Source organism: Lampetra fluviatilis, chromosome 34 (assembly GCF_964198595.1).
Source record: "Lampetra fluviatilis chromosome 34, kcLamFluv1.1, whole genome shotgun sequence".
In the NCBI taxonomy this organism is placed as follows: Eukaryota; Metazoa; Chordata; class Hyperoartia; order Petromyzontiformes; family Petromyzontidae; genus Lampetra; species Lampetra fluviatilis.
Genome location: NC_136308.1, coordinates 5,328,967 through 5,473,145, shown reverse-complemented (window position 1 = coordinate 5,473,145; position 144,179 = coordinate 5,328,967). Strand labels below are relative to the sequence as shown.

Below are 144,179 nucleotides of genomic sequence, written 5' to 3'. Positions count from 1 at the left end.
AGCTCGGAGCGAAACGTCGGACGTCACGCCGAGCTACGCGGGAATCCGTCGGAGAGCGACGCAGCACTCTGCTTGTGTCGGACCATTTTCACTCTGCACTTCAGCTCGCATCTTGGGTTATTTTGTCACTCCAAATTGAATCGAGACCAGTCCTCGTGTGTTCCACGTTCTCTGACAAAATACAACACACTCGTTGTTTTTTTCGGTAAAGTCACGTAGGTTAAAATAAAATAAGTAAATTAAATCACGATGTTTCGGAGGCAACACAAGCTTCCGTCTTCAGGTGAAACCGTCACAGCAAAATAACCTACGTGACCTTACCGAAAAAAACAAGGAGTATGAATCCTTGCAGTCACGAAAGCTTCAAATCTAAAATACAGCAAATAAAAAATAATTATAGCTTTAATAGATTTGATTATATTGTGCGTAGTGGATATGTTGATGAGTTCGAGGCGTGGATTTAAGTGATCGTGTGCGTCTGTATTTGCGTCTCCACGTGGGATTTCGGCGTTCTAGAGGTGTCACTGTGTTCGCGGCAGTGGTCTTGCGTGCGTTTCAGTGCTGTTCTGTACATTATTGAGATGGATTTGTGAATCGCACAAATACATTTAAATAATGGAAATGATGCATCGACAAAAGTCAGCTCAGAACCAATAATAATCGACCAACACCAAGCCCCATCTTTACACGCAAGCCACAAAAGGACAATCAACACACTCATCGCGTTTGAGGTTATAACAGTGAAAGGTTTAAGTTAAAATAAGTTTAAATGTCGTACGAGCGTTGGATATTTGCGTTCTGTTACTAGGCACGGCTAAACAGCAGTGGCGAGTGAGATCTGAACTGACAGCACAGTTTCGATTTAAAGCTTTCGTGACTACAGGGATTCATCTTCTTGGTTATTTCGGTAAAGTCAGACTCTGTCTACTCGACAGACCTGCTCTCCACCTGAGGACGGCTGCTTGCGTTGTGGCCGAAACGTCGTGAGAATGATTGTATTATGTTTTATTTGTATTATTTTATTATTTCCATTCTACGTGACTTTACCGAAAGAACCAAGAAGATGACAGCACAGTATAGCACCTTCACCAACCCACAACTGACCAGCCTGGTGAAGTATGGTCAAACGACCCTCGTTACAATTGGCCACGTGCGATTCTTTCACCCAGCAGTTGTTAAAGGGGCTTGTATATTGTGATGTATATGTGTAACCGTATGCCGGTATATATATACTCGATCCGAACACCGCAGTGCAATAGGGCTACGTAAATAACAGTATCGTGTGTCTATTTTTCCATATTACATTGTACGTAATGAAAAGACAGGTCAGGCAAAGAATTCATGGTGCTAGGAAGTGTAGTGACACAGTCGGTTTCCTATCGCTATTATTTTCTCTCCCCATACGGCTAAAATTACAGCCGCTTAACAAGAATCTGGTGGAGGCGTGCGTGTGTGTGTGTGTCTGTGCGTTGAACTTCTTTTGCGCCGTAACGCAGCCAAGCGTGTTGGACGGCGGCGTTGCGGCTGTTGGCTCGCTCCGCTGTGAACCCGGCGACTTCAATTCGATTCCCATCCATGGGCAAACGTGAGCGGGCGAGCGCCACCTGCACAGGCCTCCCGCGCTCCCCTCTTTCAGTAGCTCCCCCGTTCGCCAGCGCGGTGAAGTATGACCCAACAACCACCACGATTGACAACGGCATAGGAGGAGGAGGAGGGGAGGGGGGGGGGGCTGTCATCGTCATCCTGCAGCGGATTTGACAAATGGCCGAATTGAACAAGAATCTCAGGATTCTGCTCTGCCGTGCGCGCCCCACTTGTTATTTGCCTGCGAGAAATTCCTTTTCAAGAGCCTTTAACCGTGCGCGCCCTTTGAGCTGCGCTGAAAATGAAACGGGTGCGACGTTTACGTGGAAAGTAACGTGCGCTCTTTTGTTAATCCGTCATCATCACCGTCGTCGTCGTCGTCGTCGTCATCATCGTCGTCGTCATTAGCCACGATGGCTGTCGCTCTGTCGTGTTCGACCGCCGTTATGAACTTAACTAAAAGTCAACAACATTTTAGTTTTACGTTACCACTGATCTATACCGTATATATGTGCGTTGAACTTCTTTCACACCGTACGTAGTCAACCGTGCTCATCGGAGGTGCGGGGGAAGGACAACAAACTAAACACAAAAAAGCAGTTCTAAAGAAATGAGTTTTCGATCCAGATTTAAAAGTGCATCGCTCCGGTCACTACCTAATTTTGGAAGGAAGAGCGTTCCAGATGGCCGCAGATGCTCATCTAAAAGCGCCGCGCGATGCAGTGACCGTCTTTGTTCCATGGTTAGCCCAAGGCCGCTGCGAGGATGACCGGAGTTCCGTGTGATGGTTTATAATCCTTGACGAGATCAGCAAGGTATTGTGGTTTATATAAAAATCTATTTTTTCAGAAGCGACCTGGCCACATATGATAGCTCGACGAAATGGCTTATCGCGTGGAAATATATAGTAGCCAAATACTCTACATTCATGTTTATAAATGTGTGGGGGGGGGGGGGGACTCGGAGAAAAATCGACGCAACCACAGGGAGATCACGCAAACTCTAAATATAGAGCAGGCGTCAGGGTTTGGGTCGAATCCACGACCTCCTGCATACCAGGCAACGCAGTTAACATCTCACCACCGTGCACCCCATCTCGACCACCAGCCATTATCCCTTCTGCCCTGCTCAAGCCTGCTTATTATTTCTTAACAGTCTAAAGAGTTTCGATTTAAAGCTTTCGTGACTGCAGGGATTCATCTTCTTGGTTCTTTCGGTAAAGTCACGTAGAAGGGAAATAATAATAATGAAACATTTTTATAATTTTATTATTTCCCTTTTACGTGACTTCACCGAAAGAACCAAGATGTCTAAAGAGTCTATCATTTGCATACGTTCTCTCACCCAACCATTTCTCTTTCTGCAATTCCAAGCATGCGCTTTCCACGCTTCTTTCCACAACTCTACATTTGGACACTCACAAAATGTGTAAACCCACGTCTATTGCAATTACACGCATAGTACATGCACACCCCTATGCACATCTCAGCTGTGTTTAACTTTGTACTCTCTGTACGTACTCTATATGGGAAGAACACTCGTTGGTACATTGCGCAATGAACCCACAGGCCTGAGTTATGAGTCCCAGCCATGGCTAACATCAGTGCAAATTATATTTGCACTGGTCCTAACCTCCCTCCCCGTCCAATCCGATTAGCACGGTTGGCTACGTACGGTGCGAAAGAAGTTCAACATACGTACACGCGATGACTAGCGAGGTGAAGTATGGTCAAAACTCAAAACCCCCATCCCGAGGACCGACACTGCGTGGGGAGGCCTTTATCCAGCAGTGGAGCGACTCAATCCTGCGAATGGTTATTCATTATTTTACTTTGTTTAAAACAAGGTGAGAATTTGCTGAGGCTGTTGACTGACCATCGTTACGAGGTACCTGTAAGTTTGCAAAATCAAATTCTCAACTGCAGCAAATAAAATGTGCGATTTTAGTTTTATTTTGTAATTTGTGCGCACTTTTTATTTTGGAGATCGCGACAGCGAGGGAGACGCGTGCATTTATTCCGCCGCATTCCTTTAATCAAGCCAGGAAATAGGCAGGGTTTCGAAGGTTGTTCTGCACAAATTTCTCTCTCTCTCGCTCATATGTTTACGTGTTGTACCGCGTGTTGTTCAGAAGCATGTACGACAATCAGATAATTATGCTACACGGGTTATACAAAAAAAATACCCTCCGTGAAAACATTACATTTCCGCACGTCCAATGAAACCGGTTGTGGCCGCGTACGGCGCCAAAGAAGTTCAACATACATACAAACATTCGGCACAAATTATCCGCGCAATACAAAAACAAATAAAACCGGGTTCCCGCCCCGCGCCACCGAAAGTGGGCCATGCCCAGCGGCCGTAGCTGCTGCTGTTGTTGTTGTTGTTTGTTGTTGTTCTTGGCGAGCCACGCTAAACAAACACGAGCCATCCCGCTGAGACCTGCACCCTCCATTGTCAGCGCGGAGTCGCGTGGTCGCCGTCACAGATGCGCGCATTCTTCGCCCGCGCTCAGAGGCACCGGCCGGGGACATTTTTTTGATCGATGAAAAATGCAAAAAATCAGCAACGGCCCCAAGGCGCTCGGTTGGGTTTTGACGGTCGTTTATTTTTTATTTTTGTGTGTGTGCGATCGCTGGCTAACGCTCGGAGAGGGTAAAAAAATCCCTTTGCCGGTGCGTGTTCGATTTAACACCCACCAGAGAGGTGCGGATTTTATGTACGTGTGAACTGTACGTTGAACTTCTTTCGCACCGTACATACCCACAACCGCGCTAATGGGAGATGCGCGGGGAGGACAACACAAACTAAGCGCATTAAGCGGTGAGCTTTTTTTTTTTATCAATCTGGATTGATTCCGGGTCAGGCGGTGCCTATACATTCAGATAATACGACAAATCGCTAACCTTAAAACCCCGGTCGTTCATAAAAGTTGAAGGCAGTATAGTACTATAGTAATAGAGCAAGTGCAGAATCGCTGAACCGGAATTGATATAGTCGGAATTGATAGCTTGAAAGCATTTTGCGCGGGGCCCTTGAAAGTGTGGGGTCCGTAGCATGTGTAGCTACTACACGTGTGTAGTAGCTACACATGTAGTACTACACAAGTGTAGCTACTTTTTGCTACGAGGATAACCCGGCACTGGGGTCAGGTGGAAGCAGTTGCGTTTAAACCGCCAGTCGAGAAAGAGGATGGCCCAATCGGCAGCCCCCCCCCCCCAATACACACCCCAGGCTCAGGTGCCAAATCACCGATTTGGACCGAGCTGCCTCCTCCCCCACTCGAGATCGCCGTCTTGCGTGGCGTCGTCAGACCGCGAGCGCGCGCGCGCGCTGCGTAATCAGTGAGTGGCTGGTAAGGCTAGGGGGTTGTCACGGATGTCGCCGGTGGTCATGTAAAACCGTGAATTTGAATAAAGTCGAAAGTGAACTTTTGGGAGCGACAGTAGAAACGTGAGATTTGGTTGCTTCCTTTATTTCCTTTAAAAAATGATGTACGTTGTGTGCTGGAAATATAGAAAATACAAACAAATTTTAGATTTTCGGCAGGGCAGCTCATTTTCATGGACCCCAGCTGGGGTGAGTCAACCTACCGACTAGAATTTAAACTCGCAGCCTTCAGCGTGCGAGACAGCCCCGCTATAGCGTTGAGCCACCGAGCCAGATTACTGAACATTACCAACGCCGAAACTCGTGGCTTTAATCGTTTGTGATCCGCTGCCATCCAAAAAGCTGCAAGGGATGGTGGAGCCTGGATGCGTGTGTGAGTGCGTGTGTGCGTGCGTGTGTGCGTGCGTGTGTGCGTGTGTGCTTGCGTGCGTGCATGTGTGCGTGCGTGCATGTGTGCGTGTGTGCGTGCGTGTGTGCGTGTGTGCGTGCGTGTGTGCGTGCGTGTGTGCGTGTGTGCTTGCGTGCGTGTGTGCCAGACTCAAATGGAAACACAACTGGAGCCCGTGGGCACGGCTTGGCACAGGCCAGCAGTTCGAGACTGGATTAAATTGTCGACTGCGGCTCTTGCACGCTGGCCACGTTTCACGTCACCTTGCCATCAGCTTTGCTCCTTGTCGCAGCATTGAGTTCGATAAAGTAACGGATTAACTTGAAGGACACATACCGAAGCTGACGACTCTCACGCTTCTCAACAGCGAAGCGTTTCTTAGTTATTATTTCTGGTTAGCTCCGATCGTGAAGGCAACGCTAACACATTCGGCGACGTTGACACGTTTATTATACTTTAGTCAAAAGGCAACGGGTTTACAAGGGCAGCCCTGCAATGTCTTGCTCACACCGTTGCTGGTACAAGAGCCTCCATTGCAAACGCAGGCCCCATTTACCCGTCGGGAGAAAGAGTTCATCCAAATGTTATTTAGGTCGACTCTTCCACGCCGGCTGGACATGCCGGAAGAAGTAGCATTTCGGTAATGAAGCAAAATCCATTCTAGAAACGTCGTAAATTAATATATTTATTTTTATTTAATTTTTTCACCTACGTGACTTAACCGAAAGAACCAAAGAGTAAGCAAGATTCATTGTTGTACTGCACTCTTCTCCAATGTAGTGCTCCCAAAATCACCGACCGGCACTGACCAGGGTGGTGGGAAGCACTGTGCGGTCAAATCACCCCTGCAGTGCATTTTACACACGAAAAAAGGGGACGTTACATTTAGATATAAATGTCTAGATATAATCAATGAAAACCGAATTTACCGTCCGCTACGATGCATCGAAAGCTTTAGACCTGCCTTGGGGGAGAGGTTTTCGTTGTTGTTAAGATGGTGTGACATCGTCTCTGGTTTTGTGCGCGCGGGGCTGAGTGTGTCCCTCCGAGCCACCGGCTCTCGGCGAGGCTTTTGCCGAAATGTCACAAGCCTCACACAACTCTGCTTTGGATAAAAAAAGAAATCGCAGTTGAAGTGTTTGCAATTTTGAAATGGTCTCTCGTTTTTTTTTTTTGCGCCTGTGGGCAGGAAGTTAATTTTAGCCTTGCAAATATCATAACGGTGTACTGTATGACGAAGAGAGAATAAATATGTTTGTAAGAAGGGGAACATTGTACCTCAACTGTACACTGCACCGTACCAAATACATTTCAAATGTATGCGGTATTGTCATCTTGAAAATGAAATTAGCAGAGTAATTTTATGAAATAGAAAAAAATTACACCCTTGGGCGATTCACACGTTGGCACATGTTCATTTTCAGCTTCAATTTTTTGGTGAGAATTCGCCAACGTCTCCATTACCAACAGTGGGGCATAACGCCCAGGCGAAGAGTTTCAGCCATTTCATCAACGTGGAAAATAGGCCCCTGACAGAATACACACTAACATTCTCTTTGTGTTTATACAATGTGAATTAAAAATAATTATGTTATTACAACAGCGTAGGCTTTCACAGGTTTGTTGCGTACAGCTCTGTTTTCCGGTTGTACCGTGTGTTGTTCAGTGTATATGTCCGACGTTTCGCTCCACATGCTGGGAGCCTGTTCATGTCATTTTGTTAGGCTTCTGGACCACCCAGAGCAGGAGTGGCCTCTCACTTGTAGCCCTGCTGCTAAATCCAGTTCTCCAAGAAGCTCCCAGCACGTGGAGCGAAACGTCGGACCTCGCGTCAAACAACAGAATCAGAATCTCTATTTATCCTGGAGAAATCCGCTAAGCTATGAAGCTATTTTTCAACAGATGTCCAGGAGGGGCGGTACAACCCCGAAAACACTCCGCAGAGTTGTACGGCAACAGCCCGCGAAACCAACGCAGTCGACGCAATAATGATACCGTAAGATTTTGAATGTATTTAGCCGGCTGCGTTTGACGTCTCGATGAGCAAGCAACAAACATTCACGCACATGGAATTCCTGTAGCACCGCATCCCGTTGCTGTAAGGGGCCACCGAACAGTTGGCCCTGTTGAGTTGACCTCCGAAGGCACGGGAATGTGAGCGGCCACGCACTCGACACCGCCGCTCGCCCGGGACGGGTGGGAATGGATGGGTCCGTCTGCCGAGACTGCAGAAGCTTTCCCTCCAACATTAATGAGCTCTCGGCGGACGCGAGAAGCGGCAAGTGATTATTAACACATTCCTGCGGAGGGAGCTGGTAGGAACGTTGGGTTTGCTCGGTCAATGGCCAGGGTCAACGGCGGCGTGGTGTATTCCGCAAATATGGCCGACTGTGAGGGCGGGCACAAGCCGGCGTGAGTAGGTTAAACGTTGAGTTTTATAAGGGCACCACGGGGTGACCAGCCCCTCCCCACCCAGCCCCCCCCCTACCCAGCCCCACCCAGCCCCACCCTCCCCACCCAGCCCCTCCCCACCCTCCCCACCCAGCCCCACCCTCCCCACCCAGCCCCTCCCTCCCCACCTAGCCCCTCCCTCCCTACCCAGCCCCTCCCTGCACGACGGACGGACACAATAATCCTCTGTGGGCTAGTGTAACCAGGAGGTTCCTACCAGTATCAGAATCAGTATTTTGCACTGGAGTCATCCGATGAGCTGTGAAGCTTTTTGTCGCGGGTGTCCAGTATTGGTGCGGATCAGAACGTTGCAACAAGCAAACAGCACAACACGCGATTGGTGTGCAACGTATAGGAAAGATAAACAAATCACTTAAAATGTATACAAATAAAACTAAACTTGTTTTCTTATCTTACCAGATAAATCCCACTGATCTATTCATTTTATTGATAACAAAACAATGTAACGAGAGTAACATCCCAGAGTCGTACCCTCTTAAAAATAACATATTGGAAATGAGTGCGGGTTTTCCGTATAAACAAAACTATAAACTCATTTTGTTTTAGCAGGTAAGGCCCACTGAGCTATTTAGCTCTTTTTCAGAAGCGACCAAAGTGACTTATCGCTCAACAAAGTGACTTATCATGTGGAAATGTATAGCAACAATTCTAAATAATCAAAATCAAGGGGGGGGGGGGGGGGTTGGCTTCTGCTCCACGCAGATCAGCGCAGGAACGGTCACCCACGTGGGCTTAGATGCCACCCTCAACGTTAAACGTTGCAGCCCGAGTGTCTACATTAGGAATATGTTTCAGTTTACACACAAGAACGTTTTGGATTTCATGTAGCGGCTGAAAGCAACCACGTCTGAAGATGCTGTACACACAATTGGGACGTCAGCATTTCTGGGGAAAGGAGGCACACACATTTGTTTATTTTGCGTAGAGAAATAAACAGTTGTAGCAGAGGGGAATAGGAAGGCCGTGGCCGTGGACTTGAACAAGGGGAAGGGAATCAACAGCGCATATGGCTTGGGAAACTCAGTGCCAGACGACTGGGCCACTAGTGGAGAAGCAGTGACCTGTCGTTGAGTATGAGAGGTTGACTGGGGGACTTCGACAGGAAAGCATCGGTTGCTGGAGCAGAGGATGCACGGAGGAGAGTTAAACAAGGGGGGGAAGAGGTTGGAGAGTGTGCGGAGAGAGGATTACAATGAAATCGTCGGGGACACGTGGAGAGGGGCGAGTCCATGGACGATTATTAGGTTGGGATTTACAAAGTGTCAAACTGCAACTGCATCTCATTATGCTGTACAAAGATTGGCGACATGAGAAAAAAACGTGTGTACGTAAATATACATTGTGCGCGTAATGATACAATCCAAATCCCGGTGTTGGCGCTCCATTCTTTGGCCTTCGGGCCCCTGCAGAGTGATCGGTAGTGTAGGAATTTGCGGCTTTGATGTTTGACAAATTTTTCCTGTGACAAATGACTGGATTCTTCTCAGCGCTATTTGAACGTGTAGGGACAAGGTTTGTTTTGTGTGCGTTTTCATCCACTCGTATTTTCTACTTCCCTCTCTTTTGTGATTGCGCAAGTTATTGCGTGACTAATGTGAAATGTCATTTATGCGCAAACCTACGCCTTGTGCAGAATTTCACACGTTCATCCTGAAAAGACACACTTCATAAACACAGGAGTTGCAAATAGCATTTCCTCTGAATAGGTGTAACCTGACTTGAGAAACCAATCCATCACATGTTATGCAGAAGCAACAAATGCTATCTCCAATAATTAATACAGTAAACGCGACTCAACTGCACTGATATGGGACAGGGCGCGAGGGAAGAATCTTGTTATCCTCCATCAGCATGGTTGCCTATGTACGGTGCGAAACAAGCTCAACATACATACACACATATCCGCTATTATCCACGAAAATGACTTCCTTTCATTCACGCAAAGAGGCATGGATCAATGCGGACGCTCAGATGAATTTCCCATCAATTCCGGGCCACTCCTGTTATGCGCGCTTGAATGCGGGTAGTTGAGTGATTGAGGTACTTAATTCTAGATTTGAAGCTTTCGTGACTGCAAGGATTCATACTCTTAGGTTTTTTCGGTAAAGTCACGTAGGTAAAAATAAATAAAAAATAAATAATAAAATGATAGAAATTATAACAGAAATATTTATTATTTTATTTCTGTTATTATTTCTACCATTTTATTATTTATTATTTATTTTTACCTACGTGACTTTACCGAAAAAACCTAAGAGTATGATTGAGGTACTACCGAGTGCCCGCGATAGGCGCGGATGATAAGAATGAATTAGCTGCGACTGCTAAGTTACTTCTCGTATCGGTGAAAAGAGCACTGGTAAATATGACGAATGGGTTTGCGGATAATGGAGGATCCACAATCGATGCGTGGTACGGATTATAATCGGCAGTGCGGGTCAAAGGAGTTTCACTATTTCCATCATAGATCTGAAGGGTGCCACGAATTTCGCTGGGAACCTCAGTTGTAAGAGACAGTGAAATTACACGCTGTTAGGTAATGCAAGGTATGCCTTGACATATGCTTTACATATCAGAGGAGGAGGTGTGTGCGTCTATTCCATTCAGACCGTAGCAGCGAAATAATTTATTCTCCCTCGTAAAGTGTAACAAAAAATTACGAAGTAAAATAAAAATTCCTGGACCTGCCAGAAAGGATCTTTGCCATATTTCTTTCTCGCATGGAAAGTGAGATATTATTGTGCCTAAGCATGTGGAATTTATCCTTGCGCTTTGTAAAGGTAGCAGCTGGCTCCTGGCATTTATACTATACAGAGCGAACGTACATTTATTTTGATTGCCAGAATATATAAACGCTCAAACATTCGCTTTCAGTGAAAAGTCTATTTGTGCGACCAAGTAGGCCCGAACCGTTTACATTTTTATTTGGTGAGATATGAAAAAAAAACAACTGCGGATGCAAACCCTAAATAACGCCACCAGGTATGTGTGTGTGCACGTGTGCGAACGTTTGGTCAATATTTTATTCTAAATAGAATTCCCTTTGTTAGATAGAATTGTAATGAACTCAATCGTGGGCCTTTCGGAGAACCACACACTGTGTTGTCATCTGAGAAGTACTGGCTCAAGGCAAGTTACTTTATCTTCTCCTTCGACTATACTTGTTAAACTGACTACTCAATCCTGACTGATGAAGTGCTATTGCCCGGCTTATTTTTAACTGCTAGCGTGGCGAGATGTTAACTACCTCGCCAGGTGTACAGGAGGTCCGTGGGTTCGATTCCAACCCCGACACCAGCATATTTGGGGTGTGCATGTTCTCTCTGTCCGTAGCCGCGTGCATTTTTCTGCGGGTCCTCCGGTTTTCCCCTCCACAATTAGAAACATGCGTTTAGACTATTTGTCTGCTATAAATGTCCACACGATCAGCCAACTTCATTTGTGGCTAGGTCATTTCTGAGAAAGAGCTACGTAGCTCAGTGGGCCTGAGCTGGTAAACAAAAAAAAATTAACCCGTAAAAACAAAGTTTTTCACTATAAATCCTTTATATGCGTGGCGGCTAGAGTCCTCTCGTCCTCTGGCTTGAGATGGCTGCCACCTATGGGTCAGATGATTGCCTGCCACCATTAAGCAATTGGTAATTAAATATAATGAATTTTTTCCTAAAAAGTGGAAAATTTTGGAAAAAAATTTTCACGAAAATAAATTGTCACGCACAATGAGTCTGTGTGCAAAATGTCAGCTCGATTGGATCACGGGAAGTGGGTTAAAAAACGACCGAAATATTTGCACGGTCGTAAGCGCGCAAGCAAGCAAGCAAGTGAACTTAATATAAAGGATTTAAAAAGAAATAGTTTAGTTAGTTACAGTTTATAATCAGGGCTTGCCGCCACGTGATTAGACGCGGACCTCATGGTCTCTCCACAACACAAGCCTGCTCCTCTCAAGGATGGCGAGCGGAGAGGCGGCGGTCTGTCTGCTCGTGTCACCCTCAAGGAATGCGTTGCGATCCCAGCGCTGGGCTGACATCAGCGCTAAAGATTGTATAATTCCACAGCGCTCATACTTTGCCGTTTCTGTCATCGCCCGATTCATTTGCCGTTCCATCCGGCGTACCGGGATCTGCTGCTAGAACCACAGGTGGGACCACAGGCAGATGGAGACGCTTCCCACGGGGAGGGGGGTGGGGTGAGAAGGCGCGACATTTCATTCTTTTTGTTTTTTAACATGACTTCAAGATTAATAATGACAATGAATAATAAGACGAATAAATTCTGGTAAAAATAGCCAATTGTTACAGGTCGAATAGTGCTGACAACCATCAACATCATGGTCATAGCATCATTAAACATGATACAACGCCAACAAGGCACCAGCCAAATGCCCTGAATTTTAGCAGTGTGCAGCACAGCGACATTCCGAATGCTTGACAAAGTACATTCGCTAATTGTAATAACCGGGACATGGAGCCAGCACACAGGATTAACATTGCAAAATGATGAGGTCCTCTGGGGCAGAAATAAAGGTGAATTGTTCCTCCCCTCTCAGATCCAATAAATGTTGAACATCACAAGTTGCTGCTATGGGCTTTGGGGCTACGTAGTGAGCGGGTAGAGGATAGTGCAACTTAATGCTTTGTTAAACTGTACTTCCATGCTCCCCTGCGTCTATACTGCCCAGTTTCGCTCACCCACGTTGACCAGCATGATGACGTAGCGTCAAATATTTACGCGCTCTAACCCCCAAAAAAATCCTTTATTATGAACTAGCTTTACTACCCGGGACTTGGATTCACCACGCCCGGCCGCCTTTGTCTCCCCAGTGGCGATGTTCACACACCACACCAGTTACTCGTTTGAGGCTGAGTCGACCTAGGGGAAGGCCCAGGACCGGTTCAAATAATCGTCACCGGTGGTGGCCGTGAGCGGGAATCGAACTCGGGTCGCCGGGTTCGAAGCGCAGCGCGCTAACCACTCCACTACAATGCGTTACGCTTCCACATGCGCGGGTCACGTGACATATGTGACGTCACAGCTCACTTGCCGTGCAAAAAAATACATGCATTATTGAGCTCCCCCCCCCAAAACAAAAGAAAAAGTGTATTTTTCTAATTTTGGCATGGTGTACAGTCTGGAAAGTATCCACATGGCACATTTCAAGTTTGTTGCATGTGGGCAAGTATGCTAAACATTTTGAACAGACACACACATTCACAACTTTGCCTTTAATATATATGGAGATAATAATAATAGTAGCTTATGCGATAAATTAAAATAACAGCTACGACCGGCGTGTGTGCATAAAGGCCCTCACCCAGCAGTGGATTGGCAAAAATGGGCTTAGACTGGCTGTGGAAAATCTACCCTGGTATTTTATTCATAGCTTGCCCATTAAAGAAACTCCAGCCAGGTGAATGGTGATAGCGGTGCTCCGCTCTTCATGTTGTCACTGTGGTCCCTGTTCAATCAGCCGACCCTCTTAATGATAAATACCCTGCCGCTATGTCCATGTAAAACAACTCCCCCACATCCTGTAATGATCTTTTCCCTCCAGCTACGCCGCCCATTAACGAAATTTGGAGCAGCAGTTTAAACGAAAGGGATATGCTCCGCAAAGTAGTGGCGTGTGCTAATTTTCGCTAAGTCTTTAAATATGTCGGGGGGGGGGGGCTCGTTGGAATTGCTTTAAGAGTTTAATTCCCTTGCAGAGGCACTAAGCCGTCACCTGAGAGATACTGGGCTCAGCCACGGGGCTGCCAAAAATTATGTGACCACCTTGGTGTGAAGAGCTTCTTGTGTGCGCCGGTGCCTGCTCTAACTCCCATTCGATCGCTGTTAAGTCCAGAACATAAACACGGCGCGTTAGGTTCCATAGCTCGAGAATGATGCAAAAAAAATCACCAACATCGTGTATTTATGTTGAACTTCTTTTGCACCGTACGTAGCCGACCGTGCCGATTCGAGGTGCGGGGGAAGGACAGCAAACTGAACACAAAAGGCAGTTCTAAAGAAATCACTTTTCAATCTGGATTTAAAAGTGCATAGCTCCAGTGGCTTACTGACATCGGGAGGAGGCAGAGGGTCTCGCTGCTGCATCGCTCTCCCACGCGGCCTCGGGTGGCAACACTCCCCCTAGAGCAGTGGTTCTTAACCTGGATTCGATCGAACCCCAGGGGTTCGGTGAGTCAGTCTCAGGGGTTCGGCGGAGGTTAAGACACACACCTGACTCATATGATTGTGCACCAGTAAAACATATAACTATGTTTTGAATTTGAAAAAAATATTTTATTTTTCCAATTAAGAAGGGTTCTGTGAATGCGCATATGAAACTGGTGGGGTTCAGTACCTCCAAAAAGGTTAAGAACCACTGCCCTAGAGAGACGATGCCACTGCGACCGAGCTGAGCCGAGCGCTCCATCTCCACGGTAGAAATCCTTGCCGTGGCAGCAGGTTCACAGCCTGTGGATCCCGTGGGCCATTGGTGATCGGCAAGGGCCTTGGGGGAGTGGTCCGTGGGGAACTGTTGCAGGTGCCACGATTTAGAGTGGTTTTAGTTCTTAAAAAAGAAAACATGTGGAATGTACCGTATGTTGACGTATGTTGACGTATGTTGAACTTCTTTTGCGCTGTACGTGGACCAACCATGCTCATCGGAATACTTTGTAGAGACAGTGTCGCTGCCTGTAGCTCTTGTCCACTGCACACATAGACGTGCCTTGAAGTGATGTCAATGAAACCGCGTCGGGCCTACGAGAGTTAACGCGCGCTTCCGTGTCACTCACACTCTCGAACGACACGACATGGTCGTGCAACAATGACTCTCCTTGCCGACAACACCTGCCGTCTACGGCTTTGGCATCTCGTGGTGCTCGGCTTTGTCACGGGTGCAGAGTTGTTTGGGGAACCCACTGCTCAAGGCTGTGTTGAGCCACCACTCCAGGGCCCCGCGTTACTCGGAGTGGCGTCGTTCCTGCCCAAGACCACTTCATTTCCTTCGCGGTCAATAAGACGATGTCTCAAAGCTGTGCGCGTTCTCTGACCCACGAGCTCCTTCCCCTGTCGCTTTGTGTAACTCCAAGCGTGCGTCTCTTCATCGCGCACTTTTTCACCCCTTGTTCAAACTCTCTCCTGCCAGTCTCTTTGGTTCTTTCGGTAAGTCACGTAGGTAGAAAAATTCAATTAAACAAATTTTATTTTATTTTTCTACCTTATATATTTTTTTTAAACAAAAAATAATTTATTTTTCTACCTACGTGACTTTACCGAAACAACCAAAGAGTATGGATTCCTGCAGTCACGAAAGCTTAAAATCAATTTTCTCTCCACGTTAAAGGCTCTTGCAGTGGATTGGTTTTTTTTTAACGACCGGGGGCGGATGCTTCTGCGCCTTTTAGAGTTCCTTTTGTAAACATTGCTGGTCAGAAGCCTAATTCATTTGAATCCCTAGGGGTCTGGATTTGGGGTTATTGTTGTCTGTCAGGAGGCGCGCGCGTGTGTGTGCGCATTTAAAAGCTGCGCCTGATTCTTATCACGCGTTTCGAAAAAATCCCCGTAAAAGCGAACAAAAAAAGGGAGAATTGTCGGAATGGCCGCGTGCGCAGAGCGGGCGACGGCCGATGGTCAAGCAGAACGAAGCAGCGCCAGCCAAGGAGTGGGACGACCACCGTGGAGACGGAGCGACGGAATGAGCTCGCGTGCAGGCGCTCGTACATGGCACGATCCTGGCAGGCGACGGCGGGGTGAGCAGCTCTTCATGCGGCAGTGGATTGACCATGGCTGGTTGGGACAGTGGTGGTGGGTCACCAATGGGAAACGGTGTCACAATTGTAAAATAACAAATGCTGACGACGGTATTTTTAATAATCCTAAAGATAACGTCGCGTACACGTAGTACTGGGGGGGGGTGAAGCGCTGGCACAAGTGGTTCGCACACTGCGCACAGACCCCGGTGACCGGAGTTCAAGCCAAGTCCACTTTGTTTTGTTTAACCGCGTGGTGAGAACCACAGAGACCAGGGAATCGAGAACTCATTTGTGACAGTGCCCCGGGTCATCACACGGTGGCAAGATCTTTACAATACAACACATCAAGCAAAATAACATATCAAGCAATACAACACATCAAGCAATATCACATATCAAGCAATATCACATATCAAGCAAAATGACATATCAAGCAATACAACACATCAAGCAAAATGACATATCAAGCAATACAACACATCAAGCAATATAACACATCAAGCAATATCACATATCAAGCAATATAACACATCAAGTGCAGCAACGAAACGATTCACAATCGGCAGCGGTTCCATTCCCAGCCACGGCTAACGTGAGTGGCGAGCGATCGGCATGGGGAGGCCTTCATCCAGCAGTGGATTGACGAAGGGCTACACGTTAGTAGTGTTTACGTGTGTATGCTCGTCGAACTTCTTTCGCACCGTACGTAGCCAACCGTGCGAATCGGAGGCGCGGGGGAAGGACGACGAACTAAACGCAAAAAAATAAAAAATAAAACTTGCACGTCCAGCTCGCTGTTTTATTAACTTCGCGTTGTTGTTGTTGTTGCGCTCCGTGAATCCGGCTCGCACCTGCAGGTGAAATTCTTAGTCAATGCCTCCGCCTCCCCCCCTCCTCTGTGCGTGATCTCAGCCGGGGGTTGCGTCCATTCGTTCGTCTCTGGCACTGGTGAACCGCCCCCCCCTCCCCCCCGTTGGCTGAAGGCAGCTTCTGTTCAAGAAATATGCGGACGACGTGAAACAAAAAACCGCAGTTGATTTGCCCGCCTCGCAGCATTTTTCTCTAATCGCGTTGCCTCGTCACTTTAGTATCTCACTGCGCGTTCTGTTCGCCAATTAATGCGCGTCTGTGCATGCGGTTGTTGCCTGGCTCAAAGCCTCTCTTGTCGAATTATCTCCTGTTGGTCGTTCGACTCATGACTGAGTATCCACCACCTCGACGAGCTTCTCTGCAAGTTTTGGTAACAATACTCTCTGTTCATCTTGGTTGGGGGCTCACCCAGCCTATGACCCTTCCGAGGTCTTCTTGGTTCTTTCGGTAAAGTCACGTAGAAGGGAAATAATAAAATAATAAAAATAAAACATAAGGACAAAGGAATTTGTCAAGGCGCTCTTCCCCCTCCAACCCAGCTTAAATATACGCTTCCAAGCCTGGTGGTGTTCATTCAGACACTGTCTTTCCGACAGACCTGTTCTTCACCTGAGGACGGCTGCTTGCGTTGTGGCCGAAACGTCGTGAGAATTATTTAATTATGTTAAATTTTTATTATTTTCCTTCTACGTGACTTTACCGAAAGAACCAAGAAGATGAATCCCTGCAGTCACGAGAGCTTTAAATCGAAATCCCTCCGAGGTCGTTACAATGAGTACCATTGTGTGCGGAAGTCAACCGTGATTGTCCTACTCCCACCACCGCCCCAATGCTCGCTTGAACAGGACATCACTTTGACTTGGCTCTACCTCTGCACGTCTTTCCCGTCCACCTTTGCCGAGGGGTTTCTCTGGGTTTGTCTTGCACCTCAAGCTAGGTGGCTAACTAGGACTTTTGTGAATCGAGAGTTAGACATCTAGAGGGCTCATCGGCACACTTGGTGTGAGAAAGGGCGGGGGGGGGGGGGTGTCTCGTGGCCCCAGTTTGAGGAGTTAAAACCAAAAGTGTGGATCAAGATTTTTCCAGTCTCAGATTAACATTGTGCCGGTAGATGAATTCGCGACTGTTGCACGCAGGTAATCAGTGAATGTGCCAGCGCTGAGCAGCCAATGGAATTGGGCGAAATTAACAGTCAATGAGCACAGGCCCAAAGGCCCAAAATATGAAATCGGATATCAACGGAGTGCACTGATGATACTATTACTTGAAAAGCAGCGAGTAGCAGAGATCACGAATGATGGCACGGCGCAAGATAAGAACTAACGCATTTCTTGAGTTGAGAAAGGTTTTAAGCTTTTAATAAGTATAACCCGTAAAAACAAAGTTTTTCACTATAAATCCTTTATATGCGTGGCGGCTAGAGTCCTTTCGTCCTCTGGCTTGAGATGGCTGCCACCTATGGGTCAGATGATTGCATTGCACCATTAAGCAATTGGTAATTAAATATAATATTTTTGTCCTAAAAAGTGTAAAATTTTGGAAACATTTTTTCACGAACATTAATTGTCACGCACAACGAGTCTGTGTGGAAAATGTCAGCTCGATTGGATCACGGGAAGTGGGTTAAAAAACGACCGAAAGATTTGCACGGTCCTAAGCAAGCAAGCGAACTTAATATAAAGGATTTAAAAAATAAGTATAACCCGTAAAAACAAAGTTTTTCACTATAAATCCTTTATATGCGTGGCAGCGAACTTAATATAAAGGATTTAAAAATATATTCACCTATGGAGGACGCGGGGATCGATCCCGCGACCTTTGGCATGGGAAGCGAGGGCGCTACCAACTGCGCTACTCCGCCACGGCCTGTGGAGGGGTTACGCTCTGGGCTCTTACACTCTGACGTTCAGCCAAAGCCATGAATGAGTTCTATTTGAATATATGTAAAATAAAAAAATTTTGCCTAAAAAGTGTAAAATTTTGGGAATTTTTTTTCACGAACAATAATTGTCTGGCACAACGAGTCTGTGTGGAAAGTGTCAGCTCGATTGGATCACGGGAAGTGGGTTAAAAAACGACCGAAAGATTTGCACGGTCCTAAGCAAGCAAGCGAACTTAATATAAAGGATTTAAAAATACACGCACACGCTCGCCACGAATCCCCGAAGCTGCTCGAGACTGCTGCATTGCCTGCAATATTTTGACTATTTACGATTTTTATTTAACTAGCCAAGGCCCACTGAGCTCCATAGCTCTTTATACACGCTTTAATTTAACTCACTTCGTCTGTTGCATCCTCAAAAAAGAAATATTGTAACTAAATGTTTACACACTTCCCAATGTGCTATCGACTGCAAACTTGGTATAGGTATGTCATACTGATGACAACACGATATTATATCATTAAACATAAAATATATATTTTTTAAACGATCTTTTTTACGGCTCTAATTGTCGACGCTCAACTCACGTTGGCTGTAAATCACCACGTGGTCCCTGACGTCACGGCAAGCCTCGGGGAGCCACGCCGAGGGGCGGGGGATGTGGAAGGAGGGGAGGGGCGATGGGGGAAGGAGGCAGGGGGAGGGGCAGCTCGGACAGTACATTTCATTAAAGCGTGTTTAAAAAATATATATTTTTAAATATTTTATTTCAGAAGCGACCTGGCCACAAATGATAGCTCAACGAAGTTGCTTATCACGTGGACATTTCGAGCAGCCAAATACTCTAAAATCAAAACAAAACAGTTGATTCTTCAGTTGAAACATGGCCCACAATTGTGACAATTCATTGATTCGCTGGGGGTGGATTATTACAGATCTAACGGATAAGTTTTTTTCTCTCAGCATGTACAGTAGTTGGATAAGCAAAGCATTCAGTGCCACATTCAAGTCTCTTGTGGCACTGGTTGTGTGTTACAGTGTGAAAGAAATTCAAACATACATACATCATTCTAATGCCTAGCACAGATGCTGAGAAGAGAGACAGAAGCGAGTGGTAGTCGACAGGTGCTTATTCATCCATTCGTTCGTTTTCATTATTTCAAGCAAAGTGGGGAGCACAATTGCATTATTTTTCGTGGGGAAACCTGGGATGGCAAACCCCAATTGTGCGACATTGAAAATAAAAATAAAAGGGCCATGAGCAAAAGGTACTAAGATCACGAGCAAAGCAAAAACTCCTTTGGCATATGTGAAAAATTAACACGTAGCAAAAAGGGGTATACGAACTAAATGAGGTAGTAACAATGATCAAAAGGATTTACAAGCAATTCATCACAGAATGCGAATCGTTGAGAGGAACAGACTTCAATTGTAGGAGAGTTTCTGGGCAGTTCTATATTCGTCACGAATCGTGGCTGAAGGAACATTATTCAAATCGAGCGTTAATTCTCAACACACGATAAGGGGGAAGGAGTGGTGGCAGAGCGGTTAGCGCCCTGTGCTGTGAACCCCGGCGACCAGCATTCGATTTGCCGCTTCGGGTGGCAACAGTGAATGTCCCGTCGAAGCTTTCCCCAACAATTCAACGGTAGCACGTGCAGTGTGCTTGGTGCACTGTCATGGACATCATCTTCTACTTCTTCTTCCACGCGGTTGTCCCACTCACAGTGGGGTGTTCCACTGTCCTTGCCAACCTTCTCCACGCTGCCCTGTCCTGCGCCATCTCTCTTTCCGCTCCTTGGGCCACCACGGTCCGATCGCACTACATCGCCCCCCCCCCCCCCACCTCTTCTTCTGCCTTCCTCTTCTTGATCTCTTTCCTTCCACTTGCATCACTTGCACCTTCTGACCCACATAATTTTCCTGTTGTCTCTCAATATGACCGAACCACACCGGCCTTTTCATGCACATCGCCCCATTTCTCGAAAGGTCTACAGTGTTTCTGCCATATTCTCAAACAAAGCACAAGATGAGGCACGGCTCAGCCTGGTTATTTCGGCAGACTATGACCACAGTATTGTCAGACCCTATAGATTCCAAAATAATAATCTTTATGGCACAAATTTGGGACTTCATTTTGTTTTATTTATTGGAGAAACAGTTTGTTTCCACTCACTGCTCTCATTACCTACATGAATTCATTTCTTTAGAACTGATATTTGTCTTTAGTTTGTTGTCCTTCCCACGCACCACCGATTTGCGCGGTTGGCTACGTACGGTGCGAAAGAAGTTCAACACATACACGAACAGAGCGGTTAGTGCCCTGTGCTATGAACCTGGCGACCAGTGTTCGATTTGCATCTACGGTTTGACATCAGTGGCAATTGATATCTCAACCAGTCCTGCTCCCGTGCCCCCCATTCCACCAGCGCCACGATGGTGAGATGTTAACCCCATCGCCTGGTATGAAGGAGAGCGTGGGTTCGATCCCGACCCTTGACCCCTGTATATTTGGAGTTTGCGAGTCTCTCTCCCCGTGGTCACGTGGGGTTTTTCCGGATCCTCCAGATTTTCCCTCCACATTTAAAAACACGTGTTTAGAGTATTTAGCTGCTACTATACATTTCCACGTGATAAGCCAATTCGTTGAGCTATCATTTGTGGCCAGGTCGCTTCTAAAAAAATCTATATAGCTCAGTGGGCCTTACCTGGTAAAATTAAAAAAAATAGTGTAGTTTTTAAAGTTTCAATGCACACTGACCAACGTGAGATATGGGCTAAACAACCCCCCCCCCCATGACCAACAGGGCTTGGTGAGGTCTTCGCACAGCAGCGGATTGACAAAGGGCCTGTACGTTACATTGCAATGCACGACAAAAGCGCATCTTAGGTTGCGAGGTTTTAAATGTGGTGTGAACAAAACAAGATAAATTCAACGGTTGAAGGAGAGCTCTTTCTTTGAAAGGGCAGTGCCCTGTGTAATACGAGTAAGCTGCCCACATAACTAACGTAACGCACGTCATAACGTCGCTGCGCGTGCGATTATAAGAGTTCGGTGAGGCTTAAGATGTAAACCTCATTTTCTCCGCGATTATCTCTATTTTTCATTGGGCATTAAGGAATTGGCTTGTGACCCAGTGCTGAAACAAATGTCAAAAAAACTCCCCCCACCGTTACTAGGGGTAGGGTAGGGACAAGATGCCTTACGTGGGGGTTAAATGCCTTTGTTGTCCTGGTGTTGACAGAAATTACGTAATTAGCCACACTCAGGTTGAGGTGCAGATAGGTGCCCTCCTCTAGAGGCCACTGTCGCTGGTTACCGTCGCTCAACGGACAAATCGCACGTGATCACCGGAACAAAATGGCCTCTTAGCCCACCCCACGATAATGTAATCACGACATTTTCACGAATCAGACGAAACTTTACATTTTTTATTTGCGTTACTTTTAATCCTATCGATTTCTCTCCCGTGTTTATGTTTTTTTGGAGTGTGTGAATGTATTCGCCCCGACTTGTGGATTCAAATAAAATTGTTATTTTGACTTAGGTCTAATCATCCTGCTTTTAATCTGAATAGGACCAATATTTTATAACAGTTAGCTAATGAATGATAACCTCTGTCTTGGGTGTTGCTATTTATCTGATATCAGATGTATGTTAGTCCGATAAGACCACCGATTATATGGGACACATTCGCACGTGATGTAATGTTTCTATCTGTGTAGTTTACACATGTAACATTGCCTCAATTTGATTTGAAGCTTTCGTGACTTTCTACCTACGTGACTTTACCGAAAGAACCAAAGAGTATTGCCTCAATTTGATTAATTTGTGACGCTGCTACGTTGACAATGGTGTATAAATACACAAAAAAACTCAACACATTCGTCAACAACGCTGTGATTTTTAAATAAAATTATATATAATAGGAGGTAATGTTTCAGGGAATGTCCCTTCTTCGTGGACAGTAAAAGTTGTGGATGGCACGTTAGACCGTGCGCCCTGATGTGAATTATATTTTTAAAAGTGGTTTCTGATGACCCAGTTTTTATTTTGGCATATGAATGGTTACACTTTAAGTAGCTATTGGGTTATGGATAAACTCCAATAACACTGGTCAACAAAAAAAACTTTTTTTTCTGGCCTGGACTTTTGCAGCTGTTTTAGAATAATTTCAGGGTGCTGATTCCCAATCTGATCTCAGATTTGCTCTATCACATCTCATTTTTGTGCTATCGGCATACCCCATTTTCATTGATTTTACCCGAAATTAACTCTGTCACTTATGATTGCAAGTTGTTGCGAGTCAGTGACTGCTTTAGGGTTAAAATATGGTGCTGTATTTTTAGGATAGTGTGTTTATAATATCATTTTATGGAGATATCCACATTTATTTAATATTTTTCTTCTGCAGTTTTTATTGAAAATGCAATTTTTGATATCTCAAAAACCTGATGTGATAGACAAAAACTGATGCCAGATTTGGAATCAGCACCCCAAAATGACCATAACACCGTTGGAATACCTTATGCCAGAAAAAGTGTGTTGACCAGTGAATTATCGTAAAATACTAACTTAATAATGGACGTTTCTATCTTCTCGCTGTCGATCGCTCGCATCTGAACACGGGCACTGAGACCACGCAGAACACATAGAATGTAACTGCATCGAGGAAGATGGAAATCAAAAATATATAAACTGGCGTTATGTTGGCTGTGTGTCTCTGGCTGTACAACACACGTTAAAGCTTTGTTAGTGATACAAAAAAACACTTTATAATCATGTTCAGGCACTGAGTAATAGGCCTGTAGTGACGTCACTGCACTGGCATATTAAACCGAACAGCCTTAGACGTCACTGTGATGCCACTGATGTTCCACAACGGTACACTTGACTAACTTTAATGTCCACGTTCTCATTAATGGAAGGCTTCAAACGGATGTCAGGCTGCCCAGGGTCATAATTGTGCAACTGTAAAAGTTTTATTTGATTTTGCTATTTATCTCAAAGCCCGTTGTACTGGTTAGCGATGAACCAAATGACCACCGCTAAGCTGAATTGGCTCAGTGTTAAAGCTGAAAATGGTCAGGAGTAAAATAAGAAAGGTAAATTTAGCAGCTGTTGTATCGAAATGTGTGGTTTATGTAACCGTTGCTCTGTATCCTGTACTTACGTATGAATATAAGACAGAGCCCTATGGTCAGTATTAAACGTTTCTTAAAATTGGCTCTGGGCTGTGTTTGGTTTTTGCTCTTTGATGTATTTTATTATGACTTGTATGTGCCAAGAAAAATAAAGGATCAGCCTCGATGAGTTTTTTTTTACTGGGTTTAAATAAAGGCAATCAATCAGTCAGTCTTCCGTTTCTACAAAATAATATTTCCGTATGAATTATATTCTTTCATGGCCAGTCAGCAAAAATATCATAACCTTTTCTTCCTACCCAGTGGCAGAAACAATTTTGTATTTTCAGATTGATTTCCTTTACATTGCTATTAGTTTGCGGATTCAAGACCAATTTCATAATAACAACAACCACCACCACCAATGATTTACGCAAGTAGTCTTCACCGAGTGTCACGACTTTTCGTAGCCGACTGCATGTCTCCAAGTCCTCCTCGTTCCCCCATTCATTGGGCTCCCCCTTGCTGCCTCGCCTCTCGGTGTAAATACGAAGCACGCAACTCACCGCATTTCTTTGCGCAATTTTCAGGTTTTACTTCCATTTTCCCTTTGTCGTTGGCCACATCTCTTCCCCGTAAGTCAACCGCAAGCAATGCGCACTGCTGTTTAAAGGCATCCTTCGTTAGGCAGATTGCTGCGATGCTGTTCATTATTGGGTTAACATTTGCAAAATCATTGCAAACCACTCTCATCCGCCCTCTTTATTTTAATGTCTTTTTTTCAGTTCAATCATCCTTTAATAACTGCCCCAGGTATACATATCCTGCTGTGTTTTCCACTCATGTGCCTCATCCTCTGTTGCATTTTCTTTTTTAAAATCTTTATTTGAACACCGTTCACAATTCGTGTCTTGCAGCACAGCGACTTTCTTTTTTTCCATTGCGTGTCCATTAAACGCCGAACACGGATCGGAGAATTCTAGATTTGAAGCTTTCGTGACTGCAAGGATTCATATTCTTAGGTTTTATCCGTAAAGTCACTACCGACTTTACCGAAAAAAACTAAGAATACGGATCGGAGAATTCCAACGACGAATATGCGATCTAATGATTTAACGACGGCATGGATCGGATTGAGCCCAGTCGCGGCTCGATCGTGACATCGTAGTGAAACGCTCCATTGTGGCCGCTGTGTGCATCTCAGGGGGGGGGGGGGGGGGGTCGCCGCCCGTCAGCCGTCGGAACATCGCGCCGATCTGCCAGCGGCTTGGGCGGTGGGGGTCAGCTTGCAGCGGCGGCCGTGCGAGATGGGCCCTCACGTTGGCTCGGCGTGGCCGACCGCCTGCCTGGTGCTCGTCCTTGCCCTGAGCCTGCCCACCGCCGGCAGCACGGACCAGCGACCGCCCGTGCCCCGCCTCAAGCTCTCGTACCGCGGTGAGCTTCAAACATGTGCGCCACATCTGCGTCGAAACATTGACGTTGCGCGCAGGACTACCGGACTGAAAGAAAGCAATAGCGCCGTGGCTTCGGCTCTAGTTTTGATTACTCGGCGGTTTGGTCTTTTTTTTGTTGTTGCCGTCCAAATCGCACAGATTTGCCCCACATTTAGGTGTGGCCACCACAGCTAATGGGATGATTGATATGCTTCCATGTGATTCCCATTAACTTCATCGGCCACACCGGACATGGCCTCTTTGGAAAATCTGAGCAGCCCATTATATATTAATTACGGTATTTATCCAGGTTTAATACGCACAGGGCTGTGGGGTAAAAAAAAAAATGCAATAGCGCTAGTGAGTTAATATGAGTGGCCCACATTTAACAGCGCACGCAACCTGAAGAAGACAAAGGTGCAGCTCTGCAATGTCTTGCTCGTGCCATCGTCGGAACTTGCAGAGGGTTCCTTCAAAGGGTATTTTGGCCTTCTCTTTCACGCTGGCCAAATGTTGCGGATGAGGTGCGAGTGCCCACACCTTACCCCACTGCACACGACTCGCCATCGACTCATTGTGGCCTACCCATTTTACGCTGCTGCGTGGACGTAAACACGGGGCAGATTTTTTTAAAAAATTCCCACCATCCTGATCGCCGCGCCGGGAGGTCAGACCGAGCCGGCGACCTCTGGATGTCAAGTCCACCGTGTGAACCGCGAACACCGTGACACGCAATGCACCTCAAACGTGAATCTAACCACGGACTGGCAGCAGAGCTAAAACAAATCACTGTGGTGCAGATACAAAAAATAATAATTAATGCGCAGGTTATCGTCATTCTGTTGTCATAATAGAAACATTTTAAAAAATAAATTAATGGGAGCCCAGTTGTGTCGAGGCGGTGCATAGTTTTCCCCTTATGTGGGCGAGGACTTATAAAACGATATTACGCTCATCCAAATTGAGAAGTATGCGTGTGTCTTGTATCAATAACAGCACGGCGATGCATAGTGGCAAGACAGCGTTTTGCTGTGCCAACTTCCAAGCTGTTGAAAATATTAAAAAAATAATTTATTTGGCTAGAATCTAAGCTCGATATCGTCAGCTTTGCACATCTGCTGTTCAGTTCTGTTTACTCTTTTTTATCTTGAATTTTAATAATATTAACCGCACGATCCAGTAACTCTTCAGAACCGCGAATAGCACGACTAATGATAACGATGGCAGTCGTTCAGGAAAGCTAAATCTCACCGAGACTCAGGACTCGTTTTTGCAAGAGGTCCCTGCGTTCGGAATGTTTTGACCAATTCCAATTCGAGTGTTTGGTTTCGTGTGGCAGGAAAGCGGAGAACCCAGAGAAAAACCCCACGCGATTTCGCAGCCGTAACGCCCAATGCTGCCATTTCCTGGCGATCTCTCGCATCTCCATGCTTACACCGCCTGGCAAACTCCGGTGGTCACCCATCCAAGCACCAGCCAGGCTCAACTCTAACAACACGTACAGCCTTATTAAAAACAAATAGGAAAAAAGCATATATGTACAGTTTATAATAAGCTAGAAAATATCTACACTAGTGCAATCTAATTGGCGAAAAAGACATACGCACCGTATGTCATACATTCAAAATGTAATTAGTTGTATACGATAGGACGTTATAATTTGACCTGGCTTAGCGGTGCAGTGGTGGGGTTATTCAGCTTGCAATCAGAAGATTGTGAGTTCAAAAGTCCTGGTCGGAGGGTTACACCACTCATCCCTTCATCAATGTGAATATCACTTTGTTGAGAAATTGGCGGGCGTCGTGCTGTAGAAATGTCCACCATGGGGGCTGTACACAGGGGATGGGTGCCACCCCGTGCTCTTTTAATGACCAGGCAGAAACTGATTCTGTTTAACGATAAAAATCGGTTTCTATCGCTCGCCACGAGTAATTTCTAGCAATCCTATCAGACATTGATTCTGGTGCCGCACCACAGTCAATTACGCGGGAGGGGAGATGAAATGCCCTTCTCAGTAGATAATCGCTGGCGTCTCCTGGCCCTCATGGTCGGCTTCTTCGGCAGCGGCTTTGCCCTTCCCTTCGTGGTGGTGCGGCACCAGCTGCTGAAGAAGTAGCGCAGAGCATGGCTGCTGTCTCTATGGTGTCTCCGCGCTGTCTCCGCGCTGTCTCCGCGTCTCCTCCGCTAAATTTGGTTTCGAGGGTAAATAATAAACTCTGAACTCGGCACACAGAAAAAGAGAGAGAGAGAGAGCCGATTGACTTTTTGTTAAGAACTCTTTCAGGTCGACCACCTCTCGTGGGCAGCGCTGTCTGAAACGTTGCGCATCTTCCCCTTGGCGTGGTGCGCCCGTACGCCGGCACCAACGCGACCCCCAGAGCTGGTGGCCACCAACAGCACGGTGACCCTAAGCGTGCCCGCCGACGTGTGGGACTTCCGCACTCTGCTGCTGGATGAGGACCGGGGCCGGCTCGTGGTCGGCACTCGCAACTACCTGCTGCTGCTCCAGCTGGACAACATCAACCGCCAGCCCAGAAAGGTTTGTTCTCGGTGATCGTAGAACGTCGGGCGGACGTCGGGACAACGTTGGGGCAAGGATGGTCCAACGGTTCCAACCACATTCCAACGTCTGGCGAATGTTTGGGGCAAGGATGGTCCAACGGTTCCAACCACATTCCAACGTCTGGCGAACGTTGGGGCAAGGATGGTCCAACGGTTCCAACCTCATTCCAACGTCTGGCGAACGTTGTGGCAAGGATGGTCCAACGGTTCCAACCTCGTTCCAACGTTGGGAATGTTTGCCAGGGTCGTCCCGTTTGGTATCAACACTGGATTTTTTCTTAGGTTTCTGCCTGCCACGAAAGCCCTGCAGCGTGTTGTGCATTGAAGGTCACCACTCCAAAGCACTCTTCAGGTTCTAACCGTACCCAGCATTTCGAAACCTGGCGAGGCTGGCCACATTCCGAGTAAAATGGTCACGGGCCAGTTTTAATGTGAACGCGTTATAATTCTGTTCAGCGGTGTTACTTGCCAATTACATTTAGTCATATGTAACTTAGCATTTGGCGCTAACACGACACTGTGAAACACACTGTACTCTTAAATACAGTTTGCCCGAGTCGCATTGGAATCGCGTTGCAATAAGCTGTTTGAAATCCCATACTTGTTTGGATTCTTGCAATTGTCATAGGCCATCCGATGAAGTCAGCTTCGAGTCCATCACCATTGTGCTAATGAACTTCTGTTTGCCCTTCTTTTTAAGGACTCTCCCCCGAAGGTCACTCCGCAGCAAAAACACTTAGGAGCATTGTAATGGGATAGTGCAACCCATACTGTGGCATTATCTTGTTTATTTTCGCTGTCGTTCTCTGACTAATTTGGCCTTAGGGGGGATCCCTCTGCGTGCCTCCATGGGCGTGCGACCCAGTAAAGTGTCTTCCGCCGTGTTGTTTCGCCTGGCAGTCCTCGTTACAGAGATTGACTGGTGAATGCGTCTTGTTTGCCAGTGAATGCCTCGGCCTGAACGCTGAGCTTGAGTCACAGTTTGGCTTGAATACTGAACCTTTTAAAAATGATTCGTGGAATTGCACTTCCTTTTCATGCATTTGTCCAATGTGTGACATTGCTGTAAGTGGTTTAGTTGACAGCTCTGGGTTTTTCTGTGCCATCAACATGCTTTGAAAATAACTATTATAATATACAGCTCTATTGTTAATCCACTGATGAATCGAGGCCTCCCAAGCTATGCTGGCTAGTGGGGGTTGTTTGACCATACTTCACCACGCTGGTCAGTGCAGATTGGTGAAGGCTTTTTTTTATGTAAGTAACAAAAAAAAGAGGGCAAATATTTACGACGAATGTTTTCTTTTCAACGCTGCCCAATCGGAAGGTTTGTGAGTTCAACTCCAGGTCAGGGGTCGACTCAACTTTTCACCAATTTGCTGTTGGTACAATGAGTGCCACTTTGTCGGGAAGCAAGAAAGGCAGTGTTTGTCCTATGGAAAGACTAGCCCACCCCCAACCATAGGCATGTGGAATTTCCACCACTGGTTCAGAGCAGTAAACAGGAGAGGAGTGTGTCACACCACTCTAAGTTGAGCAGGAAACTACTTTGAGTTTTAGTTTGTTCTTACTTGTCAGTGTTGGCTATTCGAGGCTAAACTGCTTCTAACTTTGAAACCGCTTCAAAGAGAAAATCTAATTACGAGGGTTTATTGACAAGGAAAAAACGGCACACGCACACTATATATATGTGCGTGTGTCGTGTGTGTGTGTGCGTGCGTGTGTGTGCGCAATGGAAGCCTAAGCAATGGATGACAGGTCCCAAAAAAGCGGCGTGTTTCATCTCGGCTGCGAAGACGGGCAAAACGCGGCAGCGTAAAATAAAACCAAACAAATAAATAACACCGCTACCACCAAGAGCGCTTCACGCTGCAGAGTTCGTCGCGGACACAGACCAGAGCTGAAGCCACGTGAGTCGAAGACGAGCGAGGAGCCGCGGTGTGTACACACAACCTTGGCCGTGGCGCTCGCACAGAGCCCCTAAGTGCAATGGAAACACACAAATGGAGATTTGAAGCTTTCGTGACTGCAAGGATTCATATTCTTAGGTTTTTTCGGTAAAATCACGTAGGTAAAATGTTTTAATTAATAAAAGTAAAATAAAAATAAAATAAAAATCACGACGTTTCGGAGGCAACACCTGAAGACGGAAGCTTGTGTTGCCTCCGAAACGTCGTGATTTTTATTTTATTTTTTATTTTACTTTAATTAATTTAAATTTTTTACCTACGTGGCTTTACCGAAAAAACCTAAGAATACACAAATGGAGGTACACGTGTGCGTATGGCCTGGCTGTGTGCCCGCCTGCATGAAGTCCAACGCAACCGTCAGACGTATACTTTTTTTTGTACTTTTCACGCAATCAACATTCTCCCGGCTCTCGACGTTTCTCTGTTTCCCTGCGGACTGGAGGGAGGTTTTTAATCTTTAATTCGATTTTTCGTTTTTGTTTCGTGTGACGTTAAGAACGAGCGTCAAAATGGTCCGCGTCTCTTAGCGCCTTACAACTGTCTGCGAAAGAGAAGTAGCAAAAAAAGCGAGGGCTAACCAAATACTTAACCTCTGCCCTCCAACGCAACTCTTCTATCCCCCTGTGGCCATAAAAAAAGGAAGAAAAAAAACCTCAAAAGAAAAGAAGATCCTCTGTCCTCCCCCTCTCCTCCCAAGCAAGATAAATAACGCCACTTGAAATGATTTTTGGTTTTCATTATTTTTAAAATAAATATTTATTTATGTTTGTTGTTGCTCACTGTTAAATCGGGCAGCTGTCAGGTGGAATTAATCTGTGTGGGTTCTTTTGTGATCCAAGATGCGTTGAACAACAAACAAAAAACACTTCATGGGAACGTTAGAGGGTGACAACAGGCTTGTAAGCGCACCACCATCGATGATGTCGAAGCAACGATTCTTGTCCAAAACACACGCCAGAGAATTGTAACCGGCGAGTTGGAAAGAGCTGTTTTGCAATGTGGAAACTCTGAGAGGCAATGGAGCATCGGCTACCCGAAAGTGTTGCGAATGTGTTCTAATCATGGAGATGTTATCATTTATCCCGTAGCGAGTCTCGGCCACTGGCCATCGTTCCTGGGAGCGATGTGTCTTCACACTCGCCCGCTAACTCTTCTTAACGGTCCACTCGACGTCTTGAGTCTGTGCTTTGACGACGAGCGTTCTGAATGATTTATTTTTGAGTCAGTCGTAATAATAAACACGTGAGTCAGCATTTAAGTAAATTTTGACTTTGGTAAAGTGTTTAAAGTCTGCGTTTTTGCCACTGTTGCATTCCCGACAAATTAGCACGCATTTTATCCACCCCGGAGGGATGATGGGCTGAGTCAACCGGCCAACCTCAATTCAAACTCGGAGCCTTGTGAGCTGCTGATTATGTACTTATTACAGCTTGTAGCTGTAATGAATACATAATAAAATTAAATGTATATATATACGTAAGACAACTCAAATGAACACTGTAATCGTAACGGTCACAGTTATTATTTAATCAATTCAGATTACATTCTATCTTAAACAAGGGTCCGAGTGTTATTGCCTCCAGCGCAATCGTTGAAAATGCTGTTTTTGCAGTCCTGTGATTTTGCCACCCAGCCCCCCACTATTCTGTGGCTGTTGACACGTGTGAGTGGCTGGTGGTGGTGTGCACGGCTGTGCAAGCGCTGTGCACGCGCGCACGCACACGCTCTGGTATGTGGGCACGTGCACATAGGCGCGCGCGTGCGTGTGTTGAAACGGCAGTGCTTGTGTTTAGCGCACTGGGCTATCCAACCCGGCGACCCGAGTTTCGTTCCCCCGTCCCGACGAACATTCAGAGCAGGTAATATTATAATCCGTCAGTAGCTCGTGCGTTGCGTAAAAACGAACACCAGGGAAACAAAAGTGTGGCGGTGATTATACCACATGACCCACACTTGGTCTACGCCAGACTTAATAGCCGCTCGCCAATGGCTGGCTGGGTTCAACTCCCACGGCAGGTTCATAGTGGCCACGTGGGAGACACCGAGCGAGCGAGCGCAGCTAAAGCTTCTGGATTCAGCGGCTTGCCTCTGGCCGTCTGGCCGGCTACCCGGGGGATCTTTGTCCTTGCGTCCTGTGCCTTATCTCCGACAGATCTATTGGCCGCCGTCCAAGGAGAGGGTGGAGATGTGCAAGCTCACGGGGAAAGATCCTCAGGTGAGTGCCGTGTCCATCCCTTTGTCAGGGGACGGTTCCCAAAGCCTCCGAGCGTCACAACGAAGCGGGGGGGGGGCAGGGGGAAGAATCTCGGATTTTGTTGACAGAAATAACGTGGCTTTGCCGAAGATCGGCAAGGATTACACCGATTTGTAAGTCAAATGAAAGCTTTGGGTTAAGCGCGCGGCGGCTGGGAAGGCGTTTCGATATTGGCGGAGGGGACCTCTTGAATGGACGCAACAGAGCGGCTGAATAAGTCGCTCGCCAAACACAATGACAGCCGAGTCAATTGCTTTTTTGGGCAGAATTATTTCGCGCTAAAAGACAAATGGGAGCTGACATGCCCGCAAGCCGCGTTTGTTCTGCTCACGCGAAGCAGCGAGAGTGGGTCGCGCCCCCCCCTCCCCTTTCTACATTTTTCAGAGCCACTCATAGGATAGTTGTGTTCAGCAGGAGGGCTTCGTCGTTTTAAAAACAAAAAAACACGCAAATTAATTTCACCCAAATGTGTCCGGTGGAAGTTTATACGAGTAATACGCACGCACTCACGCACGCGTTTGTGTGTGTGTGCATTCACAAGCGCTGTAGCGGTCAGCGCGCCGCGCTGTGAACCCGGCGACCTGGATTCGATACCCGTTCATGGCCAACACAAGTGACGAATATCTGAACCGGTCCTGGGCCTCCCCTAGGTCGACTCAGCCTCAAAATTAGTACCTGGTGCGGTGTGTAAACATCGCCACTGGGGAGACAAAGGCGACCGTGCGTGGTGCTGGCCTCCCACCCCCTCGTGTGCCGTGCCGGCCTTCATAGCTGCTTGCTAACAGCACTTGTCCCAACAGTCTGTTGTAGGCTATACGGGGGATCTTTGTCAAGTGCAAGGGCGTCGACCGTTTTTCAAAGCGAGATGTTAAATGTGAGCGACGAAAATTGGGAACGCCGATCGGGGCATGAATCTGAGGGGCTTAACAATATAAATGTACATCATGAAAGAGGCTCGTTTACCTCGTAAATGCATCTACGGTTTGTCGGACTATCCGTTACGTGACTCTTTCGCTGTAGCTCAACATTTTTTTCGAGTTTTTTCAAAGTGCAATGCATTTCCAAAACAATGTAACAACAGATATTTTTTGTTACCTGAATCTTAGATAATAGACTCGTGCACGCATGATTTTACGCGTGTCCCACGAATGTCACAAGCCGTTTACATTTAGAAACGAGTGCATTATTATTATTGTGTAAACTAGGTGCGGATGCTGTAAAGGTGCATGTAAATGGGACTGAGCCTTTTGTAATGTAGAGGTGATGCGGCTGAAAGAATTGGAAATAAGAAGAAAAGGATGTAATAGGAACCAGAAAATGGTGACCAAAGGGTCAGCAGGAAAAGCGATGGTATGGTGGAAGAGGCTACATTAGGGCCTCGACGCCACAGCGTCTGTTTTCATAGTGGGCGGGGAGAGGGGAGATGTTCAGAGCGTGGGGCGGCCACGCAAAAGTCACGTGATTTACGAGAGACTCGAGCTGATTCGAGATTCGGAGATCGATGTTTATTCGCGACGCAGCTGCTGCAAGTTCCATTGCCCGCAGCGGCTTCGAGCCTAACCGCGCCTCTCCGCCCCCCCGACCCGCCCCCCCCCGCGACCGCCGCAGAGAGAATGCGCCAACTTTGTCCGAGTGCTGCACCACTACAACAGGACGCACGTGTACGCGTGCGGCACCGGCGCCTTCTACCCGGTGTGCGCCTTCGTGCACATGGGCTCCAGGATTGAGGTGCTCCCCCCTCCTCACCTACCTACCCACCCCCGTGGGCAGTCAGGCGTAGCGCCGTCACCGTTGTTTCACCGCAGAGGGCACAAGCTCTGCATGTGTGTTGCTGCGTACGTGTTTGGTGCGCGTGGCTGCGCTACGTACGCGTGTATGTTGTGTGCCTGTACGTTGAGCTACGTTTGCGCCGTACGTAGCCAAACGTGCTGATCGTAGTTGCTACGAACCTGGCGACCCGAGTTCGATTCACGCTCGCTCTCTCAACACCAGTGACGATTATCTGCATCGGTCATTGGTCTCCCCCGAGGTAAACTGACATGTGTGAAAAAGAGCTTCATAGCTCATCAGATTCCTCCAATCTTAAAAGAGATTTTGATTCTAAATGAGTGCCTGGTGCCATGTGTGAACATGGTCACAAATGCGGCCGAGCGTGGTGCTGGCCACCCACCCAGTTGCATGCTGCGTCGGCCTTCCATCAGTGCTCTCTAAGTAAAAGCACTCGCCCCTGAAAAAGCTGCCTGTTCTAAACAGGTTGCAAATATCAATTTTAAGCTTCTTTCGTGACTGCAGGGATTCATCTTCTTGGTTCTTTCGGTAAAGTCACGTAGAAGGGAAATAATACAATAATACAAATAAAACATAATAAAATACAATTCTCACGACGTTGTGGCCGAAACGTTGTGGCCGAAACGTCGTGAGAATTGTATTTTATGATGTTTAATTTTTATTATTTTATTATTTCCCTTCTACGTGACTTTACCGAAAGAACCAAGAAGAGGTTGCAAATAACCATTACAAATGAAAGCAAGTTCAACTCCCCAATCGTGTTGCAAGCGTAATTGTTTAAGGCCCCCCCTCCCGTTAGGCTACGTCCCTTTACGTTGCAGTGGCAGCGGCGTGAGATGTGGGCCAATGCCTGCTCAGCATTCAGGGAATTATTGCATTGGCCAATGGGATAAAGGGGCTTACGTGCGTACGACTTCATTGCCATGAAGTCGACTCCAGCTTGGCAAATCTGCTGGACTGTGTCCCCCCTGTCAAGTGTAGCCAATTGAGGCAATTGAATGATCGGTTGCTTTTCATGCGGCAGACTCGGCATCTGGCGGGGCGCTCTGTAAGTTCAGACCCAGATGCGTTTGGCACGCTGTGGATGGTCCTCGGGTTAATTTTTCCCGAATTATATACGGCGTCCTAAATAAACAAGAAGGAGTCGGTTGTTATTTTTTTTCCCCGATGTATAATGTCCATTCGGGGTTTAGTAAATCGTAGCCAATTTCTATGGCAGTTGCGTTCCTGCAGTTTTTCTCATTTAAGTTGCATGAAGCCACAAGCTCTTGACAATATAACTCGGAACTTCTGTCCAGTGTGCATGAATGCTTACATATGTAACTCCCATGGCTGAATAAAATAGAATTGCATTGATTACTTGCCGTTACATTGTATGTATGTATGTTTACATTCTTTTGCACATACATAGCCAACCGTGCGGTAACATTAACAGGTTGCTGTTGTAATTTTTAAAATTAATTTGTCTTAATCGTTCATTAATCTGGGTTGTTATCATGCCAGCGGTCCTTGTTATTTTAAGCTATATGCCTTGTATTTTATATATTTTCCACAGGGAGAAGTATATAATTGGTCAGGGATTATATACTGTGCAAATATATCTCAACACACTGATTAACAACACTGCCTCTAGAGTACTGCAGAGTATTGTGTTCATTGTTGCGTGTGCACCACACTCCCTACGCAGCATCGTCGCCAAATAATCTGTTCACGCGTTTTCCCAATTTCTTCGCCCAAAGCGTGTCCGCAAATATACATCGAGCGGAAGATCTTTACCTCCGGTTGTCACAAAATGCCGAAATACGAATTGTCGTCCCTTCACGGTTGTTTGCCCCCTTCCGCATATTGCGATAAGAACATTAACGTTTCATACGAGCGTCTGACTCGCAACGGCGCCTTGTAGCGGCGGCACGTTCGGGAATCGATCACCACGACATGGAGACAGCCTGGGCGCTTTCTAAGGCGCAAGCGCGTGATTGCTACGAACAGTAATAAAATAAATAAAACATTCGTTTTAAATGAAAACCAGGATGTTCTAGAACTGTATATTGCTGCAGCAAGACAAGTTTAGGGTTCCGGTGCAAATGCCAAACTAAGGACACTTTACCGAACGTCCTCATATTAGCGGGAGAAACGTGGTAAGCCGTGTTGTGTGGCCTCGAAATATCATTAACCAATTCACTTGGTAATGCTGCATTGGCAGTGGCTCACAAGAACAATTAACACTGCGTTGAAAGGAACCAAATATGTAATAGGTGACGTTTCAGACAATGGGCCTTCTTCATAACACGTAAAACGATGCTCGCGAAACACGTTATCCTCGCGGTTATTTTTTCTCGCCATCGCTATCATCAAGCAGGAGCCCGTGTTTAGTCTGGACGCGCAGCACATGGAGTCTGGTCGTGGTCGATGCCCCTATGACCCTCAGCAGAACACGGTCTCCCTGATCACAGGTACGGAGCCTGAGACCGGCGACCTACACACACACAGTTCCTCCCCGCCACTCGTCGCAAGCCTCAGAGCAGCATACTGACCCGACAGTGGAAGGCACATTATGCCCGTGCATTATGCAGGATTAGCAGCATCAAAGGGAGGGGATAGGGGTAGCATTAATAAAGGAATGTTAATAGTATGTAGCTGCAGTAACTAACTGCAGTAACTAACGTCTTCTGCTTAATTGCATTGAAAATGTGCCGTGAGCTGCGCGTTTTGAGATGCACGAAATGTACATTGCTGAACTCTCGCAGAGAGTAATGAAAGATTATGGCGGCAGTGCAGAGAGCTGAGCTGTCAACGCTGGAAAGCCGAGTTTAAATCCAGACAGCCATCGCTGATTAAGCTTGTTTTCTCAACTCAAGTGAGCTGATGGCCTCTGCCCAGTCACCAGTGACAACAGCCTCTGGAAGGTGACATTAAAGAACTACTTCTGAGGTCCCTTCAATTGCCACATTGGGCAGACTAAGGGAGTCCATGTGTTGGCGTCTAGGCTTAGAGTGTTTCAGCTTAACGCTGGGGGAGGGGGGGGAGCGGGTGGGGGGGGGGTCGAAATCGGAATTGAAACCCATGGACCCAGTGGTGCTGGCTAATGTTCTGGTATTGCCGCAGTTGCTTTGGCCACGCAAGCCCACACATCTGTTCGCCATTTTATTTTAAAAGTGTGTGTGGGGGGGGGCAATTAAACACCGCGCACAGAAATAAAACCACGCGGCAGTAACAATGGCAACAACAACGACGACGTTTCCGATTAAATTAAATCAAGCCCGGGATAACACGTTGAAATGGTACGTTTTTTCCCGTCGGAGGAAATGGGGCCAAAATTCATATTTTTTTGAATGCGTGAAAGATCTCTTCTTGGTCATTTTAGGTGAAGTTTAGATGTGGCAGTAACGCTGCACCGGACGTGGCTGATTTCCATTACTTGCAGAATGGGCGTAAGGCGGCGTTCTGACTTTGTAACGCTGCAATGTGTGTGTCCTATAGCCATGGTGATATCGCTCATAACCCGACGTCAAGAGTGATCGATCTCACGTGGTGACCGCTGTCGAGTTGTCCTCATCGTTGCACACATTCATGGTTGGATGGAATCGTTGACAAAGGAGGGAGGGGAGGTTTATTGTTATAATAATTCGTGGTGAAATAATATTGCCTCGAGCGCCAAGGTTATTCCCCCAACTGTTATCAAATTAATTGCTAAACACTTACGTCCACTTGTGCAGATGGTCGTCTGTTTTTCCAGGCTGGAACGTTGGCTGTTTCAAGACCGTTGAATAATGCATTTGGTATTCGAGTATTGTTTTTTTTTTATATAGAGCAAGGCCATCATGAAGGCGGTTATAGTCTGCCAGTGGGAGGCGATGTTGCGATGTGGTTTTACCAAACTAAGTGATTTTCACATAATTGTGCTAATTGGCAACATTTGGACCGTGCCGCTGGCACATGCGACCTTCTCTTAAAAAAGCAAACTCATATATAAATAATGTCACGTGATCTTCAACATCCATAACAACCACCGCAGATGGCGCATACTTTCTGGTTGATACGCCCGCAGTGTCGCGTTGCAAGGATGGGCCTACGGAATTTTTTGCAACCGCAACAAACGCTACAAATCGATAGCCGGCTTCGTCGGCCATTCAACCGCCGGTGGCCGTGAGCCGGCGAATTGCTTCGGTGCCGCCGTGCACCGACCCCGGAGTGCACCCGCACCGCGGTTTGTGTCGCTCCGCGATCGCGGGTGTGGATTTCTCTCTTACAGTTGCCACCGCCTCGTACGCACGCACGCACGCACGTTGAACTTCTTTCGCGCCGTGCGTCGCCAGCCGTGCTCACCCAACAACCGTCGCCGACGTGTTTTGCTCGCAGACGGCCATCTGTTCGCCGGGCTCAACGTGGACTTCATGGGCAAGGAGGCCACGTTCAGCCGCAGCCTGGGCCCGGGGAACTACATCCGCACGGAGCAGCACGAGCCCAGCTGGCTCAACGGTGAGTCGGCGGTGGCCGCGGCCGCGCGTCCCACGCACGGACGATTCCTGGCGGTGCCCCGGGGAATCGTCGCTCGTGCACGCGCGCTGCCGGTCTGGAACCCTTTAACGCGCCCTGATTGGGGTCAGACAAATGATAGAATGTGCACAGTGGCAGTGCATTCCGCGAAAGCTCTCGTTTTTAATTTACAGTAACGAGTCCGAGGGTCTATAACCACTTGGCTATGTTCCTCAGGCACGTAGTGCCTAGCGATTTGTTTGGCGTAAATGTGAGCCCTGGGGCCAAATCGCACAGAATGCACGCAGTCCCGTCAGATGTCAGGAGGCACGCAGTAGATATCAGAATGCACGAAGTTCCATCAGATGTCAGGAGGCACGAAGTTCCATCAGATGTCAGAACGAAAGCAGTCAGATGTCGGAAGTTAAGCAGAGTAGAGCCGAGATAGCTCGCAAAATGGTTGACCACCATGCACCACAGTTGTTATAATTAATTTTGATGTTTTACCTACGTGACTTTACCGGAAAAAAAACCTAAGAATATGAACCCTTGCAGTCACGAAAGCTTCAAATCTAGAATTGTTATAGACTGCGGCGTTACGTGTTGGGCGAAAGAGAGCAGTGCAGCAAAATCTACGGTTGTACTGTGCTTCTATGCGCCTTACGTCGATGCTCCCCACCAAGACCAGCAGGTGAAGTATGGTCAATAACTCCCACCGCCCGCAGCAGTTGATTGGCACAAGATCTGTACGCGTACGATGAGTCGATACAAATCTTCGCACGAGCGTTGTATATAGTTCTAGATTTGAAGTTTTCGTGACTGCAAGGATCCATGCTCTTTGGTTCTTTCGGTAAAGTCACGTAGATGAAAAATAATAATAATAAAATAATAATAATGAATTTAGTTATTTTCATTTCATTATTATTTTGTTATTCTTTTTATTTTTCATCTACGTTACTTTACCATTGTATATAGATTAAATATTTGTTAAACAAATAATTACATATTCTTAAACCTGTGAGTTTCACAGATTGTTTTGTTGTTGTTATTGGATGGTGGTATTTAAAGTTTAATTAAAATTAAGGAAATTATAAAAAAAAAACCCACAAAAGTTGTCTGTTCAGTTTAGTTTCATTCGGGACGCGGGTGAGTAACATGCAAGAGGGCAGTGGAGTACTTTGCATCGCTCATCACGCGAAAACACAATGTGCAGTGGCATTTCTGGTGATTACAATTCACCCCTGAACATTACCTCTCTGGGTGTCGTATGAGTTGACAAGTGACATTTTTTTTGGTACCGAATGTAAAAGCTTGGTTTTTTTCGTGACAAATCCCCAAAGAAACAAACAAAAAAGTAACGCCCTGCTGAGATTTCAAATATCGACTGTTTCAACCCCAAGTTAGCATTCCTCTGCCAGAGAAGCATCTCGGCTTTCGAGATTGTTGTTAAATGTCGCGCGGAGGTAAAGAAGGTGGAGTGTGCTAAGGATCAGCGTGGGCGCAAAGCGGAGGTTGAAATCTCTGCAGGAATGCGCAGGTGAGACGCGCATCTGACGGGGACCTCTGTAAGCTCAGACGCAGATGCGTTTGACACGCTATGGATGGTCCTCGGGTTAATTGAACTCGGAATGAGAGAGGACCAAAACAAAATCAACCACGCGCGATCAACTCTCACGGCATGGTCAGCTCTCGTGCTGCCGATGGCAGACTTAAAAGAACGCTTAAGGAATATGCGAACAAGCTACATTTAAAACGAGCGGGGAGAGGGGGGGGTAGCGTGCATAACGCGCGGAGTGCGTGACGCTTTTCAAGATGCGTTTGTCTTCGGACGGAGTTCATAATTATCGGCATGGAAGCTGATGGGTGGCTGTGAGGCCACAAGCCCTTTTGCATATTTGCGAATCATGAAGTTTTGCTCCCGGTTTGTGCCGTCCACGTTTTGGGCAACCACCTAATCAAACGTGGGCCGTTTTTTTCGAGGGCAAGTCCCTAACAATAATAGCGCAACTTGATACCCAAGTTGTATTCCTCCTGAATCACGTTTAAAAGTGTTATGGCGAGGTCATGTTACAGACGAGGCTGACGGATGCACGGAGCTAGCGTTTAAGCGCTTCTTGCCTTTGTCGGAAAGCAACTGAACATTTTAAATTGTCAAACGTTTTGAGAAAAAAAATCAATTGGCTGCTTTTTGCTATGCACTGCAAATTGTATGTGTGTCCGTTCGTCCATCTATCTGGTAGTCCATCTGCGCCAGATTGCATCGCTTACAAACAAATACAAAAACACTTAACAAATGGCGACAAAACCTCCCACACCTACGCTCGCTCACTTCTACAAGTGCCCAGATCTGTATCTTTTCTGTTACGCAAGATTTTCCATGACATACGGATCTATTCGTCGTTTTGTTTTACTTTACACTGAGAGCCAGTGCGATTAGCGTGGCTGCGAGCATTTCGCTATCGACGTGTGCACCTCTGGCGAGTGTCCGTTTGTGGATGTGGTTGCATTTTTCTGAAGCCCCTAACAAAACAAAGGAGGCTCCCTAAATGGATTGGCTTGCCAGGCTGTTTTTATGAGTCGGTATTTTTCATTTAAGCGGAGGATAGCCCACTCGGCTATGTTATTCAGCAATGTTATTCTACGTAAAGGTGATGACCAAATTACCCAGAATACACCCCAGTCTCTTTCGGATCTCACAAGCTAAGCAGCTTGAGCATGGATCGCACCGTGAATGTGCGACTCGACCACCACCATGCATCATATTCTATATAGCGTTGCGCGGCTGCATTGCGAGCAGCAGAGAGCAGCGCAAATGAAAAACAAATCCAATGGTCGTAGCGTACTTCGACGCGGATCACCGTCAAAATAACCGGCGCGCTGACCGGCGTGGCGACGCGGGGCCAAACGTCGCTCACGATTTGACGGACGATTTGGTGGATTGGGTGCAGACTGGCCCGCAACACGCGCACGCTTACACGGCAAGGCGTGCTTCATTGCGTCTCTCTTTTGTACGCCGACAGATCCCAAGTTCGTGGCGGTGTTCGCGTTCCCCGACACGAGCAGCCGCGAGGACGACAAGGTGTACGTGTTTTTCCGCGAGACGGCGATGGAGGCGAGTGGCACCAAGGCCATCTTCTCCCGGGTGGCGCGTGTCTGCAAAGTAAGGGGACAGCTTCCCACGACGAAACTCTTCCTTGTGAAGTCAGGAAGCCACCGGGGCTGCACGCTTTTAAATACATTTTTCTTGAGAACTGCTTTTTTGTGTTTAGTTTGATGTCATTTTTCTCCCCACACCCCCCCACCCCCCGATTAGCACTTGTCGGATACGTACGGTGCAAAAGAAGTTCAACATACATGCACACGTGGCAAAAAATCCTATTTCGTTCTCTCCCGTTTCTTCCTTTTTTTTATCCTCAGCTGCTCCTCTCTCCGGTTCGTGACCTCCGAACTCTGTCGCCTCGCTGCTGTCGTTTCTTGCGCCGTCTCCCCTCTGCTGCTTGCTCCGTCTTTCGGTCTCCACTCCATAGTTGGTTTCATCTCTCGCCAGTCTTTTTCATGACGCGGCCTCCTGCCCATTTCCACTGGATTATTTTTTGCTTTGAGGACAACAGCATCCCTGACCCCCTGTTCTTGTGTGAATTTTCTCATTCTTTAACCTAACTCTTTTGTGTGCTCCTAAAATAATTCTGTCCATAGCCATTTGACAAACTTGTAGCTTTAATATTTATGAATCAACATCCATGTCTGCGATAAAAAAAAATTGGGAAAAATTACAACTTTATGAATCAGTAACATCACCGTGACCTCAAAAAAACATAATCGCCAACATTTCAGGAAATGGTCCTTCTTAATAGCAGAGAAACAATGAGGCCAGAGAGTAACAAGGATTGTGGAGACTGCACTTAACACCATGAGTATTACATTATTCAAAGATGTTATGATTATTAGTTTTTGATTGGTATGCAAATAGTTAGCTATTAGTAGCTACTGAGTACCAGAAACAACCATTCGATAATACATAACACTTAAGTAAACTCAATTATGTTCAACGTTTAATTTTAAAATGTTGCTGGCACAATGCATTGTGGGAAGTTTTGTTCTTTTGAGGACACACAAACAAGGCCAAACCCTACCCTGGCAATGCATTTCTTGGCTCAATCAACCTTGCAAGAGAAGCAATTGAACTGCCACGCATTTCTGAGGCAAAGAACTCTGGGAAATGAAATGTGGAGCAGAGCTAGGAAACTAAAAACTTGCGAAATGAAACATTCCACATTTTTAAAAATTCAAGGCATAAATGCAAATATCCTATCGACTTTCATTGGCTCTGCCCTCAGCACGCACCTGGGAACTTTAAATATGCAGACCTGATTGTGCTGTGATTCTGACTTTCAGGCGTCATAACCATGGTGGAGAAGTTTTGATGGTCTCAGGCCTGGTCACCAGTTAACAACGAAAAATGTCATATTGCAAATTATCCGCAGAGAATATATGTGTATTACAGTGCTAATGTAATGAATCGAAAACGTTGATATATTTTTAAATCCTTTATATTAAGTTCGCTTGCTTGTTTGCTTGCGTGCTTGCTTGCGTGCTTGTTTACGACCGTGCAAATCTTTCGGTCGTTTTTAACCCACTTCCCGTGATCCAATCGAGCTGACATTTTCCACACAGACTCGGTGTGCGTGACAATTAATGTTCGTGAAAAAAAATTCACAAAATTTTACACTTTTTAGGCAAAAAAAAATAATTTTACATATATTCAAATATAACTCATTCATGGCTTTGGCTGAACGTCACAGTGTAAGAGCCCAGAGCGTAACCCCTCCACAGGCCGTGGCGGAGTAGCGCAGTTGGTAGCGCCCTCGCTTCCCATGCCAAAGGTCGCGGGATCGATCCCCGCGTCCTCCACAGGCGAATATACTTTTAAATCCTTTATATTAAGTTCGCTGCCACGCATATAAATGATTTATAGTGAAAAACTTTGTTTTTACGGGTTATACTTATTATAGCTCAAATGTGGTTAGCGTAAATGAGTAATGCAAAATGAAAGCTGTCGCCGCATACTTAAACACGCGAAGGCTCTCTGGCTTCCAATAAGTACTTCACGCTTAATTTTTGTTCGGAAAAAAATCTATTTTTTCTGTGTCTCCGCCTATTCCCTAATGGCAAATCACAGCCACAATACGGATGCAGCTGAGCTCCCTTTTATTACTCGAACCATGACAAAATGCACAAGGGTATTTTTGAAAGCATTCCAAATGTTGCAGTTCGTCTGCAAGTTGTAGCTGAGCCCTGCTTAAGACTTTGATTAAATGACGGCAGCCACCGAAGCCAGGCGTGCGTTCGCCGATCGTGGCGACGTGCCAGTCCGGCTTTGCCGTTTTGCCGCATTAACAAAACAAAATTGCCTCTCTCACCCAGTGGCTTCTTGGCTTCGTGAATTTGGAGTTGTTCTTCTATTCGTCGGGTCAAGGCGCAGCCCTGCGATTGCTTGCTTATGCCGCTGCTGCCGGAAGGGCCTCGAGATGTTAACTACCTCACCTGGTGTGCAGGAGGTCGTGGGTTCGATCCCGAACCTGACGCCTGCTGCTGTATATTTTGAGTGTGGATTTTTCTCCGGGTCCTCCAGGTTTTTCCCCTCCACATTTAGAATCAACACGCATTTAGAGTATTCGGCTGCTATAAATGTCCACACGGTAAGCCACTTTGTTGAGCTATCATGTGTGGCCAGGTTGTTTCTGAAAAAGAGCTACGAAGCTCAGTGGGCCTTACCTGGTAAAATATTTAAAAAAATAGTTTCGAGTGCAGCGTACGCGGCTGGCCATGGAAGAAGTGGGAGCAGCCACACTTGACTCGTCCGCACCGTGGCGGCTCCCCTCGATTGACTAACCGCGGTGAACACATTTACACTGCCGCGTGTAGCAGAGGCGGGCAGATTGCATACACTTGCCGCGTCGTTTCACCTGCCGTGCCGGGAGATCAAATCGAAACCGGCGACCGCTGTGTGTCAAGTCGAGTGTGCGAACCGTTACCACCGCGGCAGCATCCTTCGTTTTATTTGTTTTAATTCGTATAATAGCACCCCCCCCCACCACACGTGATATGTTTAAACGGAGACGCTAACACGGGCTGAAGGCTTGCTGTGCTTTGATTTATCAAGAGGACGGGGTCCTGTGTGCGGTCACGGCTTTCAGCGCCCCGATTATCTACGTTAGGCGCGTTGCTGAATGTATTGTGCGGAGGGCAAAAGGGAGCTTATTGTGCTCGGGGGTTAACGAGACGCTTTTGTGGGAGGTGGCGTAACACTGCCTGCAATGTTTCGACACGTGAAATGTTACGGCTGGGCAGAATTTCTAGCAACTAAATCAACATGAAATATGAGCCAAATAGCCCCGTGCTGTTTATTTAACAATTCAAATGAGGGTACCCGAGAATTTCACAACTATATAATGGCCATAAGTCAGGCAATATTGTTTTTTTAATGTTGAAATGTTGATTTTTGTGTGTTTGGTTTCTGAAATGAATTGCATTAATGATTGCAGAAATATGTCGTCGGCGTATGGAATGCCGTGGTAATTCAGATACGTGTTAATATTAGTCGTGGAGTAATAATTGATTCCTTTAAGAAATTTTTGTTATGCAGTATAAGGAATGAATATGGCATTGCATGCAATTCATGTATGCTAGCACATGTGTTTGTGCGTGTGTGTGAATGCTATACCACAGTTTGTGTTGCCTCCGAAACGTCGTGATTTAATTTAGTTATTTTAATTTTCACCTACGTGACTTTACCGAAAGAACCAAAGAGTATACCACAGTTGTTGAGGACACCAAATTAACATTTTGTTATTTTTATTGAGTTTAATATCGAGTGGTCATCATTCATGCAGAATGCATCTCACGATCGCCGAGGAGCCACAGGCGAGCCCAAGCTCTGCAGTCCTCTCTTTATGTTGTCAAGTTTCCAGCCAATTAACAAGAGGTTATATATTTATGAGTTTTGGTAATGTATTGAGAAGGCGGATTGGAATGAACATCATGAAATAAAGATGCAAATGTGCCGGATGACACATTTGAAGAAAAAATAGAACAACTTCACAACGTTAAGCGGCACGTTTTTGCACCCAGAAAAGAGCGTTTTCCATCGATCGCGTGCTTAATGATATCGGAGACAATCGCGATGGTTAAAATCCTCCTCAACGCGAAGTTATTCTCTCCTGCTTTTGGTTCGCTGCATTTGCTTCCACGTTCATTGTGATGTGCAGCACCTTGAGTACCAAGTTGAAATGCAGAAAAGTGCGCACAGCAGCAAGGGTGTTCTGCATGCTTGGAATTACACAGAGAGACGTGCACCAGAGAACAAATGCGTGTCAGAGACATCATATCGACTGTAAAGAAAAGTAATTGGGCTCGGGCAGGGCACATTGCAGCAAGAGGATGATGGCCGATGGGCGAGAATGTGAAGGAATTGCAGCCGACAAAGTGAATGAGCCCACCAGGGGAACCGCCGTGGTGGGAATTAGGTGACGATCTCGGCTCTTGATGGATCGAACACGCGACCTCCTGTATACCAGGCGAGGTAGTTAACATCCCGCCGCCACGGTGCCCCTGTGCAGGGGATGGATATTGTGAGGCATCGTGACGGCATGGGGAGGCCTTCATCCGGCAAATGGATACTAGACAGAAGCTAATTGTGATGATGGTATTGATTAAGTCACGAGTGCAAGTCTGCGGATGCTTTTAATGTACCGTTGGACCAATTTTCTGAACAAGAGGCGAAATTACTTAATGTTGTCGCCGTTCCCTTATTTTAAACACGCGTCCCAAGCGCCTCGCACTCTCGTGATCAGCTCTTGAAGCGATGCGCCGGTGGGCGATGAACAGCAGCGCTTTGCCGAGGACACTCCGTGTCCATGCGCCGAGGGACGGCAGTTCCCAATCAGCAGAGTCCAACCCAAGGGGGTCTGTGCAATTGAAACTCAACATATGCCCATTGTTTGGATCCGTGTCCTTCAAGCGTCTCCCTTAAGCCCTTCCTCTGGTGTCTTCTTTATCTCGGTTTCCTGTCATACACTCAGGGCCTGGCCGCCTGCCATTTGTCATCTCGGCCCCCCCCCTCCCTCGTGTCTCCTCCCACTTGTTTACGCTCACCCGATTGAGGACGGCTGCTTGCGTTGTGGCCGAAACGTCGTGAGAATTCTTTTATTATGTTTTATTTTTAGTATTTTATTACTTCCCTTCTACGTGACTTTACCGAAAGAACCAAGAAGACCGATTGAAGTAGTTAATAGGCACGCGGAGATTCACCGACCACTTATTTCTTTAGAACTGCTTTTTTGTGGTGTTTAAAAAAAATATATTTTTTTGATGTCCTTCCCACGCGCACCACCGATGAGCGCGGTTGCGCCACGCGCGTTCGACGTACGCACGTGCTCACGGTCAATCGAAATTGATTCTGACGCAGCTCGACGCATCGGCTTGCGTGCGCGAGACTCCAGTCACTCGGGCGCACATTTTACCGGGGCCTGCGCCGTGGGGGGACGTTGCAGACGCTATCGACGTTGACGTGGCGAGCAAGGAAATTAAAAGCACCGAGGATTGCGAATTGAAACGTGGCCGTCAACCACGGCAACGTCTCAGTTCGCCGAGGGTGGCACGTAAGTGGCTACCCCTGCCTCGCAGGGCACTGCGATGATTTCGGGGAGTACGTTTAAGACACGTTAGGGAAGTGGGTAGTATAAAAAGCGCGATCGTGAATGGGCATTTTTTTTTAGCAGCTTTTCCTTGAGAATTATATTTCAAGCGTCTCGGACTTGCATGTATTCAGATACATCATTTAAATTTTTGCCCCAACTTTTGTTGGCGGGTGAGAAATGCTCGTAGGACACCGCAGCGTGGGATGCACGTTGACGTGACGGCCGTGGCGCAGAGGTCGCAACCGGGTACCCGATACCCGTACCCTACCCGATATCCGGGTACCCGGCCAGGTACGGGTACGGGTAGCCATTTGCGACCCTGGTGCAGCCGGGTACGGGTACGGGCAGGCCGTGAGTCACTGGTGAGTAACCGTTTGTCACTCATTTCGGGTAGGGTACGGGTAGGGAACGGGTACCCGTACCCGGCCAGGTACGACCCTGGTGCGGCCGGGTACGGGTACGGGTAAGGAATCAAAACCCGTTTGCGACCTCTGCCGTGGCGAGGGTGCACACCAGCCTCGTGCACGCGTCAAACCATCGACTCGTTCCATATATATGAGCCACATGTCACAGCACCGCAGATTGATTGCCTTCACGTTGGTAACCTACGTGTGATTAAAATTGCTAAGCTATGTGTAAATGAAAATTGATGAACCTATATGCAACATTTTTTTTTATCAGGAATATTTAAAGAAATGTTGTCTGCGAGGTTGCATCATTTGTGGGCCTGCCCGGCAGCGAACGCGACACCTCGTGTCGTGCGTGCCGTAATTATTTGTTCCACTCTGAACGGCGTTTTATTTTCTCAGCATTAAGCAGCACAATGTTTAGCCTGGCAATTTTATGCCACTTTACTCTGAGCGTACTGCGCAATACGTGACAAATTAGGGTAAAAAAATAACTCGTTACGAACGCAAACACGTGCGTGCCCTTGAAGTTAGCGCCGCCGTTTTTCTTTGCGTTTAGCGCAAAGAAAAACGCAGATGAAAAAAAAGAGAGAGAGCGAAACAATTCGCCCAACTGCGATGAATTCTTCTTCGGTGAAACGACGACACAATTTGTTGCTCAAATTGAAAAATTGCCCGTAAAGCAACCGAAACGTGTAGAATATATATTAGTGTGACTTGTTAACAAAACAATTGCTGGCAATTGTTAAAATTGCAATATAAACAGTTCATGACTCTTGCCTGATGAACCAAATTATACAAGTGAGTTTAACCTGGCCCTCGTTATATTTGAAAGAAACAAAGCAGACACACACACACACACGCTCTCCAGAACTTCTGTTCATTGTACTCACCCGTATTATAATTCCCACAACAGCTATGATCACCGCGCTGTATTTTGATTAAAATACAATTAAAGTCCAAATCGGAGGGGAATTGAATTTCCAGAAATAGAATCATTCGTGCACCGCTAATGGCGTGGCCATGGAGGGTGCAGGCGGTGGGACTGCACTGGGCTATGCACATTATGCATGCATATTGAACTTCTTTCGCACCGTACGTAGCCAACCGTGCTGCTAATCGGAGGTGCGGCGAGGAGGGTGGTGGGAGGGGAATTGGACAGGGAGAGGGCCTCACATCGAAGGTCGCACTCATTACCGGTACACATAAAGTGCTTGCCACAAATGAACCACAATACCTTACCATCACCACGCGACACTCCGGTCATCCTTGCAGCAGCCACTTTTGGCTAGCCACGGAACAAAGACGGTCACCGCATCTCGCGCTTTCAGACACGCTTCCGTGGCCGTCTGGAACGCTCTTCCTTCCGATATTAGGAAGCCACTGGAGCCATGCAGTTTTAAATCATCGAGATTGAAAACTCATTTCTTTCAGAGCTGCTCGTTGTGTTTAGTTTGTTTTACCTTTCCCCGCACCTCCGATGAGCACGCTTTGCTACGTACGGTGCATAAAGAGCTTCAACATGAATACACACGTGCTCTTCTTGCGTTCCTCGCACCAGGGCCCATGCCAACCCGCGGTTCGACACTCGACACCGCGTCCGCTCCATCGCCGCAAACAAATCGCGCGGCCTGAGCTGGCAGCGTTCGTCCTCCTCATGCCCCCGCTCTCCCCTACCTCCCCCCCCCGAACAGAACGACATGGGCGGGCAGCGCAGCCTCATCAACAAGTGGACGACGTTCCTCAAGGCTCGGCTCGTGTGCTCCGTGCCGGGGCCCAACGGAATCGACACTCACTTCGACGAGATCCGTACGTGTGTCCTGAACGACAGTGGTGGCCCACGCGAACCTCTCCCCCCCCGCTGCTCACCGTCAAAACAGCCGCTAGACCCGACGACTCCATGCGATCGATGGGCCCGCGGGGGGTAAGGGGGGGGGGGGAGTCCCTGAGCCGAACGAGAGACGGCGGCCCTAACCGAACGGCCGCGCAGGGATGTGGCCGGGTTCCCTTCCTCTTCCTTGCCCGCGAGCGCCGGGAAAGTTCCCTCACACCCGCGCGGCGGAGTCGCTCGCACGGCAGCGCGCCTTCTTCCGATCGACGTCGTGGTCGAGGGGAGCGGTACAAAAGAAAAAAATTATGTTTTGAATTCGCAAATTCCACGATGGCAGGAAGATTTTTTGAAGGGGGGGGGGGAGGGGGTCCGATCGTTGCTCTCGGTGCATCGGAGCCGTCCAGCTGTTTGCGAACACACACACACGCACACACGCATGCACACACACGCACACACACACACACACACGTGCACACACACGCACACACACACACGTACACACACACACACACGCATGCACACACACGCACACACGCATGCACACACACGCACACACACGCACACACGCATGCACACACACGCACACACACACACGTACACACACACACACACGCATGCACACACACGCACACACGCATGCACACACACGCACACACACGTGCACACACACACACACGTGCACACACACACACACGCATGCACACACACGCACGCACACACACGCACACACACGTGCACACACACACACGTGCACACACACACACGTGCACACACACACGCACACACATGCACACACGCATGCACACACACGCACACACACGTGCACACACACGCACACACACGTGCACACACACGTGCACACACATGCACACACACGTGCACACACACACGTGCACACACACACACACGCACGCACACACATGCACACACGCACACACACACGCACACACACACGCACACACACACGCACGCACACATGGGCGCTTTACGTACGTGAGTAATTAGCGCGTGAGTGGTGGCAGAAGCTCGGCTGTCATGGGTCCACCCTCGCGTGTGAGTCACCCGTGTCGAAGGAGATGCACCTGCTGCTCCATCCCCTTTCCCTTCTTCCCCTTCCTCCTCCTCTTCTCCTCTTCTCCTTCATCTCATCGCGCTGCAAGTGACGCACGTGCACGGCCACTGCGCAGTTTCCACCAAAGCGCAGCCCCCGGCGAGCGAGCGAGAGGCTCCTGCAGTTAAACTTAACGCGTCGTAGGTTTTCGCAGCCGATGTTGTGATTCGTAATTGAATTCGGCGTTTGGCCACGTAAAGATCTTGGCAACATTTTTTGTCGCTGAAACCCCTTCACCACCCGACACGGCCAATCCAAACGTAGCAATTAGACACGGTATAATTGTTCTTCGCCTTACCGGTCGACGAAAACAACAACAACAGTAATTGCCACGCGTTGAACAAAATCGAGGGTTTCATATATATAAAACAAGAACGTGCCCGATCATTGCTCGGCCTAACCTGCAAATTAATTATAATTCTCCCTTTTCTGCGGCATCGTTTTGTTGAACGATGCCACTCTGGTCGATGTCGTCGCGACTGCTGCCCTCTGCTGCTGCTGCCCCCTGCTACTGCTGCCACCTGCTGCTGCTGCTCGCACTGCTGCTGGAGCTGTCGCCGATGGTTTTTGTTGCCTTTCGCAGAGGACGTGTTTCTGCAGCCGACCAAGGACGAGAGGAACCCCCTGCTCTACGCCGTGTTCAGCACCTCCAGGTGAGGAGCGCGAGGGGCCAGGTTAAGAGAGAGAGAGACAGCCGGAGTGAGTGACTGGGAGATGCTGTCATCGGCCAAAGTCATTGATGGCAAAAGCCTACGATCAAATAACCCGCTGCATGTTCAACGTTTTTGTCGCACCGTACTTAGCCAAGTGTGCTAATCGGAAGTGCGGTGTGGAGGGGGGAGGGCAACAAACTGAACGTGAAAATCAGTTCTAAACGAAAGTAGTTTTCGATCTAGATTATAAAATGCACACCTCCAAGTGGCTTCCTAATATCGGATGGAAGAGCGTTCCAGACGGCCGCGGAAGCGCGTCTGAAAGCGCGCGATACGGTGACCGACTTTGTTCGATGGCCGAGTCAAAAGCCGCTGGCGAGGATGGCCGGAGTTTGCGTGATGGTTGATGCCACTGAACCTGGCGGACAAGTCCTGCCCTCTGCCAGATCCCACAGCTGCTGTACAGAGACACTCAGTGGACTTCCAAGATCTGTCCTGACAGTATCCCATCGTCGAGTTGCACTCCTGCCTCAAATACCCTTTTCTATTGGCTCAGACTTACCTCTATTACACTGGTCAACACACTTTTCTGGCATAAGGTATTCCAACGGTTTTAAGGTAATTTTGGGGTGCTGATTCCAAATCAGTTTTTGTCTATCACATCAGGTTTTTGAGATATCAAATATTGCATTTTCAATAAAAACTGCAGAAGAAAAATATTAAACAAATGTGGGTATCTACATAAAATGATATTATAAACACACTATCCTAAAAATACAGCACCATATTTTAACACTAAAGCAGTCACTGACTCGCAACAACTTGCAATCATAAGTGACAGAGTTTCGGGTAAAATCAATGAAAATGGGGTATGCCGATAGCATAAAATGAGATGTGATAGAGCAAATCTGAGATCAGATTTGGAATCAGCACCCTGAAATTAGTCTAAAACAGCTGCAAAAGTCCAGGCCAGAAAAAAAGTTTTTTTTGTTGTTGACCAGTGTTATCTTGTTAATGGGCTATAATAGAACAATAATGGCAGCAGAAGAGGAGAAGCAACCTGAGTTTGAGCATATGTTGACGTGGGGTTTCGACAACAAACCTCAGTCGGTGGAGCAGAGAGCATGCGATTGGGAGTGGCGTGAGATGAGTGGATAGAGGAAGGCAAGGGCGAGTCCGTGGAGGGTCTTGAAGACTGTGGGGGAAGATATTGCACCATGCGCATTCCCCTTCAGAGAGCATCCTAATCTAGCGTGACGTAAAACAGACTCCGCGCAAATAAAGAAACGGTTCTGTAAATTGATACTGCAGCGCGCACTGAATAAAACTGCAGATGGACAAAATCACTTGTGCACATGAGAATAACCTCGCCCACGCAAAACTACCAAAACGCAGTTTGAATATCACTCTGTGCTGCTTGCTGATGCTATTACTTTAAATTTCCTTTGTACGGGATTTGTATTTTTATTTCTCTGCCCCCAACTGTTTGTCGAGAAGGTCAAACCGTCGCCGGAGGAGCGGCGCCTGCACGGGTACTTTCACGCTCGTTGCGCTGATTAGTTTCGGCGGTGTTTGTATATTTTCTACCGCGTCTTTGCCTGCACCCCCCGGCCCACCCCCCTCAGCGCCGTGTTCCAGGGGTCGGCCGTGTGCGTGTACCACGCCGCGGACGTCCGAGCCGTCTTCAACGGGCCCTTTGCACACAAGGAGGGACAGGAGTTCGGCTGGACGGAGTACAAGGGCAAGGTTCCGTACCCGAGGCCCGGCACGGTGAGTGTGCGGCTCGCACGATTGGCGCGGTCGGCTTGCGTACGGTGCGAAAGAAGTTCAACGCGCTACGGTGTCAATGCGTCATGGGGAGGTTGGTATGGGGGTTGTTTGACCATGCTTCACTGGACTTATCAATGTGTGGCGGTGAAGTGAGCGTTTCAGATGTCACTCATCAACGACGCTGTGCAGTGGGTGGGGATCGAACTCGGGGGAATCAGGTTCATAGGACAGGGCGCTAACCACTGTACCACCTCTCCGTTGTCGACATTGGTTGTGGGGGAGTGTTTTTTGTATTTTATTATTTTTACTTTTGTCTGTAGTTGTTCCAGACTTTGGTTGTTCATGCGTGATTGGTAAAAGCAGCGCACTAAGTAAAGGTTTAAACATGTTTTTTTTTATTAAGCTCTTGAGTCATTAAACTCGTGAAGCCACAAAAGTTTATGGCCTTTAACATGTAAAGTAACTCGACCTTTTTACAAGATTAACACCCTACCGTTAAACTTTTTAAAAGGAGCAGTCTGCAGAGAGAAAATAAAGAGTTTATTTTCAATTAATTTTGCGGTCATTTATTTGTTGAGCTATTGAATTGTTCACGAGATCAAATTCAAGGCACTGTATTAAATCCTGCAATAGAATTAACTCGGCAATAATGAACTACAACATTACAATAACCCTATTTTTTCCCAAAGGATCTCTTGAAAAGATTTACCTTCTAAGTCCCCACATTAAAATAAGTGCTGCTCAATGTCCTCACAATTTTTGTTCCAAACAAAAAATGTAATCGTTGGAACAAAAATATTAGCCATAGTGATTAACTCTCTAATTTCACTGCATTAATGCACAGTTGGATAAATTACTTGAATTGGTTATTAAGTGCTATGGGAGGCTGGTTGATTAATTGGTAGATTGGACAGTTGGTATTCGAGTCAGACAGCTGTTCGGTTCGATGGAAAGTTACTTCAAGGTTCGCTTGCCTACTTGATAAAGTTATCTGGTTGTTTTGTTGGTTGACATTTTCATAGACTGGATGATTAATTGTTGGCTTGGTTGGCTGTCCAATTTCTTGTTCGGTGAATTGATTAGTTAATAGCTGGTTGATAAGTCAAAGGTCATGTTGATAAATCAACGCATGATTCCTTGGATAGCTGGCAGTTCTGCCTTTGTTGGTGAGTTGATAAAAAAAAAACTAAACTTAACTATGAACTTTTTTTTATGTGACCAGGTAAGGCCCACTGAGTTGCACAGTTGGATGGTTGCTTGCCCGAACCCTCACTTGGGTGGTGAGCACATTCATAAGCCAGTAGCCTTGTTGAGAAACCGCCAACTTGTTCAGTAATTATCAGCAACCTGAGAAGCGATTTATTTTTAATCTTGATTTGAAGCTTTCGTGACTGCAGGAATCCATACTCTTTGGTTCTTTCGGTAAAGTCAAGTGTTGCGATCGAAACACCGTGATTTGTTTTATTTTATTTCTAACTACGTCACTTTACCGAAAGAACCAAAGACGTATAGATTCCTGCAGTCACGAAAGCTTCAAATCAAGATCGATTTATTTTTCTTTGCCGGGTAGCAGCCTTGGTTGGCGTTTAACAACTCCGCGTGCCCTGTACGCCCACCCACCCGCCCGCCCGCCCGCCCGCCCCTGCCTGCCTGCATGCTCGTGCGTGCAGTGCCCAAGCCGCACGTACGACCCGTCGTTCCGGAGCACGCGGGAGCTGCCCGACGAGGTGGTGCACTTCGCGCGGAGCCACACGCTGATGGCGCGGGCGGTGGCGCCGGCGCTGGGGCGCCCCGTGTTCACGCTCACCTCCGCCGAGTACGCGCTCACGCGCATCGTGGCGCACCACGTGCAGGCCGAGGACGGGCCCTACGACGTGCTCTTCATGGGAACCAGTACGCACCGCCCCTTGCCACGCTCTTTCCTCCTCCGTCGTCGTCGTCGTCGTCGCGTGTTGTTCATAGCGCGCCTCCGGTGCAGTAACATCTCGAGGTGGCAGAACGAAGCGGCCTTTGAGGCAGTGACCGTGGACCCAATTGCGGTGTTCGAACAACAACAAAAAATAACGAAAAACAACCTCCAGCCCTGCACAGTCGTCGTCACGTGTTATTCATAGTGTTATTCATAGCGCGCCTCCTGTGCAGTAACATCTCGAGGTGGCAGAACGAAGCGGCCTTGGAGATTATCGCCCACACGCGAGGCAGTGACCGTGGACCCAATTGCGGTGTTCGAACAAAAAAAAAGTAACGAAAAACAACGTGTCAAACAACCACCAGTAGCAATACGGCGTGGGGAGGTTTTTACCCAGCAATACATTGACAGAGAGTTGTAAATTCTATATTTATAAAATATGATTTACAGACAATATGTATTTCATATATATGTAATTTAAATTAGTTAGTTGACAGTTAAATTTCGATTTAAAGCTTTCGTGACTGCAGGGATTCATCTTCTTGGTTCTTTCGGTAAAGTCACGTAAAAGGGAAGTAATAAAATAATAAAAATAAAACATAATAAAATAAAATAATTCTCACGACGTTTCGGCTACAACGCAAGCAGCCGTCTTCAGGTGAAGAATGGCAGTGTCTCATTCTTCACCTGAAGACGGCTGCTTGAGTTGTAGCCGAAACGTCGTGAGAATTATTTTATTTTATTATGTTTTATTTTTATTATTTTATTACTTCCCTTCTACGTGACTTTACTGAAAGAACCAAGAAGATAGTTGACAGTTGTTAAACCAAAGTTAATTACGTTGAAAGAATATTAGTCAGCAGTAATGCTATTGTAGGCTAGCCCAGGCTGACAATGTATTGGCAGAAATGAAATCTCAGCAGTATCATTACGTGGCAAAGAGTTGATGAGAGGCCAAGTTGCCAAGCCATTGATTTGACGGTGCAATGCTGCGATAGATGTCGCCTGTTGGCAACGTATCACAGAACCACCTTTGTGTGAGGATAAAACAACATGCACCTGCCTCAAACGACACAGCGACCTCAAAGCCCGTAACCGGGGTAAAGCGTTTGTCCGCGAGCCCGCCTCACGGAACTGGCGTCCCTAGCGCAGTCAGCGCTGACCCCGTGGTCCCTCGCGCACCCGCTGCGACGAGCGGCCACCGCCAACGCGCGCTCCTCACAGAACACCCCTTAGACGTGCCCTCTCCGCGGGCGGGATGCCTAAACAAAAGGCGTTCTTGGTAAAACGTGGGCCTCGGGCTTCTGCGCCACCAACAACAAACCTTGACGAATGCGCGTTTGCTCGCTCGGCTCAAGGAACACATCAGATTAACAGATCATTTCGGGAAAGGGAAGTTGCCGGATCAGTGCGGCGCCGCCGTTGCCTCCCAAGCGAAGCGGGACGTCGTCGGGCACGTGGCTGCTGCTGCTGCTGCCGCTGCGCCAACTTGGCCGGGGTGCTCCGCTCCCCTCTTTCGCTTCGGCCCAAATAAGTCGACAGTCCCGGTAGGTCGCGCAGCTGGAAGTGTGGGCGAGTGATTCATTGGGCGGCCCGTGGGTTGCCAGTCAAAAACAAAAGCAGCCCTGAAAGTCTGCGGTGCAAAGTGAGGGCCCTACGCTTTTGAGAGTGTTTTGTGAAGCCAAGTAGGAGAGTGGGGGGGGGTGGTGGGGGGGGGGGAGGTGGGGAAGGGTTTCAAAAAAATGTTCCATGAAGTTGCAACAACGACCAAAAAAAAATTCGCTCTTGTGCTCAGCTTGGCATGTTGGCTCACAATAGGCCCGGCGTACAATTCCACAGTGGCTCCTTTTCCATCGCTCGTCCACGTTTAACGCACATTCTGCAAGGCAAATTAACTAGAGTCTAACCATTGGGGTTGGGGGGGGGCGGTTTGGTTGGTTACGGGGAAATCACCGATGCGTTGTGTCTGCTGCAAAGTGTACTTCAAAGATCGTGTGCAATTTTCCCCAAGTATGAAAAAAAATCCCCAAAAAACTAAACTGGGTTAAAATTGCTATCGCAGTGTAGCCTTGGTTTGAGAACGGAATTGCTAATTGGCCCATGACATTGGCACACGCGCCGAGGGGCATTCCTGTTGCAGGCAGTCACCCTGCGGTGTAATTGCCACGGGTCGGAATCGGGCAGCTGAGCCGATGTCCCCACCCACCCCCCCTTTTGAAGGACGGCCGCACGCTCTGGGATCATCAGCTGGGGATGCGCTCATCGCTGGGTTGAAATACACCGCTTGTAAACCCCAGGGGGGCAGCGTGCAGAATTGGAGCAAGATGCGCCGAGCAGTCGGAGCGGACTTCAGTTCAGCTCGGTCGCCCCTTTAGGAACCCCCACGATCACCCCACCCCCACCTCTTCCTTGCCCTCCGCCCGGCGGAGGTGGCGTAGGTATAATAATTTGAAATAAAAACATTGCGAGAAAAAAAAACCACACACACACACACTTGCAATCCGAAACACATTTCGTTTGCAACAATAATTCATTCATCACGGCGGCGGCGGCGGCGACGGAGCTCACAGCCTCAAATGACCCAGGGTGGTAAATGTTTGTGGGGTTTGTTAACATCCTGGAAGTGAGGTTTTTTTTTTTTACACGAAAGAACGTGTTTTTGCCAGTTTCTGAAATGTTCTTTCAAACTTTTTTTCGTTAAAGTGAAGGCTCTTAATTAGGTAAGAGGCTGCATTTTAAGAGATGGTTATCTGTGTTGTGTCCGAGACGCTGACGTTAAAACATCAAAGAGATCACCGCCGCAGTAATGGCCAAGCACCAGTCCCCATCTCCCGCCTCGTGTCTGCGAAGCAGGCGCTGGATAATGGCAGAGGAGGTTAGGAATGCCACCACTCTCATCCCACAGGGTGCTATAATAAAAAAACGAACAATAACCAGAGAACAGGACTTGGCTCTGAAGTTGTAGAAATATTATGCTTATTTCAATCCAAATTGTATCGGTGTGTTTCTCTTGTTGCAACTCCGTGACGAAATCGCCATAAATTCGCTCCATTTCGGAATTTGTGGAGGGATTAGCTTAGTAATAATAATGACAATTTAAATGTGTAAAGTGTCCTAGTATTCCCTAAAGAGGAGGCATTATTACATCATCGGCTACGATACAGGCACTACGCGAGATATATCTGCTGTAACAAAACCTTCGCATTTTGAATTCGTCATATGTTTTTTTTAGCGGGGGCCGGAGGTGTTTTTATTTATTTCACAAATGCCAAGCGGCCAGGAGTTGGTGGTGCTGAGTCGTCATCCACCCCCCCTCTCTCTCTCTCGGCTTCCCCCCCACCCCGGTTGTCTCCAATCCCCCCCCCCCCCCACACGCCTCACGTCTTTTCAATGGGACTGGCCAAACATTCCAATGCACAGCCCCCCCCCCCTCGTGATACAAAGAGCCTTGAAGGCTCGCTGATGCTCCCTATTGCGGCGAGGCTTTTCGTGCCTCGTGCACCTGGCATTGTTACAAAACTAAACGTTGCCATTACTTTGTTGGAGATACGATTGAATGAATCGTGGATTTATGTGGCGTATGAGTTCCACCCAATCTCAACACACTGCACAACAAAGTAGGATCTGACGAAGAGGGAAAATATATATCTACTGGACATCTGTGAAAAAAAGCTTTATAGCACATCGGATTTTTCCAGTAAAAAAAATATTCTGATTCGGATATATACAATATGTATCATTTATTGTGAAAGACAATAAACATATCGATATATACATGTATAGACCCCTGCCCACACAGCAAAGCTTCACTGAACCACTATCTTATCGCTATAGGGTGCGATAAGATAGTGCACAAGGATTCATACTCTTAGTTTTTTCGGTAAAGTCATGTAGGTAAAACATTTTTTTTAATAAAAATAATAATATTTTATTATTTTATTTGTATTAATTTTTATTTGAATTTTTTTTTAATAAAAATAATATTTTATTATTTTAATTTTATTAATTTTAATTTCATTTTTTTACCGACGTGACTTTACCGAAACAACTAAGAGTATGAATCCTTGCAGTCACAAAAGCTTCAAATCTAGAATAGTGCACAAGGCTTGTGGTTTACCTGTGTTCGTGTCTCGTTGTTATTGAGCGAGAAGAACCCCTCGTAAGAAAAGCAGGAAAGGGGAAAAAACAACAACAACAACAACAAATAAAAAAGATCTACGGCGAATGCAGCAAGCGTTTCTGATGCTACGTTGTTGTTGTTGTTGTTTCACAATTAGAGCCTCGACCTTGGTAGGCGTGCTACTAATTAGGAAAGGCATTATTGAAAACAGCGACCGCACAGCTATCAAAACATTAGCATTCAACGGAGGCCGTTTGATACTTAAAGCCGTGCAGGACCTCGTGTGCCTTCCATAATTTCACATAATCGGCCTCGCTGTTTCGGCATCCGTTCGCCAAAACGTCACAGCGCTCGTTCTCGCTAGCACCCCCGTGAGCGCCAGCCTGAGCACGAGTGTACTCTTAGTTCTTTCGGTAAAGTCACGTAGGTAAAAAATGAAATAAAAATTAATAAAATAAAACAATAAAAATCACAACGTTTCGGAGGCAACACAAGCCTCCTTCTTCAGGTGGAACCGTCACAGCACGATAGCTGTATCAAGTGATACTGAAGACGGAGACTTGTGTTGCCTCCGAAACGTCGTGATTTTTATTGTTTTATTTTTATTAATTTTAATTTCATTTTTTACCTACGTGACTTTACCGAAAGAACTAAGAGTATGAATCCTTGCAGTCACGAAAGCTTCAAATCTAGAATGAGCACGAGTGTGTTGGCGGCACGCGATGCGAATCGCCCCAACAATATCAGCAGCTAAGTCATCATTGTTACCGTGCTATGTTCCCGCAGTCAATGCTCCCGAACCTCAACCAAACCCGCACCGACCTCCGTGGTGAGGTTTCTTCACGAACAGGCGCTCATCTAGGAGCGCGCGGACAAAAAGGATGCGCATGTACACACGTGTGCCCTTATAAAAGACATGACGAGGAATCGCAACACCTAGGCACGTAGAAATTCATTGCGTGAAATCGATTCTTACGCTGACGGTACGGCGTCGTTGAATCGTGTACGTAGGAATCACAGTTCAATGTTTCGTGTTGATGTTGAACGTTGGCTAATGAAACAAACGACGTAAAAAAATACAAACGAGAGAGAGACGGAGCGAGTCAAAATGGGACAGGCAGTATAAATGAGGCCGAACGAGCGAGACGCAACAAAGACGGTTAACACAAAGTAGAACACTTAGAACGAGATGGAAAAAATAATAAAATATAAAATGAACGTGTGGCTCTGAATTGTGACAATTCATTACATTACCGTGGTGGTGAAAAGTTACGTACAATTTTCTACAAACAAACGAGTCAGCATATAAATAGATAAACGGTTAGCGCACCGCACTGTGAACCTGCCCACCCGAGTTTGATTCCTGGCTACGGCTACATACAAGCAGTGGCGAGTAATTTCAAGAACCACATACCAAGTGATGCCGGCGTTTGTGAAACGGACTGCTCTACACGACGTGTCAGGCACGGGGAGGGCTTCGTCCGACGGCGGATCTCCAAATACATTTCAAAGAGCGAACTAGACGAATTATGGGAAATCGATTACAGCATTGGCCATTTGCCGAAGCGAACGCGACAAAGCCCATTGAATGGGTGCACAACATTCGCCCTGGTCGACGCTTGTTTTGTCTCCCGCAAGTTAACAGAGGCAGCGGATGAGCATCTCGCTCATGGGGGGGGGGGGGGGGGTAGCCAGCCCCCCAATTGCTTCGGCATCTCTGTAGGCGCCGCTTTTGCTGTGTACAAGTACACGGCCCGGGCGGTGCCGGACGCGAGCGCATGTACGTGAGCGCAAGAACCTTGTTGGCCTCGTTCTTGAATTCCTCTCTTCGACGAGGCAGACTCCCAACGCGTTACTGGAAACACGTGCGCTAGTGGAACCCCCTCTTAGCGCTGGCATGCGAGAGGCGCGTGATTGTAAGTGGAACGGACATTTATTCATTAACTTTTCCCGCTTACACGGGGGTGCTCTGTAGCTCATTCGGGGGCATTGAAAGATGAGTTCCTCTTGTGTGATCGGGCAACTTGTATTGCTTATTAATAACACTTAACAACCCTTCGCCAATTCATTTCAAGATAAAGGGCTGCCCATGCTGTGTCAGCGATGGGGCTTGCGGGATGACATTTCACATTTCTGGCCCAGTGCGGGTTGGGAAAGTGGCAGCTTGTTTAAGAATTCAATAACACATTCCTGCGGAGGGAGCTGGTAGGAACGTTGGGTTGCTCCGTCAATGGCCAGGGTCAACGGCGGCGTGGTGTATTCCGCAAATATGCCCGACTGTGATGGCGGGCACAAGCCGGCGTGAGTAGGTTAAACGTTGAGTTTTATAAGTGCACCACGGGGTGACCAGCCCCTCCCTACCCAGCCCCACCCCTCCCATACCCCACCCAGCCCCACCCTCCCCACTCAGCCCCTCCCCACCCTCCCCTCCCCACCCAGCCCCTCCCTCCCCACCCAGCCCCTCCCTGCACCACGACGGACGAAAACAATAATCCCCTGTGGGCTGGTGTAACCAGGAGGTTCCTACCAGTATCACTCTTACTAATTCAGATATTACTCGCCGCTGTTGTTGGCCATGGGCAGGATTCTAACTCGCCAGGTTCATGTAACGGAGATCGCTCACCACAGCGCTGCTGACCCCCCCCACCCCCCGTTAATTAAGACGTTGATGACAATTATTCCTGCGGTATGAAAACGGAAGCTTGTGTTGCCTCCGAAACGTCGTGATTTTTATTTTATTTTTTATTTTACTTTTATTAATTTTAATTTTTTACCTACATGGTGACTTTACCGAAAAAACCTAAGAATATGAATAAGAAAACATTCGTCCAAAATATCCCGATATCAGGACCCTCTTGACGGAGCCCCTGATGCTTCTCGAGGCTTCCGTGGGTACTCAATTGGCGTGATTATCTCGGACGATGGGTGAAAGTATTTATTGCGGGGGGAGGGGTGGGAGCGAAATATGTTATAAGTATTTAAAATTTATTTTTGCATGAAGTCACTGACACACGTAAGGACACGAGTTCACCACTTGGTATGCTCGTCATGCCAACGGATTTAGCACAGCTACCATGGAACCGTCACAGCTATCGTGCTGTGACGGTTCCACCTGAAGACGGAAGCTTGTGTTGCCTCCGAAACGTCGTGATTTTTATTTTATTTTTTATTTTACTTTTATTAATTTTAATTTTTTACCTACGTGACTTTACCGAAAAAACCTAAGAATATGATTTATCACGGTTGGCTACGCACGGTGCGAAATAAGTTGAACGTACATACAACCGCAGAGTGCAAGATCATCAGTAGCATTACGCATGGTATAGACTCACACGCCCAAGGACACGGGTTCACCGATCGGTATGCTCATCAGTCGACCGCGTCGTAATCTCGTGGTGACCTTGCGCTCTCTCGTGCTCGGACGTTAATTGTCAAAAAGTAAATTAAATTTCCCGGGTTCACCGATCGCGTCGCTCTACCGCGCGCTCTGCTCCCGGTGACCTCGCGCTCTCTCGACGAGTTCCGGCTCCGAGAGGTTTCACCGCACCACGCTGTGTTTGAACGCTGAGGCTCGTGAATAGGTTTGAAGCGACCCCGAGCCCCATTAGCTCCATATAGTACACTATTAGAATCGTTTTGCAGGTTTGTTTCAACTTGTGAATGAAGAGTTATTGGAAGAGATGCGTCGAATATGTTTGGCCCGTGATCACTCCTGTTGGCAAAGAGTACAAAAAGTGATGCTCTCCCGTGTCGGAATTCCTTTCATAGCGCACGGGCGCCAAGGCCAGTCAAGGTTTAATCAGACGGACTTTTATTGGGCAGCATCTTTGTCAGGTCTGCCGAACGCCTGTCAAATGCAAACCTTTTAAAACAGTCTGCCTCAGCAGCAGACCACGCTTTCCCACCTGATGACGGACGCTTGTGTTTCGCCCGAAACGTCGTGATTCATTTTATTTTATACCTACGTGACTTTACCGAAAGAATCAAAGAAAGTATGGATTCCTGCAGTCACGAAGCTTCAAATCAAGATAGATACAAATCGTTCGCTAGTCATACAGCAAATTTTTTTTCTGGAATACATTACGGGGAAAGCATCTGCTGATCACGGGATGACTCTCCTCCAAAGGCAGTGCCTCGGGGGATGATTAAACAACACCAGAGTAAGGCCACGTGGTTTCGCGTGAAGCCACTGAATCTTTCAGCTCGGTGTCTTTGAAAGCATCCTTTCGCGGCGCCACAGGCGTATCGCGTCACGCGCCGCGTCACCCAATGCAGGTTTCCCCCTCGCGTTGTGCGGTAGATGCGTTCCAAAAAATAGGAAATTCGCACAAAGCGAAGCCGCAAAAGGACAGCTTCTTGCCGAGCAGCGCACACAGTACATGATACAATGTGTTGTCCCGCGTTCCGACCACACAGCGGCACATGGGTGAACTCAAACCTGCATACTGCGTGGTAATACTCCTTGGTTCTTTCGGTAAAGTCACGCAGACGATTGCTTGTGTGGCGATCGAAACGTCGTGATCTATTATTTTTTCTACCTACGTGACTTTACCAAAAGAACCAAAGAGTATTGATTCCTGCAGTCACGAAAGCTTCAAATCAAGATGGGTTGGCAATAGTTTATCTCCATGCTGTACGATGTCAGCGCGTGATCGCAGTAATTGTGATGATAATTTTTTTTAAATGCATTGCAGGTGTGGGCAGCGTCCTGAAGGTGATCACCATTCCTACCAAGAACCTGGCGATGGAGGACGTCATCCTTGAGGAGTTGAGCCTCACCAAGGTCTGTGCTGCCGCTTGGTAGAGAGAAGAACGCCAGTGAATGGAGTCTGTGCTGGACCTGCCCATTCTCAACCAGAGGTCGCAAACGGGTTTTGATTCCTTACCCGTACCCGTACCCGGCCGCACCAGGGTCGCAAACTAGTACCCGTACCCGGCCGTACCTGTACCCTACCCGTACCCGGCCGGGTATCGGGTAGGGTACGGGTATCCGGTACCTGATTGCGACCTCTGGGATAAAGCCATGTTGCAGGCACGGGTGGGTTGATTCTAGGAACTTGAATTGTGAGAAAAGACAAGACGTTGGGAAATGAGTGACAAACGGTTACTCACCAGTGACTCACGGTCTACCCGTACCCGTACCCGGCCGCACCAGGGTCGCAAACGGGTACCCGTACCCGGCCGGGTACGGGTAGCCGGGTATCGGGTAGGGTACGGGTATCGGGTACCCGGTTGCGACCTCTGTTCTCAACCCCCCCACCCACCCATCCCCCACTCCTTGCGTTCCACCTCCTCGTGGAACCCACTCCACCACTGACATGCCACCTAACCAGACGGGGGCCCATGGAGATTCAGGTTCTCTCGCCATCAGCAGAAGCCTGGATGTTCCTCATTATGTGGGGGCCGTCATTGACGTTTTGCAATTTGAGAGGGGGAAGGCCAGGTGGCAGAGGTCGCAACCGGGTACCCGATACCCGTACCCTACCCGGCTACCCGTACCCGGCCAGGTACGGGTACGGGTACCCGTTTGCGACCCCGGTGCGGCCGGGTACGGGTAGACCGTGAGTCACTGGTGAGTCACCGTTTGTCACTCATTTCGGGTAGGGTACGGGTACGGGTAGGGACCGGGTACCCGTACCTGGCCGGGTACGGGTACCCATTTGCGACCCTGGTGCGGCCGGGTACGGGTACGGGTAAGGAATCAAAACCCGTTTGCGACCTCTGCCAGGTGGCTATCAGGGAATGACATTGAGTGAGAATATGAACACGTGGACAACGGCTGAGAACTCGCCTGCAACTCTGAGCGGTTGCTTGCGATGCTTACACCTGGTTCTCCAATCAATGCAGTGAGCTGATGACCTCAGTCTCGTCACCAGTGACGTCCGTTAACATTCACTTTTTCACCACCACTTAATTTTGCTCATATTCCAGCTCTGGAATTAAAACTAAAAACGTGCGGTTTTATTGGCACGTGACAAACACGCTTTGCGGGGCATGATTAAGGGTGTGCCCCGTGTGCGTACAAAGTGGAATTGACTTTTCAGAATTAGAAAACTCACCGTCTGCTCGTGTGAAATTGCAACGTATAAATAGCTTTAACCTATGACGTGGCATTTAAAGCAAAAAGTGTAATACTCTTGTGAAAGGTAACAACATAAAGAAGCGGTACTCGCGCTATGAATCCAGCAACCACAAATCAACAATTTATAATCGTTTAAAATAATTAATTAGTACTACTTCTGCGTATTATAATTATTGTTATTACTGGGTAGCTTTACCGCAGTTGTGCTGTAGAGCTTTCCGATGCGATTTCTGGTTTGCGCCGCGTGTTGTTTTTCCCCGCCTGGCATTCTTGAGTTTTGCTTTCACGTCGCGGGGAGAGCTTCCAAACGGCTTCTGCCGAACAGCACGTGGCAAAAGCCACGCATCCCACTTGAACACAGACGGTGCACTATTTTTTAATTACCAGGCTCCTGGATAAAACTGAACTGTCAACTCTGAGCAGAAATGGTTTTAATAGCGAAAGTTCTGGCTACTGGTGCCGTCTAGCCAGCTCCGTGGAATTTCACTTTGACCTCCTGTCTGCGAAGTGGGGGGGGGGGAAGCCTCTTCTTACTTGAACCATTTTTCCATCACCGGTTACGCGAGGCCTTCTGCCAACGAGGATCAATTATTACGGAGAACAACACAAGAACGAGAGAGGGGGAAAAAAAACCCACGACGATATTATTTTCTTTTTATAACTCGTGGCATTCAGAGAAATGTCTTCAAGCTAAAGACAGATACCCTAATGGGAGAGAGCAACGTTCAGACGGTTTCCTTAACGATGCCAGGGCTTGGGTTCGTGCCAATCCTGAGCCATCGTGAAAATATTCGTTTATATACAGACACCTATACATATATGTGTATGCATATGTTTACCACTTGCTCTGTCAGGGGGTATTTAGTTTCAGAGTACGCTCCTGGAACGTTCACAAAAGAATGACATTTTACCGCCTTGCAAACGGCGCTTGTGTGTAATCTTACGTTTGGTCATCATCCAGCAGTGTGAGGGGGATGGAATAATTGCAACTTTACAGCGATAAATAAAAATGCCTATCCCAGAGCGAGTATTAAAATACATTTTCCGGCTTCAAAATGACCGCAAATGCCACGTCTCTGTTTTTTTAAATCTTGATCGCCGTTTATTTCCGTTTTCACTGAGTGCAAGGGGGAGAGGGTCTAGCACGCGTCTCCTACTGAACCATGGCTCTCTTTATTTTGCCTCGCCTGATTCATAGCAACACTCGAGCACGCGCCGTGTGCATTGTACACCGCTAATTCGCGTGCGGCACGCAGTGCAGGCGTATGGCCACATCGAATCAATTCAAAGGGCACCCCCCCCCCCCTCCCCAGTGGTGGAGTGGGTTTCGCCGAGCCGGGCAGCAGCTTCGTCGTTTGCAGGATGCGACGTCATCCTCAGACACCCCGCTAAGCGTGCCTAGCAGACATTGTCAGATGTCTCGATGAGTTACTCGACAGCGCTGCTCAGTTTGCCCTGCAGACGTAGGACTGCGGGGTGCTACGAGATTTCGGTCCTGAATGTCACCCCCGTCGTGTGTGTTTGGGTTGTCTCTGGGCCCTTTAGTTTTGTCCCACGTGAAACCAAACACTCGTTAATTGTGAAAGGCCAAACAACCCAACGGAGGAACCTTCCTGAAAATAAATAGAGTCTTGAGATTCAGTGAGGCTTTGCTGGGTACAATCATTGCCACGACTCTCACACTGTAGACCCCGAACAACCCATTCGGGGTCTGGTCTCATGGGCTCATCGACTGCATAGCGAGTGAAACCCCCCTGGTTAACGGCCTCGGCCATGAAGGGATTGGAGAGCGTAATAATGAATTGGCACGGTCCGTGTTAAAGATTTGGCCATTAAGGTATTGGCAAGCCCCCATAAAGGAATGAATCACGATGGAATTGGAAAACTCCTGCATTAAGGAATTGGCCAATTGTCCAAACATCCCCCAGGAATAGCTCTGGCCCATAACGTCAGCCTATTGCTAATATTTACGTTTAACGGCAGCGTTAATCACGAAATTGGTGAGGTTTTTTTTTTTACGTGTGCCGATTCAGAACCTTTTCTAAAATGCACCGTGTGGCTTACATGGCTAAAGTCGGACTACGGTGTTACTCCGTCAGTGTGGAATGCTGAATTATGCTACGCACATTTATACGCGAGTATGTCCATTCCTGTATTTGCGTCTCATTGAAAAACATTATTGTTTACTGCAGCCTTAAGTTGAATTCACCTTAGTTTGGGTGTACTATGTCTTGTGAAATGCAAAATTTGTATTTATTAATTGTATTACTTTGCTCTCTCGTACAGCGTTGTGAAACGCCATTTTGCATGAACGACGCTTTTCGAAATATTAAAAAGAATTATTATTAAAATATTTTTTTTCCATTTCTCAACAGGAGCCTTCTCCGGTGCTGTCCATGGTGATCTCTCCAAAAAGGGTAACGGCGCGTTCCGCTGCCACGCACTGAGTGCGCGGTTATTGAAACGTTCACGTCGTTAACGATTGGCACGCTGTCTCTCCGTGCTGTTTCATTGCCCTGGTTTCAGAGTTTCGCAAAGTCCAGTCCTCGCCAGCCCCCTCCACCACACTCCGTCTCTCCGTATTGATCAATGTACTCCCATTCAAATACAAATTAACTCGTTCCACACTGCACGAGCCTGATGATTGCTAAACGTATCCCACTCGACGAGCTAAGCAATCGACGCTGTTTGCATACAAGACAAAGACGAAGATCCCCCGTATAGGCTTGACAGACTGTTAGCGAGCACCTATGAAGGCCTGTAAGGCACAGGAGGGGTGGGTGACCGACAACACGCCCGACCGCCTTTTTTCTCCCTCGTGGCGATGTTTACACATCGCGTCAGGTACTCATTTGAGGCTGAGTCGACCCAGGGGAGGCCCATTACCGGTTCAGATAATCGTCGCTGGGTGTTGGCCGTGAGTGGGAATGGAACACACGCACACTGCGATCTCAATCTGAATTTGAATCCGCTCCATTAACGTGGCGTTGATTTCTTGGAGCTGTTCGCGACGTGGGTGCGAGTAGATCCGAACGTTACCCGCTAATCTTCTTGGTTCTTTCGGTAAAGTCACGTAGAAGGGAAATAATAAAATAATAAAAAGTAAACATAATAAAAATATATAATAATATAAAATAATGAAATTGAATAATAATATCATATCGTAGTATTATATAATAAATTATAGAATAATATATTATTATTTTATTATTTCCCTTCTACGTGACTTTACTGAAAGAACCAAGAAGATGAATCCCTGCAGTCACGAAAGCTCTAAATCGAAAGTTACCCACTAAGTTTCATGCTCGACAAGGGGGCATGCGTCGCTTCACGGTTTCGGCCTAACACGTGTTTTCCCCATGCAATCGAACGCCGCTGCCAAAACCCAGCTCTTGGCAACTTTTTAAACACCGCTGAATCTGTTTACGCAATCAAAGGGAAAATATTATGGATTCGGCGGTCGAGCGAGGTAGGGGGAAAAAAAACGTTTCGGTAAAAACAAGCGGAGAAGAAAGAAACAGGCCTCAGCTCACATACAGTGATTGTTTTGGTGTTTATTTCTCATTAATTGAGGGCGCTGTTTCGAAAACTTGTGCTGGGTTGCCAGAATCATAGACCGCCAAGATGTATCATTATTGTATATAAAACGTAATGGAAAAAATATGTATACTCTCAAGACCATAGTTGGCTGTGGCAACAACAACACAAAACCTACTAAACCACTAAGATGATAATAGCATAGACTTCTTTACACGTTTAAGCAGCGGTTATGTTCTTTGGAAGAAGAAGAAGAAAAAGAACCTGTAGCAATGTGCGCTCTGTAGTATTTTAGATCCTCCGGGGGTGGCGGGGGGGGTGGATACTTGTACGCTTGGTCTGGCGTATGTATGAATCCGCACGCTTATGTATTTTGAAAACTTCATGGGTGCATGTTCAAGGAGGTTTTACCGAAATGTTTCCCCCTCCTGCCACAGTCAACGCGTCGCCAAAATATCACCGAATTGAGATATGGGTGAGCCACTCGCACCCATCGGTTTAGCTGACCCGCCGTTAGAATGTTTTCGTACGATGATGTCAACAAATTATACGAGGCCTTTTTGTGTGATTGGGTACGATCGTAAATCACTCGGAACAAACATTTGGAAGATTTGTTCAGGATGTCTCCCACTGCCAGCTACTGATATAAAACGTGAGAGATATAAAAACTATTTTAAATACAACAATTGATGAATTAAACTGAATATGAGAAGAAAAAGCCGATGTTGACAATCATGTAGGTTTATATTGAAGAAAACATAGTTACTGTCACGCATTTGGTATGCAGTGGAATAATAATGGTAAGATATTATAAACAAAACTAGATATGTTTAAATGTATGATGTAGGAGTCATCGTTTTCTATGCAATATGCTCTTGAATTTGTTCGCCACGGAATGAATCTTCATAAGATTGAATTACTGTACACGCACATTAAAGGTTTCAATTAATTGTCGTGATTCAAAGGTTCCCGATTCAATAGAGGATTTAATTCACGTTTCTTACGTCGCCGTAAATGGGAGTCGTCACCAGTGGCTGTGAGAGTCATGCGCACGCTGTCAACCCACACGGTTCTATCCCCGTGTTCTTGAACAGGGAAATTTAGTTTTTAGCTCCATACGGCGAACAGTCGTTTCAATACGGGCAATATGGCACTTTGTAGGATGAACGTTGATTTTTATAAGGGCGCTGGTGACCAATAAGGTCTGAATTGGTCTGTAGTAATAAGTTAGGCACTATTTTCTGGTTCTTTTGGTAAAGTCACGTAGCAGGGAAATAATAAAATAATATAAATATAAAACAATACAAATTCTCACAACGTTTCGACTGCAACACACGCAATCATCATCAGGTGTGGATTTCATCAGGTGTGGATTTCACACCTGATGATGATTGCTTGTGTTGCAGTCGAAACGTCGTGAGAATTTTTATTGTTTTATGTTCATATTATTTTATTATTTCCCTTCTACGTGACTTTACCGAAAGAACCAAGAATATTAATCCCTGCAGTCACGAAAGCTTTAAATCCAAAGGTAGGCACTGATATGGGATTGACAGGTACGCTACTAAACACCACACTATTATACACTACACTAATATACACTACTACATACATGTCAACCCATACGGTTTACCTGTATTCTTGTACAGGGAAATTTAATATTTCAGCTCCATATGGCATACAGCCATTTGCCATGGGACTTTGTAGGATGAACGTTGAGATTTATAAGGGCACGGGGTGACCAATAAGATCTGAATTGGTCTGTAATAAGGAAGGGCACTGATAAGGGGTTGACAGGTATGGTCACGTGAACCCATCGCACGAAACACACACGCATCGAAACCTCCGACCATTACACGTGTGGTTCAACGCATGTATCGTGAGCTTCAACACTTGACATTTGAAGTTGCCCGGTGGTTCAGAAAGTCAGGGCGCTGAGCTGTCACCACTGACATCCTGGGATCAAAACCCAGACAGCAGCCTCGGATTAAACCGGGTTCTGGAGTGTAGTGATAATGAGTCAATGAATCGATTGCGTTGTTCCACCGCTAATGCACAACTCCGTGCAAACAATTTGAACTGCACGCTCGTGCGCCGTATCTCTTTCTCTCTCTCACTACAGCAACAGTTGCTCGTGGGCCTGCAGGAGGGGCTGGTGCAGCTCTCCTTCCAGCGGTGCCACGTCTACGGGAAGGCGTGCGCCGAGTGCTGCCTCTCGCGCGACCCGTACTGCGCCTGGGACGGCACCGCCTGCTCGCGATACTTCCCCTCCAACAAGAGGTGCGCCGGGCACTCGCATGCCCGCCTAACTGCCAGCCTGCCACTATGCCTACAGGCGCTACTGCCTGCCTTCCTGCCTGTCTGCCAGCCTGCGACTATGCCTACAGGCGCTGCTACCTGCCTGTATGTCTACAGGCCCTGCTCCCTGCCTGCCTGTCTGCCAGCCTGCCACTATGCCTACAGGCCCTGCTGCCTGCCTGTATGTCTACAGGCCCTGCTCCCTGCCTGCCTGCCTGTCTGCCAGCCTGCCACTATGTCTACAGGCGCTGCTCCCTGCCTGCCTGTATGTCTACAGGCCCTGCTCCCTGCCTGCCTGCCTGTCTGTCAGCCTGCCACTATCCCTACAGGCCCTGCTACCTGCCTGTATGTCTACAGGCCTTGCTCCCTGCCTGCCTACCTGCCTGTCTGCCAGCCTGCCACTATGCCTACAGGCACTGCTGCCTGCCTGTATGTCTACAGGCCCTGATCCCTGCCTTCCTGCCTGTCTGCCAGCCTGCCACTATGCCTACAGGCCCTACTCCCTGCCTGTATGCCTACAGGCCTTGCTCCCTGCCTGCCTACCTGCCTGTCTGCCAGCCTGCCACTATGCCTACAGGCCCTGCTACCTGCCTGTATGTCTACAGGCCTTGCTCCCTGCCTGCCTACCTGCCTGTCTGCCAGCCTGCCACTATGCCTACAGGCCCTGCTACCTGCCTGTATGTCTACAGGCCTTGCTCCCTGCCTGCCTACCTGCCTGTCTGCCAGCCTGCCACTATGCCTACAGGCCCTACTCCCTGCCTGTATGCCTACAGGCCTTGCTCCCTGCCTGCCTACCTGCCTGTCTGCCAGCCTGCCACTATGCCTACAGGCCCTGCTACCTGCCTGTATGTCTACAGGCCTTGCTCCCTGCCTGCCTACCTGCCTGTCTGCCAGCCTGCCACTATGCCTACAGGCCCTGCTACCTGCCTGTATGTCTACAGGCCTTGCTCCCTGCCTGCCTACCTGCCTGTCTGCCAGCCTGCCACTATGCCTACAGGCCCTACTCCCTACCTGCCTGTATGTCTACAGGCCTTGCTCCCTGCCTGCCTGCCTGTCTGCCAGCCTGCCACTATGTCTACAGGCCCTGCTCCCTGCCTGCCTGCCTGTCTGCCAGCCTGCCACTATGTCTACAGGCGCTGCTACCTGCCTGTATGTCTACAGGCCCTGATCCCTGCCTTCCTGCCTGTCTGCCAGCCTGCCACTATGCCTACAGGCGCTGCTGCCTGCCCGTCTTGCAGCAGCGTAACGAGCGTGGGGCCAAAGTTACGAGTTGGGGCCCCCTTGACAACCACCACGAGATTTGTTTTCAACAACAGTGTAAAAGAACAAAACACTTATTTTAAATGCGTTTTAATTTTATTATTAAACGCATTCATTGATATTCCACGTTTTATTTTAATTTAATTCAAATCAAATATTGGGGCATCCACCTGGCCGATTACCGCACCCCCTGAGCTGATACTGTAGTTACTAAGCGACTGGTAATGTAGTCACTACGCGACTGGTAATGTAGTCACTAAACCACTGCTGCCTTGTTTGCTGCCTTCATGGCCAGAGGTCCTGCTGCCTGCATGATTGTCTGGATGACTGTCTTGCTGCCTTGTTCTCTGGCTGTATTGCCCTATGCCTGGCGGTCTGTCTTTCAGACTGTCCGTCTTACCGTCAAAATGCCTATTCTGTGTGGCTGTCTCATTGTTTCTCTTGCATTGACTGCCTGACTGTCTTACTTGTGTGGCTCGTCTGGCCGCCAAACAAACCGCACATGGGATGTTTACAAAATGCCTTCGTTCAATGTCACTGTTGCCCACACAGCAACTGTAACAGAATCAGAATCACGTACAATGATGGCACGGGCATGGAGCAAAAACACAACTTGCACAAAACCGCGATACAGTATAAACGCTGCACAGTCCGCACACAAGTGCAAGCGGTTCGTGTTATCTTGTTAGTGTGTTTTGTGAAAAGTAGGGGAGCAGGGAAAAAACATTTATTGGGCTTTTACACGGGCCTTAAACGTGCACTGATATTCTCCTGCGGCCACTAAAAAAATTGCACAGCGACCGGGGGCGCTCTGGATTTGGTTAAGTTCCCCAATGATGGCGACGTCTTAGGAGCGGGTTGTTTTGTTTGTCTCCGTGACGTCAAGCGGTCCGTCGCTTTGTAAAGTCGTCGAAACGTGGAGACTTTGGCCGCTGCTTCTGGCTGCCTCGCTGCGATGGAAATGCCCTCCCCCTAAAATAAAGTTTAAAAAAGGTGCAACAGCCCCTGCAGTTGCTTGCTCACAACACCGCTGGACAAATGTGTGCACTGTATGTGGCTACAAAACGCACAGTGCACCTCGATGCTGTCACCGCCGCTCATCACTTTCCCGTTCCGATGACGTAAGTGTAAGTTACGACGTACGTGTAGGTCATCAGTTTCTCTCCCGATTTTGTTCCGACGACGTACGTGTACATCATCCAAACGAAACCGGAAGGAAGTGAGGGCGTGCGGCACAGTCTGGCGCAAGCTATCATAGAGTGCGGTCGTGTCGCCACTGTTCTTTGCGATGATTACAGTGTCTTAAAAAACCACGGCGCTACTACACCTCTCTAAATAAAATGTACGTCTGAGCCGCTCGCGCGTTCCGAGATTCAGAGGTGAAAGGGGCGCACCCAGCCTGCAAACTGCAGACATCTCGGAAGGGGAGCGGGTTGAATTAGGTGAATAGCGGCCGTTGCTGTCGTTGTTGCTGCAGTTCGCGCAGGGCTCGCCGCCAGGATGTGCGGCACGGGGACCCGACCACGCACTGCTGGGACACGCACGGTGGGTGTCCAACTCGCATCTCCCCGTGCGCACCCCCCCCCCCCCCCCACTGCCACCGTTTGTAATCGAGCAGTAACGTCGTACGTTCGGTGTTCGCGCAATTCTTCACGGTCTACAGGCTATCATCACGGAGGCGCCGTGTTGCACAGACACAGCCTGCAGTGGTTCCGCATGAAGGGGGCGATGTTGGTGCTGCTGCTGCTGCCGCTGTGTGATCGCAATTGAGTATTTCGTGGGTGATTTTTCGAATTTGGCAAATTTGGACCCTGACACTGGCACACAACGGTCGATTCTTTTCTGATGATGCGAGGGGATCTTAATCGTCCACTGTAAAGCAGAAGGCACGTATTTTTACGGCTAATACACCCGCGGTAATAACCAGGATGGCCTGCCAGATTCAAACTCGCAGTAACATAGCGGTAGCGAGTTCGCCGCTTGTTACCGAGGCTCGTGGTTCAAATCCGGCAGGCCGCTCTGGTTAATAGATCAAACATAAAGACACGCCGTCAGCTTCATCGTTATCTTTAACGGTGAATGACGTCATCGTTAAAAATAACGACGATGTCATTGGAAACGAGTAGGCCACGGAGCAGCGTGATTTTGCGATGTGTGTGGCTTGTTTCGAGCAGGCGGCGAGTTTGAGGAGTCGGAGGAGAAGGTTCTGTTTGGGGTGGAGGGCAACGCCACCTTCCTGGAGTGTGTGCCCCCGTCCCGGCTGGCCGCCCTCTCTTGGTACGTGCAGCACTCGAAAAAAGACCCACCACAAGAGGTGAGTGCCGTTTGCCTTTTCGCCAAAAGCAAAAGGCTGTGCCGCTATGAATAAAAAATCAGCCGTGCATGCACTGCACCATTAACCGATACCGTTTCTGTCCCTATTGCTTGGTTTGCATCCTCCACGTGGCACCACTGATCCCCTCCCGCCGTGACATTTGTTTCACTCAACCCCACTTCCCTAACTCACTGCGCCAAATTCTCTTGACACGAACCCCCCACCACCGCCCACAGCTGAAAACGGATGAGCGCATCGTGCAGACGGCCCAGGGCCTGCTCGTGCGCGACCTCCACCGAGGCGACGCCGGCGTGTACCGGTGCCGCGCGCGCGAGAACGCCTACAGCCGCGAGGTGTCGCGCGTCGCCCTGCACGTGGTGCCCGGCGAGGGCCTCCGCACCGACCAGTCGGCCGCGTGGGGCCCCCCGCGGGGGGCGGCCGACGACGACCGGCGCCGCCCCCCCAACGCCGCCGCCGCGGGCCACCCGCCCTCCATGCCGCCCGCGTTCCCCGCCGCGCCCCGCAAGGACGCGTACCTGCGCCCGCTGCCGGACGGAGGCGTGGAGGAGCTGTGCGAGCAGCTGTGGCTCAAGAGGCCCAAGCCGCGCTTCCGGGGCGCGTCGGTGTCCGGCAAGTGGAAGCACCCGCAGGACAGCGGGCGCGGCCGCATGCGCCGCCACCCGGGCACGGGGCGGCAGGGCGCCGCCGACGTGGGGGCCCGGACGGGGCGCTAGCTGGCGCGTTTGCTCGGCTCGCCCTGCGGCCGCCGCCGCCTTGCCCGATGTATTCGTATGTAAAGTTCACGATGTTTCTTAACCGTCGTTGTTATTGCACGTGGGGGAGGGGGGGGGGGTGGTGTTTCTGTTCAGAGATTCGGTAGTAAGTGAACAGCGAAGGGCCGCGCGGGCAGTGGTGTTGCACGCGCCGCAGGTTGCTAAACGCTCCGGCGGCGCTGTTGCGAGCGACACTGTCTTCTCACGCGAGCTCGCCGCCCCGGGGGTTCGGTATGTCAGGCACGGCACCGTGAAAACGGTGGCTCCGGCTATGTTTTGCCCCGTCTTGCTTCATGCTCCACAGTCAGGAGTGGCCAATTGCCCGAAAAACGTTCGCTCATGGAAATGTTTTCAGTCATGAGGCCAAGTTTGTTAACGATCACAGTGGTAAAATATTTTCACGCGGCGTATCAAACCGACAGAACCGCATCTCTATGTCCAGCATTTGAACAATGGCATCGCTGTTCCCGTCGGGTAGGATGTTCGCCACAACCGAGAGCTTTCTTAGCGCCGAACAAGGCTTCTGCATTTTTTCAAGATGCATGGCATTTTTCAAACTTTGCTTTTCATTGATGCTTTTTGAGCGGAGGTATTCGGTATTTGAGAAAGTTAAGTGAACAGGGGCATCTTGACCTTCGGACATAATATCTGCGCACAAGGACGTGGCCAAGCAGATGACCTTCACGGTTAGAGGCTGGATGCTTTCAGGGTTGTTCAAAAGTGAATGTTTGCATCGTGTTTGTCCCAATTACGTATGGTACTTCAGTGGCGTGGACCTTTGAGCTATGCTATACTTGGAATGTGCTTATTTAAATAAAACAGATGATCATGATGGTTGTGAAGCTATGTTGAGTAAATTCAGTGGTTCATGAAGCCCCTTACGAATAAGGCAGGTTTGCTTCTAAGTCACTTTATTGGCATTGGGCAAATTTAATAATTGTGTGGCGTCGAGTAAAGGTGCCACCTTGATGGATTTAGACCCAGCTGACAATTAGAGGTATGACTTTCATTAATGGGTAGGTTTTCAAATATAATTGTTGTGCTACTTGCAATCAGTGCAGTTCTAAACGCAAACTAAGCGTCGACTGAGATATTTCGCATCTATATCTCGTGTCACACGACGATTCAATTTTCATCAAATCAAGTGGAATTCGCCCCGACCTCGTCAGACTGTGGAAGCTAAGTAGAGTTGAGCGTGGATCGTGCTTGGATGGGCGTCCAGCACAGGCTGCTGTGGGGCCAAGTATTCAGTGGAGGGCAGAGTTAGAAAAACAATGCATTGTTGTATGGTACTATCGCGTCCAGGTCTGTGCTCCCTGCCTTCACCAACCCGCCTTGACCAACGTCGTGACGTGTGATCAGGTAGCCACCAAAAGTGAGCAGGGGCCCATCATCCAGCAGGGGGCAGGTAAAAGGGCCCCGTCGTCGACAAGTGTCGATCGATGCGATTGCTGCGGGGAAATGGAGCCCGGTGTGTAATGAACGCGCAGTCCGAAAGGGCAAAAGAAAGTAACGTAACCCAAATATCCCTTCGTACTGTGGGTATGATTATTGTTAGTAATATCGTGTTGTCGTAGAGTGAGTGTTGGCATGGATTTGTTTCTTACTATGTTCCACTGGCACCTGGTGGAGTGTTGAGTGACCTCTGTACGTGAAAAGGCCCCTTTATATATATTGTTTCCCTCGTATTTCACCGAGCTGCCCTGCCTTGAGAGTGACCGTGCAACACGAGGTGGAATATTTCTGCGTAATTAGGCGGTCAGCAGAAAAAAATGTTTTAAGATTTTTCTTTTTCTAACGTGCATTAAATACAGCGCCATTTATTCCCGAGTTGAATTCGCAGCGACTGTGTAAGCACGTCCCGCCGTGTGTGTGTGTGTGGAGATATTGCAGTGGGTATCGCGCTGCGCGATGAACCCAATGGCCTGAGTTAGACTTTCTTTCCACTGGCTAAAATTAGTGGCAAGTGGCGTCTGATCTGGTTCTGAGCCTCCCCTAGGTTGACTCAGCCGCTAAATAACTACTTGGTGCAGTGTAGGTGGCCGGGCGTGTGCTATCGGTGCAATCCAGTATAAGGTATGTACAGAGCAGTGGAACTCTTCGTGTTAGAGAGAAGCAGATCCCACAGAGCTACCTCTGAAATCCTTCGAGTGAGCTCTGGCTGGCACAGTAGGGGGCAGCACTTGTTCTGCCACGGAGCAATGTTCAGAGAGTGACAGTCAAAACGATGTTTTGTTTCTTGAGCTGGAATTTAGCCAAATTAAGTACAAAACTTAACTTGCTCACCAGGCTGAAACCAATAAACTCACTAAACTAAAGGATCATGTTTAATCGCAGGTGACTTTATGGATTCAAACCCAGGATCTCAGTGGTTGCAGCTAAATGCCCTCTGATCTCTCAAGCCACCCAGCCAGTCTTGATAGGTGCTTGCCAACAGCACTCACTCCAACAATCCACCAAGCTATACGAGGAAGCTTGCCTCTGTGTGTGTGCGCGTGTGTAGATTATTGGTAATTGCTCCCTGCTTGGAATAACGTTTCTGCAAATTAGGATGTGTGCTTTCCTCTCCGTCTGGTCCTTTGCTTTGTTAAGACACAATGGCAGCTTGTGCCGCATTCTGCTTGACATGCAGCACATTGGTAATGGAGCTCAAAGTACATCGCCTAATCTTCCCCATCTTCATTGAATGGAAATGTTTAATGATCTCACCACACACGACCACATTCTGGCAATCATTGCACTTTGTTCCAGTCTGGCTGATAGAGACTCACTGATTGTGCTTTAGCAGTTGGATGCGGTCAATTTAAATGTTCCACACCTGGTGAATTTGAGGACATTGCCTGATACTGACTGCTATGGACGACGTCTGGTTTTCATAAGCTCGTAGCTGGCGGGTAAAAAAAAAATAAAAAAAAATGTTTGGAGGCCTGAAATGAAAAATAAATATGGGGCGGTGCTGAAAGAGTTTTGTGAAACAAGCAAAATGTGTACGTGATCTCTCCGAATGTCCAAACACAAGAGAGCGCATGTTGTAGACTGACACGCGTAAGGGCACGTGGTTCATCGCCCTGATCAGTCGACCACGTGCTCTGCAAGTGGTGACCTCACGGGGCCCTTGTCCGAAATACATTTAAATTGCGCGGGGGGTTCACCAATTAAATCTGTCTACCGCGTGCGGTGCTACCGGTCACCGTCCTCACGACGATCCGCCTCTTCGCGGTTCGAGCATTCAAACACAGGAGTGGTTGACAATCCTCGAGCTGGCGAACAGGTTTGAGGCGGGGAGAGGGGGCTGAGCCCCTTGCCAGCACGTGTGATCTGCCGCCTGATCTCCTTTATTTGGACGATACGTGTACGGTGGTTGCTGGAGACGCGGCCCGCTTTTTAGTTTTGTTTGTATCCGCACTCCACGCAAACGGAGTCGCTTCGTACAACCCGCGAGCCGCCAGTTTACGCTGCAGACGCTCGTTCAGCCGGCACGCGGTGAAGTCACATCCCGGCAATGTTTGCGGATAACGAGTGAAAAGCAGATAAGGTGTTGGCGGGCGACGTAATTAAGTGACATTTCTTTAATGGGCAACAATTGATTTAAACGCACCCAATTACAATGTAAAAGCAATAGTGGTAATTAGATTACACGCGTATATAAGTGATAGTTTGATCATTATTCGTAGCGACTGCGATGCCAATGCCAGATGTCGTGGTTAACCGATTGCAATGGTGTACACGGATACATCTTCACGTGATTATTAATTCCGGACGTCGCGTCTAGATTATCTTATAGACGATGGTGCTCCCAGCATGCTGCACGGTTAAGCACCGTCTCTCTTCCATCATTGTTAGTCCAGGGACATGATTACAATCACGTTGTCACGCAGCTTGTATTTCTCTTGCCCTGTTATTGTGTGTGTGTGTACTTGACGTAGCATTTGCAATGCGGCCGTTTCAAAACGCGATTATGGTTATGTCTTTGAACTATAAAACAATACTTCTATTTGACGGTGTACGACGGTGTGTTTTTTTGTGTTCCTTCTAAAATTGCAATTCATTAGACACGCAGTCACATTAATAGCTTACAGAGACGAAGAACGTCTCGGCAAATGTTGAATCGAGTGTCACGCGTGTGAAGTTTGAGCACGTGATTTTGTTTAACACACCTACACGTTGAATAAAATTTGCTGCTCCGTTACATTTACACACGTGCGAGAACCGTTTACATTGCATTTTTCTCCAACAAAATGTCTTAAGTTTCTTTAAATTGCTCTTGTTTTTCCTCCCCATTCGTCAGTCCAGTTCACTCTCGATTAGCTGGGCTACTTTTGACGGAGAGACGGCCCAGGTGTGCGAAAAAGAGCTTCACAGATTATCGGATTCCTCAAGTAGAAATACATTTTCTGATTATCATTCCGAAAGCAAACACCACGAAAAGCAAAGCATCAGCAGATTAGGCCATGATACCCGTAAGTAGTGTTTACCTACTCAGCTCGGAGTCGAGACGTTGAATGACATCTGTTTTATTTCTTAGAGTGAGGAGCGGCCAACATTATCGCCAGAGCGTGTGCCCACCCCCCCCAAAATAAAAAAGCCACGGATGAGCATGGGTACACAACATTTCTAGAATTTATTTTCCTTTTTTTCACGACCCGGATAATCCACGCGCGGATCATCGAGAGCCAACTGGATATTGGAACTCAGCTGCTTTGTGACGCGTACCACCCATCACAGGAGTGACAGAGAGAGGCGGGGCTTGATAGGGGAGGCGGGGCTTGAGAGGGGAGGCGGGGCTTGAGAGGGGGGGTGCCTCCAGACAGAGAGATGGGGGGCTCTAGAGGGGGGGGGGGGGCTCCAGACAGAGGAGGGGAGCAATTGCCCCCCCTCTTCCGCACTGGCAAGCGGTTAATTACAAGCCCGGCCGAGAGCTGCCACTCCAAACCAATCCATCAAGTGAGCCTCCCGCAAAAATAATTAAGGCGCGCGAGTTTTGAGTCGAAGCGAAAACGAGCGGCGATTGTAACGTCTTTGCAATTACAAAAGAATGATGATGATAAAATACAAATTACAAAGCATTGATGAAATAAAAATTACAAAATATTGATGAGAAAAAAAAGAGAGAGAAGAGAGAGAGAGAGATCGGTCGGCACGCACACATGGAGGCGCCGGACAGAGGTGCCACGTGGCCACGTGCATTCCGTGTGTGACCAGAGCACAATTTCAAATCGAACGAAGCGGCGCTCACGACAACGTTTTCCCTCGACGTTTGTCGCGACACGCTTGACAGTTCAGACTCGGGGCGATTGCGAGCGCCGCAGTTCGCCTGGCCGCGTTCTCTGTCCCTGTTGAAATGCCGGGGTGCTGGCTGGGATGGGGGGGGGGGAGTCTCTCTTAAGCGGTGTGAAATTTCGGACTCATTTGCGCTCGCCCAACGTGTGTTGGGTTTGGAACGGCGATGATTTTGTGACTCGTAACTTCTCCTCGTGTCACACGTGTGCTTGCTTCAAACTGAATGTTCCCGATTTGGTTTGATGTCATTTCCCCCGCGCCGCCTCGCCTCGCCCCGCGAAGGTTCTGTGTGTTTGTGGTTAAAAAGAAAAGAAAATGTCCTGCGGGGAAAGAGAAACTAATATTGCAGTCTTAATTCCTTGACGCGAAGTGTCGTGTGGACTTGCAACCCAGATGGTTGTCGGCTTCATGTCCCGGTGCCACAGTTGAAACGGCCTCTGTCCACCCGGCAGCATGGACGGGTAACATCAAAGTTCAAAGTTAGTTCAAAGTTAATTTATTAGGTATTGCCCTGGGAGCCATTCGGCTCTTGAATCGGGTGCAACCGCAACAAACAAAACACAAAAACATGAACAAGAAAACATCTTAAAGTGACTATGTGCAAACAGAAAATCCAAGAAAAGACAGCAAAATATTGCAGAAAAAAATCACCGTACACCAACCCTGTGCAAATATCCCAGTAGGATGCAAGTCAAACAACAACAACAACCACAAGACAACTTAGATTAAGGCCATCAGTCTAACTCTGTACTATAATAAACAAACATGGCCAAACCAAAAAACTTTTCGAAAATCAACTAAATAAAGCCAAAAAAACATGACAAGTCTTTTGTGGTCGGCTATGTTCGCCCAGCGTCGAAGAGTAGGCCAAATGCACCCTAGAAGGGTTCTGTAGAGCTCCCTCTAGCGGAGACCCTTCTGCCAGCAGTGGGATGAACAGGCAATTACAGGGCTGCATTTTTTAAAATGTACCTTTAATGATGCTGGTTGGTTATTTAATTTGGCAATCGCGTGGTTATTAAAGCGGCTTGACATGCGTTCCACGCAAACGTTTAGGGGATGACCGGTCGCCTGCTTAACCGTCAAGCTGCCTCATTGTGTGATGCGTACGTGTGTGTGCGTGTGCTTTAGACATCCCCGCCTCTTGCCACGAAGCTCCTGCCTCTGGCCCCTTTCCAACGGAAACAGCAGAACATTGCTGAACGCGAGTGCTCGCCTGTCACTCCCATCCCGGCCGACAGATATTGATGGGCGCGAGGTTTTTGAACACTGTGTGTGCGTCTTCGTGCCGCGAAAGTAAATCTGATTTCTGTAACAAAAGCGGTTGTGCGCCATGCGGCGCTTGCGTTAAGGGCACTGAGATGCTTTATACAAAGCAGACATCCGGAGGGCTTTTACGGATGCTAATGGGCACGTTCTTTGCATGAAACAGCAATAGAACGAGGAGTCTTCCAATGGACACGTCAGAGTGTGCCCAGGTACAATTGCGCACAATCCTGGGACATAAGAAGGTCACGGGCAATACTACGAACGCATGCCTCTTTCATAATGCTTTACTTTAATTTAAATACATCTTCGAATACACACACTCGCACGGAGAGATGATAACGATATGAATAGAGAGAATGTGTTTAAATGCAGGCACCCCCTAACGACAATGCACTTAGCCTATTATAGTTGGTTACTGTTGTATGAACGTATACATTTAAAAGAAGTGAATCGCTTTGTCATTGTGACCCATTTATTGTGACATGTTATCAACAATCTATTACAGCCGCTTGCTTCTAGATTTGAAGCTTTCGTGACTGCAAGGATTCATACTCTTAGGTTTTTTCAGTAAAGTCACGTAGGTAAAAAATAATAAAATAATAATAAATGAAAATAACTACATTCAATCACGACGTTTCGGAGACAACACAAGTTTCCGTCTTCAGGTGGGACCGTCACAGATACATTTACTGTATCAAGTGAGGAGAAATCCAAGAGACAAGATCTTTAATACAAGTTAGAGGGAGCGGGTTCGTGTGCGTGCGGTGGAGCGATGGCACGCACGGTGGTGAGTGTCTGAACCCATCCGGGGCCTCCCCTAGGTCGACTCAGCGTTCAACGAGAAGCGACGACTCGGCCGTGGTGGTGGTGGCGACACTGCCACCACGTGTGCCGTGCCGATCCCTCGTAGCTCGTGGGTCCTCCTGACGGCGCTTGCTGCAATGGTCTGTTGTCCGTCAGGTGCGGGAGATCCGTGTATGTCCACGCATGCCTTCGTAGGCTCCGCCAGAGTCGGATTGAACAAAAGAAATCACCGGGCACGGACCGTCAGAGAAAATTATGCAATAAATGTGTTGAAAACTGCCGTGTGTGTGTTTTTGTGTGAAACGGTGATATACTTGAGTGGAAAATCTCGATGCAGAGACGTCTTTTTGGCTTCAGTATACAATTGCGTGAAGTATCAAAGCACGCATCTGCCCATAGGCACGTTCAGTTAGGGCCCGTGCTCAGCATTGCTGCTGGATGCATTGTGCAAGTAAGTTCATTTTCATCGCCCACCGTAATACTACTCGTCAGTGTGGCTCACTGACGAGTCCGCATGAGGCTGAAACTCAATGGCATTATCCCATCATGCTGCAGACTGGCCCAATGCCTCTCTCAAATGTTCGTACGTCAAATCGATGGCATCGTTTCGTCGTTAAGTTAATTGATTTCCACACACACACACGTGTCTCACGCCGACAGTGATTTAGCTCGCTAAAAACATTTATAGCCACGTAAACACTTACACAATTTTTTGACGATATCTGTCATTGCACGATATTGTGCGTGTGTGGGTCGTGGATAACATACATACCTAAATAAACATGGGGAAGTGTTATTTCCACATCAAATTGAACATTTATGCTATTCGTCGGCATATCAGCCTCCAGAACCACCGTTCAACGGCAGCATTTGTTAAAACTGACAAACTATGGACTGGTTTTTGCCGTCTGGGTCTCATCAGGAGAGTAAATCTCGTTAAAATAAACACTGCTGTGTTGCCAGTTTCTATTGGCAAGAGTACTCCACTTAAGCTATGGGGCCTAAACAACAGCATTGCACTAACAACTCCGTTCACTGTTGTGCATTTGATAACTGCGATAGTGCCATTTGTTTAGCAGGCCTGGCTGCTGATGGGATCTATAATGTCTAAAGCAATCTTTCAGAGCTTTCTGATCAAACATGCTGCTGTATCATCTTTGGGGACCTTTTTTGGCAGGATCAAGATGATGAAAAAATGGATCGGCTTTACCCTTTCCTCGAGGTGTTAAGATGTTCAAACATTAAATAGACACCTATAACTTTATATTATTTGTCCATAAAGCCAATTTGTCAGTTTAACACGTAGGCTTTCGCGACCAATATCGTCCATAATATAGGTTTTTTGAGTTTTTGTTTAGATCGCGTAAATATAAATGTGTCGTTAAACCCGCCACCACCCGACACAGTCAACTAGTAAGGGTTGTCACGTAAACAGAACGTGCCAATTCGTCACTAGTACAGCACACCGGTGTGTTGGAGAGCCAAGCCACAACATTTACAATCCGAGTACGACGTTTCGCCAGTAATTACAACCAGCTTCATCAGGCGACAGCCACGATTTGTGGAGAAATCCTCCTGTTTCGTTCCTGAAATAGAGGGATAGATGTGATGACGTCACTTGTCACAGTTAATTTGTTTTTATTTTTTAAAAATTGTGTATGTAGAGATGGACTTGTGTCGATTTTATACGTCTTACAACAACAACAATAACAATGTATAACGCGTGCAATTTTCACTTCCCCGAAGACAGCGACCCTGAGGTGTGGAGCCCAGCCCAGTTCAAATCATCGTCATCAGAAGCTGATTTTGCTTCATTCATTTCCTTGTTTCATTGGGCACTCAGCGCTGACAAATGAGACGCGTAGCTCCATTAGAGGAATACATATTCTTTGGTTATTTCGGTAAAGTCACGTAGATAGAAAATAAAATAAAAAATAAAAGCAAAAACCCACGACGTAGAGTGATAAATCCGACACGTGTAGATCTTGGGCCACTCCCGTTATTTCACCGATTTGCTGAGCGATCTTTGACGGACCGAAGCATTAGGGCCGCGTCACCGATGCCGCGTATTCTTTCACCGAGTCTCAATTTTTAATCGCTGTCCGCGTTCCTTTGTTTTCTTTAAACCCCGTATTTGTACAGCTGCCGCCCCTGCAGCGGCTCGTGTGGAAACGGACGTTTGTTAGCATTAAGTCAAGATATTCCTGCTTTAGCCTGAACAACATGTCAGTGCGCTGGCGGAACATCGCCTGGGGCACTTTTGAACAGTTACATTGACAACACTTGCGAGCGCATGAGCGCTCGGCTATACCCGGACCAAGCGAATTAAACACCCAAAGCAATGGTTGGTATTCCCTGTCAAAGGGATTTAACATCGATGTGCGTTGGCGCACAGCGGCGCGCCTGTTCTACGGCCGTTGCGTGATGCCTTGGTACATTTTTCGAAACTCGAGGCCACTTTTATGAACACGATTGGCTCGAAAATTCAACTCCAGCGACACGGCAGATTTTATTTTAAAGCCACTTTTTGTTTTAACTGGAATCACTTTTGCCAGCGAGCCCCGTGTGCAGTGGGCAGTCTTGGCAGAGGTTTCTCTCCCACTGGGCGCAGTTATGCAGTCGCAATGGCCCCGCAGTTGCTGTTCGCTTGGCGAGATCACGTACCGGAAGCCGCAGTGTAATTGGGAAAGCGGAGGAGGAGGAGCGCTTTGCCGGCACATTCAGCCAGCGCGCGGTCTTTACGACGCAACGAAGAGCGGGTTGTTCAAAGGCAAAGAGCACGAGTGGCCGCTCTTTGGGATTTTACAGAGCTCGCATCATCATTCATCAGCCATGATTGCTGCTGGATGAATGAAGGCCCTGCCCAAGCTGTCGCTCTATTTGAACTAGTTTTTATTTTATTTTACCAGGTAAGGCCAACTTAAGCTACATAGATATTTTTCAGAAGCGACCTGGCCACAAATGATAGCCCAATGAAGTGGGTTATCACGTGGGAATTTATAGCAGCCGCGTACTCTAAACGCACGTTTCTAAATGTGGGGGGAACAACCGAAGGACCCGGAGAAAAATCCACGTCAGCACGGGGAGACACACAAACTGCAAATGTACAGCAGGCGTCAGGGTCAGGATCAAACCCACGACCTCCTGTACACCAGGCGAGGGAGATAACATCTCGACACCGTTGCACCCCAAATTCACCACGCACCTGCACACGAGCTTGACGATTCATCGCACCATCACTACGAGGATTGTCCTGGCGAGCTCGTTTCTCCCCTCTGGCTGCAACTCCGTTGTTAGTATTCACACCATTGGAACCTCCTTTGCCAGTAGCAAAATATGATAATTGTTTTTTTACCATTTTAACTGGCAATAAAACTGACACCTTTTTAAAAATCAATTTCAAGGACAGTGCATACATTATTACAGTTGTGTTTTTTTGTTTGCATTCCGACCGCAGGTATTGTGGTCAATGCAAACATGACTCCTTGTAAAAAACGTGTCAGTTTTGTTGCCAGATAAAAGGGTAAAACATCAATGATCATATTTTGCTACTGGCAAAGGAGGTTACAATGGTGTAAATGCTTGCCCCGAGCTCTCATACTCTGATGGTGCATTGTCCTTGAGTTGTGCGCCTTTTGGCGTCATCTGGTCCAACACCATGTGAAACTAGGCTCTAAGAAAAGCTGTCTCGGGTGTGGACCAATCAATTTCAAGGACAGTGCATACATTATATTATCAGAGTTGTGTTTTTTGTTTGCATTCCGACCACAGGTATTGTGGTCAATGCAAACATGACTCCTTGTAAAAAAGGTGTCAGTTTTGTTGCCAGATAAAAGGGTCAAAAAACAATTATCATCCGTTGTTAGTCTCAACCACTGGTCAGCGTTCCTTCTTGTGATATGTGTTGGATGAAAATACACGGTATGAGCGACTGTTTACACTTAAATTCAGCAATGCATTACATTGGAATAAAGAGCACTTATCCATTTATATAGCAGTTATAGCACTTGCCACATCACTGTCTGTATCAGATTGCCCTGAATCTAATTGCAATAAGATTATATACATTAGCTATACACTTTATTTAAAGCCAGTTGAGAGCTCATGGAGATCAAAACTCTCTGATTTATGGGAGACCTGGGTTAAACAATAGTAAACATGGAAGTTATAGAACGCAATTACAAGTCACAGAAAATAAATTACTGGATGGCCCCAATCGCGTGTCTTGTTGGTCATGGAGGTTGCTTGACTAAACTTCACCAGGCTGGTATGTCTGTATGTTGAACTTCTTTCGCACCGTACATGGCCAACTGTTTTCATTGGAGGTGATCAGTACAGGTTGGTAAAGGATGAGGTACTAAGATAGGTTCAAACCTTACTGATGTTAGCGTGGCTGGGAATTCAACTCAGGTATTCTGCTTCACGGCACAGCGGCTGTACCACAGTAGGACTACTGCTACACCCGTGCACTGTACATATTTAAATACACAACGCGATAAAAAATAAAGTCCCAAACCACAGAACAAAAATAGAAAAGTAGATGCATTGAGTTCAAGAATGTAACTTGAAAGTGCAAATCCAGTGTTCAACAAGGAATGCTAATATGAAGAAGAGAAAAAAAATATCATGGGAATGGAAATAATAATGCGTTGGGGTGTTTTGGAAATGAATCCAGAGGTATAAACATTTGGCCAGTGCGATAAAAAAACATTTATAAATTCGGAACGGAGAATTTAATGACTTTTAAAAAAACTACAACAAGGTCGGCATTGTTTATAAGTATAATGTAGAGATATTGTCAATCTATGCAGAATGAGCATTGTATTGAAACCATAATTTACGGATGAATAATAACTACGTCATTGTTCATGGAACCAACACTGAGTCAAGGACTCGTTTTCAGGGGGGCCATGCTACATTGAATTTGAGTGTTTAGAAGTGAGAAAACTCACGTGCGCTCGGGGGGCAACGCTCCATCCCCGTATAGATGGAAACATATGGCGATTAGTCAACCTGCTGCACTGCCTTCTGCTGGTGAGCCAGGGTATGGCACTTTCTCGACGCCCATCAGAAGGGAGTTTGACAACATCTGAGTACGATTCACCAACCCTCGCTGACTCAATCCACAGTGCTGTGTCACAGGCGTGTGCCACCAAATTGTATCGACCTTTGGGACATGGCAAAGGCATTTGGAGGCAAGTTTTAGGCTTCGCAGGTTTGTGGAGTTTAAAGTCTAATTACTTGACCGTGAAGGCAATGCATCAGATAAAACGTTGAAGATAAATGTGCACGTTCAAGTGTTTGATGTATTGGCATCATATTGATAATAAGAGGTAACAAGTTACATTTTACAGCACATTATGATGGACAGAATAACTCGTATCTTACATGGAGCGTGTACGTTAAACAGTAATTGACAGCCCTTTGTTAATCCACTGCTGGATGAAGATCTTCAAATGCTGCCTTTTATGGGGGTTGTTTAACCATACTTCACCACATCGGTCATTGTGGTTTTGTGGATAGGATTGGGGCCAGGACAGGTTTAGATTTCACTCATCGCTGATGTTGGCCGTGACCTCTAATTGACTACAATTGCCAGATTTATTGCGCAGCGTGTTAACCACTGCGCCACCGCTCCACCCACTGGAATAAATACACATGTAGCGAAATAATTGTTTACGTAAAACTACGACTTAAAAGTTCTCACGGGCAGAATTCAAATATGTGTGATTTACTCTACGTATAAAACATTGGCGAAGATCAATGCATTATCGTGGACAAAGGCGCTGATGCTACCACACCTCGCAAACGCGTTTATACCCTCCATAAAATTGCACAGCTGCTGCACAGTAGACGCGTGACCTCCGAGATCTGCCCTGATCCGTATCCCACCATCTGTTCTTCGGTCTTCCCCTGGACTCTTGGAGACCATTCCAATGCCTGTCTGCCTGTCTCGGTAATTATCAGCCCTGTCCCGTTCTGCACATGTACGTCCTAGCCAGTGCAGCCAGTCAAAAAATTAGAAACTTAATTTTTACTTAAGGTGGAGAAAGCCGATGAGCAATGAAGCTCGTTTTTACAGATGTCCAGTCGGGGCATAAAAAAAGGGTACAGAAACAAACAATGCAAAGAAAAACGATTGGAGTGCAAAGTACAGAAAAGGAGAGCAAATCACTAAAACTAAATACATAAAATAGATAAATTACACAAGTTAAAATTGAATAAGTGCACCAATTCCAATTTTTTTTTGGCAAGGCAGCAAACAACAGCAAGAACAGTCCCAGACCACACCAAGACAACAACACAGTCAGTCCTTCAATACAATTTCACATTTTACGACACGTGGGTTAGTATGAAAGCTACAAGTCACATTTGCAAATGCGGTTGTATCCAGCACTAATCTTCTGCTTCACGATATTTTTAGAGAGAAGATTTACGATGTTAAGGGAGGACACGATGTTGTTCCAACACGTTGGTGCTGCATCGGCAAAGGCTTTGCCATCGATTCTTATTCGTGGGATAGTTTAAAGGGAATTATACGGACCGCTTAGGGTTCCTGCGTTTGACAATTGGGTTAATGAATTAGCGAAGCATAGCGCAGATTTGCCAAAAAAGGATTTCATGGACGGACAGGGGCATAGGTCTCTCGCATTAATAATCATTTTAGACAGAATACTCAAAACATTACTGTTGTTGCACATGCGAGTGGTGAATAAAATAGTGTTATTGCCTGTCATAAACCTGGATTTCTCAGAGTGTGCGGTGTATAATTTACCGTCTACTGTGAACGTGCACGAGGCTGTGTGTGTGGTCTTCGGCAACATTGATTTACATAGACAAAGCGTGGCGTTTGTTATGTTCGGGACAAGTAAAAACACGGGGTAACGCTGACCCAGACACATCAGTACATATTGGCCTGGATGTTGTGTTCTTACTTGGCACTGTAGAGGTGTATACTAAAAAAAAGTAAACCCTTGTTCACGTGTGTTTACTTACTTACTGAGATTTAATGTGTCATCTTGGAGGTGGAGTGGTGGCGCAGTGGTTCGCGCATTAACTATCAGAATCCAGCGACGCTTTGAGTTCGATTCCTGGCCACACTAACATTGGTGGTGAGCAACATCGGAATCATTGGGCCTGGGTGCCAATAAATCGATATGAATTGACCAGCATGACAAAACACGGCTAAACTAACACACGGGAAGGCCTTCATCCAGCAGTGGACAAAGAGCCGTACGATATACCATCTGTTCTCCACGTGGAATCCAGTGTCAAATCGGGAGGACACCCTTATCGCCCTTCATATCCGTTATACCATTAACTAATTGCATCCGTAATTAACTCATTGCATCCGTAAATGTACAAACATCTGCAGCACAGTCTACCCTGTACACACAATGCCCGACTATACCTGCAATCCGGCATTAAACAGTTTCGTGGAAGGCGGTATCTCCCGTGTGTGTGGTTGGTGTTGGGATGCGGTTTAATACAGGTATTGTGGTTAATGCAGACATGATTCCTTGTAAAAAGGTTTCAGTTTTGTTTCCAGAAAAAAGGGCAAAAACCCTATTATTATATTTTGGTACTGGCAAAGGAGGTCTAATGATGAGATACATTTTTTTATATTTTTATTTAGGGCCCCTTTATAACATATGCTACAGGCCCCGCACTAACTTCATCGGGCACTGGAAGAAGGAGACTGTTGTGATCTTTGCTCATTGTCGAGTTAACACCGAGGGGTTGCATTGTTTTCGTACACTTTGTCGCGGGTGATTAAATCCCCTTTGTCAGTCAACCCCGAGCACAATAAAACATCCCAGGCTGAGCTGGACTTGCTCAATGCGCATTGAGTCCCCCAAACTGGTTTGCCTGAGACATTTCAAAGGGAGTGTGGGGTTTGGGCACGTAGAAAGAAAAAACACTCAGAGGGTGGCACGTGCCACACAGCCAACGTTGAACACACTATAAACACGTGTTAAGCACTCGACAGTGGGCGACAATGCAATCTGCTGTTGTCTGTCGTAAATTTAGCCGTTATCTCCCCCGAGAATGAGGAAAAGCTGTGAATCCCATCATTATTGTGTTGCTACATTAACCAGCCTCTCTCCACCTACTGTCTACGCGTTGATATATTGAATGAAGCGACGCAAATTAGCAGATCGGTCAGCGTGTGTGTGCGCGCGTGTGTGTGGGGAGCGGTAGTGTATTTGTTAGCGCTACGCCGCGCTACGATCCCGTCGACCCGAGTTCGATTCCCGCTCACGGCCACCAACACCAGTGACGATTATTTGAACCGGTCCGTGGCATCACCTAGGTCGACTCAGCCTCAAATGAGAACGCGGTGCGTAAACATCGCCAATGGGGAGACAAAGGCGGCTGGGCGTGGTGTTGGGTCAATCACCCCCTCGTGTGCCGTGCCGGCCTTCACAGGTGCTCGCTAACAGCACTTGCCCCTACAGTCTGTTAAGACCGATCGACCACTCCCACGCCCCCCCCCCCTTCCGCTTTGAGACCCCCCAAAATGGGTATTGTATCCATATGTTCGTCGTCCAATCCACCCCCGCACCTCCGATTAGCACGGTTGCCTACGTACGGTGCGAAAGAAGCTCGACATACACACGTACGATACTTATCAGATAAAACACACTGAAAGTTGAGCGGGGCTCTATGTAAAACGCTTGCAATTTCGGGACTAGCTCCCGCCACTCGGGAGAGTTTCTTGATTTGCCTTTGACTGGGCCGTTGAGCTCAACTCGCCGAGCAAAGTCTGAGTCCACAGGTGAGGGAGACATCTCCATTGGAATTCGCATTTGCTGGGGGGGGGGGTTTGTTGTTGCTTCCCCGGGAAGAACACTTAGATTCATAGCCTCGCCTGCACGAGGGTTGGTTGGCCCGCGTTCTCATCATTGTTGGTGCTGCAATAACATTGGCAGAATAAGCTTTGTTGAAGGCAGACAAAATGTTTTGAATAGCTAGACCTGACCCCCCCCCTGGTGGTTTATGTGTTTTGACAGCAGAGCGAACGCCTGCATCGCAGTCCACCCCGCCCCCCCCCCCCTCTTTAATCTCGGTGTTCATTTGTGTTTTGGCTCCGCCGTGTACGTAGACCAGACATTTCTCACGTTGCCCCACAGAAATTATTTTGGCTTTTATATATATATCAAACATATAACCCCCCCCCCCGCCCGCCTCCGCCTCCTTAGCTGCATTCGCCTTAAATTTCGATTTAAAGCTTTCGTGACTGCAGGGATTCATCTTCTTGGTTCTTTCGGTAAAGTCACGTAGAAGGGAAGTAATAAAATAATAAAAATAAAACATAATAAAATAATTCTCACGACGTTTCGGCCACAACGCAAGCAGCCGTCCTTAGGTGAAGAACAGGTCTGTCGACAGCGTCTGAGAATTATTTTAATATGTTTTATTTTTATTATTCTATTACTTCCCTTCTACGTGACTTTACCGAAAGAACCAAGAAGATGCATTCGCCTTGCTTCTTATTTTGTATGGCGGCGGCGGCGGTGGGAAGTTGATCATCAACTCTTTGTTTGAATATTCGCGTCGAGGTTGGCGAGTGAGCCAGTCGAGGGCTTCAGGAGGTAGCCTCCTGGCGAACGAACGCCATGGGCGCAATGTGTCACGGTGCGCTCCACGGTTGCAGATCGGTGGCCAGGGACGCGCGGGCCGTTGTGGATAATTTCTCGCTCCGACAAACCCCCCCCCCCCCCCCGTCATTTTTGCCTCGCCTAATAGGGAACGCCATATTGAGAGCAGGTGCTAGAATCGATTCAACTTCGTCGCATTGTGGTGAACATTGCGGCGAACGACGTGGGCTCTAGTGGCTGGAGATGGATCGCATGGACTCACGTAATTCTATTCATGTATCGTGGACTTGAGAATCGACAATAATTGATCAATCGAAGCATCTCCTGTTTAAAAAAAAAAGTATTCGAGGGACTTGCGTCTGAACGTGAATCTGAAGGCAATTACTATTCTCAACAACAAAGCTCACATTTCACATTGGTCAACTGTCTTGTCAGCTGTAGGCGTGCAACTTGCTAGAGCCATCTATGTTTTTGGTTCACGTTCATCCTGTACATTTGAAGCATAGCACCTGCGTTTTAGTCTGACGCGTGACAGAACCAAAAAAAACAAACAGACGCACACTCGGAGAAAAAAAAAACACTTTCGGATCTCGATTGGCAAGCGTGCGAGATGTCAGGCTTAACGACTCTCTCTAAAGGCTGGCCGCTCTTCACAGAACCCCCCCCCCCCCCAGATCTTCTTTTGAAGCAGTGCTCACCGCACCCAGAAACAGGTTGCACGGAACCGTTGCGGACACACAAACGCCTTTTTTTCTCTCTCTCGCTCTCTTTCATTTTGATGCCCCATGTGCACGGCGTAGCATGCCGGTGGTATAATGTTGCACGGAGGTAGGGTGGCATGCAAGGACGGTGTAGCGTGGCACGCCCCGTATCGCACGGCACATTTTACGTGGAATGAGTACATCCTCAGATATAGGGGCGGCGCAGTAGTTAGCTCATATCGCGATAAAGCGAGTGACCCGATACGTGTGGCGAGTGATATCCGAGCAGTTCCTGAGGCTCCGCCAACCCACGCCGCCCACCCCCCCCTCCCTCAACATTCAACCTTCGAACAACGTGGTGAAGTATGGTGAAACAAGCCCCATGACTTGAACGGCGTGAAAGTTACAGACTGTATTTAAGTGAGAGAAAACATTGAAAAGGATAAACCGTCACCAATTTGAGTCATATTTCGTCACCAGCAACATTAGCCATTATCAGTCCACTGCTGATTGTAAACCTTCCCAAGCCATGGCTGCTATCTCTCATGACCCTGTGATGCAAGAACCCATCCAGCACCTGCTCATGATCTGATCCCATCACCGAAAGTGGTAATTTAATACAGTTCACATGCATCTTTATTCTAACTTAACAACACAGCTGAACGCGTGCGCTTGGACAATTTCCGCATGTCTGACAGGATCTGCCACAATGATGTTTTTTTATTTCTTCCATCAACCCAAATGATTCCTTCAGTTACACCACAACAACAGAAACACCACGTGATCGCAAACACCTGATTACTCAAATTGACGGGTATTTGCCGCCTCTACTTGATAAGGGTCCGACGAATCGAGCTCGATCTTTCATCTGACAGGTAAGCCATCCGGCAAAGAACATCTGCGGAGGGTTTAGAGGCTTTGTTGTCATTCAAAACATCGCTTAGAACTGGATGCTACAGTCATGGGCGAACATTTGCGGGGGGGGGGGGGCATGCCCCCCACCCACCAAACTGGACACCTTAATAATTTATTTTCAGTAGTTTACAATAAAGAAAAGCTAATGATGTATACGCACCCCGCGATTACTAATATGAGGGACAGACAAAGCGAACCCCTGTCACCCTCCAACCCCACCAATCATGGAAGTGAAACTAATCTGCAGCCATGGCCACGGTGGTTATATTTTCGGTGGTTTAAGCAAAGCGTGAACCTCTTTTTTTCACGAGTTCTCACGTGATCGACTGGGGGGGGGGGGGGGGGGGGGTTGGCTTAGATCGCGTAAATATATAAATGTGTCGTTAAAACCCGCCGCCACCCGACGCAGCCAATTACTAAGGTTTTAATTATTGATGATATTGGTCGTGAAAGCCTACGTGTTAAACTGAAAAAAATGTGCGTTTTTACTCAACGGTCGCACAGGGCAGCGTTAAGGATGTGTAACGGGAGTGTTTTTTTCCATCTCAAATTGATTTGGGTGACTGAGTCATAAAATGGGACCTCAAACTGCATGGATGGCCAGGGAAGAGGTTTTTTTATGGTAAATTACAAAGGGTTTATAGCGTAAAGCTTTGTGTATTGGAAAAAAAATGCTCAGAGTTCCTCTCTAACTTCTCCAAGAAATAGGTCTTTGAAAAACACTGGCAAAATGCCTCTATTCATTTCACCATTTAACATCTGACTGTGGCCAAACACTGACTCATGAATTAGGGCCTGTATTTATTTTTTTGCTTAGCCTTGAGATCTTTTTTTGTTGCTTAAAACTGCCTTGTTGCGTAGTGCCTGAAAACTTAACTGCATGCAAGACAAAGTTCACCATGTAGCCTTTAGAGACTGTTAGGGCAAGTGCTGTTAGAGAGCACCCTGTGAAGGTCGTAACGGCACACGAGGGGGTGGGTGGCCAGCACCACGCCCAACCGCCTTCGTCTCCCCAGTGGCCATGCTTACACAGGTACTCGTTTGAGGCTGAGTCGACCTAGGGGAGGCTCAGGACCGGTTCAAATAATCGTAACTGGGTGTTGGCCGTGAGCGGGAATCGATCTAGGGTCCTGCTGTTCATAATGCAGCGCGCTAACAGCTGCACCCACCACTGTATCCATACCACACACACACATGCCTGCACGCGTTTGATGGAAACTGACTATGATGCATCCATGAGCGTTTTGAGTGTGATTTTTCTCTAATTAAATTGGTGCTGCAGACACTGTCTCCTCTAATTTCTTACGGTTTCAGATGGCTGGGCTGAAAGACTTAATGGAGTAGCTTGAGCATTTATAAATTGTGCCTTGTCGCAATCAACTCTGCAGTGTGTCCGTATGTATATGGGTTGTAGCAATCAACTGTACAGCATGCGTGTGTTTTTATATATATATGCATGGGCATACGAGTAATGGAAGTGTCATGGAAGTAGAACAATACAAGTCTATGTTGATTAAAAATATATATATATTGTTACAATGTATTTTTCTAATTAAATAAGGAAGCTCCACATATATATGCCAAAGCTGCTTTTTTTAAAGTGACTCAAGCGTGAACAGCACATTGTGACGTGGACAGGCGATGGTAGTAAAGTGACTAGATTATTTAATGAATCTGTGCAACGCTTATAGCATTAGCCCCTTGTACGAGTGGATTTTTAAAATCTATATTGTAAACTGATTTCCAAACCACGTGCTGAACACTTTCACATGGAATCGGTCCAATATCCCCAATGCAACACCCTCCTGAAACATTACCTTGAGACTCAGTGAGATTGTCCGGTTTAAATAAAGTTGAAAAATTATCGTTGTTCCAGGGATATGTTCCTGATTTTTATTTATTCATCTTCAAACAAATCCAAACCCAGGCCTAGGTATGACATTTTGGTGGATTCCATATTTCTTTTCGATTTCGAATGATCCGAAGAAGTGATATCACAAAAAGTGGCTGCTGATGCTCAGGAAGTGATACCACTTCCATATTTTTCTGACCAAATGTGCCATTGCCTGATGTTATTTGCACGAAGCGCTACACTCATGTTTTCTTAAATTGTCAATATGTAAAAAAAAAACGCTTACAAACATTTTTGACACGTGGAATTTATGCTAAAAATTAAAGCTCCATTATTAATATTGGAAGTAATTAAAATGATTACATTTTGTGCATGAAGACTGGAAGTTATTAAAATGTAATTAATGAAAATAAAATACAAAATGGAGCCTAAAAATCTGATACGTGAAAAAAGAAAATAAATCAAAGCTTGTCCCTATTATAAACTATTGAGGCTGCATACTCACAGTGTTCTTCAGCTAAGTGTGGGAAAAGCACCAAAATGTTTCAGTTTTGTTCGGCAAGTGGACATGTTAATTCACTCACTCACTATCTCTCATTCATTTCCTCGTGGTCAGTGCAAGAGTGACCATTTCTGGTTATCTCACTGCGCCATGTCCTGCACTGCGATCCTCTAAATCCTCGGTGTGTGTGTGATGGAAAGTCCTTGGAACCAGTCTGACATCAAATCTCGCGTGCTCTCTCTCTCTCTCTCCAAATGTATTATTTCGTTTACTCGTGCTCAGCACAAAAGTGTGTTGTCGAGCGCTTGACGTTTTCCGGCTGTCTCGCTGGGCATGCCGTGTCCCGGGCACTGTGAGTCGGGCTATGTGCGTGATGGCAAGTCTTTGAAACCAGCCTGACAGCAAGTCCTGTGTGCTCGCCAGCCAGACATCTCAGGCGGCCAGCCATGCACCATTGCAGAGGCTAATAACGCTTCCTCTCCCATTTCTCCATCCGCTACTTCTGTAATTCACTTGCATCTCTCCAAGCTAAACTAAAAACCCATTTGTTATTATTTCTGTAGCTATGCAACCTGCTGTGTGTATTTTCTTCTTTACATACAATATATATATCAATTCCGGGCGGAGCAATCGAGGAGTTGTTAGCACACTGCGCTATGAACCCAGCCACGTGAATTTGATTAATTTCTAAGCACGGCTAAAATAAGTGACGAGTGACATCTGAACCAGTCCTGGGCCACCCACTTCTCAATGGCTCTATATGTGTATATTTTTAAAAAGTGTAAATTCTTATTAGAAATTCTCCTTTTACCAATCTCGCACGAACAATAAGGTGCATAACTACTTCAAATGCATCTAGATTGAAAACCCATTTCCTTAGATCTGCTTTTTGTGTTTCGTTTGTTCTCCACCCCCCCCCACACCTCCAATTAGCACGTACAGTGCGAAAGAAGTTCATACACACAAATTAAAATAAATTAATGTACATACTATAAACGTGCACCGCCCATCACTAATGTTGGGGGTAGAGAGGTGGTGGCAGTAAGTTCACACACTGTCCTATATGAAATCACTTGGCTGGGCCCTACCATCGCCAACCCACACTGACCAGCGTGGGTGGTGAACAACTGAGGAACGAGCGTGTGGGGAGGCATTCCTCCAGCAGTAGATTGACAATAGGGCTCTAAATTAATTCACATAATTATGAATGTGTGTATCAATTCATATAGACTGTTGATGTCACAAATACACGCTTTTTTATACACAGAAGGTCTCAGGACAGGGATATTCTTCTGAGACATTGTTCAAATATAAACAATGACCTATCCCAGTGGTGAACATCAAATAGCAGCAGCAAGGTGTTATTTGCCCTTAACATCGCTCATTCACATTTTTCCGAATGTGCGTCTTCAAATTACAGGCATATTATATCCGGCCACATTTTCGCAGCCGGAGAGAGCGGGCGGCTCGCAATTGGAAGGTTTTGAGTTCAACTCCCGGTCGGACTCAGCACCTTCGTTCATCCAGGTCCAGAAGAATGATCACCACTTTGTCGGGAAGTCAACAGAAGTTAGAGGTTCAGAAGTTAATTTCCACCACCACCACCACCAACTCAGGGCTGCAAACAGGAGATGAATGCCGCCCAATGTTCACTTGCAGTGAAGAAACCACTTTTAACACTTTGGCTAACATTTATAAGAATGTGGAATGCGTGTGCAGTCTAAAGTGGAAGAGCTGACAACCTGACCGAGATATAGTTCAGCTGGTCAAGTGGAAGAGCTCTGAATAATGAGGCTGTGAGTTCTAATCCCAGCAATGATTCACTCGGCTCTATCACCTCTCAGGTGTCGGTGAAATGCTTCACCCTCGGTTTAATAGAACGCATGCAAAATAGGCACCTGTCACAGAAATGTACATTTTCCACTATCCATTTCAAATCACTTACAGAAATGTGGATTGCCCAGTGCACATTTGCACAATGATAAAACTGACTTTGACAGAGAACGGTGGCTTTTTTTCCTTCAATTACAGCATTCATACTTCATTTGCTTGTTTAACACCTTAACAAACTCGGCCAACTAGGGCAGGAATGACGATTATTCGCTGGTGCTGCATGGCCTGCTCAACAGATTAACCCAGACTCAAATTAGAAACTAAAAGAGAAAATAATTAAGTAAAAATAAAACATAATAAAGGAACTGTTTTCTTTGGCCATCGCCACTCCAATAAATGCAAGCACAGTTGTAAGAGGTTTTAAAATGTCATTGCAACATTAATGCTTGTCTCGTATAATCGTTTTAAATAAAAAAAAATTGGGTGTGGATGAGACATTCCATAAAAAAAAACTCTTAAAAAATAGTCGATGCCAAAATCGTTCAATTTATCACATTTTTTTGGAGAACTCTCTTGGAGGTGAATGGGTGATTCAGGGGTCAAAGCTGAGTTGGCACTGCTGGGATTCTGGGTTTGACTTTAGGATTATCAGCCACCCGTGAATGAACCGGGTTGTCAAGTGTAGCGAGTTGATGATCTCAGCTGGGTCACCGATGGATGGCTGCCTAAAAAAAACTCTTTCACATTAAATTCGTTTTTTCCCCCAACTAAATTTGTCTAAATTCAGCTCAACTTCTTTTTTTCAAAGTATTGCTTTAAATTCCAATTAGTTCTGACTCAACAAGGGTTGTAAGAAAGTGTGCTCCATAAAACATCCGGATAACTGAGGTTACTCGTAGAGGTCTCAGAGGTAGTTCTAAGATATCACCTTCACGGGCCATTGCGTCACATGGTGCGTGTCACTGCTCTGTGAGACTTGCAAATTGATGAATCCGTTTCACGAAACAATGCTTAAATAAGGCACTGACTCTCTGTTCAATTCACAAGTGGAATAAAGAGACAAAACTAAATGGATTTGAGCTGTCTTCTATTTTTAGTGTGTCACCACCTTCTCAGCATAGTGCGTGTGTGTGTGGTGACACAGCTTTTGATATAGTGATGCGATTTCAGGTCTTGTGGCAATCCACCACAGCCCGCCAATGTTTAGAGGCAATGTAACGATGATTGATCAACTAAATTGTATTTGTTATGCTCACAATGCACGCATCGAATCTCACAATGCATGTATGAATCAAGCGTTCACGATTCATACAAATTACATCAAAATGACACGCAAATGCTACGTTTAGGGCAAACGACGCGAACAAAACTGCATCGACGCGACGGAAAAAACCGAGACGCAAAAAAACACGACGTGATGAAAAGCGCAGACGAGCACAAAAATCACGAATTTGTCGAGTCAAACGGTGGCCCACGAAACGCGTCGATTCATCGTCGCGATTCAAGCGCAACACATCGCCCGGCGAAGCTGGGGGAGACCCGGGCCCGTCCCAAAGGAGGAGGATGCCGCCTCCGATGACAGCAGTTGGTTCTTGCTGTAGTTGTCCCACCTGATGACGATTGCTTGTGTTGCGATCGAAACGTCGTGATTTGTTTTATTTTATTTCTAACTACGTGACTTTACCTGAAAGAACCAAAGAGTAGGAAGAGAAAAAGCAAAAAAAAAACGCTGTGGGGGGCGGCTTTGGGGGGGCGACCCGAAAGACCCCTCCCCCCGCCTCCCCCCGCCTCCCCCCGCCCCCTCCCCCCGTTTCTCCCTCCACCACTCCCACCCTCCCTCCCTCCCCCCGCCTTCTCCCTCCCCCCGCCTCCTCCCTCCCCCTCCTTCCCCCTCCCCCCGCCCCTCTCCTCCCGCCTCCTCCCTCCCCCCGCTTCCCCCTCCCCGCATCCCCCTCCCCTGCCCTCCCTCCCCCCTTCTTTCCCTCCCCCCGCCGCCCACTCCCCCCGCCCCCCCTCCCCCCGCTCCCTCTCCCCCCGCTCCCCCAGCCTCCCCTTTACCCCGCCCCCCTCCCCCAGCCCCCTCCCCAATGGAGATGACTCGATGTGCGGCAGCCGAGTAAATCTGCCTGCCCGCGTGTCTCCAAGTAAAATAAACGCGTACCAAGTCTGCGACGCGGTTGTTCTATTGAGGATGTAATGCTGTAGGAGTCGGTCACTTATCTAAAACAATTATTATTTCCACGCCACTCCATCACTTATGAAAACTATTATTTATGTCGCCCCCCCCCCGCACTCACCTCCCCTCTCCTCCCCGCTTCCACTTATCAGCATCAGGAGTATTCCACCGATTAGCACGGCTGGCTACGTGTGGTGCGAAAAAAGTTCAACATACATACAAAGACAACGATCCCCCCCGTATAGGCTTCACAGACTGTTGGGGCAAGTGCTGTTAGCGAGCAACTATGATGGTCCGAACAGTACACTGGAGGGGTCGGTAGTGAGAAACACGCCCAACCGCCTTTGTCTCCCGAGTGGCGATGTTTACACACCGCACCAGGTACTCATTTGAATCTGAGCCGACATACGATTTCCATCCATGGCCAACACCAGTGACAAGTGACATCAGAACAAGCGTTGCCCATCCGCCAACCCTCCTACGCCAAACCGCACTGACCAGTGTGGTGAAGTAGGGTTACAAAAAGCCATGACTGACATAGTGTGTGGAGGCCTTCACTTAATGCTGGATTAAGAATGGCTGGAATTTATTTTATTCTGTCAGCACCACGGCATTAAATGATGAAATGTGCATTTGGTATTCTCCCAGCGAGCAATCCATTACCCAGTGGCACAGAACTTTTCCGGAAGATAGCATCACAAAATGGCTAATAAATGATGACTACAATGGACCTTTTTATCCGCATGAATAACACACATTTTACATTCCTCGTTACAGAAAAAAAATTGTCTCATGCCAGTAAAATGAAAAATATTAAATATCAGAGCATGAGTAAGCCACATCAAGTGAAAGACCAAATCTAGCCCCGTGAGTTTTATTTGTTCATTCTCTTTGAGACCATCATCTCTGATATATTTGAGAACCCAGTTTATACACAGGCAGCGGCTCAGATTGTAATTTAGATCTCAATGGTCCTGGCTCAATACCCTCATCTACCCGGCAGACTCTCAACAAACTGACGATGAGTATAGAAGGGGAAATGTAGATGCGGTGATTCACTTTTTTGTTGCTATTGGAAATTTGTGGATTTACAAAAGTCAAGACTGCATGTCGTTTGGGGTCCTCTGGCTGGTATAACAACAGTATTTCCTGCATAGTAGTAGAAGGGGGTTGCATTAACTTCATTTACAAATCCGTGGTTTTATCATGATAGTGGGCAGGGTTTGTTAGATTGTTTCATTTTGTGTGGAATTGGGCGGGTTTTTTCTCAGCTGCTGTGCACACATAAATATACTCTTTGGTTTAGTTTTTTTCGTTGCACTAAATTTTGGTGATATTTGGCCAATTTTGCCTACAATATTGGGCATACTTCAGTGCGTTTTCTTTTTTACACACAAAGGTATTAACATCGGTGGTGAATGAAAGAGCCCGGGACTCCCTTCGACAAATTGCACTAACCAGCCTGGTGAAGTATGGTCAGACAACTCCGATAACTGGTAAAGGCCTTCATCGAGCAGCGAGGCTGTAAATTGTGTAAAAAAATGAACTTCAGCGTTGGTCGAATACACTTATACGCGGGTTGAGTCCATTCTTTTAACAAATAGAAAATAATTATTTTACTCCTTGTCGCCACTAGATGGCATTCATGCTAGCGTTATGGCTGTTTCCCCCAGAATGACGCAGCAATGGTGGTACGTGAGCTTGCAAATGAAAAATGCCTTGTTTGGGTTACCTTGTGTAAATGTGCCTGTTGCATTAGCCACGTTTTCTTGGGTAATATCCCAGTAGCTGTAAGCCCGCACGGCTGGTCCTAACGTGCACTGTGGGCAAGGGGAGATGCAATATTAATGTGTAGGGCAAGGTGAAATACATAAAACTATAAACTATTTTTTTTTATTTTACCAGGTAAGTAAGACACACTGAGCTATATAGCTCTTTTTTCCAGAAGCGACCTGGCCACAAATAATATCCTAACGAAGTGGCTTATCATGTGGAAATTTATAGCAGCCAAATACTCGAAATGCACGTTTCTTAATGTGGAGGCAACAACCGAAAGACTCCGAGAAAAATCCACACGACCACGTGGAGGGAGAATATGCAAACTCCAAATATACAGCAGGCTTCAAGGTCGGGATCGAACCCACGACCTCCTGCACACCAGGTGAAGTAGTTAACATCTCGCCGACAACCTGGACTGCAGCAGAGGTGGAATATAATACTGAAGTAATTCAGGCCCATAATTCAGCTAATATGGCCAAATGGAGAACATTTAGAGTTGCTATTGAATGGATTTTGCATTTCGTTTTTTATTTATTTAAAAGCAACCTAGTTTTTGTGAAATTTTTTGTTCAATTTTTTAAAATTAATTTAAAACATAACCGCCGATGATGATAATAATGATGATGATGGGATGGAGTCGTGGTGCAGTGGTTAACATGCCGTGCTTCGAACCCAGTGACATGAGGTTGAGTCCCCAGCCGTGGCTAACGTCAGCGGCGAATGATATCTGAACCGGTCCTGGGTATTTCTCCTTTATCAACCCACATTTATCAGCGTGATGAAGAATGATTAAACAACCCCCCTCCCCCATAACCAACTCAGTATGGGGAAGGCCTTCATCCATGCGAGGATTGACAAAGGGCTTTAAATTATAACAACCACTGGCCACCACCCCTACCACTATGAATCATTAACAGGAAACAAAGTGAGATCACTGCGTTGTGGTTTGGTGGTTTTGCGAAATGTTCCCTAAATATATTTGGACAAAAAAAAAATTAGCACGGCCAAATTGACACTTAGCTGAGTGAGAGAATGCGGAAATTCGGCTGAACAGCTGCAGCGAAGAGTGCGTTTCTTAACGGGTTGACCATGAATCGAGTAACTGAATATTGTGACCAAGATTCATGTAGTAGTAGCCTGTTACACGCTCACACGGAAAGCGTCCAAAAATGTGGTTATGGTTTGCTGTGCGCATTAAAAACACACACACACACACAAAATTTCGACTTAAAGCTTTCGCGACTGCAGGGATTCATCTTCTTGGTTCTTTCGGTAAAGTCACGTAGAAGGGAAATAATACAATAATAAAAATAAAACGTTATAAAATAATTCTCACGACGTTTCGGCCACAACGCAAGCAGCCGTCCTCAGGTGAAGAACAGGTCTGTCAGACGCTGTCTTTCCGACAGACCTGTTCTTCACCTGAGGACGGCTGCTTGCGTTGTGGCCGAAACGTCGTGAGAATTATTTTATAATGTTTCATTTTAATTATTTTATTATTTCCATTGTACGTGACTTTACCGAAAGAACCAAGAAGACACACACAAAATGTTTCCTTTTCCCGTATTTGGATATAAACGATCCGATTTCTCATCTGCCAATTTTATGAATGACAGCCTACAGATGTTGTTATCTCAATGTCTTTCTTCTTCTAACGGTTGCAGACCGCTTGGGAAAGCAATGACATAATTGGCATCGCTGAGATCAAATGTGCTTTTTTCTTCAAACTATTTTAAGATAACATAACACCGAGCGTAATGTACAGCCGTTTGACGGTCAACTTCTGGATGAAGTCCGCACGCTGCTATGCTGGATAAGTGCAGCTGTTTGACCAGACTGGACCACGCCGTTCAGTTCATGTCGGGGAAGGTGAGGTAGAGACCCCAAGACTCGTTCGGACATCACTCCCCATCGATGTCAGCCATGGCCCCTTCGAAAGCACCTTTCACCCGGAGATCACAGGTGGTTATTGTGCACAGCTGTCAAATGTAAAACAATCGGACTCGCCAGCAGAGACGACGTCGCTGTCTTGTGAGACATTTTGTATCGCTTCACTGCAGCAATTAGTTTTAAATTTGAACCAGTGTCATCCTCGACACGCTATGATGTGTGTGATGAGAAAAAACAATTCCAACCCTTCCCAACCGTGAAGCGTGTCTGAAGGTTAATTGTTGACAGCTGATTTTTTAAACGTATAATTTTCAAAAATATCCATGAGCGTTTGAGCTTCAAAGAAAATGTTCCATTGCTGATTGTGGACCCCCCTCACCTCCCCCACCCACTACCCCCTCCTCACCTCCCCCACCCACCCCACCTCAGCCCTATCCTCCTCACCTCCCCCCACCCACCCTACCTCACCCCTACCCCTCCCCCTCACCTCCCCCCACCCCACCTCACCCCACCTCACCCCTATGCCCCTCACCTCTCCCCAACCACCCTACCTCACCCCTACCCCCCTCACCACCCCCCACCCACCCCACCTCACCCCTACCCCCTCCCCCTCACCTCCCCCCACCCACCTCACCCCACCTCACCCCTATCCCCCTCACCTCTCCCCAACCACCCTACCTCACCCCTACCCCCCTCACCACCCCCCACCCACCCCACCTCACCCCTACCCCCCTCACCTCGCCCCACTCACCCTACCTCACCCCTACCCCCCTCCCCTCCCCCCACCACCCCACCTCACCCCTACCCCCCTCCACCTCACCACCCCCCACCCACCCCACCCCACCTCACCCCTACCCCCTCACCACCCCCCCCACCCACCCCACCTCACCCCTACCCCCTCCCCCTCACCTCCCCCCACCCACCTCACCCCTACTCCCCTCACCACCCCCCATCCACCCCACCTCACCCCTACCCCCCTCCCCTCACTTGATGAACATTCGTGAGGTGGGTCGCGGCATCTCGGGTACCGAGAGAAACTGTGGAGGAAGACTTTCATCCAGCAGTGGATAAACAATTTCCGATGAGGATGATTCTGACGATGTTTGCTCTGAGAGTAAACGAGAGAGCGCGGGGACACACTGATGAGCGGTTGGGGTTGCTGTGTAAATGCCATAACCTGTTGGGGTTTTTTGACAAGCATCTTCGTGACGGGAACTATAGAAACCAAAGACTTTTCTTCCTGCAACCCTTTTGTATCCGCTTCACCATTAACCCAGCTGCAGCTTGGAAATGTGACTCGGTTCCACGTTTATAACGCACAGCTGTTAAACCTTGTAACTCTTCAAAGGCTTAATAGAATTCGTAGAATCGGGCGTACGCGCCTGGGTCTCAGAGGGATGGTTGAAACGGAGGTGTGTCTTGTCAGTAAATTGTCCATTCACCAGGAAAACTGGGATTCGGATGACACGTGAATTCGATGACGAAGAGCTGGTGAGGTGGCTGGGTTCTTTCGAGTGGAGGGCATTGATGAGGTCCCGGGTTTGAAGGCAGGTGTCAGCTGCCTGTGATACCGGATCCTCAGGTGGAGGGATTAAGCACAGTGTATCCCTGGATACCCCCTGTACATCTCAAGAGAATGCCGAAGTGAAATATGCCAATGAAGATGGTCTGAGCCCAGTCGCAAATAATTGTGCGAAAAAAAAAATTCTGACTTTATAAATTGGTTATTTCATTTGGCTCAGTTCCAACTGACAATTGAAATATTGCTTTTACTATCATGCTACGAGGATTACCTTCATACGTAGAGTTGGTCGTTAAAGCGCTGCCCTCCACTTAGTGAACGGGTAACTCTGTGATGTCCGCTTCTGTTCGCCCAACACCAATCGTGAAACACTGCCCTGCGAGAGACCTCGTCGCGTGCACACTCTGGATAAAATTGGCGGAAAGACGACGTACAATTACAAGTAAACAACGCAATCTCGGTCTCGGCATGACGTGGCAAGCGGTGTTACCGAACCGGCGGCTGGAGCGCGGCGGTCTTATCGGTGGGGGCGTTCGCCCCAGTGTCGGATTATCCTCGTAGCAAAAGGAGCATAATGCTACGGACCCCGCACTTTCAAGGGCCCCGCGTAAAATGCTTTCAAGCTAGCAATTCCGTTCCAGTGATTCAGCACTTGCTCTATTACTATAGTACTATACTGCCTTCATTTTTTTTTATGAACGAGTGGGTGTTTAAGGTTAGCGATTTGTCGTATCATCTGGCTGTGTAGCAAATTAAAAAAGTACAATGACTTTGTTATGCACGTAAAAAAATGTGTTATAATATTTACGTGTTTTTATTTATTTAGGGCCCCTTTATAACATATGCTACAGGCCCTGCACTAACTTCATCCGGCACTGGCTCGCCCTGCCGTGCCTTGCAGGATTGGCCACTGGCTGACATTGACAAGGGCAGAGAGCAATGGGCACAAGAGCGCATTAGCAAACGCGTGCACGCCGTGTCTGTCAGAGTTCCGAGCGCAGGAAGCACGCGAAGGTGACCTCGACTCTCCGTGTTTTGATTCGCCTCTGCTGGAGTGCGTGACCCGTTTTCCTTTTTCTTTGTCTTTCTTCGGCAACAACACGGAGCTGTATTGTTCCCGACGTCTTTGTTACACCTGACTAATGATGCTGGAGAGGTTTAATGTTGTTTAAGGGGGTGGATGTGCTCCGTTGCTATTTTTTTTTGGACACGGCCCATTGCAGTTGATGGAAAGCCCGGGCACTCTCATTAGCTGTGGTGCTGCAGGTCTCGCAAAGCCAGAACGTCAGTAGCCGCATCACTCATTGAACCGTCGTGATATATTATATTTTATTTGTATTTTATTTTTCTACCTACGTTAATTTACCGAAAGAACCAAAGAGTATCACTCATTGGGTTTTTTTTGTTAATGTGTGTTGAACTTCTTTCACACCGTACGTAGCCAATCGGAGATGCGGGGGAAGGACAATACACCAAACACAAAAAGCAATTGTAAAGAAATTAATTTTTATCTCGATGATGATTTAAAAGTGCACAGCTCCAGTGGCTTCCTGACATCGAAAGGAAGAGCGTTCCAGACGGCCGCAGAAGCGTATCTGAAAGCGCGCGACAGCGGCTGATCTGACCGTAGGTTTTTGTGAACGTGCACTCGTTCAGATGCTCTCCCTTGGAACTCGGGGATCTTTCTGAACGTCTTCCAATAGCTTGCACACACGGGTGTCCACACACATACACACACAGGGCCTCATGCGAATCCATATTCGCGTACACGCCCATGGGGCAGTTCCGGATTATCCTCGTCGCACAAGTAGCTACACACGTGTAGAAGCTACTACACGTGTGTAGCTTCTACACACGTGTAGTAGCTACACACGTGTAGAAGCTACTACACGTGTGTAGCTTCTACACACGTGTATAAGCTACACACGTAGTAGCTACACATGCTACGGGCCCCGCACTTTCAAGGGCCCCGCGCTAAATGCTCTCAAGCTATCAATTCCGGTTCAGTAATTCTGCACTTGCTCGATTACTATGGTACTATACCGCCTTCAACTTTTATGAACAACTGGGTGTTTAAGGTGAGCGATGTGTAGAAAATGAGAAAAATACAATTACTTTACTGTGCAAGTTAAAAATGTGTGTTTTAATATTTAGGGCCCCTTTATAACATATGCTACTCGCTTAAACCGGCACTGACATGGGGCTGTTCTGCATCGAGCCTGTCCACGTTGCGCTGTATATATTTAGAAATAAATAGATAAGCACCTAGGTTACGCCACTGTTGCCTGGTTACATATTCGTTGGCTCTTCTGAGGTCTTCGTTTATAGCCAACTGCATGCAAGATTAGTTTTAAATATATATTATTTTGGGTAACGGGATAAACATTAACGCGCACGCATTTGAATTCGCTTGCATGGCGCCGCCGTTACTGGAGCATCACATTCCCCATATGAGCGTGCAGTTTTACACACAAACTCCAGCCTGGATGTACAAAGGCAAATAGAGTTTCACACGCGAAGCCCACACATAGACCGTGGGAGTAGGTGCCCTTTGTCGAGATCCTAATGACCTCGGCACGGCGCGCTTAGAGGACGATGTGCCTGCACGGATCCCGGCCGCCTTTGTCTCCCCCAGCGGCGATGTTTACACACCGCACCAGGTACTCATTTGAGGCTGAGTCAACCTGGGGGAGGCACAGGACCGATTAAAATAATCGTCACTGGTGTTCGGCCGTGAGGGGGGGTAATCGAACCCACGTTCGCCGGTTTCGTAGCGCAGTGCGCTAACCACTACACTACCGCTCCCATTATTGCACCAGCACGAGCAAAGCCCAAGATCCCCCGTATAGCCTTAACAGACTGTTGGGGCAAGTGCTGTTAGCGAGCACCTATGAACGTCGACACGACACACGAGGGGGTGGGTGGCCAACACCACGCCCGGCCGCCTTTGTCTCCCCAGTGACGACGTTTTCACATCGCACCAGGTATTAATTTGAGGCTGAGTCGACCTAGGGGAGGCCCAAGACCGGTTCAAATAATCTTCAATGGTGTTGGCCGTGAGCGGGAATCGAACTCGGGTCGTCAGGTTCGTAGCACAGCGCTCTAACCACTACACGACTGCCCCCCCCCCACACACCCACACCTCCACCTCAACACACACAAGTACACACGCTTGGACAGACCCTGGCTTATTGGCAGTCATCATCCTGCAGGCTGGGTATAGTTTACATGGGCAATGAAAGAATAATTTCCTGGTTTGGAAAAAAGAGAGAGAGAGAGCGAGGGATAATTTACTGCACAATCGTCGATTGGACTTCCTCTGTTGAGTGAAATCAACAGGGCCGTTCAATCTACACGTGTAACTCGGGACCCCCTTTTTTTTTTTACAAATTTACTACCAAGTGGAAGCAACATTCACTGCAGGGGGTTGCTGCCGTGGCGTTACGGGTGAGCATGTTGGACTTTGCAGTCCAGAGGTCACCGCCCTGTGTTAGATCTCCCGCCGTGGTGGCTGAAAGGAGCATCACCATAAACCATCAGGCGAGCTTAGGTCATCCTTGCTGCGGCTTTCGGCTGGCCATCGAACAAAGACGGTCGCTGGGTCGCGCGTTTTCAGATGCGCTTCTGCGGCCGTCTGGAACGCTCCTCCTTCCGATATCATGAAGCCACTGGGAGTTTACGCACTTTTATATCTTTATTGAAAATTCACTTCTTTAGCGCTGCTTTTCGTCTTTAGTTTGTTGTCCTTCCACCGCGCCTCCGATTAGCACGGTGGGTTACGTACGGTGCGAAAGAAGTTCAACATAATGCAATGGTCGAAGTTTGCCGTTCCGAAATGTTTCTTCGCTTTAGTCAATCCGGCAGTGGAATTAAGCAATACCGCAGTCGATCCGCAGGTCACGTGTGGTGGGGTAAACAGGAGGGTGCTTCCACGTCTGGCGAGCGTTTGAGAAAGAGAAGGCCAAAAACGACCTCTGGATGAACGCTCTCGGGTCTAGAGAGAGCTTCTCTCTCACGGAAGACTTTTTGTTCGTGCTGGTGCGAGCAAACACAGGCAAGTGTGCAACTTTAGCTTCTACAGCTTTTTTTTTTAATAAACACTCATCGATGGAGTTGACCAAACATTCCAATACAAGACCACAGAGCGTGGTCCATCGTAGGTGCAGGATTTCTGGCTGCCTTCCAGCTTGTCTGCGGTTTTCTGTGCACCTCTGTGAGAAATCCGAGCGTTGCGTTCGAGGTGCAATTTGTGTGAATGACGCTCTTTATATATACACACACACACGCACAATATTAATTTCGCAATTCATTGCCTACAATGTTATGTTTTTGTTACACCAAGAATCATGCTACAGCGCTGCTTAATTAACAGTCTTTGAATGCTTCTGTTTTGTTTTCTGCATTGCCCCCCCTCCCTCGACCCCCCTCCATCGCCTTTGACCCGACAACATGCAACTTTAGTGTTCTGTGGCACATCAGACAGAGAGAGTACGAGGTGGTGGAGGGGCTTGTGTTTTTTGGGGAATTTTCTGTTGTGCTAGCCCTCCCTACCTTTGAGCTTTAAGAACATTATGTCAGGGGCCTGGCTGTCGAGGCTGTTTGTACACACAGACACTTAATGAGCCGTGGGCTATTCCTCGCCACGCTGATGCCCCCTGCCAATGCCATTCGGTCGGCTTAAGTAAACGCAGATGTAAAACACATCTCACCTCGTTGCAGAGGCTCGTGGTTTGTATCCTGCAGGCCACCCTAGTTAATGCTGTTGGGGCACATTAACCGTAAACAAAAAAAACACGCGCCATCTGCTTCACGGCGGATGTAAAAGTTCCTGCGACACCGTTTGAAGAGGAGTATAGGATCGAGAGTCGCGGTCCAAATTTGCCAAATGTGAAACATTTTAGCTCGCAAATTAATCTTGATTGGGAAACACAGCAAACCGTATAACCCACATGATAGGACACTATTGAGAAAGAGTATTTAGACTCGGTGAGGCTTTCCTGGGTAAAAAAAACGAACGGTAATTGTGTTTACAATACTCCATAATCAACCAAAAAAAAAAGAGGAGGGAGCCGTACCATCCTGCCGAGGTGAGTTTGTCCCTTGAAATGACGGCGGTTGCACTGACTGTGAGTGAGAAATAACGGCCATGGGTGGAATTTACGCGGGGGGGGGGGGGGGGCACGGGGGGGGGGGGCAAACGCCCCTCCCAAACTGGACACCCTTATTGATTTATTTCCAGTAGTTCACAATGAAGCAAAGTTTTTTTGATTAATGATATGCACCCACGATTCCTAATGTGAGGGACAAAGCGAACCCCTGCCCGCCAAATATAGGAAGTCAAACTCCGCTCGATGACAGCCAGAGATGACATCCACTGTGCAAAACAGAGCAAAGGAATCAGCTTGTGTGCTGCTGCTAGATGGATTGTTACGTACGGACTTTTTCCGCGCCGTACGTAGCCAACCGTGCGTATCGGAGGTGCCGGGGGAAGGACAACAAACTAAACACAACAACAAACTAAACACAACAACAACAACACGCAGTTGCAAAGAAATGAGTTTTAAATTTAGTATAGTAGTGTAGTGTATAGTAATGTAGTGTGTTGGTATTGTGGTTTGTATGTAGAACTTATTTCGTGCCGTACGTAGCCAACAACAAACTAAACACAAAACGCAGCTCTAAATACATGTGGTTTTCAATTGAAAGATTGGAGGATTGTGAAGGCTTGGGAATGCATTTACTCAGCAGCAAATTGATAACGGCTGATGGTGACCTGTTTATGCTGCGATTGACTTTTTCGCCTTGCGTACAGCAGAATTTATAACGATAAGTGACAAACAATTCGCAATTAACTTTTACGCGTCATTGTTTTTTTTTTATTGTGCTGACACAGCCGCATCATTTAAGGGAAGTGCTCTTAGCAATAACGTTTGTAAACCAGCTGTGTTTGTATATCGAGCTTGACTCTGCTAATGCAGCCCAGAGTGTAAAAAAACCGGCCAAAAGTTTGCTTGCTTTAACGCTTACCGCCGAATAATGTGATTCTACAAGGCCAATCGATCGATAGATCAAATAAATATTTAACTTTCATCTGGACATACTGAATGAAGGTGGATTTATTTAAGACTGAAATTTTTTCATTAATCACTTTGGTGCCATCGAGGGCTATTAGGTGGCTAGTGAGCCCCATCTCACGAGCACCCTGAGAGCTTCCCCACTGCAAGCAGCTGCACGTTCCATTGACTTTCATGCGGCAATTCAAGTGGTATTTATTTGGCATTAAAAAAACGCTGTTTGTTCTAGGAACTTGTTTAACAAGGAGGCCTGAATTCTTGGTGCTAAACTACATGATCTCTGAGAAATGAGACGCATGCATCTCATGCTTATGTCTGGAGTGAATCTACACCAGGCAAAGTGCATCCTACAATCGCTCCGTCGATGCCACCGCATTTAAAGGCTGCCTAAAACAAGTAAAAGGGAGCTCCAGAGAGCCACTCTACAGAGTATTTTGTCCGACTAGTCCACTGGCCATACGTCTTAGAAGAGGTGAAAGTACCCACATTTTGGCCCACCACACGCTACCTGCCGATACCTCAACCGTGCTGTATCTATTGGTACAGTTGGGGTGGGGTGGCGGGGGAGGCAGTGGGATTTAAAAAACAACTTGCCCATTCATCTTCTTGGTTCTTTCGGTAAAGTCACGTAGAATGGAAATAATAAAATAATAAAAATAAAACATAATAAAATAATTCTCACGACGTTTCGGCCACAACGCAAGTAGCCGTACTCAGGTGGAGAACAGGTCTGTCGAGGAGACAGAGTCTGAAAGCTTTAAATCGAAATTTAACTTGCCCATTGTGTTAACTGCCGATGGGCTCTAACCGGTGCCCTTGCAACTGGATTTCGAGTGCAGCGTGCTGACCGTTAACACCACGGCGGAAAGTCCTTGTAGAAACAGGAGCTATTTTTATTTCGGCCGAAGTTAAGCACGGAAGGAATTGGTTTACAGGGCCTTATTAATGCCAACACGAGCTTACACCGAGGCAGCCCCACGTGCAATTTGCGTCTCATCCTAACGCCATAAAGGCAACGCGCCGGGCCTCGTGGGACCCAAGTCGGGGGGGGGGCGGCAGAGAGATGACAGCTGTACCGCCAATGGAAAGCCCCACGTGTTTGTTTAGCGTGCGAGTTGGTGAGCAGAGAGGTCGGGCGGGTCGACTCACAGGATCCGGGCCAGTGGGTCTTTGATGAGGGGAGAGGAGCTGGTAAGGGAACACTGGCGGTGCTGTCTGGCAGCAGCTCTCCACACTTGCCAGGTGTTAGGGCACCGCATCCGCGTAGTCGCGGCTGACCCCCCTCACCCCCCTCGGGAAGCCTTCAAACGGTGAGCAAACGCCGCGAATGCTGAGCAGGTCCCCATGTGCTGCACGCGGTGGGGTGTGATCACGGGTGAAACAAGCAAAACGGTCTCTTTCCGAACCGTAAGCAATTTGTTTATTGACTTTTTAGTGATCGATCGGAAGAATACAATGGGTAGGGTCGCCTCGACACATAATTCGCCAACTAATTGTCATCGTCGTCATCATTAGGTATGGTCCATCCACTGCTGGATGAAGGCCTCGCCCATGAGATCGCTTTCCCTCATGGTCTCACAATGCCACAAGCCATCTTAAACTAAAAAGTATTTTTTTTTTATTTTGCCAAGCAAAGCCCACTGAGCAATATAACTGTTTTGATCAGAAACGACCTGGCAACAAATGATAGCTCAACGAAGTGGCTATATACGTGGACATTTATAGCAGCCAAATACTCTAAAGGCAAGTTTCTAAATATGGAGGGTAAAACCGGTGGAGGACCCAGAGAGAAATCCACGTGACCACGGGGAGAACACACAAACTCCAAATAGACAGCACGGGCCAGGGTCGGGATCGAACCCACGGCCTTCTGCACACCAGGCGATGTAGTTAACATCTCCTAGCCACCGTGATGATGAGAGAGAGAGAGAGACACCGCAAACTCTAAATACACAGCAGGGGCCAGGGTTGGGATCGAACCCACGGCCTTCTGCACACCAGGCGAGGTAGTTAACATCTCCTAGCCACCGTGGCACCCTTACTCCTGCACTTGCACTGACATCTTCGCTCCGTCTCTATGGCGGTCGTCATCTCTGGGGCGAAATTCCTCCGTGTCTTTTGCACCCCCCCCTAACTATTGTGTGTGGGGGGGGGGGGGACTGGAGAAATGAACTCTGCTGGGATTTTTTTATCGCGATTTTCTTTCAGGGTGAACAATGTGCACCGACGTGCCGAAAGTGAACGGGGAGCTTCACCACCACCACCACCACCACCGCGACGACTACGACATCGACGCAGCCACCCGACTCGCCGGTGCCAAATGTAACGGGGCGAATGAGATCGAAGCCATCGCCAGCTTCGCAAACCACAATCCCGCCGCAAAGGCGATGGCAACGACAACACCGACGCGACGAACGGCAGGGGCGACGGGAAGCAGAAGAGCAAGAGGTGTTTTGTTTGTTTGCCACGCGCAGTGAAAAAGGCAACCAAAACGTTGCGTCAGTTGAACTTCTTTCGCGAAACCCGACGTGGCCAATTGCGCGAATTGTCAGTTTAACACGTGGGCTTTAAACTAGAATTCGAAGCTGTCGTGACTGCAGGAATTATTCTTTGGTTCTTTCGGTAAAGTCACGTAGAAAATACAATCAAATAATAATAATAATATAATACGACGTTTCGGTTGCAACACAAGCAACCATCATCAGGTAAGAATGAATGATACAACCCAGACACGGGAACAGCATAGGCAAACATACATGCAGAGAGAGACACACACAAAGACACACAGAGCGAGCGACCAAATATTATCCATTAGAGGGTTTTTTGTTGCGTGCTAATTATATTCATTCTTCAACATTACAGTCATTGCCCGGTGAATATCCCTGATGTGCATTCGAGAGACCGGCCTGTTTTTGATTTGCAGTCTCGTGCGATCGGGGGGTGGGGTGGTGGGTGCCTCGGCATCCCGAGCGCCTGTGCCCCTTTGATCCCGTTCCGCCCTGCAAAGGAGTTTTTTTTTGGGGACACGTGCGCGAGGCGAGCAAAATCGATCCCTGATGGTGCCGCGTATCCGACGACGTCACGCGCGATCTCGTCAGTGACGGGGGGCGACGGGATCTGCGACACCGTAGCCGTGGTCGGGAGCGCGATCGCGCTGCTCTGAGCGATAGATGTGTACCTGGACAAAACCGTGGCGAGTCGCGCCTTTGCGAAGTAGGGCTCTCTTTCGATTTAAAGCTTTCGTAACTGCAGGGATTCATCTTCTTGGTTCTTTCGGTAAAGTCACGTAGAATGGAAATAATAAAGTAATAAAAATAAAACAATTTAAAAGAATTATTTTATTATGTTTTATTTTTATTATTTTATTATGTTTTATTTTTGATAATTTTATTATTTCCATTCTACGTGACTTTACCGAAAGAACCAAGAAGATAGGGCTCTCTTGTTTCAAACCGTGCACATCATAGGGCCCCTTTGCGATCATTTTTTTAAATTTTCAAGGCTTTGTCCGATTTGGCTGTAGGGGTGAATCCAGGTGGCTGTGTTTTGAAGGCAGCATGCAAAGCTTCGATCTAAAGCACTCTTTACTTTCTGTTTTATACGCGAAAGAATATGAATATCGAGTAATTGTGCAGTGGTTAGCGCACTGCGCTATGAACTGGCAAATCCGAGTTCAAATCTTGTCTACGGCTATGAGTGATATCTCAACCGATCCTGCACATCCCCTTCACAATTTGCCAAATTTGGTGAAGTATGGTCGCATAACCCCCATGGTTAATGTTGTGTATAGAGTCCTTCATCCAGGATTGAACTGGCAAACAGCTCTACAGGAACTCTTCTACCTACGAACATTCGATTAAAGAACTTTCAGAGATACGAACAAACCTGACCGTATGTTCAGTTGCCTGTTCGGACCGAGAGTCGTAAGTTCAACTGTTGCGCAATAAATGGTGGTGGTGGCATCTATATTTCCAGAACATGAAGAATTAGTGGCATCTACATTGTCAGGAGATTATACAACTTTTAAAGCCATTCCCCATGTTTAGTGCACATGCCGTTCAAAATGTTTCGAATTGGAAGGAGTAAAGTTGGACTTACGAACAAATCTATATATGAACAGATTTCTGGAACCTAACTCGCTCGAAAGTAGAGGAGTCCCTGTAATAGATGTTATTTATGATTATACCGATAGGAGTGGACGTGGAGAAAGAAGACCTTCAGAGGCAGACCCCATAAGAGTGGGAATCCTGCGATGAGGAAGCGGATATCGTCTTCCAATACAATTAGGATTCTTATTTTCAGATAGGTTTTTTAATGAGTTACCATTAATTCTAGATTTGAAGCTTTCGTGACTGCAAGCATTCATACTCTTAGGTTTTTTCGGTAAAGTCACGTAGGTAAAAGTTTTAATTTAAAATTAATAAAAGTAAAACGTCGTGATTTTTATTTTATTTTTATTTTACTTTTATTAATTGTAATTTTAAATTTTTACCTACGTGACTTTACCGAAAAAACCTAAGAGTATGAGTTACCATTAGCTTGTAACAAAATTAATGTTTTTTCATTCATCGTATATCATTACTTATTTATATACTGTACGTACGTTATTTAAAGATTGTCTGTGGAGAGCAAATGTTAATTTCTCAATGGAAGCATAGGCCAAAAAGCCACCAAACAGCTAAGATGGTAAACCTGCTATCAATTACGAACATTAAACAATTCAACGGGTAACTCTCGCCGTTCATTTCACAAGAATAAAAATAATAATGTAACTTCCCACGCTGTGTTAGTCATGGGGATTATTTGACCATACTTCACCACGTTTGTCAGTGCAGGTTAGCTAACGTGGGAGTAGAGGTGGGGGGGGGGTTAATTTCACAGTACCGGTTCATATATCACTGTTAATGACATTAACCGTGGCTGGGAATCGAACTCAATTTGATGGGTTTACTAATCACTGTTCACCTACCCAAAGAAGTATATGTGTGCGTAGATACATAGTAACAGTACGCGGCATGGAAACAATTTCGTTCTCACGGGGAACTTCGCTGGCAATGGGCCATGATATATGCAACATCCTAAACTAAGAACTAAGCTGAACCATTTTTATTCAAACGTAGCTGTTTTTCAGAATCGACCTGGCCACAAATGATATCTCAACGAAGGAGCTGATCGTGTGGAAATGTATAGCAGCCAAATACTTTAAACACGTCTTGATTCTAAATGTGTGGGGGGGAGGGGAAACCGGAGGACCCAGAGAAAAATCCACACGAGAACGGGGAAAACGTGCAACCTCTAAATATACACTCTTAGGTTTTTTCGGTAAAGTCACGTAGGTAAAAAATTATAATAAGATAAAAATAATAGAAATCAAATTATAAATCACGACGTTTCGGAGACAACACAAGTCTCCGTCATCAGGTGGGACCGTCACAGATAGATTTATTTACATTTTATTATTAATTTTTTACCTACGTGACTTTACCGAAAAAACCTAAGAGTATGAATCCTTGCAGTCACGAAAACTTCAAATCTAGAATCTAAATATACAGTTGTCAGCGTCGAGATCTAGTCCACAACCTCCTGTACACCAGGCGACGTGGTTAACATCTCGCCACCGTGGCGCCCCTGCCTTGCTAAGCGGCGCGACTCGTTATCTGGAGCTCCGATGCGACTGGTACTGAATGACACAGCGTCAAAACGTGCATTGACATTGGCCAGGGATGGTAAGAATGCGGGTAATTATTAAATATTGTGCGAAAGGGATGATTTACAAGGCCGTCACCTGCATGCGTTACCACGCTCATCATTCACAATCGCAAGACAAGGGGTGTTTTGTGTGTTTTGACTGCTTCCAGCAGGTGGCTTTTGAATTTCAAGTCCATTTGTCAATGTTTAAAATTCTTGCTGAAAGTTATGGGAGACGTGAATTGATTTGGAATTTGGACACTTTGCCGCTTAATGAATGCGATTTTTATTTTTACATCGATGGCTCTTTGTCACTCTACTGCTGGATGAATGCCCTCCGTGTCGGTCGTGGGGATTTTTTTTTTGTTTAAACCAAACTTTACCGCGATGGTCAGTGTGGGTCGGCGACACGCGGGGAGGGAGGTTGTCCAGCACTTGCTCAGATGACGTGGAATTGAACTCACGTGACTGGGTTTATAGTGCTGGGCGCACCAACCAGTGGAGTCTTCTCACTCACTTTCGCCCAGTGGTTCTGAACCTCTGTACGATGGCAGCCACTCCCCCCCCCCCCAATATCAAGCCCCCACTGGTCCTCCAGTCCCCCTGTCAGCCACCACGCCTTGCCTCTGGTCACTGAGTCCGCAATACACAGAGAGGTCACACGTGTACTCTGCAAGTCAACGCAGTGGTAGTTGTCTCGCGTTGTTTCTAGATTTGAAGCTTTCGTGACTGCAAGGATTCATACTCTTAGTTCTTTCGGTAAAGTCACGTAGGTAAAAAAATTAAATTAAAATTAATAATAATAAAATAATAAACTCACGACGTTTCGGAGGCAACACAAGTCTCCGTCCCACCTGATGACGGAGACTTGTGTTGCCTCCGAAACGTCGTGAGTTTATTATTTTATTTGTATTAATTTTAATTTCATTTTTTTACCTACGTGACTTTACCGAAAGAACTAAGAGTATGTCTCGTGCTGTGTCTTGTTGTGCGTTTGTTGCCCCCAACGTGGCGATGACATTCCCCGGCAACTATCTCCGCGTATTCTGCACGGCATTCATGCCGCAGTTTGCGTCCCCAAGCCGACCCACCCGGCCCCTCCACCTTAAATAGTTTGGGGGTTGAGAACCATCAACGATGAAATTTCCACCGTTGCCATCCCGAAATATGTTAGCAGATACTCTTGAACCACTTCACGGTTGAAGACGTAATTTTCAACGGGCATTTATGTCCCAGGCACAATTCTATGCTCAACAATAAAATATTTAAAAATTATCATGAATTATTCAGCTGCTTTTCGATTTAAAGCTTTCGTGACTGCATGGATTCATCTTCTTGGTTCTTTCGGTAAAGTCACGTAGAAGGGAAATAATAAAATAATAATAATAAAACATAATAAAATAATTCTCACGACGTTTCGGCTACAACGGCTGCTTGCGTTGTAGCCGAAACGTCGTGAGAATTATTTTATTATGTTTTATTTTTATTATTTTATTATTTCCCTTCTACGTGACTTTACCGAAAGAACCAAGAAGATATTCAGCTGCTGTTTAATACACATCTAGGTTGTATCCACACACACACACACACGTACTTATATGGTAACGCAAGGTATTTTTAGAAACATGGAATTTGATGACTTTGCCAGATAATGACGATTGGGAGACACGGGCTGATGAAATGGCGCGCCGGGTGGGTGAGTGGTGTGCGCGCGAGTGTTTTTCAAATTTGCTCTCGCTCGGCTGACTCTTTGAATGAATCCGTCAGGAATTTCGTTGCCGGTGTCTGGGTACGTACCGCTCCGAAATTGTTACGGCTCGCAGGAATGTATCGCGAGAGCTATTCGATCGGACGGGGCGTGAGTTACGAATGAATATAAAATATTCTAGAGGGCTTATTAGGTGGCATGCGCGTGTGGATTGTGTCCTCCCGGCGTCCCAGATTTAGAGTAGATAGTATATTATTTTATTATTTTATTTATCTCACTGCTTAAACTTTCTTTATGCACATGAAGGTGAGGTTTCGATTGAAAGCTTTCGTGACTGCAGGGATTCATCTTCTTGGTTCTTTCGGTAAAGTCACGTAGAAGGGAGATAATAAAATAATGAAAATAAAACATAATAAAATAATTAAGTCACGTAGAAGGGAAATAATAAAATAATAATAAAACATAATAATTTTTATGTTTTATTGTTTTAGTATTTATTATTTTATTATTTCCCTTCTACGTGACTTAATAAGAATTTTATTATCTTTTATTTATTTTATTATGTTTTATTTTATTATTTTATTATTTCCCTTCTACGTGACTTTACGAAAGAACCAAGAAGATGAAGGTGAGGATTAAAGTATTTCAGTAAAAAAAAATAAGCTTTGACAAGCGGTTTCATGGGTATGCACCACCCCTTTCTTTTTGAAATGTTTAAATAAGTGAAAAATTCGTGGCCCAAACCGCAAAAATTCTGTTGAAGCAAACATTGCTCGTTTGTTTTGCGGGACTGTCATCACAAAACAAACATCTACAAAGCATCCCCGTTGAGCAATTCGTTATTCGCGCTCCTGCAGGTGGATACAATTGCAGCGATGCAATTACACGTGCACAACATTGCTGTGGGAAGGGCTTCCTCCAGACCAGGCAAACCTGCGACTCCAGAGCCGCATGCGACCCTTTAAAAACTGCGTCGTGACGTTCTCCATTAAGGACCATCGCCGTCTCGTGTGGACATCGCATTGCTGCTCTTGAAATGTTGAGTTTTTATTTTTTTTACCGAATTCGAAAAAAACTTGCTCCACTTGTTATTTTGCTTGCCGACCTCTGCCCTGGACAGAGCCCTAGAGATAAGCCCCCTGGGGGGGGGGGGGGTGGGGGTGTATATTGGCCTACTCTTTCACGCTGGCCTTGAATGACGTTGGCGTGAACCGCAGCTAATCGCACCTTGCGCGATCTGCGAATCGACGAACTGCGGCGTCGCAAATTGTACAGCTGTGAGTGGACAGTTTCAGTTTCATTTATTGTGTATAGCCCTGTGAGCCATTCGGCTCTTGAATCGGGTGCAACCGCAACAAACAAAACACATGCACAAGAAAACATCTTAAAGTGACTATGTGCAAACAGAAAATCCAAGAAAAAACTGCAAAGTCTTCCAGAAAAAAAGCACCATACACCAACGCTGTGTGCAAAAATTCCAGTGGGATGCAACTCAAACAACAACAACAACCACAAGACAACTTAGTTTAAAGCCATCATTCTAACTCCGTACTACAACAAACAAACATGGCCAAACCAAAAAACGTTTCGAAATCACCAAAATAAAGGCGTAAGCAATGTAACAGTGCTCATAGGAACTGTGACCGAAATTTCACAATAAACGACATAAACAACCTGTACCACCAAAACCCTGCAGCCATAGCTGGCTGCATTAGTCACTTGCACCATTGTGTTAGGAACCTGTCTATTGGTGTGTTTTTTGTTAATTGTGAACTTACTAAGCGATATCAAGCACTGGTAAAAAAAAAAGTAGATTGTTTTTGTTAAGATCACATTCTTTTGTACTGGAAAATATTCACGCGGTAATGTGTTCCTCTGCGCATTCTGATCCAGCCCCTTGACGGAGGCCGCTGGGTTAACAAATATTTGCTCTAGGTAATTATAATTACAATACTATGACTCATTAGTATGCTTTTGTTTATAAAGTTCCCTACACACCAGGGAGCTTTACACGTAATAAGCGACTTACATCACAGCTTAGGTCACACATTTGAAAGGGTAACCCACAGTGGCAGCTGCCTCTGTGCAGCACAAGGTGATTCAGCACCCGACCAGCAAGTGGGCAATAGTCTGCCAGTAGGGGGGTGAGTGGGGGGGCGGCAATGATTGCTAAGTACAATCCCAATTGGGTAAATTGCGTGTAATTAATCGAATTTGTCAAATTTGGCCCATAACGCCGGCACATTATGGCCTACTCGTTTCGAATATCATCGGGGTTGCGTTGACAGCCACTGCCAAGCATATGGCGCGTTTGTTGTGATTAATTCACCCGCAGACGATAGCCAGGGTGGCCTGCAGCAAGCATCCACGAGGCGCGTCCGCTGGAACATGTCGCTGCCACGTGACCATCACGTCCCCGTCTCCTGCTGCTGATGTTTCCACGGCCTTCCTCTCCGTCCTGCCGTCTCCTCCCCTCCTCGGTCGGTCAATCGGTCTCTGTTTTTTTCTTCTTGGTTCTTTCGGTAAAGTCACGTAGAAGGGAAGTAATAAAATAATAAAAATAAAACATAATAAAATAATTCTCACGACGTTTCGGCTACAACGCAAGCAGCCTCTGTTTTCTTCCACGAGCGCTGATGCCATTGATTTGTTTTTGCTGGATTTCTGTTTGGTGGCAAAGCGTTACCTGGACGTATAAAAAACTAATCTGGAGAGAGCCAGGCTCACAGAGGGGGAGGGCAGCAGCTCTCACCGTGCTGTCTGACTTTCAGCTCTCTGCTCTTGTGCCCACGTTTGTTAAATACAATTCCATCCAGTTTGTGCAAACGGCTGTTGAATGATTCTGCCTTCATTGCAGGAAGGCTCCGTTCGAGTGGCATAAGCGGTGACCTGTGGCAAGGAATGCCCTTGTGTCGGTCTGACAACAGCTGTTCAGCATGAATACGCACGCTTTGTGTACCGTGACCTGTACTGCTTTGTTCATTATCATCACGGTTTATCCACTGCTGGATTAATCCCTTCCCAATGTTGTGACTTCTCTTGCGGTCTCGTGATGCTAGAATACATCTAGCTCATGCTCGTAATCATGAATAGTTTTTTTTTAAAAGGGTGCCGTTCACATAGAATCATCGAAGAGCGCTTGACACATCTCATCTCACTTCAATAGTTCTGTTATAATAAGTATTGTAAGCCACCTATTTATCTATCCAGGAAAGCCACATTGAGTCAGAGGACTCTTTTTCGGGAGAGTCCTGCGTTGGGCTTTTATTTTAGGATATTTCAGACGAAAGAATGTTTATTCGCGTGAGGGAAAACTGAAACAACGGGAGAAAACTCACTCTGCATCCCCGTACAGATAGAAACAGATGGTGATCAGTCCACTTGCCGCCCTGCCTTTTCCTGGCGAGCCGGTGTATGGCACCTCGACGCCGTGTGATCCACCAATCCTCGCTCACTCCACAGTGCTGGATTGCAGGCACGCGTAGCCGCCTGGCAAGTAACTTCAGAAGAAATTCTGGGACACACGGAGGCAACCTCACGACCATCCTGCCGTGTTTACTCGCACGCATGATCGAGGCAGGGCCAGGTGAACACACTATAACCTAAAACATTTTTTTTATGTAACCAGGTAAGGCCCACTGAGCTATATACCTCATTTTTCAGAAGCGATCTGACCACAAATGAGAGCTCAACGAAACGGCTGATCGTATGGAAATTCATAGCAGTCAAATACTCTAAACGCACATTTCTAAGTGTGGAGGGGAAAACCGGAGGACCTGGAGAAAGATCCACGCGACCACGGGGAGAACATTGGGTCGGGATCGAACCCACGCCCACCTACATTCCTGGCGAGGTATTTAAGATCTCGCCACCGCGGCACACTCCACCTCGACCGCCACTTCGCCCGGTGACCACGGGGCAATTGGAGAGACGCTGATGCAGAACGAAGTGCTTACAAATGTCAACGCGCGCTCCATCTCCTCCGTGACGCGTGACCTGCAGCAGTGGACCACGTGGACTTCGGGACTCCACTACGCCCGTGGGCCACACTGAGCCCTGCGTGACCTTGTCAAGCAAACCCACCAGTCCCGTTGATTTAAAGCCAAAGTCGTCAGCCACTGAGCGAGCGTTCGATTCACGTTTGCCCGACGCGCGTTGTTGACGCGGCTGCGCCCGAGGCTTGGCAAGGGCAGGGTTCGTTTCGCGACCGCGTTGCGATTTCTCGAACGCGATGAAACTCACTTTTAGTGAAATACAGGAGATGAACAAGCCAGTCCATTCATGGAGCCTCCACGTTGTTAGGGGAGGTGATTGTCCACGGAAAAGGGCCCACGCAGACACAACAGTGGTGTCCTCCGACCAAGCGCACGCTGATCACCCTGGTATGCCGCCTTTGTAAAAAAAACACTTCTCTGAAAGTATTTGTTGCCAATCTTTCCTCCCGAAACTACACAGACGTTGACAAAGCTGCGTGGCGAGATTCCTCGAGATTTGTTTGGATGGATTTTGTAGTTGTTCCTGCAAACGTGCAAAGTGTCCGCGGGCAGACGGGCATATTTAATATTTCCCAGGCATGGCAAACGAGTATCAGTTTCCTTAAAACTCTACGAGAAGGCAACATTGGGTTTTATGCTCAAAAATTCGGTCCGGGCGTCTTGAGAAAAGCCACTTGCATGCTGTGTGGGCTGCAACAATGGAAAGGGAGGGGAGTGTGGGGGGGAGGATTAGGAGGGAGTGCTCTGCTCGTGCGCTTGAAATTCAATAACCGTGGACGGTGGGTTCTCATTTGCCACGAGGCCATGCCACCCCCCCGCACGTCCCCTGTTCAAACACCCCCCCCCACTCGCCTTCTTTTAATCAGGACAATCACTGCGATTGTTATCACGCTCAGCGGATCGAGTGGCCTGATGAAATTCGTGACTTTAATGCGACGGTTTTATGCTCAGGCCAGTGAAGGGCGACGCGAGTCGCCGTTTTTTTTTGGGAACATTGTTGGCGCGTCGGTCGGTAAACCTTGTCAGGCACCTTAACCCCCCACCACTTCGCTGTCTATTTTTTAAAGCGTTGAAGCAAAACAAGCGAGGGTCGTTACCTCACAGCACAATTATGGCTTCTTTATTGAATCAAAATAAAAATGCAAATTTGTGAAGATTTTAAGTAACATAATAAAAACGCAAATGATATGCCCTCTGCCAAAATATTAGTCCCTCCGCCTAGAAAAATAAAAACAAAAAGTATCCCACCAGCCACATGGCCTTCTGGGAATGCATAATTTCACAAGCATTGGTTTAGCACAAGCAAATGGGAGCTTAGATATCATACTGCAGCTTAAGTGAAATGCGGTTTGGATCGCGCATTTGTATTTATGCTATCATAATAATTAGACCCTTTTTCCCAAGAGAGTCCTGCATTAATGTTTGGCCATTTCCATATACGAGAAGAAATCGGAATGCTCGGACAAAACTCGAGGTGGTAAACACCCACGGTTCCACACGAAGAGATTCAAGCATCCGTTGTTGGACTGCCATCTGCCTACTGCCTCACAGCTCAAATCTACCCGGAGCTGTCATTCCCAGGTGGTCTCTCATCCAAGCACAAACGAGGCTCAACCACGCTGGGCCTCTGAGATCTGATGAGATGCGGTGTATTCAGGGGTGCCGCGGTGCATAAGAGTGCGCAAGAGCGAGAGAAGTGCCATTGCAGATCGCGAGCACGACCGCGTGAGCATTAGCTACTATAATCACCCAGAAATGTCTGTCCGTCCCGCGCTTGACGGCACTCCACATGAGTCCCTCCCCGCCCGCGTGACGTCACTCCACATGAGGCCCACCCCCCCCTCATTAATATTCATGAGCGGGTGACGTCACTCCATATTCCGCACCCCTCCACAATAACCATGAGGGGGTGACGTCACTCCACATGGGACAACCCCCCCCCCCCCCAATAATCGTGAGCTGTCTTCTTGGTTCTTTCGGTAAAGTCACGTAGAAGGGAAATAATAAAATAATAAAAATAAAACATAATAAAATAAAATGGATTTTATTTTATAAAAATGGATTGATAAAATTGATTTTATTTTATGTTTTATTTTATTATGTTTTATTTTTAAATACCGAAAGAACCAATAAGATGAATCCCTGCAGTCACGAAAGCTTTAAATCGAAATTTAAAATCGTGAGCTGGACAATTTTTCTATTGACTTAAAGCTTTCGTGACTGCAGGAATTCTTTCGAACATGAATTTTTCTATCGAATATTCCAGATTTACCGCAAAATACACTCGTCTGTCGACGGACAAAAACAAAAAATCTACTTCATTTATTAATTGCCATTCCCCACGAGACAGCCGAAAGTCCATTGTCGTGTCGCAGCAGCAGCATTCGTCACCCCCGAAACTCCGCGCTGCTCCCGTCCCTCGCACCCGCCCGCCTCCTCCCCTCGCCGCGCAGAAGTGCGAATTAATAATGCAAAGGGCTTGCTGGTGGGTGGGACCCCATGGCGGCGTCAATAATTGCCTCGCATTGAACTGCGAAGCGGCGGTGGCGGTTTGACCTCGTAAGCAAGCGGTGGGGCAACTGCATCTGCCGCGCGCGCTGGCCTCGAAACGTGGAGACGCACGCACAGTTGAGTGTCTTGCGGAGCGCGACATTTGCGCTGCGAACAAAACGGCTACACGACTCGGTTCATATTCTTGGGTTTTTTTTGGTAAAGTCACGTAGGTAAAAAATTAAAATTAAAATTAATAAAGTAAAATAAAAATAAAATAAAAATCACGACGTTTCAGAGGCAACACAAGCTTCCGTCTTCAGGTGGAACCGTCACAGCACGCTTGCTGTATCAAGTAAATGAGAGATTCCAAGAGATACTACCCCGTATATATACTGGTTGAGGGGGGTGGATGTACCAGGACAGGCCCCCTTTTAATTATTATGGTAAGGTGCGGCTAGTCTACATATTTTATTTTTATTAATTTTTATTTTTTACCTACGTGACTTTACCGAAAAATCCTAAGAATATGAATCCTTGCAGTCACGAAAGCTTCAAATCTAGACTCCTTGCACGAGACGCCGAATCCATTCGGAAATCTCCCAGAGCCGTGAGTTGTCGCCCCGTGTATCAGAGAACGGCTGCAAAGGAGATTCTTTTTTTCTGTCTCATAGTACTTATCCAACAAAATGTTTTTTCAAGTGAATTTCTTTCATCGATTATATTGTAGGAGTTGTACTTTTCAGCACACTATTGTGATACTGTCTCATAACAGTTAAACTGATAATTATAATTTTGAGAGGTAGATTTAGCCAACTTACGTATAAAACCAAATTTATTATTTTGATTTAAAGCTTTCGTGACAGCAGGGATTCATATTCTTGGTTCTTTCGGTAAAGTCACATAGAAGGGAAATAATGAAATAAAATAAATATAAAAAATCAAAATTCTCACGACGTTTCGACTGCAACACAAGCAATCATCATCAGGTGTGAAATCCACAGCAAGAAAATTTGAAAAACGTGGATTTCACACCTGATGACGATTGCTTGTGTTGCAGTCGAAACGTCGTGAGAAATTTTTTTGTTTTTTATTAATATTATTTTATTATTTCCCTTCTACGTGACTTTACCGAAAGAACCAAGAATACAAATGCATTATGTTTTTTTTGTGGGCCTTCGTGGCAAGTCTGAGACCATCAAGTTATTCAGGATCAAGTATAATTTTTTTGCGTTAGATCGCGTAAATGAAAATGTCTCGTAAACCCACCTCCACCCGACAGTGAACAAAACGTGCCATTCTATTACTACTTCAGCACACCCATACCCACAACATGTGCAACTTGAGTATGACGTTTCGCTGGTGATTACAACCACCATTGTAAAGTCAGTTTAATCACAGCATTGAAGCCACGATCTCAGCGGTGCTGACTCAGCGGTCTGGCCTCTGAGCCACTGGATCACCTTCTATGACTCATTTTTATTGTACCTTACAGAATTACAGATAAACATAGGTTACTAGGTGAACCCAGTGAACCCACCCATGGTGTATGGGGTTTTCTCGTTATCTGGTTTCCTCCTACAGCAAGCAAGCAAATTATATATAACATGGTGAGAATATGCTGAGATCATCCTCTCTTTCAAGGCAGACTTGCGTCATGAAAGCAACAGCGCGAGTAAAAAAAACATTTGGAGCAGCATTTTAAGTAAATATTTTCAAGAGAAAGAGAGATGTTCCAAAGCAACAATTTAAACCGAGAAGAAATGGACAAACATCCGAATGTAGGAGGAGTTTGAGAGTTTTGAGAGCAGGTGAGGCTTTTGTTAATAAAATAAATGACAAAAAAAATTAGGTCGGTAGGAGACCATGGAGTTCAGAAGTCATTTTGTCAACGGAGACCTGAAGTTTAAGCACATACGGTACAGCAACACCACAAACGCATTCCCACGTGTAATCAAAAACTAAAAGTGTAATCAAAATAAAACATCCCATGACATTATTAAAAATAAATATTATAAAACTAAAACAAGAACACACGCGTAACAATGCGTTGGCATTTGTGCTCTCCGAAGGGTACGTTGGACCATTGGTTTGAGATAAGCGTGTTGTGAATGTGAGCACGTGTTTGTACAGGAGCTCATAATAATACGAGTGGCTGCTTTCACGGACAAGGTGATGACAACCACGCCACGTCGCGTGTCTGAAAGCAGAAAAATAAGAAACGTAGTCATCGCCTTTTATTTCCTCATCACTGCATCTGCTCTAGCGGTCCTTACCATCGAATACATTCTTGATTCAGGCAAAACAAATTTGGATTTCTCATGCGACTGAAGTCAACGAAAACTTTCCTCAATGAATATTATTATTATGGTGGCCTGTTATCCAGCACTGTGGAGGCAGGGACGGTTGGTGGGTCTCACACAAATGCTGGGAAACGTGTTTCCCATGGGCATCGAGGAGATGCCATATCCTGCCTCGCCAGGAGAAGGCGGTACAGAAAGTGGACTAATATCCATCTGTTTCCATCTGTACGGTAGAGTGTTGCCCGCCCCCTCCCCCTCGTGCAAGGCGAAGGTTTTCTCCCACACTCGCATGAACACTCATCGTTAATTGTCTGAAAACATCTTAAAATAAAAACCCAAACCGTTTCCCATCTCTCCACCCTCTGCCTTTCACAACCGGTTTGGCCTATGTTGACGGTGTGTAGGTGCGTCACAGCGTGATGTATCGGGCTCTCACATAGTCTCGATAAAATACGTATTTTAAAAAGCTCAATGTAGAACCCTCGTAAGAAAAAGAGCCGTATGACTCAGTGTGGCCTCCCTGGATAAATAAACAACGTAAATAAATACAATTAATGCAGAACATCAACATTGTGATGTGACAAACAAAAAAGCCGCACTCATGAAAATAAGCATCGCATCGGTTTGATAACGGGTAGTTTATTTTACCCAGTATGACATATATGTATAACGATGAAGAGTGTCAGTCCAAGGAGGGAACGTGGCGAGGGAGAAAACGTGTGTGTAAGACGATCTATTCAAGTTGAGGTTTTTTTCTTCCCATGACATATTTGTAAGCGAATAGGTCCCAGCCGTTCCATTAAAGGCTTTAAAGTGCGTTGCGTGCAAGGGACCAAAACGTGAGTAAAGAATAACCTCCTCAATGACTCAGACACCTCCCAGGTTTGCTACACAGCCCAGGGTCAGAGTCTCTCCGAGCCTCATGTCATTTGAATTGGTCACAGCCCGTATTGAAAACGGCAAGTGTTTCAAATCACACGGTGCCTCGGTAGGCGTAGTTTTGCCACCTGTCCTGGGGTTTCTTTCCCAGGATCGTCTACTTTTCGAGGTTAGCTGCCCTGGGAAAATCTGTAAATCTTCCACCCCAAAAATTTGCACCGTTAAAAGTCACGGTTTTTCGTCAGTTACTTGAAGTTAATGTGGGATGTTCGTCTTCCCACGATATGTCCCCGGTGTTTTTGTACTCACCGTGTGTCTCAAAAAACACGTTTCCCAGTTAAATCAAAGGCGCTTAATACGACGTCGTAAAGTGTAATTGGCCTCTGTGTAAGGAGAGGTTCCACGATTATAAAGTGAATTCACAGTGCTGGCTGTGGAAATCATCGACACGAGACCGAGTGGTTCGCCACGTGTGGTTTATTTGTTTGTTTTTGTTGCCCGGCGGAGTACGGTTAAGGGAAATTCATCAGCAACGACGCAATTCATTTACTTGCGTTAGCCGTGCCTTATAGTGTAGCTCACAGCTTTGCGTCCATATACAGTGAGTCCATAGATCGTAACACATTTGGAATAACATTTCAAAGAAATCGTTTGAAGAGGACGACTTGTTCCAAAACAACGGTGATACTAAGTAGAGGCATAATGCAAAAAAAAACCTACCCTTATTTAAACAGCAATTGGCCAAGCATCCAATTGTAGCAAGACCTTTTCGAAAACTGACTAGAGAGCTGGTGAGGATTTTATTCACAACATTTCTCTCGGTGAGCCATGCCCTTTCTCAAAGACGTCAGCGATCATTGCCTTCCATTGAGCTCTGTCCACGGTGACACTCAAGAACGTTGCATTAGACACTCCTTCCTCCAAGTTGTATGCAATTGTTCACATTGCTCATCTAGTGAATTCACTGTCTTCCTGGCTTCTTGTACATCTCATTGTCCCACTCAACCCATTCTATTCAGTTGCTTGTTTTCTCATGATATGTCCAATAAAAATAACCTGCCTTTCTCACGGTAACATACATGAAAATAATCTATTATACAAGTCAACATCTGCACGTCACATTAATATGCACAACGTTACACTATACCGCTGTGCACGTATCGTCATGGTGAGCAATGGTTTATCCACTGCTGGATGAAGGCTTTCCCAGGCCGACGTAATGCCTCACGGTCCTGCAATGGCACGATCCATCTCCTGTGCACGAAGCGACGTCATCGCTCTCGCTATCTCTGCGCAGGTCATCATCTCCCATTCAGCTGTCATTCCATCGCCAGGCTCGCCCATGGGCAGCTATCTAAAACTAACTCAACAGTTTGTTTTTATCTTCTTGGTTCTTTCGGTAAAGTCACGTAGTAGGGAAATAATAAAATAATAAAAATACAACATAATAAAATAATTCTCACGTCTGAATGAACGCTGTCTGTTCTTCACCTGAGGACGGCTGCTTGCGTTGTGGCCGAAACGTAGTGATAATTATTTTATTATGTTTTATTTTTATTATTTTATTATTTCCCTTCTACGTGACTTTACCGAAAGAACCAAGAAGATGATTCCCTGCAGTCACGGAAGCTTTAAATCGAAATTATTTTATTATGTTTTATTTTTATTATATTATTATTTCCCTTCTACGTGACTTTACCGAAAGAACCAAGAAGATGAATCCTTGCAGTCACGAAAGCTTTACATCGAAAGTTAGTTTTTAGTTTTTATTTTATCAAGCAAGTCCCGCTGAGCTATGTAGCGCATTTTTCAGAAGCGAGCTGGCCACAAATGATAGCTCAACGAAGTTGGCTTATCGCGTGGAAATGTATAAGACCCATATAGTCTAAACGCACGTTTCTAATTGTGCAGTGAGAAACCGGAGGACCCGGAGAAAAATCCACGTGACCACGGGGAGAGAGATATGCAAACTGCAAATTTTCAAGCTGTCAGGGTCGGGATCGAACCCACCACTTCCTGTATACCCGGCGAGGTAGTTAACATCTCGCCACCATAGCGAGATGTCCTGCACAAGTCCACTTAATTTTCTTTACAATCAATATTATGTCTCCGATTTGCTTAAGTTCACTGATCCACGTGTTCCTATGTCTCTGTCTCTCGGTGTATTTTCCAAGCATTCACCATCTCAGTGACTCTTTATGCCCTTTTAAACTCTTGATCCATTTGTCTTGGCTGTGTCTGTGTTACATTTTCCCCGTACATTATTATAGAGTGTGTGTCCGTGAAGCGTTTTGCATGATAAAATACGTATGTAAGCAGACGTTTGAACTATATGGATGAAATCAGGGCAAAATATGTGTTACATATGAATGTTAGATATTTTATAAGCTGAAAGACTCTAGAGATTCTTCAACAGCGTGCAACAGAAGCATTGACAACAATCAACATCGAACACCCGAGACCCTCTAAATCTTTGCTGAGATGTGAGTCGCCAAGCAGCAGCAAGAACATGTGGTATGTTAGACATTTAGAGGGACGAGACTCACCGTGCTAACATCCTCATACGACCAAGTGTACAGTTTCATTGACCTAGCTGAAACGGCTGATAAATCATTACTCTTTAATCGAAGATGATACCATCTTTAATTCAATTATTATAACGACAACAAGGATCACACTGCTCGTAAGTAATGGGTGGCGAAAAAAATTTGACCTTTTCAATTCGCTTCGAACAAACGGCGCCGTAGTTCCGTGTCCGTTTACCCAAACGGACATCACGTTTCATTCTAAAGGAACAAACATGTTGCCCGTTTTAATTCCATTCGACAGAGATTTGGATGGGAGGATAGCGATGGCACTAATCTGCCATAAGATGGCTTAGAGCCCATGCAGCGCATCTTCTCTAATGGGCCGCGCAGAATGCGTTTCTGCGGTAACCTTGTTAGGCACGGATTTTTAAGGGTAATGCACTTGGATGCACACATGCTACTCGGGGCACTTAGCAGATTCATTTAGTGTTGACAAATCCATTCATAATACATATGCGGCTGGGTGGGTGGTGGTGGGGGGGGGCGAATCTATACAGAAGCGAACGCAATGGAAATGTTGGTGTGCGGGTTTACTTTTTTTCCGCCCCTCTTGATGCCGCCGGAGGGAAGGGCACGCACACACAAAGCCCGCGTGTAACACTCCCATGCGTCAAGGGGCCAACGTCAAGGTTAGCTACAAACTCACGTCCGTGGCAGAGAGGAATCCGCAGACTCACTGCTGATCACCGACAGTAGCAGCTCACCTTCTGTTTTTTTTCCTTTCCCGAAGCGAATTAGATGTGTTTTTCAAAGTGGAATGAACTTAAACACGTCGCCGCAGACAGCCAGATAAACGTTGTATTCAGATTATACATTTTGTGGCTTGGCTTTCCAACACCACCCGGTGTGCTGTACTAGTGACGAATTGGCCACGTTCTGTTTACGTGACAACCCTTGCTCGTTGTCTGTGTCGGGTGGTGGCGGGTTTAACGACACATTTATATATTTACCCGATCTAACCCCCCAAAAAACCTGTACTATGAATGATATTGGTCGCGAAAGCCTGCTACGTGTTAAACTATATTAATGTCGAGTACCAAAGTCGCATATCTGACTCGCCGGGGGAATGCGGGGGGGGGGTGGCTGACGTGTCTATATATCGGCGGACATACGATGTGGTCGGACGCTTGAACGTCTGTGTTACTAAATAACAGTGGCACCAAATTTCGATTTAAAGCTTTCGTGACTGCAGGGATTCATCTTCTTGGTTTTTTCGGTAAAGTCACGTAGAAGGGAAGTAATAAAATAATAAAAATAAAACATAATAAAACATAATGTTGTTTTATTATGTTTTATTTTTATTATTTAAAATAATAAAAATAAAACATAATAAAACATAATGTTGTTTTATTATGTTTTATTTTTATAATTTTTTTACTTCCCTTCTACGTGACTTTACCGAAAGAACCAAGAAGATGAACAGTGGCACCGCCACGCGTGCGTGCGTGTGTAGCAAGTGGGTCGCTGGGCAGCAAGGAGGGCGAACCGCTTCAACCGTCGCGCGCTGCTGCACCGGACATTGGCCGCAGTGAATGTGCGCGAGATTTAGGACGCGTTATTGGGTGCGGAAAAGGTCTGATTTGTGAACATTTATCGCAAATTGCAGCGCACGCCCTGGGCGGTTAATTAAGTCCGGGCGGTATTTATATATAGCGGGCAGATAAGCGACGTTGTGTTGCGTTACCTATCAACGATTTATATATATTTACACAATTTAGCAGAGCACTTGGTTTTGCTTGACATCGTCACGTGCTATCCACTAAAGCACGCGCTACCTTGATTAACTTTTTAGAAAGAAGGAAAAAACAACGACAGACTTACAGTGTTGTGATGATATCTAAATCCCACAGTGGCACTTAAATGAAATGGAGCGTATTGCTTAACCTTGACCCCTTTCCCTTCACGAGCTTTGTTCTCTTGACGACCGCGTGTCTTGTCTAATTTGTTTCCTCGCAGATGTTTTATTTCCGAAGCCACCAACGGATGGTTTTTAACCCAGCCAGAAGAAAAAAAACCTTAAAAAACCCCACGTGACTCATCCGCGCGACAGACAGAACCGCCGTTTTCACGGATGCTCATCAAGTGATGCACGCCCATCGCACACGACGGAGATGAATGTGTCCCAAGTCAACGTATGCAGGCATTCGCCGTGGGTTTAGCGCAGAGGGCAGGCTTGAGCAACATTCGTAATTCAGTGCAAAAAATAAAATCATGTCCTGTGATATTCCCTTGCAGAAGGATTACGATGCAATTTGCATCATTCATCGAAGTGTGCTTTAGTAATTTTTTTGCAATGTATTTTGAGAAAATATATGAAATTCTTACCAAATATAGAACATTACATTTTATTGTTTTATATTTTTATCATTTTATTGTTTCCCTTCTACGTGACTTTACCGAAAGAACCAAGAATATTACATGTTTTTGTATATATATTGTAATACAAGAATAACAAAAACGTAAGGCTCATTGTCAAACCAACTGCTGGATGGAGGCCTCTCAGTAAGCCGTGTTGTTGGTCTTGTTGGATCACACTTCACAAGACAGGGCAGCGCATGATGGTGAAGGAAGAACCCAGGGCCGCTTTAGATATCACTTGCCACTGATGTTAGCCGTGTTCTAGAACAAGACTCATGTCGCTAGGTTCACAGCAGGATGCCACAACCACTTTACATGTATATATATATCGTTACTGTACAGCCCTTTATGCTAATCCACTGGCTGATTGAGGGCCATCCCCACACCGTGTGAGTCACGGGGATTATTTGACCATACTTCACGAGTTCGTAGAGGTGGAGACCGAGAGACAGAGCACCACAATGTAGCCCCGGAACCTCTGACGCCCGTTTTATAACACGATGGTCACCCATCCATGCGCTATCCTGGCTTAAACCTGCTTAGCTTCCGAGTGAGATCCGTTGAAATCGGGCGCATTGCGAGTGATTTGTTCAAACGCGATGCAGCGATCTAGAACAACTGGAATAATATACTTGTGCATACTACGGCATCAGTCGAGTGGATGCCCAGTTTGTATTACACGCGTGTGATGATTGGAGTGCTAGGAGAAGTCCTTGCTTGCGCTAGGGAAATCGCACGTTTGCCTACACACAGAGGAGTGCAAACACCGCGGTGAAATTAAGCCAAAGCTATGGTTAGAAAGTACTTTGGGCAAAATGGCCCACAGTGACACGTGCCTCACGTATTATTGGATTGTTTTGATGAGAAGTTCACACGTCAACGACTGGATTAAGCAGCGAGGACAAAACCAAACACAGAAACATAATCTCAATGTTCATAATATATTTAGATTTAAAGCTTTCGTGACTGTAGGGATTCATCTTCTTGGTTCTTTCGGTAAAGTCACGTAGAAGGGAAATAATGAAATAATAAAAATAAAGCATAATAAAATAATTCTCACGACGTTTCGGCCACAACGCAAGCAGCCGTCCTCAGGTGAAGAATGAATGACCGTCCTCATCTGAGGACGGCTGCTTGCGTTGTGGCCGAAACGTCGTGAGAATTATTTTATTATGTTTTATTTGTATTATTTTATTATTTCCCTTCTACGTGACTTTACCGAAAGAACCAACAAGATGAGTCCATGATATAATTTGGGATTGGTGGCACACGCCTGCAATTCAGTGCTTTGCAGTTCAAGGGTTGGTGGACCACATATAATGTGTGAATACTCAAACATTCTGGGTTGGCCAGGAGATTCCAGTACACCAATTGGGATTGTAAACCCATCTGTGCGCGATAACCTCACGTGTGTTTTTTCTATAGGTAATCTGGTTTCCTCGTGCACACGCAAAATATTAATAAAAATAATAATTGCCCGAATATTGCAATATAAGACTCTCCTGCAAAAAAATATTCCTCATTCTGTAACTCAGTGAAGCTTTGTTGGATAAATGAATAATGTAAATTTCCTCAAGGCCACTAGATCCCATGGGATACATATTTAACAGACTCCTACAAAAGCCAAATTGAAGCAGTGAAGGGCTCTTCCTGACCAGAGGAGATTATGAAGCTGAGTGATGTTAAACGACTGAGCCATCGTGAGCGAAGATTAGATTCCCCTTGTTTTGCGGGAGGACTCACATACATCTCTTCCCGATAAAGAACGTCATCATCACAGGCACGAGTTAGACACGTTTTTTGTTCGCGTCCACATTCTATGCCACCCTTTATTCCTCTTTTCAAGCTAATTGCTCCGACCACTTTTGGTTTATTGCGGCGGTTGAAAAAAATCATGCCGTCGTGTTGCGCCGGCTCCCAACATAATCGGAGGCTTTGGAGTGGTAGTGCCAGTCTCCTGGTGAAACTTCCCACAGCGGCTGTGTTTTTGCTAATGAAATAAGAACAAGCTGAGGAGCACGGCATGCCAAAACGGCGAATTTTGGCAGTGAGTATTTTACCTTAATTAGTAAAAAAAAAACAGAAAGGAAAGAGCGCCGAGCTTCAAGGGACGCATCGGAGTGAAGAGGAAACATCATTTAACAGAAACATACGTTTCTCCGTGAATAAGGATGTTTGAAATGGCTCGTTTTGTTTTATTAGTTTAAATAATGTTTGTGGAGAAATATGAAGCAAAAGGGAACGTGGAGGAGTGAGCCAAAGCATTTGGAGGCATTCATCGACGAGTGGACTGAGAATAAATTATTTTTGCATGTGGACATCAGACAGCTGGATGGATGGTCTCGCGTGCCCGCTGTTCACCATAGAGCCATTTTGCATATGTTTGACAATGCCATTCCCACAACCAGGATATTACACAGAGCATGCTCTATATTGTAAAGTGGACGTAGATCCTGAAAGAATGAGGTTATTTTGTGGGCTAACTTAAATGAAACTTGTAAAAAAAAAATCGGGACTAAGTTACAAAAATAGACTGTAGAGTTATCTAAGGTTATCCAGTTCACCCTTGTAAAAAAAAACGAAAGGTCACCAAACTAATAATGTGGTTAAAACAAGGACATGTTTCATAAATGTTGCACAAACAACTAGCAGCGGCGTACATGCCAGAGGATTATTTGGCAGTAGGAAAACACTTTAGGCCAAAGCCCTGCTCCTCAACAGGAAGAGGACAGAGAGATCGACCGACTCAAGAAAAAAAAAGAACTCGTGAAAATTTAGGGTGAACAACTTTCAATCGGCGAATTAGCAAATTTTCCAGTCAAGTGGGCCCTTCATTCCAAACCCCGTAAATGCACTCATGTTGCGTGTCTACCAACGCCTCCGGGCCCCGATTACACACGCGGTATCCGCGTGTCTGATACCCGCTAATGACCAGATTACACACGGCTGATGTGGACGAGGCAACCCCCACCCCGCTCTGCTGCCATCTGCTCACGCCGCTCATCCCATCAGGAGCTCTCCATCCTCAAGAGTCGACCCGACATCACCGCCTCCTTGCCCAAAGGGCCCCCCCCCCGCCCGCCCAGCCCAGTCTGCCATAGCGGCAGGCACTTGCTGCTAATGCTGCTGCTGCTGCGGGGAGGGTGTACGTCGGAGAAGTGCTGTGCGGGCTTGGTTGGCTGGGGTTCGGGTGGGGAGGTCGGGGCAGGGAGGAGTGGGGTGGTGGTGGTGGTGTGTGGGATGTGGCAGACGCTGTGGGGTGGAGCTGCTCTCCCTTCTCTCCGAGCCTCGCAACTTGACTTCTGGTACAGTAGGAGCGCTGCCCATACACACACACACGCGCACGCGCGCGCGCGCGAGGGGTATCTGTCGTCTCGTGCGTAGGGATTCGCCGGTGAGCCGGGGTAGGTGCGAGACGGTGTTCCGTGCGCGCCCCTTTTGTCACTCGCGACTCGCGGTGGTGCTGCCCGAATTTTTGAGAACCCTGCTTCGGGAGTTTCTTCGAAGAGCGAGTCAAGGTAAGAGGGCTGTCGGCCTCTTCACTCTGTGATAGAATAAAATCGAGAGTTACCTTGCTTGCCTGCCTGAGTGCCTGCTGGAATTCTTTCAATTTAACGGTGGACGAAGGATGTGGAACACACGCGCAGACGTGCTAAGCGGGCTGTTTCGTGGGAAATACTATTTTAAGAAATATGTAGACACGCGTATGTATGAATAAAGGTATTTCATGTCTCTTGTGAATGCTTTACAATCTACGTTATAATGGAATGTGAATATGGCCCTTCGGTGATGTTGATAAAAACAGCTATTCCCATTCATTACGAGTGGCTTAAGGGGAATTTTAAATGTGTGTGTTTTCAGCTTTTCAGAAATGTATATTTCAAAGAAGTTAACGTGATTTCCCTGCTCATATGAGCACGGAGGTATTTGGTGCGCTTCTCCTGTTTACAGGCATATGGCAGCGAAGAGTCTATTCACAGAACAACCACGGTTGACTTCCTCCCAAAGTGGTACTCGTTTTATCAACCACAGAGGGATAATGGGCCGAATCAACCCCGGACTAGAGATTTTAACTCGAAAACTTCCAATTGCGTACCGCTCGATGTGCCGCTGAGCCAACCACCGTTCCATAGCGACACCTGGTTGGAAAGGAAGCTCATGAAAGTATTCTTGATTTATATAACATTAAATAGACCGTGTTTAATAACTTGAGAATCCCACTCAAGTGTTCACAACAGCAGGGAACTCTTGGAAAAAAAACCCACATGTCTTTCCTTCCAGCAGGATGGAACGCATTGCTCACAATAACAAACAGGGGCTTTCATTGCAAATGTGTTGAATAAAGTATGTATGTGGAACTTCTTTCGCACCGTACGTAGCCAACCGTGTTAACCGGAGGCGCGTTTATATGTGTGTGCAATGTGCGTCAAGATGTATAGAGGTTTCCATGACCCGCACGGTTGGGTATAAATGGCTCTGCGCCCTCACGAAAATGATGCATTCATGCTGTGGGGGCGGGGGGGGATGGTGGCTCTCTCAGGGGCATGTATAGAGGAGGGAAAACCCAGAGCAGTCGAGGTGGCCGCTGGGTCTAACTAAGCCCTGTCTGACTCGCTACGGCCTCGAAGGCCGTGCCTGGCCGCGTGCCAACCAAGCCAGCGCACCCTTCACTAATGGGCACTGACAGAGCAGCGCAGGGCACGCCGGTCCCGCATTACGTGAACAAATGGCACGGTCCTAATCGTGGCAAATACAACGGCGAAGCGCAGCCGATCGTTGTTTTTGTACGTTGTGTTGGTAGATGAGACATTCTTCTTTTTTTGGCGCCGCTCCTCCTCCTCCTTCCGCCCTGTTTCACACCGCCCTCGGCGCGTCCTTTCGCTCGCAAAAGTCTGGGGCTCTCCTTGGTTCTTTCGTTAAAGTCACGTAGAATGGAAATAATAAAATAAAAAAAATGTGACATAATAAAATAATTATCATTATTATTTTATTATGTTTTATTTTTATTATTTTATTATTATTTTATTATGTTTTATTTTTATTATTTTATTATTTCCCTTCTACGTGACTTTACCGAAAGAACCAAGAAGATGAATCCCTGCAGTCACGAAAGCTTTAAATCGAAATCTGGGGCTCTCTTTAAGTCGAACGCGCGACGTTGTTGTTGTTGTATGCCTCGAGCTGGGCTCTCCTTGCAATCCGCGTGTTCGTCACCGCCCGCGCGCTCCGCAGTGCTCTCTGAGTTCTGCATCGCTGAGCTGGAATGAGTGTACGACAAGCCCCCCCCACACCTCCCCACAGCCATGCATTTTAAGTGGCTTCGTATTCGAAGCCGTGCCCACCTCGCAACGGTGATGACCCCTGAGCGGTGGTGGCAGTGGTGGTGGGAGGCGAAAGCCAGGGCCGTTAATTAGATTGAGCGGCCGTTCGCCCGCCTCCCCCATTAAGAGTTGTTGTATACGCGGCTGGTGGCCGTTGTATAATGATGCTCTTGCTGCTGCTGCTGCTGCTGCGTTCGTTAACGTGAGCGTCAATCTCAGCACGCTGTCTTCTGTTTAGAGCACTCTGCATTGTCCCGCCATGCGCGTGGGCGTGCTTTGGGTACTCGGAAGGAAAAGCGACGGGACGTGATTTGATTTTCTGCACTTCATTTATGGACACAGGACGCTTTTGTAAGTTTTATGGTTTGCTCGGGATAAACTTTAGCCTTTAGTAAACTTGAACTCGACTCCTGTGACACTGTACGATACAACATTGCAATGTATTTGTCATTAAGTCCTCGTGCAAATGTTTTGAATTTGCATGCACGTAATTTTGGTGCAAGATGATAGCATAAATACAACTTTTTTTAGCGTCACTATAGTAGTTACATTTTACAGATTTATGGAAGGGTTTATGGTGCGTTTGGGGCCGTTTCACTGGAAATAAGTTCAACATGCATACATACCGACAAGATTTGCATTTTTTCCACATCTTTAGCTCTCAGTTCCTGAAAAAGCTCCCAGTGCGTGGGAGTGAAACGTCGGACATAACGCTGAACCAGCATGCGGCACGACCCGTAAACACATCGGGACAGCTATGCAGCTCAACCCGCCAAAACCCACGCTCCGTATTTCTCCTTCACATTTTAGATGTATTCAAACACCACGTGGGCGACACGCCCGATTGTGAGCACAGCAACGTTGCCACCCCCCCCAACCCCCCAACAATCTGACGAAAATAAACATCTGACCAACAAATCAATCGGGCCCCGTACTGCCGAACGTTCACCAAAAAGGAAGCAATGAGACAAACACGCCACCTTGATGACGACCATGGCACAGCAGCAGTAGCAGCAGAAACGCAGATTCGGTGTAAAGGGCACACCACGCACACGGAGCATGTTGCACGCAGCAGGAGACAATCATCTTCTTATGAGTCTCTACCAACGTCGACGCTGAATCGTGGAAATTCGCCGCGCGACAATGAGACCCATTCAGGCTGCTGGGCTTTTGGAGGTCTGCGTCGATCAAACGCCGGATGTGTGTGCGCGCGTGTGCGTGGCTCACGGTTGCTGATGGTTTTCCGTTAATGATGGTGGTTGCACAAATACCTGCCAACTTTGCTTCGCTCACCTGGTGGAGGTGTGGCGCTTAATCCGCAGTTTCTATTGTCCTCCTGGGTACAGGTGCGTCCTGCTTGTCATAGCTTTTTCGCACCCGCAAGGGCGAGTGGGGTTTATTTTATTGTTTATTTTTTAAAATATATGTCTGACTGGTGAAATAGAATGACGATTACTCAAGCACGCACCGTAATAGCTTATGCAAGGGAAGATTATAGGCTTGTTCTGGTTGAATAGCTGCAGGTTGTAATTAAGCCATTTTTGAAAGGCCATATCCATCTGACTTACATCGCGGAACCGTGAGAGAAGGAGACGACTTTGAGAGGCCTTCATCCAGCAGTGGATCGATCGTGGCTGACGATGATTGGTCTGAAATGACAATGCAATAAGGCATGTTCAATTAAGCCTTAATCATTTTTATTGTGTACATCTTCAAAACTATTGTCAAACCTCAACTGCAGAAAACTAAATAATAATGATTATTTACTGCCTGTTGAAAATCCACTACTGGATGAAGGCCTCAGCATGTTGTATCGGTGATGGGGTTGTTTTGCCACGCTTCACCATGCTGGGTAGTCCGGCTTGGGGCAGGAGGGGCCCGAGTTCAGTTTCAGATATCACTCGCCAATGATGTTAGGTGTGGTCGAGAATCAAACTCAGGTCTGGAGCACGCTTTCCCACAAAAATCAGAAGAACCCAAACATTGCCAATAAGCCAATCGGGTTAATATTGTCTATTGTTGCAAATAAGCGACTGAAAATTGCCGCGATTCAGTGCACCAGCCATTATGCCACTGCTGCCTTCACTGACTTAATAGGCAGCACTCAGGACTAACACATGACCCCATTATAAATATTTCTGCGCCAGTGCATCCATCCGATTTCCATGACTATTTTTAGGCGAATGCAAGCCGAAAGCAATCGATGAAAATGCGCGAGGACTTACATTTTTAATGCACCTTTCACCGAATAATGCGAGCATCTGTTCGCTTACATGCTTACGCGTGTACACACAGACACATGATGCATTTCGCCGACACTAATTGCAGGTATCCTCTGTCATGTGCGCCAGAACGCTGCGACGCGTTCAGGTCGGGTACAACAGGAATCCTAGCACTCCTTAAGTGCCTACTACATAACAAGCTCAGATGCATTCCAGTTTCAAAGTGGCTATCAGGAAGCCTGATCGAAATTCCAAAAAAAAAAATGCTTAGGCCCGAGAGGGCCCCCCTAGACTCACTATAGCTTGGGCCACTCCGAAAATAAACCACAAGGGCACGGGGGGTTGTGTGGGCGAATTGCTCTCTTTGCGTAAATCGAGCTGCGAACGCGTCCGTCTTCCAGCTGGTGATGTCACTGCATGCAAGTGTCTCGCTCGTTCCGTGTGACTTTTGAACCGGTGGCAATTAGATTATGTCATCTTCCCACGCGTGTCCATGTCACTCGGTTGAGTATGATGAACCTCACATTTATCTGCCTGTGATTATAGACTGCATTTGCGAAGAACGAAACCCCCCACTCCAAATTAGCATTTCATATAAGTGGCAATTTTAAGATGTGCCAATTGATGGCTATGTTTAAACGAGACCATTTACCGTGGGAATTGCTAAATTACCTTTTCCTGCCATTACGCTAACTGGCACGTAACTCCCTTCTGTGACTAGAACACATTTCTGAGCAATAGCTGCCTGGCATGGGTCATTTAAATGATTATGCGACATTTTCTATCAAGCACAATACGTTACATTGCAACACGTTAATTCAAAAGTCACAATTTCATTTAGCGTATTACTGGAGCAAATTTATATTTATTTTCCTTGTGGTTCAAATAAAATGCAATTTTGGGATTTAAACAATACCCAAAAATGCAAGCGCTATCTCAAGATGTTGTACATAAGAAGGGCAAAACACTGGGGGCATATTTCATCTATAGGGAGAAATGGCCCTTGGGTTATAAGCAGAGAAGAAACAAGGACAGTGTTGAAACTGAACTTGAACAGGGGCAGGGAGTCGACAGCATGGATGGCTGGGGGTGGGGCAGGGAATTCCAGACCGTGGGTGCAGCAGAGGAGAAGGAGTAATAGAATGACATTCAACATTCTCCCACAGTTATCAATGTCACATTTTCACAATATGACATTGCTTCGTGTGTAACCCAAGCATGTTGACCGCACGGCAGCGTCTTGATGGAAAGGCACACACTGTGGCTTTTGTAGTCACGTGTTCACCTTAGTTCCAGCAGTTAAACGGTGCTTCTCAAAGTTGGAGAGCACTGCTTCTAGAGTGTCGCAACTTACAACTTACCTTTATGCTATATTAACTTTATACTGCATTAAAAGTGCACTTTACGGTAAGAGTTGGCACGCAAGCATACTCGCTCATACACAGACGACGCATTCTATGTGAATGAGCAGAGCGATTTTATGTTTGTGAATTGCTGTTCAGCTGATGCGGGGCTCAAGAAACAAGGAGCAGAACTCGAATGAAAAGTACTTCTTTTTTGTGCTTTAAGCAGTGTAAAGTGGCAACGCTCCAATTTTGACCCTTTTGTGCCGTGTTTACTGGCATTCAACTACCACTAATAATAATGTACAGACCCTCTGTCAATCGACTGCTGGATGAAAGCTTCCCCCACACTCTGTCAGTCGTGGGGGTCGCCGTTTGACCACAATTCATGATGCTGGTCAGAGCCCATTGGCGAAGTGGGGGCCCAGAACCACGTTTCAGGGTTTTACTCAAAACTGCGATCGGACATCAAACTCGCATTGCCTGGGGTTCGTAACGCAGTGCGCTAACGGCAGCAGCAGCAGCCACACAGTGGCGGTGACGCCACCACGGCGCCTGTGCCAGCCGAAGTGCACTTTTAGGTCACGTGAAAATGTCAAAAGACTCACCGGCAGGTGCCGTGGCTTGACGGATTGAATGATATACCACTGTTCATACTCTTAGGTTTATTCGGTAAAGTCACGTAGGTAAAAAATAAATTATAAAAGATAAATAATAAAAATAATAGAAGAAATAATATGAATAAAATATTTATTCTATTATTTTTATTATTGATGTTTTATTAATAATTTTTACCTACGTGACTTTACCGAAAAAACCTAAGGGTATGAATCCTTGCAGTCACGAAAGCTTCAAATCTAGAATTAATACCACTGTTCCACACACTCCATCGCTCATTGGTAGTCATGGCGCACTCTATTTACTCGTAATTTGCCAAAATGAGGAGCTTTCCGCAAGATCTCTCTTGGCTTAAGCCGCTCTGCCAAACACGCGGCGGTACAAAGTGTAGCTAACGTGTTTTGGGTGGTATGAACGTAAATGGCACGAAGCGACGTGGGGGCCAAAGTACAGCTTGTTTTGTTGTTTACGGGAAAATAAAGCAATCTGCTTCCAGGTTACAACTGATGTCGTATCGTATGACTACAGGCTGCCCATTGTTATACTCACGATACCCGGGGACTTGGCTGTATTTATGTGTTCCTTAGCAAATCTGCTTTCAGCAGTTTACCAGCTAAACATTTTTCCCATTGCCAACCGAGAATGGCATGTATTTTCACGATCATACTCTGCTTTGGAGAGCTCACGTTGAAGTGATGCTACGGCACACTTGAGTCGCGTCCAAATACTTTTCTTCCTGTTGTTGACAAATGTGACCCGTATTTGCCGGTTGACCTTTGCAAGCAACATTAGTCATTAGCGGAATGGCAAGTCGAAATTCCGTATTAGGGTTTTACTGATTACCAAAGAAGTGATGTTTGCTTTTGAAGCAATTCTTAATCATATGCGTGGGCGCGTCTTTGTACTTCTCCAATTCCACCCCCCCTTGTAACTGTTCTGAAATAAATAAATAAATACAGTCACATGCTGCGTTCACGCCCATTGCGTCAGTGTCCTTGCTATGATATCCTCCCCTCTTGCTTCCCTGTAAAGTCACCGTTCCGTACTTGCGGTGTTCCTTGTAACAAAAAAAATGTGGCTCTTAAAGTCTGTTAAATATTGGATATATGGCTCACTGTACAACCCAGTGAGATCTGAATATCTCATGAGGTCATGGTCTGGATTTTATCCACACTTTATCTTTTTTTTTTACGAGAGATGATAAATTATGCGTGTTATATGGTGTATGTTTGTTTGGGTTAATTCTTCTTTCAAGCAAAGCACCCTGGCGTCAATTGCAGAATGTTTGAACTTATTTCGCACCGTACGTAGCCAACTGCTCTAATCGGATGTGCGGGGGAAGGATAACAAACTTAACACTAAAAGCAGTTATAAAACTATTAAGTTTTAATCTAGAAATTAGTTTTTAGTCCAGAAGCTGTGTAACACAAAATGCCAGGGATTGGTGCCATAGCGATCTGATTCTTTGCCGATGTTTACGAGAGATGGGCAATGACATTGTGACCTTTTTTGGCATTTGTTGTAATGATAATAACATTAATAACATGCGAACATCACGCGTGCGATTTTTAAGCCATGCGTCAATCCATTTCTGGATGAAGAAAAGGTTCCGTTATCATTGGCCAATGATGTTGGCCACGGCAGAGATTCAAACTCAAGTTTGCTGGGTTCAAATGGTGCAATGCGTGAAGGACCGCTGGACTGCTCCACCCCAAGAATAATGGCAATTATTTACCCAGAGAAGCCTGTGTAAATAATTGATTTACG

At 46.7% G+C, this 144,179-nt stretch overlaps 1 protein-coding gene across 1 annotated transcript; it reads left to right on the top strand.

Annotated features, from left to right (window-relative positions):
• The first annotated feature begins 24,673 nt into the window (after positions 1 to 24,673).
• LOC144944314 (semaphorin-3D-like) lies at positions 24,674 to 78,704 on the top strand. The gene is made up of 17 exons (XM_078872378.1): positions 24,674 to 24,887; positions 27,265 to 27,425; positions 31,571 to 31,633; positions 33,281 to 33,400; positions 35,820 to 35,913; positions 37,820 to 37,939; positions 40,957 to 41,096; positions 48,737 to 48,851; positions 50,568 to 50,637; positions 52,263 to 52,407; positions 54,078 to 54,300; positions 63,131 to 63,219; positions 66,894 to 66,935; positions 70,178 to 70,335; positions 73,091 to 73,158; positions 73,788 to 73,927; positions 74,164 to 78,704. Exons 1-17 carry the CDS (start codon positions 24,761 to 24,763, stop codon positions 74,659 to 74,661), a joined length of 2,373 nt encoding a protein of 790 aa, XP_078728504.1. The 5' UTR covers positions 24,674 to 24,760; the 3' UTR covers positions 74,662 to 78,704.
• The last annotated feature ends 65,475 nt before the right edge of the window (positions 78,705 to 144,179 follow it).

Bases quoted from the DNA above. Each gene is read 5' to 3' on its own strand.
- LOC144944314 (XM_078872378.1), top strand. From the start codon at position 24,761: ATGGGCCCTCACGTTGGCTCGGCGTGGCCGACCGCCTGCCTGGTGCTC. The intron at 24,888-27,264 runs GTGAGCTTCAAA...CGCGACCCCCAG, and splicing joins CCTCAAGCTCTCGTACCGCG to AGCTGGTGGCCACCAACAGC. The intron at 73,159-73,787 runs GTGGGTGTCCAA...TGTTTCGAGCAG, and splicing joins GCACTGCTGGGACACGCACG to GCGGCGAGTTTGAGGAGTCG.